Raw genomic sequence first — 125,832 nt, 5'->3', positions numbered from 1 at the left:
GGTATATGGATAATATACAGTGGGTATATGGTTGATATACAGTGGGTATATGGATAATAAACAGTGGGTATATGGATAATAAACAGTGGGTATATGGATAATATACAGTGGGTATATGGATAATAAACAGTGGGTATATGGATAATAAACAGTGGGTATATGGATAATATACAGTGGGTATATGGATAATATACAGTGGGTATATGGATAATATACAGTGGGTATATGGTTGATATACAGTGGGTATATGGATAATATACAGTGGGTATATGGATAATATACAGTGGGTATATTGTTGTTAAACAGTGGGTATATGGATAATATACAGTGGGTATATGGATAATATACAGTGGGTATATGGTTGATAAACAGTGGGTATATGGATAATAAACAGTGGGTATATGGATAATAAACAGTGGGTATATGGATAATATACAGTGGGTATATGGATAGTAAACAGTGGGTATATGGATAAAGTACAGTGGGTATATGGATAATAAACAGTGGGTATATGGATAATATACAGTGGGTATATGGATAATAAACAGTGGGTATATGGATAATAAACATTGGGTATATGGATAATAAACAGTGGGTATATGGATAATAAACAGTGGGTATATGGATAATAAACAGTGGTTATATGGATGATAAACAGTGGGTATATGGATAATATACAGTGGGTATATGGATAATAAACAGTGGGTATATGGATAAAGTACAGTGGGTATATGGATAATAAACAGTGGGTATATGGATAAAGTACAGTGGGTATATGGATAATAAACAGTGGGTATATGAATAATAAACAGTGGGTATATGGATAATATACAGTGGGTATATGGATAATAAACAGTGGGTATATGGATAATATACAGTGGGTATATTGATAATGTACAGTGGGTATATGGATAATGTACAGTGGGTATATGGATAATATACAGTGGGTATATGGATAATAAACAGTGGGTATATGGATAATATACAGTGGGTATATGGTTAATAAACAGTGGGTATATGGATAATAAACAGTGGGTATATGGATAATATACAGTGGGTATATGGATAATAAACAGTGGGTATATGGATAATATACAGTGGGTATATGGATAATAAACAGTGGGTATATGGATAATAAACAGTGGGTATATGGATAATATACAGTGGGTATATGGATAGTAAACAGTGGGTATATGGATAATAAACAGTGGGTATATGGATAATAAACAGTGGGTATATGGATAATAAACAGTGGGTATATGGATAATATACAGTGGGTATATGGATAATGTACAGTGGGTATATGGATAATAAACAGTGGGTATATGGATAATATACAGTGGGTATATGGTTGATATACAGTGGGTATATGGATAATGTACAGTGGGTATATGGATAATATACAGTGGGTATATGGATAATAAACAGTGGGTATATGGATAATAAACAGTGGGTATATGGATAATATACAGTGGGTATATGGATAGTAAACAGTGGGTATATGGATAATAAACAGTGGGTATATGGATAATATACAGTGGGTATATGGATAGTAAACAGTGGGTATATGGATAAAGTACAGTGGGTATATGGATAATAAACAGTGGGTATATGGATAATATACAGTGGGTATATGGATAATAAACAGTGGGTATATGGATAATAAACATTGGGTATATGGATAATAAACAGTGGGTATATGGATAATATACAGTGGGTATATGGTTGATAAACAGTGGGTATATGGATAATAAACAGTGGGTATATGGATAATATACAGTGGGTATATGGATAATATACAGTGGGTATATGGATAATAAACAGTGGGTATATGGATAATATACAGTGGGTATATGGATAATATACAGTGGGTATATGGATAATATACAGTGGGTATATGGTTGATATACAGTGGGTATATGGATAATATACAGTGGGTATATGGATAATATACAGTGGGTATATGGTTGATAAACAGTGGGTATATGGATAATAAACAGTGGGTATATGGATAATAAACAGTGGGTATATGGATAATATACAGTGGGTATATGGATAGTAAACAGTGGGTATATGGATAAAGTACAGTGGGTATATGGATAATAAACAGTGGGTATATGGATAATATACAGTGGGTATATGGATAATAAACATTGGGTATATGGATAATAAACATTGGGTATATGGATAATAAACAGTGGGTAAATGGATAATATACAGTGGGTATATGGATAATATCCAGTGGGTATATGGATAATATCCAGTGGGTATATGGATAATATACAGTGGGTATATGGATAATAAAAAGTGGGTATATGGATAATAAACAGTGGGTATATGGATGATAAACAGTGGGTATATGGATAATATACAGTGGGTATATGGATAATAAACAGTGGGTATATGGATAAAGTACAGTGGGTATATGGATAATAAACAGTGGGTATATGGATAATATACAGTGGGTATATGGATAATAAACAGTGGGTATATGGATAATAAACAGTGGGTATATGGATAATATACAGTGGGTATATGGTTGATATATAGTGGGTATATGGATAATAAACAGTGGGTATATGGATAATAAACAGTGGGTATATGGATAATAAACAGTGGGTATATGGATAATATACAGTGGGTATATGGATAATAAACAGTGGGTATATGGATAATAAACAGTGGGTATATGGATAATATACAGTGGGTATATGGATAATATATAGTGGGTATATGGATAATAAACAGTGGGTATATGGATAATAAACAGTGGGTATATGGATAATATACAGTGGGTATATGGATAATAAACAGTGGGTATATGGATAATAAACAGTGGGTATATGGATAATATACAGTGGGTATATGGTTGATATATAGTGGGTATATGGATAATAAACAGTGGGTATATGGATAATAAACAGTGGGTATATGGATAATATACAGTGGGTATATGGATAATAAACAGTGGGTATATGGATAATAAACAGTGGGTATATGGATAATATACAGTGGGTATATGGATAATAAACAGTGGGTATATGGTTGATATACAGTGGGTATATGGATAATATACAGTGGGTATATGGATAATATACAGTGGGTATATTGTTGATAAACTGTGGGTATATGGATAATATACAGTGGGTATATGGTTGATATACAGTGGGTATATGGATAATAAACAGTGGGTATATGGATAATATACAGTGGGTATATGGATAATAAACAGTGGGTATATGGATAATAAACAGTGGGTATATGGATAATATACAGTGGGTATATGGATAATATACAGTGGGTATATGGATAATATACAGTGGGTATATGGTTGATATACAGTGGGTATATGGATAATATACAGTGGGTATATGGATAATATACAGTGGGTATATTGTTGATAAACAGTGGGTATATGGATAATATACAGTGGGTATATGGATAATATACAGTGGGTATATGGTTGATAAACAGTGGGTATATGGATAATAAACAGTGGGTATATGGATAATAAACAGTGGGTATATGGATAATATACAGTGGGTATATGGATAGTAAACAGTGGGTATATGGATAAAGTACAGTGGGTATATGGATAATAAACAGTGGGTATATGGATAATATACAGTGGGTATATGGATAGTAAACATTGGGTATATGGATAATATACAGTGGGTATATTGATAATATCCAGTGGGTATATGGATAATATACAGTGGGTATATGGATAATAAACAGTGGGTATATGGATAATAAACAGTGGGTATATGGATAATAAACAGTGGGTATATGGATAATAAACAGTGGGTATATGGATAATAAACAGTGGGTATATGGATAATAAACAGTGGGTATATGGATAATAAACAGTGGGTATATGGATAATAAACAGTGGGTATATGGATAATATACAGTGGGTATATGGATAATATCCAGTGGGTATATGGATAATATACAGTGGGTATATGGATAATAAAAAGTGGGTATATGGATAATAAACAGTGGGTATATGGATGATAAACAGTGGGTATATGGATAATATACAGTGGGTATATGGATAATAAACAGTGGGTATATGGATAAAGTACAGTGGGTATATGGATAATAAACAGTGGGTATATGGATAATAAACAGTGGGTATATGGATAATATACAGTGGGTATATGGATAATAAACAGTGGGTATATGGATAATAAACAGTGGGTATATGGATAATATACAGTGGGTATATGGATAATAAACAGTGGGTATATGGATAATAAACAGTGGGTATATGGATAATATACAGTGGGTATATGGTTGATATACAGTGGGTATATGGATAATAAACAGTGGGTATATGGATAATAAACAGTGGGTATATGGATAATATACAGTGGGTATATGGATAATATACAGTGGGTATATGGATAATAAACAGTGGGTATATGGATAATAAACAGTGGGTATATGGATAATATACAGTGGGTATATGGATAATATACAGTGGGTATATGGATAATATACAGTGGGTATATTGTTGATAAACAGTGGGTATATGGATAATATACAGTGGGTATATTGTTGATAAACAGTGGGTATATGGATAATATACAGTGGGTATATGGATAATATACAGTGGGTATATTGTTGATAAACAGTGGGTATATGGATAATATACAGTGGGTATATGGATAATAAACAGTGGGTATATGGATAATATACAGTGGGTATATGGTTGATAAACAGTGGGTATATGGATAATAAACAGTGGGTATATGGATAATATACAGTGGGTATATGGATAATATACAGTGGGTATATGGATAATAAAAAGTGGGTATATGGATAATATACAGTGGGTATATGGATAATATACAGTGGGTATATGGATAATAAACAGTGGGTATATGGATAATATACAGTGGGTATATGGATAATAAAAAGTGGGTATATGGATAATATACAGTGGGTATATGGATAATATACAGTGGGTATATGGATAATAAACAGTGGGTATATGGGTAATATACAGTGGGTATATGGATAATATACAGTGGGTATATGGATAATAAACAGTGGGTATATGGTTAATATACAGTGGGTATATGGATAATATACAGTGGGTATATGGTTAATATACAGTGGGTATATGGATAATAAACAGTGGGTATATGGATAATATACAGTGGGTATATGGACAATATACAGTGGGTATATGGATAATATACAGTGGGTATATGGTTGATATCCCGTGTATTTACAGTATCAGTATGACTATATCTAAATGCAGAGCGATGAACAGTGTAATGCAGTATAGTGCAGTTATTTAGAGTAGAGTTCAGAGATCGTTTGACACCGTGTTCACAGTCCTTTGTTGGCCTTTCATTGTTTAATCCAAAGATGTGGTTAATAAAAAAATAGCGTTCAAATAACAAAATAAGATCATGGAAAATGATTTAAGTTAATGTGAACATTTTATTCAATATAAACAACGTTTTTTGAATATTCTTCCATTCCGTCACTGACACTGACATTATTAAAATAGCTCAGGCAGCTACAGAACAGTTCCCGTCCTTCAGTGATTCCATTCATAGTAGGCTTCCTACCCCGGGGAGTTCAGAAGTGTTTTTCCAGGACACACCTAAAGTATGTGAACGATGTTGTACTGTACAGAGAGCTTCAAGGGACGAGACGGCAAGCTGAGACGGAGTTGAGGGTGGCAAACACAGACAATAGGCGTTTCTGGTTCATGCAAGTGTGAGATCTTTTTTTTTAATTTTATTTTTATAAACAGGTCTGAATTAAGTTTGAGATAGAGAAACTTTCTTGGTGCTAGTGATTTCGTTTCGTCTGTCAGTATGCTTGTTATGTACTCATAGATATTCAGTAACACATGCAGCGTCAGGACTCTGTTGATAATTGAGGGCACTTGGTGGAGAGAGAGAGAGAGAGAGAGAGAGAGACAGAGACTCTGCGTCTTGGCACGGGTGGAGAGAGAGAGAGAGAGAGAGAGAGGGGGCATCCGCGACTCTGCGTCTTGGCACGGGTGTAATCATTAGTACAAAACGTTTTGCAACGGGAACCATTTACTACAAACGAAAACGTTTTGCATTAAAACGGCACTTTTGTATTGGACAAATTCAGCTAGGTCTCTCCCCGTTTGGTTCCGTTTTCTTCCATTTGGTTCCTGGTTAATAATACACAACAGGCAATGCTCTGACGTCACATGTCAGAGTCTCAACTAAAGCAAGCCTAATCGAATTGAGACTTTAGATAATATATATATATATATATATATATTATGGTTGAATCAGTGGATATACTTCCCGGGACAGAGTAACTCTTTGTTTGGAGCCAAAATCATGAAAGCACAGGTGGCAGAGTAACCGCAGGACATCGAGGTAATACATTTTACTGCGGCTCTTTTTGTTGTTGTTAAGATTTACTGCAAGGAATTCAACTCCCCTCCTGTGGGACATAGATAATACTTTAAAAGTTCTCAGCGGCAGTCTCAACAGTTATGTAATGCCTTCTAGACAGCCCAAGTTCAAGATTTGATTTATACACAGCATAAACACTGAACTGTGTGGTTATTAATTTAATATACAATTAAAACACCAATTTAAAAACATAAGTAAACATGATAATATGAAGAATACATGTTGCTGTTTAAATCAGCCATATGATAATATGGAGAATATTTGTTGCTGTTTAAATCAGTTATATGATAATATGGAGAATACATGTTGCTGTTTAAATCAGCCATATGATAATATGGAGAATACATGTTGCTGTTTAAATCAGCCATATGATAATATGGAGAATACATGTTGCTGTTTAAATCAGCCATATGATAATATGGAGAATACATGTTGCTGTTTAAATCAGCCATATGATAATATGGAGAATACATGTTGCTGTTTAAATCAGCCATATGATAATATGGAGAATACATGTTGCTGTTTAAATCAGCCATATGATAATATGGAGAATACATGTTGCTGTTTAAATCAGCCATATGATAATATGGAGAATACATCTTGCTCTTCACACCAGTCATATGTCATTTAGATGTGGGTCAAGTTGCAGGAAGACCATTTCACTCAAATCAATATTTCAAATCAGTAGAAACAGTAAAAATCTGCTGAATTCAAATCAGTAGAATCAGTAAATATCTGCTGAATTTAAATCAGTAGACTGGCATGACTACAGTTCATCAAATTTTTGCAGCCAAGGGGCCAACACATTTATGTTAATATGTCTCTCATTTCAGTTGAAAACGAATAGGTGGTTTCAATATGTCACATATGAATATCAGAGAAAAGCTTCTCGTTAACCCACATTACGTTTAGAGTGGACTTGACAGCATTGGACATAGCAGTTGTTATCGTACATACTGCAGCTGGTCTGACTCATGATCTACATCCCAAATGACACACTATTCCCTACACGGTGCACTACTCTATAGGGCCCTGGTCAAAAGTAGCGCACTATGTAGGGAATAGGGTGCCATTTGGGACGTAGATTATGAGTCCGACTAGCTACACTCTGTAAAAGTGTACCAATGATATGGAACAGCACACTGTGGTCCGGATGAATTGACCCATTTCACCCATTTTCTGTGATTGTCCAACTCTATCTTGTCCAATTCCCCCTCTCTCTGTTTTCCTTTTATAGGCTGTTCTTTGCTGGGGTCCTCCCTTCAGACTATTTCTCTCTTTCATCCTCCCTTTCCCAAACCCGCTTGCCTTCCTTTCACTCTTCCTTTCTTTCTCCAACTGCACATCAGTCCCTCCATCCTTCCTTGTCTCTAACTCCACCCAGTGGCGCTGCCATCATGCGTCGGTACAGCTCCGAGGGGTCTCTACTCGATATGGATTTCCTGCCGTGGAGGAAAGTACCTGTGAAGGGCCACAACTACCACAGCCGGGACGGGGAGTCAGGTACCTACACCCCCCACCTGGAGGACAACGAACTGGATGGTCGAACCACCTCTTTCCCCCCTACCCCTACCATCGTGGAGCCTGGAGCCAGCCCTGGGAGGACGACGGGGAGGGGGGAGCTGCGCAAGGATCACAGCGTCAGTGTGGAGAACTTCACAGAACTAGGGAAGCTAGAGGGTAGAGGTTTTCTTGGAGTGGTGAACCTAAATGAATGTAGGGCATATAGTGATGGGCAGTTGGTGCCGGGGACGACGGGCCGCAGCACAGAGAGCGTGGGCAGCGACGACCAGCCACCACCCTCTCCCTCGTACTCACCCTCTGGCTCCAGCCCCTTGTCCTTCAAATCACAGCAACGGTCACACACCAGAGCCAAGCTGTCAGCAGCCAAGCTACACCTGAAGAGCCTGTTTGGGCAGGTAAAGAGGGATGTGGGATGTCAGGGTCGCTAAAGGAGTGGTCTCTGGCAGTGTTTAGGGTATTGGATGTTTTAGGCGACTGTATGGGAATGGATAGCCTGTGTGTGTTAGATGGGTTTTGACTAGGTGCGTTAGCTCTAATTTTCCGGGTCACCAGGTGGGCAGAGTTTTCACATTTCAGACCATTCCATTGGACCTTGTGAAATCTCTACTCCAATCAGGATGAGCGTATGAGCTAAAAACAAACGCACCCTTTCTGGTTCTTCTCAGTAGTAATTCCAACCTTGAGATTCATCCGACCGAGTGTTATTTATAAAGCAAGCGGTTGTGTTAAAATGTTAAGGTCACACTAAGTTGACAAAGGATTAAATAATCATGCGCAATAGCACACATTTACCTTAAATATTCTCAATTTGATTTAAATATTGTCATGCATATTATTCCTGTCATTGTGTAACTCATTAGACACTCATCCAGCCTTTCATTTTGTTCTTTTAGATAAAAGCATCTGCCAAATGGCAAAAACCAGTGAATACCAAGTCCCCCTCCTCTCCTATTTCTCCCATATGTTGGCATCCACACTGACACCCACTACGTCATGTTTTAATGCTTTTAGGTTTGGAATGTTTAATGTTTTTATAATGGCGACAATGACTCGATACAGGAAAATATTGCTCAAACAGAACTTCTCTAACATTTTATATAACGTTTGGGCTAAAACCAAAGAAGTCATACCGCTGAGATTTATGTGTGTGTGTGTGTGTGTGTGTGTGTGTGTGTGTGTGTGTGTGTGTGTGTGTGTGTGTGTGTGTGTGTGTGTGTGTGTGTGTGTGTGTGTGTGTGTGTGTGTGTGTGTGTGTGTGTGTGTGTGTGGGTTGACTGTATGTGTATGAGTGACACATGCCAATCATTTACATTTGGAAACAAACTAATTGTGTCTGTATTTCCAGAGTCCCCATTCATCACATTCCAACCTGTTTAACCCAGAACAGAAGGAACAGAAAGAACAGAAGGACAGGTGAGGTCATCAACGTGCCTGGGCATCCCTATGGTAATCCAAATACAATTCAGAGGAAAGCAATGTGACCCGTCAACACTGATATTACATAGATATGGCAAAAATATCCTTATCACATGATTGGTTTCCGTAACTGTTTAAAGTCATCTCACTCTCACTCTCTGTCACAGTAATCAAATCTCCTCTGTGGGCAATAGACTGTGGGCAATAGACTGAGGGCAATAGACTGCGGGCAATAGACTGTGAACAATAGAATGAGGACAATAGAATGAGGACAATAGACTGTGGACAATAGACTGTGAGCAATAGAATGAGGGCAATAGACTGTGAACAATAGAATGAGGACAATAGAATGAGGACAATAGACTGTGAACAATAGACTGTCGGCAATAGACTGTGGACAATAGACTGTGGGCAATAGACTGTGAACAATAGAATGAGGACAATAGAATGAGGACAATAGACTGTGGACAATAGACTGTGAGCAATAGAATGAGGGCAATAGACTGTGAACAATAGACTGTGGGCAATAGACTGGACAATAGACTGTGGATAATAGACTGTGGACAATAGACTGTGGGCAATAGACAGTGGACAATAGAATGAGGACAATAGACTGTGGGCAATAGACTGTGGGCAATAGAATGAGGGCAATAGAATGAGGACAATAGACTGTGAACAATAGAATGAGGACAATAGAATGAGGACAATAGACTGTGGACAATAGACTGTGGGCAATAGACTGTGGACAATAGACTGTGAACAATAGACTGTGGGCAATAGACTGTGGACAACAGACTGTGGGCAATAGACTGTGAACAATAGACTGTGGGCAATAGACTGTGGACAATAGACTGTGGACAACAGACTGTGGGCAATAGACTGAGGGCAATAGAATGAGGACAATAGACTGTGGGCAATAAACTGTGGGCAATAGACTGTGGGCAATAAACTGTGGGCAATAGAATGAGGGCAATAGACTGTGAACAATAGACTGTGGGCACTAGACTTGACAATAGACTGTGGATAATAGACTGTGGACAATAAACAGTGGACAATAGAATAAGGACAATAGACTGTGGGCAATAGACTTTGGGCAATAGAATGAGGGCAATAGAATGAGGACAATAGACGGTGGACAATAGACTGTGGGCAATAGACTGTGGACAATCGACTGTGGGCAATAGACTGTGGACAATAGACTGTGGACAATAGATTGTGGGAAATAGACTGTGGGAAATAGACTGTGGACAATAGCCTGTGGACAATAGACTGTGGGAAATAGACTGTGGACAATAGCCTGTGGACAATAGACTGAGGACAATAGACTGAGGACAATAGACTGAGGACAATAGACTGTGCAGTCCCTGGCTGCTATTCCTTATGTAGCCCATAGGGCTCTTGTAAATATTGGTGCACTAAATAGGGAAAATTATGTACTTTCCCTGGTCAAAAGTAGTGCACTACATAGGGAATAGGGTGCCATTTGGGACGTAGCCTAAGAAGTTCCGTTTGAAAGGATTCCCATCCGGACCTCATTCACCCTTAAGGTTGTAATGATACTGAGTCAAACAGTTGTGGAAATGAGGGGTGGTGTCATCATGAAATCTGATGCCTCTCTCCTTTCCTTTCTCTCCCTGTGATCCCCTATTTCCTTACCCTTCCTCTCTCCCTGTCTCTCCCTGTCTCCCTCTCTCCCCCCTTCTCTCCCTTTCCCCCCCTTTCTCTCCCTGTCTCTCCCTCCCTCTCCCTTTCTCTCCCTGTCCTTGTATCTCCCTATTTCCTTACCCTCCCTCTCTCCCTGTCTCTCCCTCTCCCTGTCTCTCCCTCTCCTTCTCTCTCCCTCTCTCCTTACCCCTCCTCTCTCCCTGTCTCTCCCTCTCCCTATGTCTCCCTCTCCTTGTCTCTCTCTCTCTCCTTACCCCTCCTCTCTCCCTGTCTCTCCCTGTCTCTCCCTCTCCCTATTTCTCCATCTCTCTCTCCCTCCCTGTCTCCCTCCCTCTCCCTGTCTCCATATCTCTCTATCTCCCTCCCTCACCTCCTCTCCCTATCTCTTCCTGTCTATCTCCTTACCCTTCCTCTCTCTGTATCTCTCTCACCCTTCCTCTCCCCCCTCTCTCCCTGCCTCTCTCCCTCTCCCTTTCCCCTCCTGTCTCCCTATTTCTCCCTCTCTCTCTCCCTCCCTCTCCCTATCGCTCCCTCTCCCTCTCTCCCTCTCCTCGCTCTTCTCCTGTCTAACTATCTCTCCCTCTCCCTCCCTCACCCCCTCACCCCCTCTCCCCCTCTCCCTATCTCTTCCTGTCTCTCTCCTTACCCCTCCTCTCTCTGTATCTTTCTCACCCTTCCTCTCCTCCCTAACAGTGCTAAAGAGCGGAGATCTCGCCTCCCGTTGATGCACCAGTGGAGTCAGGTGGGCCACAGCAACGCCAAGTTCAGCCGGGTGGAACTTGATAAGTGGGCTGAATCGCTGGACGACCTCCTGGCCAGTCGGAGTAAGTAGACTAGGACACCCTATCCTGACCAGTAGACTAGGACACCCTATCCTGACCAGTAGACTAGGACACCCTATCCTGACCAGTAGACTAGGTCACCCTCCTGACCAGTAGACTAGGTCACCCTATCCTGACCAGTAGACCAGGACACCCTATCCTGACCAGTAGACTAGGTCACCCTATCCTGACCAGTAGACTAGGACACCCTATCTTGACCAGTAGACTAGGACACCCTATCCTGACCAGTAGACTAGGTCACCCTATCCTGACCAGTAGACTAGGACACCCTCCTGACCAGTAGACTAGGACACCCTCCTGACCAGTAGACTAGGACACCCTATCCTGACCAGTAGACTAGGACACCCTATCCTGACCAGTAGACTAGGTCACCCTATCCTGACCAGTAGACTAGGACACCCTATCTTGACCAGTAGACTAGGACACCCTATCCTGACAAGTAGACTAGGTCACCCTATCCTGACCAGTAGACTAGGACACCCTCCTGACCAGTAGACTAGGACACCCTCCTGACCAGTAGACTAGGACACCCTATCCTGACCAGTAGACTAGGACACCCTATCCTGACCAGTAGACTAGGTCACCCTATCCTGACCAGTAGACTAGGACACCCTATCTTGACCAGTAGACTAGGATACCCTATCCTGACCAGTAGACTAGGTCACCCTATCCTGACCAGTAGACTAGGACACCCTCCTGACCAGTAGACTAGGACACCCTCCTGACCAGTAGACTAGGTCACCCTATCCTGACCAGTAGACTAGGAGACCCTATCCTGACCAGTAGACTAGGTCACCCTCCTGACCAGTAGACTAGGTCACCCTCCTGACCAGTAGACTAGGTCACCCTCTTGACCAGTAGACTAGGTCACCCTCCTGACCAGTAGACTAGGATACCCTCCTGACCAGTAGACTAGGTCACCCTCCTGACCAGTAGACTAGGACACCCTCCTGACCAGTAGACTAGGTCACCCTCCTGACCAGTAGACTAGGTCACCCTATCCTGACCAGTAGACAAAGACACCCTATCCTGACCAGTAGACTAGGTCACCCTATCCTGACCAGTAGACTAGGTCACCCTATCCTGACCAGTAGACTAGGTCACCCTCCTGACCAGTAGACTAGGTCACCCTCCTGACCAGTAGACTAGGTCACCCTCCTGACCAGTAGACTAGGATACCCTATCCTGACCAGTAGACTAGGTCACCCTCCTGACCAGTAGACTAGGTCACCCTCCTGACCAGTAGACTAGGTCACCCTCCTGAACAGTAGACTAGGTCACCCTCCTGACCAGTAGACTAGGTCACCCTCCTGACCAGTAGACTAGGATACCCTATCCTGACCAGTAGACTAGGACACCCTATCCTGACCAGTAGACTAGGTCACCCTCCTGACCAGTAGACTAGGTCACCCAATCTTGACCAGTAGACTAGGACACCCTATCCTGACCAGTAGACTAGGTCACCCTATCCTGACCAGTAGACTAGGTCACCCTATCCTGACCAGTAGACTAGGTCACCCTCCTGACCAGTAGACTAGGTCACCCTCCTGACCAGTAGACTAGGTCACCCTCCTGACCAGTAGACTAGGATACCCTATCCTGACCAGTAGACTAGGTCACCCTCCTGACCAGTAGACTAGGTCACCCTCCTGACCAGTAGACTAGGACACCCTATCCTGACCAGTAGACTAGGTCACCCTCCTGACCAGTAGACTAGGTCACCCTCCTGACCAGTAGACTAGGTCACCCTCCTGACCAGTAGACTAGGACACCCTATCCTGACCAGTAGACTAGGTCACCCTCCTGACCAGTAGACTAGGTCACCCTCCTGACCAGTAGACTAGGACACCCTATCCTGACCAGTAGACTAGGACACCCTATCCTGACCAGTAGACTAGGACACCCTCCTGACCAGTAGACTAGGTCACCCTCCTGACCAGTAGACTAGGATACCCTATCCTGACCAGTAGACTAGGACACCCTCCTGACCAGTAGACTAGGACACCCTATCCTGACCAGTAGACTAGGACACCCTCCTGACCAGTAGACTAGGACACCCTATCCTGACCAGTAGACTAGGACACCCTATCCTGACCAGTAGACTAGGTCACCCTATCCTGACCAGTAGACTAGGATACCCTATCCTGACCAGTAGACTAGGACACCCTATCCTGACCAGTAGACTAAGACACCCTATCCTGACCAGTAGACTAGGTCACCCTCCTGACCAGTAGACTAGGACACCCTCCTGACCAGTAGACTAGGTCACCCTCCTGACCAGTAGACTAGGACACCCTATCCTGACCAGTAGACTAGGATACCCTATCCTGACCAGTAGACTAGGACACCCTCCTGACCAGTAGACTAGGACACCCTCCTGACCAGTAGACTAGGTCACCCTCCTGACCAGTAGACTAGGAGACCCTATCCTGACCAGTAGACTAGGTCACCCTCCTGACCAGTAGACTAGGTCACCCTCCTGACCAGTAGACTAGGACACCCTCCTGACCAGTAGACTAGGACACACTCCTGACCAGTAGACTAGGTCACCCTCCTGACCAGTAGACTAGGATACCCTCCTGACCAGTAGACTAGGACACCCTCCTGACCAGTAGACTAGGATACCCTTTCCTGACCAGTAGACTAGGACACCCTATCCTGACCAGTAGACAGGGACACCCTATCCTGACCAGTAGACTAGGACACCCTCCTGACCAGTAGACTAGGACACCCTCCTGACCAGTAGACTAGGTCACCCTCCTGACCAGTAGACTAGGATACCCTCCTGACCAGTAGACTAGGACACCCTCCTGACCAGTAGACTAGGTCACCCTCCTGAACAGTAGACTAGGTCACCCTCCTGACCAGTAGACTAGGACACCCTCCTGACCAGTAGACTAGGACACCCTATCCTGACCAGTAGACTAGGACACCCTCCTGACCAGTAGACTAGGACACCCTCCTGACCAGTAGACTAGGACACCCTATCCTGACCAGTAGACTAGGACACCCTATCCTGACCAGTAGACTAGGTCACCCTCCTGACCAGTAGACTAGGTCACCCTCCTGACCAGTAGACTAGGTCACCCTATCCTGACCAGTAGACTAGGTCACCCTCCTGACCAGTAGACTAGGTCACCCTCCTGACCAGTAGACTAGGATACCCTATCCTGACCAGTAGACTAGGTCACCCTATCCTGACCAGTAGACTAGGACACCCTATCCTGACCAGTAGACTAGGACACCCTATCCTGACCAGTGGACTAGGACACCCTATCCTGACCAGTAGACTAGGACACCCTATCCTGACCAGTAGACTAGGACACCCTATCCTGACCAGTAGACTAGGACACCCTATCCTGACCAGTAGACTAGGTCACCCTATCCTGACCAGTAGACTAGGTCACCCTCCTGACCAGTAGACTAGGTCACCCTCCTGACCAGTAGACTAGGATACCCTATCCTGACCAGTAGACTAGGACACCCTATCCTGACCAGTAGACTAGGATACCCTATCTTGACCAGTAGACTAGGTCACCCTATCCTGACCAGTAGACTAGGACACCCTCCTGACCAGTAGACTAGGTCACCCTATCCTGACCAGTAGACTAGGTCACCCTATCCTGACCAGTAGACTAGGACACCCTCCTGACCAGTAGACTAGGTCACCCTATCCTGACCAGTAGACTAGGACACCCTATCCTGACCAGTAGACTAAGACACCCTATCCTGACCAGTAGACTAGGACACCCTATCCTGACCAGTAGACTAGGTCACCCTCCTGACCAGTAGACTAGGTCACCCTCCTGACCAGTAGACTAGGTCACCCTCCTGACCAGTAGACTAGGTCACCCTATCCTGACCAGTAGACTAGGACACCCTCCTGACCAGTAGACTAGGACACCCTCCTGACCAGTAGACTAGGACACCCTATCCTGACCAGTAGACTAGGTCACCCTATCCTGACCAGTAGACTAGGTCACCCTATCCTGACCAGTAGACTAGGACACCCTCCTGACCAGTAGACTAGGTCACCCTATCCTGACCAGTAGACTAGGACACCCTATCCTGACCAGTAGACTAGGTCACCCTCCTGACCAGTAGACTAGGATACCCTATCCTGACCAGTAGACTAGGACACCCTATCCTGACCAGTAGACTAAGACACCCTATCCTGACCAGTAGACTAGGACACCCTATCCTGACCAGTAGACTAGGTCACCCTCCTGACCAGTAGACTAGGATACCCTCCTGACCAGTAGACTAGGTCACCCTCCTGACCAGTAGACTAGGTCACCCTATCCTGACCAGTAGACTAGGACACCCTATCCTGACCAGTAGACTAAGACACCCTATCCTGACCAGTAGACTAGGTCACCCTCCTGACCAGTAGACTAGGACACCCTATCCTGACCAGTAGACTAGGACACCCTATCCTGACCAGTAGACTAGGACACCCTATCCTGCACTGGAGTGTGTACTGGGCGCCTGTAATTAAACAATAAGGCCAAAGGGGGTGTGGTATATGGCCAATATACCACGGCTAAAGGCTGTTCCTCCGTACGACACAACGCGGAGTGCCTGGACACAGCCCTTAGCCGTGGTATATTGGCCATATATCACAAACCCCAGAGGTGCCTTATTGATATTATAAACTGGTTACCAACGTAATTAGAGCAGTAAAAATAAATGTTTTGTCATACCCGTGGTATACGGTCTGATATAACACGGCTGTCAGCCAATCAGCATTCAGGGCTCGAACCACCCAGTTTATAATTAGAGTTGGATGTTGATCTTGTCATTATTGCAGTGTATTGTTTCTATGCTCTCTCTTGGAGTTGAGTTTACATCCCACAGGCTGTTGACAGATGTTTTGATACCATTTATGTTACGTAGTCTGTCCACAAGAGACTAGGGCTCAGGGGAAGGGGGGAAAAAAGCAAAGTGTACTCTGATCCTGTTTTCAAACTCAGCTCACGAGTGTCTTGCAGCGTGTTGTGATGTCAGCGCGATAGGGCCGTATGGTCTCGGCGTACGTCATTGGTTTCTGTGTGCGGTGCCATAAAGCTGAGTGCGGCACTTGTTCACACTTCAGCTGACCCCACTAGCTACTATGAATAGATGTGATAGAAAACAGTGAGACCGTTTTAGATTACTGTCTCGAATGATCTAGATTGTGTTCCAAATGTAGGGCTGGGAAATATGGGAAAAATATCACAATACATTTGTTCTTTTGACGGTATTTGACAGTGCTTTATGTTTTTAAATAATAAAAGTTATCCATTTTGCTTTATGAGTTGTGCATGACCCTAGGGTGGAAACACATACCTTCTAAAATGATTTAAATGATGCTTTCTCATTCTGATTGGTTGAAGTTTGATTGAACAGTACAAACAAAAGTTGATCTCATTTGAGATCATTTCTACACTGCCACGTAGGGCTGCATGATATGGGCAATAGAATCTAGGTCTTATGTTTAACCAAATATTGCAATTGCAATTTGACTTGCAATTTAGATAAAAAATACTTAGGTGAACTGTTGGAATCATGGAAATTATTATTCCAATTCTATAGTTGGAGTGTAATAGTGGCCCCTTTGAATACGGTGTTGTAAGACAAGACAACGAATGAAAAAGCCAGGGAGGCATTCATAGAATTAGGAATTAAAATACTATTAGAATCTCTATGGAGGCGTTATTGACACAGGGTAGGAACCAAAGTGTTGGTCAGTGTTTCCCAGGGGAGTGGGACCCTATAATTTTAGTTTTCTCTTTATGTAGCTAACATATTCATGCTTTGCTTATTACTCTCTGATTTAGAAAATACTGTTGCACAGACAACAGGCTGATTTAGGCATACACCAGCACTGGTATCAGCCTGTATTAGCTAGCTACGTTTGCTCTGACTCTGTACATTTTATTAGCTAGCCAGCTAACTAGCGATTTAGCAGTAGCGGCTAACACGATTTATTTTAGCCACAACTTGCTAAGAAAAGACAAACTAGCTGTTTGCAGACAGTAAGATACACAAACCAATAGTGTAATTATAGGACGCTTGTGGATGTACATTAAAAAAAGCTAAGTGGAAAGCATCATTGTTGTAAAGTAACATATTGTTGCATCTGCTCAGTGGTGTAAAGTACTTGAGTTGGGGCGGCAGGTAGCCTAGTGGTTAGAGTGTTGGGCCAGTAACTGAAAGGTTGCTAGATCAAATCCCTGAGCTGACAAGGTTAAAAATCTGTCATTCTGCCCCTGAACAAAGCAGTTAACCCACTATTCCTAGGCTGTCATTGTAAATAAGAATTTGTTCTTAACTGACTTGCTTAGTTAAATAAAAAGTAGAAATACTTGAAAGTACTACTTAAGTAGTTGTTTGGGGTGTCTCTGCTTTACTACATTCTTAAAATATGTACTTACAATATCCCTGACACCCAACAGTACTTGTTACATTTTGAATGCTTAGCAGGACAGAAAAATTGCCTAATTCACACACTTATCAAGAGAACATCCCTGGTCATCCCTACTGCCTCTGATCTGGCAGACTCACTAAACAGTGTCAGTGTTGAACTAGAAAATGTTTGGTTTACTTAATATAAGGGATTAGAAATGATTTATAATTTTACTTTTGATACTTAAGTATATTTTAGCAATTACATTTACTTTTGATACTTAAGTATATTTAGAACCAAATACTTTTAGACTTTTACTCAAGTAGTATTTCACTGGGTGACTTTCACTTTTACTTGAGTCATATTCTATTAAGGTATATTTACTTTTACTCAAGTATGACAATTGGGTACTTTTCCCACCACTGCATCTGCTGTATTGACCATGCAGAGTGAAGGGTTGGCAAATGATCTCTGTGTAAGGTGACGCCGACAGATATGGCAGCTCTGCTTCTAGCCCCTAAGCAACTTTGTTTTTTTGTGTTATTTGTTACATTATTAGCCCAGAATTTTTTGTGTTATTATATACACCCGGAAATAACTTTTGAATATCAGTGTTGCGGTAACTCACCATCATTACAACCAGGAATACAACTTTCCCGAATTGGATCCTTTGTTCCGGGCAATTGTACATCCAGCTGCTCCAAAACACTGCCAGCAGAGAAGAGGTATTCGGAGTGGACTTCTAGTCTGACTCAGGAGTCGTGCACACCATCCACTGCTTCCGAGTATATTACTCTCTAAGGTTCAGTCTTTGGATAATAAAGTAGACAAGCTCAGGGCGAGGATCTCCTTCCAGAGAGACATCATGGATCGTAACATACTCTGTTTCATGGAAACATAGCCCTTGGGATATACTGTCCCTGTCTATACAGTCAGCTGGATTCTCAGTACATCGCGCAGACAAGAATAAAGAACTCTCCTGGGAGAAGAAAGGCTGGGTGTATGTTTCATGATTAACTACTCATGGGGTGATTGTGATAACATACAGAAACTCAAGTCATTTTGTTCCCCCAACCTAGAATACCTCACAATCAAATGCCAACGTATTACCTCCCAAGAGAATTCTCTTTGGTTATAGTCACAGCCGTGTATATTCCCCCTCAATCCGATACCACGGCGGCCCTCAAAGAACTACACTGGACTTTATGCAAACTGGAAACCACATATCCTGAGGCCGCATTTATTGTAGCTGGGGATTTTAACAAAGCAAATTTAAGGAAAATGCTACCGAAGTTCTACCACCACATTGACTGTAGTACTCGCGCTGGGAAAACATTGGACCGCTGCTTGAAATGCCTACAAGGCCCTCCCCCGCCCTCCCTTTGGCAAATCTGATCACAACTCCATTTTGCTCCTCTCTTCCTATAGGAAGAACTTCAAACAGGAAGTACCTGTGCTAAGATCTATTCAACGCTGGTCTGACCAATCAGAATCCATGCTTCAAGATTGTTTTCATCATGCAGACTAGGATATGACAAAGTGGAGTCGCAATTCAACGGCTCAGACACGAGACGTATGTGGCAGGGTCTCCAGACAATCACGACCTACAAAGTGAAAATCAGACACGTCACGGACACCGGCGTCTTGCTTTGGACAAGCTAAGCACCACCTTCTCCCACTTTGAGGATAACACAGTGCCACCGACGTGGCCTGCTACCAATGACAGCGGGCTCTCCTTCTCCATGACCGACGTGAGTAAGACATTTAAGCGTGTTAACCCTCGCAAGGCTGCCGGCCCAGACGGCATCCCTAGCCACGTCCTCAGAGCATGCGCAGACCAGCTGGCTGGAGTGTTTATGGACATATTCAATCTCTCCCTATCCCAGTCTGCTTTCCCCACTTGCTTCAAGATGTCCAACATTGTTCCTGTTCCCAAGAAAGCAAAGGTAACTGAACTAAATGACTATCGCCCTGTAACACTCACTTCTGTCATCATGAAGTGCTTTGAGAGGCTAGGTAACGATCAAATATCATATCACCTCTACCTTACCTGACACCCTAGACCCAGTCAATTTGCTTACTGCCCCAATAGATCCACAGAAGATTCAGTCGCCATCACACTGCACACTGCCCTATCCCATCTGGACAAGAGGAATACCTATGTAAGAATGCTGTTCATTGACTATAGCTCAGCATTCAACACCATAGTACCCTCCAAGCCCACCATTAAGTTCGGGGCCCTGAGTCTCAACCCCTCCCTGTCCAACTGTGTCCTGGACTTTCTGACGGGCTTCCCCCAGGTGGTGAAGGTCGGAAACAATATCTCCACTTTGCTGATCCTCAACACAGGGCCCCACAAGGTCGCTTGCTCAGCCCCCTCCTGTACTCCCTGTTCACCCATGACTGCGTGGCCATGCCGCCTCCCAACTCAATCATCAAGTTTGTAGACGACACAACGGTAGTAGGCCTGATTACCAACAATGATGACACAACCCACACGGAGGAGGTGAGGGCCCTGTGAGAGTGGTGCCAGGAAAATAACCTCTCACTCAAAGTCAACAAAACAAAGGATCTGATCGTGGACTTCAGGAAACAGCAGAGGGAGCACACCCCTATCCACATCGACGGGACCACAGTGGAGAAGGTGGAAAGCTTCATGTTCCTCGGCGTACACATCACTGACGATCTGAATTGGTCCACCCACACACAGTGTGGAGAAGAAGGCGCAACAGCTCCACTTCAGCCTCAGGAGGGTAAAGAAATTGGTCTTGGCCCCTAAAACCCTCACAAACTTTTACAGATGCACAATTGAGAGCACACAGGTCCCGTGTGGCTCAGTTGGTAGAGCATGGTGTTTGCAACGCCAGGGTTGTGGGTTCGATTCCCACAGGGGGACCAGTACGGAGAAAAAAATGTATGAAATGTATGCATTCACTACTGTAAGTCGCTCTGGATAAGAGCGTCTGCTAAATGACTAAAATGTAAATGTAATCCTGTCGGGCTGTATGACAGCCTTGTACGGCAACTGCACCATTCGCAACCGCAGGGCTCTCCACAAGGAAGTGTGGTCTGTATAACGCATCACCGGGGGCACACTGCCTGCCCACCAGGACACCTACAGCACCTGATGTCACAGAAAGGCTAAAAAGATCATCAAGGACATCAACTGCCATGGCCTGTTCACCCCGCTACCATCTAGAAGTTGAGGTCAGTACAGGTGCATCAAAGCTGGGACCGAGAGACTGAAAATCAGCTTCTATCTAAAGGTCATCAGATTGTTAAACAGCCATCACTAACTGGCTACCACCTGGTTACTCAACCCTACACCTTAGAGGCTACTGTCCTATGTACATAGACTTGGAATCACTGGCCACTTTAATGATGAAACACTAGAAACTTTAATAATGTTTAAAATACTGATTTAGTCAATGACATTGCTCATCCTAATATTTACATATTTCTTAATTCCATTATTTTACTTTTAGATTTGTGTATTGTTGTGAATTGTTAGATACTACTGCACTGTTGGAGCTAGGAACACAAGCATTTCGCTACACCCGCAATAACATCTGCTAAGTATGTGTACGTGACCAATAAAATGTTATTTGAACGAGCAACAACTGCGCTCCTTTAGTGACAGGTGGGGAGAGAAAGGGAGAGATGGAACTCAAGTAGCAGAGGATTCTATTTTTAAAAAAAGAGTCACATTTAACAAACTAATCATTGAATCCTTCCATTTTTTGCTGTCTTACACTTGATTCATACAGCGTCTCAGAGAATAAGTACCTGATCTAGGATCAGGTCCCTCTTGTCCATGTCATCTTATTCATTGTGATCTAAAAGGCAAAACTGATCCTAGGTCAGCACTCCTACTCTGAGACACTTCATGAACACAGTCCCAGTTCTCAGATTGATTGTTCTACGTGAGAAAGGTCATGGGTGGGAACTTGGAACCATTTATAATAGGTGTGCCTACTGAATCCCAAATAGCACCCTCTTCCCTATATAGTGCACCACTTTAACTATTGACTCTGGTTAAAAGTAGTGCACTATATAGGGAACAGGGTGCCATTTGGGGACACACTCCGTGACCAAGGAAGATACAATAATGTCATATTTACTTCCTCATTCCTTCTAGAATGTAACGTCCGTTGTTGGAATGAGACCAAGGTGCAGCGTGGGTTGGGTTCATCATATTTTAATATAAACGGTCAACCAGCAAAAACCAAAACAAGAAGCAACACAACGAACAGTTTCGCAGGCTTCTCACAGCAATGCAAAAACAACTTCCCACACAGACAGGTGGAAAAAGGGCTACCTAAGTATGGCTCCCAATCAGCGACAACGATGTACAGCTGTCCCTGATTGAGAGCCATACCAGGCCAAAACACAGAAATACAAAACATAGATGGGAACATAGAATGCCCACCCCAACTCACGCCCTGACCAAACCAAAATAGAGACATAAAAAGGAACTCTAAGGTCAGGGCGTGACAGCCCCCCCCAAAGGTGCGGACTCCGGCCGCAAAACCTAAACCTATAGGGGAGGGTCCGGGTGGGCATCTATCCGCGGTGGCGGCTCAGGGGCGGGACGCAGACCCCGCTCCACCTCTGGCTCACCCCACTTTGGTGGTGCCTCTAGAGCGGGGTCCCTCTGCGCCGGACAGGCGGGCGCTCTGGCTGCGCCGGACAGGCGGGCGGCTCTGGCGGCTCCGGACTGGCGGGCAGCTCTGGCGGCCCGGACTGGCGGGCGGCTCTGGCGCCGGACGGCGGGCGCTCTGGCGGCTCCGGACTGGCGGGCCTGGGCGACTCTGGCAGCTCCGGACTGGCGGGACTTGCAGTAGGCCTGGCTCTGGGTGCAGGCACAGGATTCACCAGGCTGGGGAGACATGCAGGAGGCCTGGCTCTGGGAGCAGGCACAGGACTCACCAGGCTGGGGAGCCCTGCAGGAGGCCTGGCTCTGGGAGCAGGCACAGGACTCACCAGACTGGGGAGACATGCAGGAGGCCTGGCTCTGGGAGCAGGCACAGGATAGGCCGGATCTCGAAGACCTACTGGAGGTCTGGAGCGCACAGCCTGCACAACCCATCCTGGCTGGGTTGTAACTGTAGCCCTGCACGGGCGGAGTGCTGGCACAGAGCGAACTGGGCTGTGCTGAGGACTGATGGCTGCCGTGCGTAGAGCAGGCGCAGGGTAGCCTGGGCCTAGGAGACGCACTGGTGGCCAGATGTGCTGCGCAGGCATACTCCTTCCTGGTTGGATCCTCACCCTAGCCCGGCAGATGCGGGGAGCTGGGATGTAACGTCCCGGGCTGTGACCGCGCACTGGAGACACCGTGCACTCCACCGCATAACGCGTGTCTGACCAGTACAACGCCACGATAAGAACGGGGAGCTGGCTCAGGTCTCCAACCTGACTCTGCCACACTCCCCGTGTGCCCCCCCCACAACTTCCTTGCCAGCCGTGTTCCCTCATACCGTTGCCGTTGGTCCTTTTCTCCTGCTGCCTCCGCTCTTCTGAGTGCCTCCACCTGTTCCCATGGGAGGCGGTCCCTTCCGGCCAGGATCTCTTCCCAAGTGTAGGATCCCTTGCCGTCCAGGATGTCTTCCCATGTCCAGTCCTCTTTTCCACGCTGCTTGGTCCGCTTGTGGTGGGAAGTTCTGTAACGTCCATTGTTGGAATGAGACCAAGGCGCAGTGTGGGTTGGGTTCATCATATTTTAATATAAACGGTCAACCAGCAAAAAACAAAACAAGAAGCAACACAACGAACGAACAGTTTCGCAGGCTTCTCACAGCAATGCAAAAACAACTTCCCACACAGACAGGTGGAAAAAGGGCTACCTAAGTATGGCTCCCAATCAGCGACAACGATGTACAGCTGTCCCTGATTGAGAGCCATACCAGGCCAAAACACAGAAATACAAAACATAGATGGGAACATAGAATGCCCACCCCAACTCACGCCCTGACCAAACCAAAATAGAGACATAAAAAGGAACTCTAAGGTCAGGGCGTGACATAGAATTTCTCCTGTCCTGTTACTAACACCCGTATTATTCCATCCCACCACACCGCTGTTGTGACAGTTTACTGTCGTTATCTTGTAAAACAGGTTTAGGCAACCCTGGTCCTGGAGTGCCACAGGCACTTCATGTTTTTGATTTATCTGACCTGGAAGACCAGGTGTGTTGAATTTAGTCAATCACTGAACTGATCAATTAGATCAGTTGTTCAGGTGTGGGAGCTTAGTTAGTACATGCGGTACCTGCGGCACTCCAGGAACAGGGTTACCTACCCCTGTCGTACGGGATCAAAATAACTAAGGGAGGGTGTTTTCAGTAACCTTCCTTTGATAGTTACATTCCAGGAAAGCTTTGAAAAGGAAACTGTCTAGTTTGCTTGCTCTTCTAGGGAAATTGTTGTCAGTTAAAGATAAACCCTAGGTTGTCATGGCTACATGTGCCCCCACCCACACACACACACCATACTTTAGTGTAGTCCTATTGGAATGTGGAACATTAGAGAACCATTAATGCTAACAGTGCATTGGGAAAGCATTCAGACCCCTTGACTTGTTCCACCTTTTGTTACGTTACAGCCTTATTCTAAAATCGATGAAAATGTTTTTAAAATCCTCATTAATCTACACACAATACCCCATAATAAAAAAAAGTGTAAACAGGTTTTTAGAAATTTTACCAAATGAATTAAAAATAAAAACAGATACCTTATTTACATAGGTATTTAGACCCTTTGCTATGAGACTCGAAATTGAGCTCAGGTGCATCCTGTTTCCATTGATCATCTTTGAGATGTTTCTACAACTTGATTGGAGTCCACCTGTGGTAAATTCAATTGATTGAACATGATTTGCAAATGCACACACCTCTCTCAGAGCAAAAGCCAAGTCATGAGGTCGAATAAGTTGTCCATAGAGCTCCGAGACGGGATTGGGTCGAGGCACAGATCTGGAGAAGGGTACCAAAAAATGTCTGCAGCATTGAAGATCCCCAACCACACTGGCCTCCATCAAATTCTTAAATGGAAGAAGTTTGGAACCACCAAGAATTTTCCTAGAGCTGGCCGCCTGGCCAAACTGAGCAATCGGGGGAGAAGGGCCTTGATCAGTGACGTGACCAAAAACCCGATGGTCACTCTGACAGAGCTCCAGAGTTCCTCTGTGGAGATGGGAGAACCTTCCAGAAGGACAACCATCTCTGCAGCACTCCACCAATCAGGCCTTTATGGTAGAGTGGACGCCACTTCTCAGTAAAAGGCACATGACAGCCCACTTGGAGTTTGCCAAAAGGCACCTAAAGGACTCTCAGACCATGAGAAACACGATTCTCTGGTCTGATGAAACCAAGATTGAACTATTTGGCCTGAATGCCAAGCGTCACGTCTGGAGGAAACCTGGCACCAACCCTACGGTGAAGCATGGTGATGGCAGCATCATGCTGTGGGGATGTTTCTCAGCGGCAGGGAGTGGGAGACTAGTCTGGATCGAGGGAAAGATGAACTGAGCAAAGTACAGAGAGATCCTTGATGAAAACCTGCTCCAGAGCGCTCAGGAACTCAGACTGGTGTGAAGGTTGACCTTCCAACAGGACAACAACCCTAAGCACACAGCCAAGACAATGCAGGCGTGGCTTCGGAACAAGTCTCTGAATGTCCTTGTGGACCAGCCTGAGCCTGGACTTCAACCTGATCGAATATCTCTGGAGAGACCTGAAAATAGCTGTGCAGCAACGCTCCCCATCCAACCTGACAGAGCTTGAGAGGATCTGCAGAGAAGAATGGGAGAAACTCCCCAAATACAGGTGTGCCAAGCTTGTAGCTTCATACCCAAGAAGACTTGAGGGTGTAATCGCTGCCAAAGGTGCTTCAACAAAGTACTAAGTAAAAGGTATGAAATACTTATGTAAATGTGATATTTCATTTTTTTATATAATAATACATTTGCCAACATTTCTAAAAACATGTTTTCTCTTTGTCATTGTGGGGTATTGTGTGTATATTGATGAAGATCAATTTCAGAATAAGGCTGTAAAATAACAAAATGTGGAAAAAGTCAAGGGGTCTGAATACTTTCCGAATGCACTTTATATGGAGCCTGTAGACATATAGGCTATATTCCTACATCTCGATGGCTGGGTTTAGACAGGCAGCCCATTTCTGATCTTTTGGCCAATTATTGGCAAAGGAGCTTATCTGTTTGGTCAAAAGACAAGTATAAATGCAGCCAATGTTCCTTTCAGATTATAAACTGTATTGTCCATTCTTGTGGAATGGAAATGTCTTTATAGGCATGTGGCTCACACAATCGCAATCAGGCAGAGTACAAAAACAGTCTAAATGGTAGCCTCATAAATACATACACATAAATACTATCATCAGTCTACTGTTATAGAAATTAAAAGCTTTCTTGGAATGCTTTCATCTACTTCTATCTACTACCAGGGATTAAATGTCATATAAAGTTGAAGTCGGAGGTTTACATACACCTTAGCCAAATACATTTAAACTCAGTTTTTCACAATTCCTGACATTTAATCCCGGTAAAAATTCCCTGTCTTAGGTCAGTTAGGATCACCACTTTTTATTTGAAGAATGTGAAATGTCAGAATAATAGTAGAATGATTGATTTATTTCAGCTTTTATTTCTTTCTTCACATTCCCAGTGGGTCAGAAGTTTACATACACTCAATTAGTATTTGGTATCATTGCCTTTAAATTGTTTAACTTGGGTCAAACGTTTCGTGTAGCCTTCCACAAGCTTCCCACAATAAGTTGGGTGAATTTTGGCCCATTCCTTCTGACAGAGCTGGTGTAACTGAGTCAGGTTTGTAGGCCTCCTTGTTTGCACACGCTTTTTCAGTTCTGCCCACACATTTTCTATGGGATTGAGGTCAGGGCTTTGTGATGGCCACTCCAGTACCTTGACTTTGTTGTACTTAAGCCATTTTGCCACAACTTTGGAAGTATGCTTGGGGTCATTGTCCATTTGGAAGACCCATATGTGACCAAGCTTTAACTTCCTGATTGATGTCTTGAGGTGTTGCTTCAATATATCCACATAATTTTCCTACCTCATGATGCCATCTATTTTGTGAAGTGCACCAATCCCTCCTGCAGCAAAGCACCCCCACAACATGATGCTGCCACCCCGTGCTTCACGGTTGGGATGGTGTTCTTCGGCTTGCAAGCCTCCCCTTTTTCCTCCAAACATAACGATGGTCATTATGGCCAAACAGTTCTATTTTTGTTTCATCAGACCAGAGGACATTTCTCCAAAAAGTAAGATTTTTGTCCCCATGTGCAGTTGCAAACTGTAGTCTGGCTTTCTTATGGCGGTTTTGGAGCAGTGGCTTCTTCCTTGCTGAGCGGCCTTTCAGGTTATGTCGATATAGGACTCGTTTTACTGTGGATATGGATACTTTTGTACCTGTTTCCTCCAGCATCTTCACAAGGTCCTTTGCTGTTGTTCTGGGATTGATTTGCACTTTTCGCACCAAAGTACGTTCATCTCTAGGAGACAGAACGCGTCTCCTTCCTGAGCGGTTGTTAATACAGATGAGCGTGGCACCTTCAGGCGTTTGGAAATTGTTCCCAAGGTTGAACCAGACTTGTGGAGGTCTACAATATCTTTTCTGAGGACTTGGCTGATTTCTTTTGATTTTCCTATGATGTCAAGCAAAGAGGCACTGAGTTTGAAGGTAGGCCTTGAAATACATCCACAGGTACACCGCCAATTGACTCAAATGATGTTAATTAGCCTATCAGAAGCTTCTAAAGCCATGACATCCCTTTCTGGAATTTTCCAAGCCATTTAAAGGCACATTCAACTTAGTGTTTGTAAACTTCTGACCCACTGGAATTGTGATAGTGAATTATAAGTTAAATAATCTGTCTGTAAACAATTGTTGGAAAAATTACTTGTGTCATGCACAAAGTAGATGTCCTAACCGACTTGCCAAAACTATAGTTTGTTAACAAGAAATGTGTGGAGTGGTTGAAAAACTAGTTTTTAATGACTCCAACCTAAGTGTATGTAAACTTCCGACTTCAACTGTACATATGAGATGAGTAATGCAAGATATGTAAACATCATTATTAAAGTGTCATTAATAAAGTGACTAGTGATCCATTTATTAAAGTGGCCAATGATTTCAAGTCTGTATGTAGGCAGCACTCTGATGGCCTTGAGATAGAAGCTATTTGTTAGTCTCTCGGTCCCAGCTTTGTTGCACCTGTACTGACCTCGCCTTCTGGATGATAGTGGGGTGAACAGACAGTGGCTCGGGTGGTTGATGTCCTTGATGGTCTTTAGCTTAGTTATACATTCTGAAGTGATGAAGTTTTGATTATTTTAAGTGAAGTGTTTAAACGTGTTTTAATTGTTGAACTGTTATTCAAAATGAACTAGTGTCAGTGTTGATTAATCACATATCACAATCCTGCAATAAAGAGGGGAAGGGGTTCTGTCTGTAATTTGTCTGTGTTTCTGTGTTGTATTCTCAAATGAACATTTCATTTTTGTCTAGTTGTAAGATCTCTAATATGTTTTATTTGTTTGTCACTCTCTCTCTATTTCACTAAATCAGCTTTGAGAATACATTTTGCAGCTTATCATATGGCATGTGTCGCCAATGCAGCCATAGGACTACATAATGATGGCATTACTGGCCTTGTGGGCATCTGTCATCAGAGAATAGCTAAACTTACACATTGTTTACATGTTGACCTATACGTTCTGAATTTAAAATGATACCAGTAGACAATGTATATAAAGTAAAGAATATACCAGATTTTGTACATGCCTTTTAAGTGCTGACATCAAATTTTGTGCAAATCCAACCCTTGTAAGAAAATAAGGAGATGACAATTAGGCTACAGGAGATTTAGCATCACAGGAAACATTCTATGAGGTACATTTTATTTAATTCATTTTAGCGATGTTGCTAGCAAAGTGATTGCAGCTCCCATAGCAACCAGGAACTGTCTATGTATCACTGACCCTGCATAAGCTAGCGACTGGGCTAACACAGGAAACCTTTCAGGTCAATAATATGCTGTTTTTATAAATTTTTTGCTTTCTAATAGTAGCTAGCTAGTAGCTAGTTAGTTATACCTACTGTAGGTAACTTACAAGGTTAGCTGACTTTTCAACAACGACAAAAATAACTCAATGTGGCTGGCTAGCTACTTGTCCCTCATGCTAGCCTTTACAGCCAAATATCACTTACGTCTAGAATAGAAAATATTGATATGGCCAGCATTGTAGACTGTTGCTCCTACGGCACTAAACTGGTGAGCGCCTTCCAGAGCGCCGCCCAAGCAAAGCATTTGATTGTTTGACGTGTTGCGAGTTGTCACTGATTTACATCTGGTGCTGACCCCTCTTTACCTAATTTCTGCCATGGAACTTCCCCAGGCTTCCCGTTTTTCTGGTTCGCGATGCGGCTAGGTTAAGGGTTACGGTTGGTGTTACGATTTTTGAATGGGAATCAATTATTTGGTCCCCACAAGGATAGGTAAACAAACCCGTATGTGTGTGCGTACGTGTTACTGTGTTGCCCTGTCTATCCCAGTCACGGTGTGTGAACAATGACATGTTGTAACCACTGTGTCAGCAATCTTCTGTACTCCTTCCTTTCCCCACCCCCACTCAGTCTGCACAAAAACATGTTGCAACCCACTGTCGAGAGAGAGAGAGAGAGAGAGAGAGAATGTGTGACTGATTAAAGATAGCAAGAATGAAAATATACTGGGGGGAAAAATTCTATGATTGATTAGTACTTTACAGTCTGTGTATATTTCTGTGTGTGTGTAATAACTTTTTTGAAATGTCATGATTTTTTTCAGGTCCTGAATTTGTTCAAATGCTATTTTAAGCTTAAGGGTTAGGTTTTGGGTTTTGGGGTTAAGGTTTTTGCAGGTTAGAGTTAGGGAAAAATGTGTGTTTGCATGTCAATGTATTGGCCAATGGTGTGTGTGAACATCCCATCTGTCTCCCCTTCCTCGTCTTCCCCTCTAGTGACGTCCTAAATGTACTTCCATAAACCCTAATACTCCTCCCTCTCCCCCCCTCCCCCTTCCCCTCCCTCTCTCCAGCGGGTGTGTCTGTGTTTGGAGCATTCCTTCGCTCAGAGTTTAGTGAGGAGAATCTGCAGTTCTATCTGGCCTGTGAGCAGTACAGAAACTCGTCCAACAACTTCAGCCTGCACAAACGGGCCAAGGCGATCACTGCCACCTATATTGATGCGGGAGCGCCACGAGAGGTATATAGAATGTGTCTATACTTTAACCTGCCTGGCCGGCCTTTCTATCGGTCTATCTGTTCATCTGTGGGCTAGCCGGTCTTTCTATCGGTCTATCTGTCCATCTGTGGGCTAGCCGGTCTTTCTATCGGTCTATCTGTTCATCTGTGGGCTAGCCGGTCTTTCTATCAGTTTATCTGTAAATGGGCTTCTCTTTCTTTTCTCCATCTACCATTCTGTAATCTTCTTCCTTCTGCACGGTGGTGTGTTTGTTAAACCAGTTAATTCACCCATCCCCTGTCCTCTCCCTCGTTCACTCTCTCCCCTCTCTCTCCCCCTCCATGCCCCGTCCTCTCCCTCTTTCACTCTCTCCCCTCTCTCTCTCCCTCCATGCCGCGTCCTCTCCCTCTTTCTCTCTCTCTCCCTCCATGCCCCATCCTCTCCCTCTTTCACTCTCTCCCCTCTCTCTCCCTCCATGCCCTGTCCTCTCCCTCTTTCTCTCTCTCTCCCTCCATGCCCCGTCCTCTCCCTCTTTCTCTCCCCTCCATCCCCATCCTCTCCCTCTTTCACTCTCTCCCCTCTCTCTCTGCCTCCATCTCCCTCTCTTTCCCACTGCCTTTCTCTCTCGCTGCCCCTCTCTCTCTCATCCTCCGTCTCTCCATACCTCTCCCGCTCTTGCTTCTTTCTCCCCTCTCTCTCTCTCTCTCCCTTTCCCACTCTGCCTCTCTCTCTCTCTCTCCCTTTCCCACTATGCCTCTCTCTCCCTCCCTCCCTCCCTTTCCCACTCTGCCTCTCTCTCTCCCTCTCTCCCTTTCCCACTCTGCCTCTCTCTCTCCCTCTCTCCCTTTCCCACTCTGCCTCTCTCTCTCCCTCTCTCCCTTTCCCACTCTGCCTCTCTCTCTCCCCCTCTCCCTTTCCCACTCTACCTCTCTCCCTCCCTCCCTTTCCCACTCTGCCTCTCTCTCTCCCTCTCTCCCTTTCCCACTCTGCCTCTCTCTCTCCCTCTCTCCCTTTCCCACTCTGCCTCTCTCTCTCCCCCTCTCCCTTTCCCACTCTACCTCTCTCCCTCCCTCCCTTTCCCACTCTGCCTCTCTCTCTCTCTCCCTCCCTTTCCCACTCTGCCTCTCTCTCTCCCTCTCTCCCTTTCCCACTCTGCCTCTCTCTCTCCCCCTCTCCCTTTCCCACTCTACCTCTCTCCCTCCCTCCCTTTCCCACTCTGCCTCTCTCTCTCTCTCCCTCCCTTTCCCACTCTGCCTCTCTCTCCCTCTCTCCCTTTCCCACTCTGCCTCTCTCTCTCCCTCCCTCCCTTTCCCACTCTGCCTCTCTCTCTCTCTCTCTCCCTCTCTCTCTCTCTCTCTCTCTCCCTTTCAGGTGAACTTGGACAGTAAGACCAGAGATCTAACCACACAGCTCCTACAGGCCCCATCACACACCTCCCTATCCCACGCCCAGAAACGCATCTACTCCCTCCTGGATACAGACTGCTACCCTCGCTTCCTCCAGTCCACCATCTACCTCACCCTGCTGGGCCAGGCTGACTAGAGACTAACGGCTCCATTCAATCCGTATCGTGGAAGTTCAGCACTATAGCCTCGATTGAAATGTATAGGCAATGTGCCAGCGTTCGGGGAGACTACGTTCACGTTAAACGCTGTATATGATGGCTCAATCTGAAATGACTTTTACATTTCAATCACGCTGTAGCGTTGAATTTTCTGCAATACGAATTGAATGGGGACCTAAGGCTTTGTCCCTATTCTCCACTCTCCACCCTTCTCCTAAAGTGTACACTTGCACACTATCTTACATGGATTTAACAATGGTGGAAAGGAAACTCCAATCCAGTGCTTTTGAATCTATGATGGGTGTGTAAGTGCTTACTGGGAAAGGGTGGAAAACTGAGACCTATCTGTTGTGGATATAGGGTAGGACTGTTGCAGGAGATGCAGTTACATAATGTTGAGTTAAAGAGGGTTTGGGGTTTAGTCATTCACGTTAATGAGCAGGGTTGTGTTCATTTGGGCATGGAACAGAAAAACCTTTTCAATGTTTTTCAAAGCAAAACGAAAATGAGAGTTCCTTATTGGACAAGTCCAGGTAGTCCCTTTCTGTTTCAGTGCCTAATGAACATGACCCAGGGCGTTCTGTTAGGTTCTGTTCTGCTTCGGGTGTGAAGTAGCTTGGGGAAATGACAGCTGGGAATGCCATGGGGTTTGGATTGAAGGAGCTTGCCAATCGATCAACAGAGGTTACGAGACAGGGACCTATTTTTTCCACGACTTAACGAGTGCGAAACTGCCGATATCATTGTCTGTTATCATTAAACATCCTCTTTTTGTTGGCATCATTCGTAGCAGAGCAGCTAAGAAGCCGATAGGTCACCCACGGTCCAATGAGCACGTATGGAATTCCGCCAGCGTGGACAAAGGAAAAACAAGTAGAGCAAGATGCCGCACTAGTTAAAAAGGACAACGCATTTTGTGAAACCCAAAACAGTTCACACGGGTGGAGGAGGGTGGAGGAGGGGGGAGGAGGGTGGAGGAGGGGGGGAGGAGGGTGGAGGAGGGGGGAGGAGGGGGGGGAGGAGGGTGGAGGATGGTGGAGGAGGGTGGAGGAGGGGGGAGGAGGGTGGAGGAGGGTGGAGGAGGGGGAAGGAGGGGGGAGGAGGGTGGAGGAGGGGGGGAGGAGGGTGGAGGAGGGGGGAGGATGGTGGAGGAGGGGGAAGGAGGGGGGAGGATGGTGGAGGAGGGGGGAGGAGGGGGGAGGAGGGTGGAGGAGGGGGAGGAGGGGGGAGGAGGGGGAAGGAGGGTGGAGGAGGGGGGAGGAGGGGGGAGGAGGGCCGTACAAGGAAGTAACCTAGATTGCCTCCAGGAACTCTTTTTGAAAAAGTGATTCCTTTCAAAGATGTCACCTTATAATCCCTCAGATCAGATAGATGGTTTTATTAACATATCAAAACAGATCATTTGTCGCTAGATAATTCAAAAATTTTATTGTTTCCAAGTAAGCCATCTTACATTACAATAACACAAGTAGGGGATGTCCCATCAGGCTTCTGGCAAACAAAATCAGTGTTGGTTTGATGCTGTTCTTACGTGACTGCAGTGTACTAAACAGCGTATGAAAACCAAAAGAGAAACCTATTCACTAAATGCTCCATTGTACATATTTTTAAACAGTAATCTGAAGAGAATCCAACAGATAAACAAAGAATATAATAATTTCTTTCAAGTGTATAATTTCTTTGTACTTAGTTTTGAATGTGGTTTGTCAGAACTATTTTAAAGAGGAATAAATTCACGTAGTCGTTGGTCATTATAGATGGATCTCAGTGCTATCTATCTAAACACTGTGAGGTTGCTGAGTAACGCTAAGGAAATAAACTATATATCTCTGTGTCCAATATGAAGGAAGTTTTGAGGTAGTTTCGCGAGCTAACGCTAACTAGCATCAGCGCAATGAATGGAAGTCTATGGGGAGCTGCTAGCATAACTGAAAGTAATCATTACGTTACTGAGTTTGGGTAATCCAAAAGTTACGTTACTGATTACAATTTTGTACAGGTAACTATAGTAACGGATTACATTTAAAATGTAACCAACGTAAACCCGGGATTAATGTTTGGGGTTTAAAAATCAGATTTTAAGAAGATAAATTGTAGAACTATACCGATCAAAAATAGAAACATAACATGCACCAAAATTCAACATTTTTACTGAGTTAAAAGTTCATATGAGGAAATCAGTCAATTTAAATAAATTCATTAGGCTCAAATCTATGGATTTCACGTGACTGGCAGGGGTGCGGGCCATGGGTGGGCATAGACCCATCGACTTGGGAGCCAGGCCCAACCAATCAGAATAAATTTTCCCCCACAAAAGGGCTTTATTACAGAGAGAAATACTCAGTTTCATCAGCTGTCCGGGTGGCTGGTCTCAGACGATCCCACAAGGGAAGAAGCCGGATGTGGAGATCCTTGGCTGGCGTGGTTACATTTGGTCTGCGGTTGGACGTAGTGCCAAATTCTCTAAAACGATTTTGGAAGCTGCTTATGGTAGAGATATTCCATTCAATTCTCTGGCAACAGCTCTGGTGGACATTCCTGAAGTCAGCATGCCAATTACACGCCCCCTCAAAACTTTAGACATCTGTGGCATTGTGTTGTGTGGCAAAACTGCACATTTTAGAATTGGCTTTTATTGTCCCCAGCGCAAGGTGCACCTGTGTAATGATCATGCCATTTAATCAGCTTGTTGATATGCCACACCTGTCAGGTGGATGGATTATCTTGGCATAGTAGATAGGCTCACTAACAGGGATGTAAACAAATTTGTGTAGAAAATATGACAGAAATAAGCTTGTTGTGAGTATGGTACTTTTCTGTGATCTTTTATTTCAGCTCATGAAACATGGGACCAACACTTTACATGTTGCGTTAATATTTTAGTTCAGTATAGGTGGGGCTTCCGACGTTGTAGCTTGATTGTACTAATGTCGCATTCACGTGCGAGACGAAACTAGGAAACTCTGAAATGTCCGACTTGCTAACTGGTTGAATACGGCACGTGTATAACTACAACCAGTTAGCAAGTCGGAAATGTCAGAGTTTCCTAGTTCCAACTAAAAGTAAACGCGGCATTAGTAGTGAATGTTTAACATGTAATCAGGACACCAATGTTTTGGGGATGATATCTGTGTGTGTGGGGAAGCAGGGTTGTGTTCATTAGGGCACACTATAGCAAAACGTTTTGAAACAAAACAAAAATGTCAATTTCTTATTGGACAAATCCAAGTTGTTCCACCCCATTTAACTAAATTGTCTTCAGTTTTGGTGCCGAATGAACACAACTCTGTCTTGTACTGACTGCCTGTTGACTACTAGTGATACTGCAGTACCGGATTTAGCCAGTAGAGAGCAGTGCAGGAGGTACAAGGGTGTAGAGGGGACATGAGAGAAACACATAGCACTATATCAACATTAAGGTAATCAAATGTAATCTATTATCAATAAATCGGTAAATAACACAGACATAACAAGTAATGCTATTCCAAAAACATTAGGGACAAGTATTTCTGTGATCACTGTAGGCCATTTATTTCTACATAGAAAACATCTTAACATTCATAGTATAAAACTTTCCTTGAGATAAAAAAATAAAAAAAGACAAGAAAATAAATACAATGTGCATAAAATAATGTCAACTCCATTGCCTTTTGCTTCAAGTGAATAGCTGCTGGTACATATGACAGATTTAGTAGGTCTCTAAAACTGTGGTTCTCATTACCATCATCAACCTACTGACTAGTATTCAGTATTCACTGCTACATTCTGTTCATTGTACTGTAACCCACCGTTTTACACCCTCAGACTGTGTTTACGCCCCAAATGGCACCCTATTCCCTACGTAGTGCACTACTTTTGACCAGGTCCCATAGGGAATAGGCTGCCATTTGGAACATATCCTGTGTCATCTGGCTGACCATTGTTGCATTCCAACCAAAGCCCTCACTTTTTCTGTCTAGCAAACATAGCACCACTTATCAGTGATCAGGTGAGAGGGATGAAGGGAAGTGGGTGAGGATTGGCTATGGCTCTTCTATGCCTCTCTCTCTCTCTCTCTCTCTCTCTCTCTCTCTCTCTCTCTCTCTCTCTCTCTCTTTGGCTGTCTTCCCTTCTATCTCTCCTCTAGCTCACAGTCCATTTCTTTAAATCAGTCAGTCAGTCTCTTTCTCCTCTCCCGCCTCTTATCTATCCGTCAGTCAGTAAGTCTGTCTTCCATCTCCCGCCTCTTATCTATCCGTCAGTCAGTAAGTCTGTCTTCCATCTCCCGCCTCTTATCTATCCGTCAGTCAGTAAGTCTGTCTTCCATCTCCCGCCTCTTATCTATCCGTCAGTCAGTAAGTCTGTCTTCCATCTCCCGCCTCTTATCTATCCGTCAGTCAGTAAGTCTGTCTTCCATCTCCCGCCTCTTATCTATCCGTCAGTCAGTAAGTCTGTCTTCCATCTCCTGCCTCTTATCTATCCGTCAGTCAGTAAGTCTGTCTTCCATCTCCTGCCTCTTATCTATCCGTCAGTCAGTAAGTCTGTCTTCCATCTCCTGCCTCTTATCTATCCGTCAGTCAGTCTTCTGTCTCCTGCTTCTTGTCAGTCCGTCTGTCTTCCATGTGGGTCACCAGGGTCTGGTGTTCCTATATTCCTGCTTCTGCCTGACCCACTGAGCTGTGTTACAGCAGCTCTCTCCCACCGTCCACGACCACCCTCCTCTCCCCTTGTCCTTCTCAGTTTCCGATGGCCCCTTCTCAACCACCTTCAGGGGCCCACCTCCTTTCTCTCCCCCTCCCCTCATCCGGAGCCCCTTCTCCAGCACCCTGGTCTCCATCTCAGCCTGTCTGTCTGGTTCTCTGGTGGCCATCATGGTGGTCTGGGAGCAGAGCGACTCCTTCCTGGATAGGGACAGAGGTGGGAGGGACCTGGACTGGGACCTGGACTGGGACCTGGACAAGGAGGGATGGAGAGAGGTGGCATATGATGAGAGGTAAGATAAGGGGATGAGTGAGAGAGAAATGGAGAATGTGAAGAAAGAAGAGAACTCGTTTGTGTGCTGCAGAGAAGGAAATGTAGTTCAGTCGAAACACAAATCCACTGTAATTCAAGCTTATTTTTCTTGCTTTCAATTGTAGCCACCTACTATTCAATGCCTTTCCAATCCCCTACATGAATTTTAGATATACAGTCTGTCAGATATATCCAGAGTATGTCTACGTACAGTCTGTCAGATATATCCAGAGTATGTCTATGTACAGTCTGTCAGATATATCCAGAGTATGTCTATATACAGTCTGTCAGATATATCCAGAGTATGTCTATATACAGTCTGTCAGATATATCCAGAGTATGTCTATGTACAGTCTGTCAGATATATCCAGAGTATGTCTATGTACAGTCTGTCAGATATATCCAGAGTATGTCTATGTACAGTCTGTCAGATATATCCAGAGTATGTCTATGTGAGGGGAAATGACATCTTGGCAAACCTGTCTGTGTGTCCCAGTCCCAATATGGAGAATACATGTTGCTGTTTAAATCAGCCATATGATAATATGGAGAATACATGTTGCTGTTTAAATCAGCCATATGATAATATGGAGAATACATGTTGCTGTTTAAATCAGCCATATGATAATATGGAGAATACATGTTGCTGTTTAAATCAGCCATATGATAATATGGAGAATACATGTTGCTGTTTAAATCAGCCATATGATAGTATGGAGAATACATCTTGCTCTTCACACCAGTCATATGTCATTTAGATGTGGGTCAAGTTGCAGGAAGACCATTTCACTCAAATCAATATTTCAAATCAGTAGAAACAGTAAAAATCTGCTGAATTCAAATCAGTAGAATCAGTAAATATCTGCTGAATTTAAATCAGTAGACTGGCATGACTACAGTTCATCAAATTTTTGCAGCCAAGGGGCCAACACATTTATGTTAATATGTCTCTCATTTCAGTTGAAAACGAATAGGTGGTTTCAATATGTCACATATGAATATCAGAGAAAAGCTTTCTCGTTAACCCACATTACGTTTAGAGTGGACTTGACAGCATTGGACATAGCAGTTGTTATCGTACATACTGCAGCTGGTCTGACTCATGATCTACATCCCAAATGACACACTATTCCCTACACGGTGCACTACTCTATAGGGCCCTGGTCAAAAGTAGCGCACTATGTAGGGAATAGGGTGCCATTTGGGACGTAGATTATGAGTCCGACTAGCTACACTCTGTAAAAGTGTACCAATGATATGGAACAGCACACTGTGGTCCGGATGAATTGACCCATTTCACCCATTTTCTGTGATTGTCCAACTCTATCTTGTCCAATTCCCCCTCTCTCTGTTTTCCTTTTATAGGCTGTTCTTTGCTGGGGTCCTCCCTTCAGACTATTTCTCTCTTTCATCCTCCCTTTCCCAAACCCGCTTGCCTTCCTTTCACTCTTCCTTTCTTTCTCCACCTGCACATCAGTCCCTCCATCCTTCCTTGTCTCTAACTCCACCCAGTGGCGCTGCCATCATGCGTCGGTACAGCTCCGAGGGGTCTCTACTCGATATGGATTTCCTGCCGTGGAGGAAAGTACCTGTGAAGGGCCACAACTACCACAGCCGGGACGGGGAGTCAGGTACCTACACCCCCCACCTGGAGGACAACGAACTGGATGGTCGAACCACCTCTTTCCCCCCTACCCCTACCATCGTGGAGCCTGGAGCCAGCCCTGGGAGGACGACGAGGAGGGGGGAGCTGCGCAAGGATCACAGCGTCAGTGTGGAGAACTTCACAGAACTAGGGAAGCTAGAGGGTAGAGGTTTTCTTGGAGTGGTGAACCTAAATGAATGTAGGGCATATAGTGATGGGCAGTTGGTGCCGGGGACGACGGGCCGCCGCACAGAGAGCGTGGGCAGCGACGACCAGCCACCACCCTCTCCCTCGTACTCACCCTCTGGCTCCAGCCCCTTGTCCTTCAAATCACAGCAACGGTCACACACCAGAGCCAAGCTGTCAGCAGCCAAGCTACACCTGAAGAGCCTGTTTGGGCAGGTAAAGAGGGATGTGGGATGTCAGGGTCGCTAAAGGAGTGGTCTCTGGCAGTGTTTAGGGTATTGGATGTTTTAGGCGACTGTATGGGAATGGATAGCCTGTGTGTGTTAGATGGGTTTTGACTAGGTGCGTTAGCTCTAATTTTCCGGGTCACCAGGTGGGCAGAGTTTTCACATTTCAGACCATTCCATTGGACCTTGTGAAATCTCTACTCCAATCAGGATGAGCGTATGAGCTAAAAACAAACGCACCCTTTCTGGTTCTTCTCAGTAGTAATTCCAACCTTGAGATTCATCCGACCGAGTGTTATTTATAAAGCAAGCGGTTGTGTTAAAATGTTAAGGTCACACTAAGTTGACAAAGGATTAAATAATCATGCGCAATAGCACACATTTACCTTAAATATTCTCAATTTGATTTAAATATTGTCATGCATATTATTCCTGTCATTGTGTAACTCATTAGACACTCATCCAGCCTTTCATTTTGTTCTTTTAGATAAAAGCATCTGTCAAATGGCAAAAACCAATGAATACCAAGTCCCCCTCCTCTCCTATTTCTCCCATATGTTGGCATCCACACTGACACCCACTACGTCATGTTTTAATGCTTTTAGGTTTGGAATGTTTAATGTTTTTATAATGGCGACAATGACTCGATACAGGAAAATATTGCTCAAACAGAACTCTAACATTTTATATAACGTTTGGGCTAAAACCAAAGAAGTCATGCCGCTGAGATTTATGTGTGTGTGTGTGTGTGTGTGTGTGTGTGTGTGTGTGTGTGTGTGTGTGTGTGTGTGTGTGTGTGTGTGTGTGTGTGTGTGTGTGTGTGTGTGTGTGTGTGTGTGTGTGTGTGTGTGTGTGTGTGTGTGTGTGTTGACTGTATGTGTATGAGTGACACATGCCAATCATTTACATTTGGAAACAAACTAATTGTGTCTGTATTTCCAGAGTCCCCATTCATCACATTCCAACCTGTTTAACCCAGAACAGAAGGAACAGAAAGAACAGAAGGACAGGTGAGGTCATCAACGTGCCTGGGCATCCCTATGGTAATCCAAATACAATTCAGAGGAAAGCAATGTGACCCGTCAACACTGATATTACATAGATATGGCAAAAATATCCTTATCACATGATTGGTTTCCGTAACTGTTTAAGTCATCTCACTCTCACTCTCTGTCACAGTAATCAAATCTCCTCTGTGGGCAATAGACTGTGGGCAATAGACTGTGGGCAATAGACTGAGGGCAATAGACTGTGGGCAATAGACTGCGGGCAATAGACTGTGAACAATAGAATGAGGACAATAGACTGTGGACAATAGACTGTGGGCAATAGACTGTGAACAATAGAATGAGGACAATAGAATGAGGACAATAGACTGTGGACAATAGACTGTGAGCAATAGAATGAGGGCAATAGACTGTGAACAATAGACTGTGGGCAATAGACTGGACAATAGACTGTGGATAATAGACTGTGGACAATAGACTGTGGGCAATAGACAGTGGACAATAGAATGAGGACAATAGACTGTGGGCAATAGACTGTGGGCAATAGAATGAGGGCAATAGAATGAGGGCAATAGACGGTGGACAATAGAATGAGGACATTAGACTGTGGGCAATAGAATGAGGACAATAGACTGTGAACAATAGAATGAGGACAATAGAATGAGGACAATAGACTGTGGACAATAGACTGTGGGCAATAGACTGTGGACAATAGACTGTGAACAATAGACTGTGGGCAATAGACTGTGGACAACAGACTGTGGGCAATAGACTGTGAACAATAGACTGTGGGCAATAGACTGTGGACAATAGACTGTGGACAACAGACTGTGGGCAATAGACTGAGGGCAATAGAATGGGGACAATAGACTGTGGGCAATAAACTGTGGGCAATAGACTGTGGGCAATAAACTGTGGGCAATAGAATGAGGGCAATAGACTGTGAACAATAGACTGTGGGCAATAGACTTGACAATAGACTGTGGATAATAGACTGTGGACAATAGACTGTGGGCAATAGACAGTGGACAATAGAATGAGGACAATAGACGGTGGACAATAGACTGTGGACAACAGACTGTGGGCAATAGACTGAGGGCAATAGAATGAGGACAATAGACTGTGGGCAATAAACTGTGGGCAATAGACTGTGGGCAATAAACTGTGGGCAATAGAATGAGGGCAATAGACTGTGAACAATAGACTGTGGGCAATAGACTTGACAATAGACTGTGGATAATAGACTGTGGACAATAGACTGTGAACAATAGAATGAGGACAATAGAATGAGGACAATAGACTGTGGACAATAGACTGTGAGCAATAGAATGAGGGCAATAGACTGTGAACAATAGAATGAGGACAATAGAATGAGGACAATAGACTGTGAACAATAGACTGTCGGCAATAGACTGTGGACAATAGACTGTGGGCAATAGACTGTGAACAATAGAATGAGGACAATAGAATGAGGACAATAGACTGTGGACAATAGACTGTGAGCAATAGAATGAGGGCAATAGACTGTGAACAATAGACTGTGGGCAATAGACTGGACAATAGACTGTGGATAATAGACTGTGGACAATAGACTGTGAGCAATAGACAGTGGACAATAGAATGAGGACAATAGACTGTGGGCAATAGACTGTGGGCAATAGAATGAGGGCAATAGAATGAGGGCAATAGACGGTGGACAATAGAATGAGGACATTAGACTGTGGGCAATAGAATGAGGACAATAGAATGAGGACAATAGAATGAGGACAATAGACTGTGGACAATAGACTGTGGGCAATAGACTGTGGACAATAGACTGTGAACAATAGACTGTGGGCAATAGACTGTGGACAACAGACTGTGGGCAATAGACTGTGAACAATAGACTGTGGGCAATAGACTGTGGACAATAGACTGTGGACAACAGACTGTGGGCAATAGACTGAGGGCAATAGAATGGGGACAATAGACTGTGGGCAATAAACTGTGGGCAATAGACTGTGGGCAATAAACTGTGGGCAATAGAATGAGGGCAACAGACTGTGAACAATAGACTGTGGGCAATAGACTTGACAATAGACTGTGGATAATAGACTGTGGACAATAGACTGTGGGCAATAGACAGTGGACAATAGAATGAGGACAATAGACGGTGGACAATAGACTGTGGACAATAGACTGTGGACAATAGACTGTGGGCAATAAACAGTGGACAATAGAATAAGGACAATAGACTGTGGGCAATAGACTTTGGGCAATAGAATGAGGGCAATAGAATGAGGGCAATAGACGGTGGACAATAGAATGAGGACAATAGACTGTGGGCAATAGACTGTGGACAATAGAATGAGGACAATAGACGGTGGACAATAGACGGTGGACAATAGACTGTGGACAATAGACTGTGGACAATAGACAGTGGACAATAGACTGTGGACAATAGACTGTGGGCAATAGAATGAGGGCAATAGAATGAGGACAATAGACGGTGGACAATAGACTGTGGGCAATAGACGGTGGACAATAGAATGACAATAGACTGTGGGCAATAGAATGAGGACAATAGACGGTGGACAATAGACTGTGGACAATAGAGTGTGGGCAATAGACTGTGAGCAATAGACGGTGGACAATAGAATGAGGGCAATAGAATGAGGACAATAGACTGTGGACAATAGAATGAGGGCAATAGAATGAGGACAATAGACTGTGGGCAATAGAATGTGGGCAATAGAATGAGGGCAATAGACGGTGGACAATAGAATGAGGACAATAGACTGTGGGCAATAGACTGTGGACAATAGACTGTGGGCAATAGACGGTGGACAATATACTGTGGGCAATAGACGGTGGACAATATACTGTGGGCAATAGACAGTAGACAATAGACTGTGGGCAATAGATGGTGGACAATAGACTGTGGATAATAGAATGAGGACAATAGACTGTGGGCAATAGACTGTGGGCAATAGATGGTCTATAATAGAATGAGGACAATAGACTGTGGACAATAGACTGTGGGCAATAGACGGTGGACAATATACTGTGGGCAATAGACTGTGAGCAATAGAATGAGGGCAATAGACTGTGAACAATAGAATGAGGACAATAGAATGAGGACAATAGACTGTGAACAATAGACTGTCGGCAATAGACTGTGGACAATAGACTGTGGGCAATAGACTGTGAACAATAGAATGAGGACAATAGAATGAGGACAATAGACTGTGGACAATAGACTGTGAGCAATAGAATGAGGGCAATAGACTGTGAACAATAGACTGTGGGCAATAGACTGGACAATAGACTGTGGATAATAGACTGTGGACAATAGACTGTGGGCAATAGACAGTGGACAATAGAATGAGGACAATAGACTGTGGGCAATAGACTGTGGGCAATAGAATGAGGGCAATAGAATGAGGGCAATAGACGGTGGACAATAGAATGAGGACATTAGACTGTGGGCAATAGAATGAGGACAATAGACTGTGAACAATAGAATGAGGACAATAGAATGAGGACAATAGACTGTGGACAATAGACTGTGGGCAATAGACTGTGGACAATAGACTGTGAACAATAGACTGTGGGCAATAGACTGTGGACAACAGACTGTGGGCAATAGACTGTGAACAATAGACTGTGGGCAATAGACTGTGGACAATAGACTGTGGACAACAGACTGTGGGCAATAGACTGAGGGCAATAGAATGAGGACAATAGACTGTGGGCAATAAACTGTGGGCAATAGACTGTGGGCAATAAACTGTGGGCAATAGAATGAGGGCAATAGACTGTGAACAATAGACTGTGGGCAATAGACTTGACAATAGACTGTGGATAATAGACTGTGGACAATAGACTGTGGGCAATAGACAGTGGACAATAGAATGAGGACAATAGACGGTGGACAATAGACTGTGGACAATAGACTGTGGACAATAGACTGTGGGCAATAAACAGTGGACAATAGAATAAGGACAATAGACTGTGGGCAATAGACTTTGGGCAATAGAATGAGGGCAATAGAATGAGGGCAATAGACTGTGGGCAATAGACTGTGGGCAATAGACGGTGGACAATAGAATGAGGACAATAGACTGTGGGCAATAGACTGTGGACAATAGAATGAGGACAATAGACGGTGGACAATAGACTGTGGACAATAGACTGTGGACAATAGACTGTGGACAATAGACTGTGGGCAATAGACAGTGGACAATAGACTGTGGACAATAGAATGAGGGCAATAGAATGAGGACAATAGACGGTGGACAATAGACTGTGGGCAATAGACGGTGGACAATAGAATGACAATAGACTGTGGGCAATAGAATGAGGACAATAGACGGTGGACAATAGACTGTGGACAATAGAGTGTGGGCAATAGACTGTGAGCAATAGACGGTGGACAATAGAATGAGGGCAATAGAATGAGGACAATAGACTGTGGACAATAGAATGAGGGCAATAGAATGAGGACAATAGACTGTGGGCAATAGAATGTGGGCAATAGAATGAGGGCAATAGACGGTGGACAATAGAATGAGGACAATAGACTGTGGGCAATAGACTGTGGACAATAGACTGTGGGCAATAGACGGTGGACAATATACTGTGGGCAATAGACGGTGGACAATATACTGTGGGCAATAGACGGTGGACAATAGACTGTGGGCAATAGATGGTGGACAATAGACTGTGGATAATAGAATGAGGACAATAGACTGTGGGCATAAGACTGTGGGCAATAGATGGTCTATAATAGAATGAGGACAATAGACTGTGGGCAATAGACTGAGGGCAATAGAATGAGGACAATAGACTGTGGGCAATAAACTGTGGGCAATAGACTGTGGGCAATAAACTGTGGGCAATAGAATGAGGGCAATAGACTGTGAACAATAGACTGTGGGCAATAGACTTGACAATAGACTGTGGATAATAGACTGTGGACAATAGACTGTGGGCAATAGACAGTGGACAATAGAATGAGGACAATAGACGGTGGACAATAGACTGTGGACAATAGACTGTGGACAATAGACTGTGGGCAATAAACAGTGGACAATAGAATAAGGACAATAGACTGTGGGCAATAGACTTTGGGCAATAGAATGAGGGCAATAGAATGAGGGCAATAGACTGTGGGCAATAGACTGTGGGCAATAGACGGTGGACAATAGAATGAGGACAATAGACTGTGGGCAATAGACTGTGGACAATAGAATGAGGACAATAGACGGTGGACAATAGACTGTGGACAATAGACTGTGGACAATAGACTGTGGGCAATAGACAGTGGACAATAGACTGTGGACAATAGACTGTGGGCAATAGAATGAGGGCAATAGAATGAGGACAATAGACGGTGGACAATAGACTGTGGGCAATAGACGGTGGACAATAGAATGACAATAGACTGTGGGCAATAGAATGAGGACAATAGACGGTGGACAATAGACTGTGGACAATAGAGTGTGGGCAATAGACTGTGAGCAATAGACGGTGGACAATAGAATGAGGGCAATAGAATGAGGACAATAGACTGTGGACAATAGAATGAGGGCAATAGAATGAGGACAATAGACTGTGGGCAATAGAATGTGGGCAATAGAATGAGGGCAATAGACGGTGGACAATAGAATGAGGACAATAGACTGTGGGCAATAGACTGTGGACAATAGACTGTGGGCAATAGACGGTGGACAATATACTGTGGGCAATAGACGGTGGACAATATACTGTGGGCAATAGACGGTGGACAATAGACTGTGGGCAATAGATGGTGGACAATAGACTGTGGATAATAGAATGAGGACAATAGACTGTGGGCATAAGACTGTGGGCAATAGATGGTCTATAATAGAATGAGGACAATAGACTGTGGACAATAGACTGTGGGCAATAGACGGTGGACAATATACTGTGGACAACAGACTGTGGGCAATAGACTGAGGGCAATAGAATGAGGACAATAGACTGTGGGCAATAAACTGTGGGCAATAGACTGTGGGCAATAAACTGTGGGCAATAGAATGAGGGCAATAGACTGTGAACAATAGACTGTGGGCAATAGACTTGACAATAGACTGTGGACAATAGACTGTGGACAATAGACTGTGGGCAATAGACAGTGGACAATAGAATGAGGACAATAGACGGTGGACAATAGACTGTGGACAATAGACTGTGGACAATAGACTGTGGGCAATAAACAGTGGACAATAGAATAAGGACAATAGACTGTGGGCAATAGACTTTGGGCAATAGAATGAGGGCAATAGAATGAGGGCAATAGACGGTGGACAATAGAATGAGGACAATAGACTGTGGGCAATAGACTGTGGACAATAGAATGAGGACAATAGACGGTGGACAATAGACTGTGGACAATAGACTGTGGACAATAGACTGTGGGCAATAGACAGTGGACAATAGACTGTGGACAATAGACTGTGGGCAATAGAATGAGGGCAATAGAATGAGGACAATAGACGGTGGACAATAGACTGTGGGCAATAGACGGTGGACAATAGAATGACAATAGACTGTGGGCAATAGAATGAGGACAATAGACGGTGGACAATAGACTGTGGACAATAGAGTGTGGGCAATAGACTGTGAGCAATAGACGGTGGACAATAGAATGAGGGCAATAGAATGAGGACAATAGACTGTGGACAATAGAATGAGGGCAATAGAATGAGGACAATAGACTGTGGGCAATAGAATGTGGGCAATAGAATGAGGGCAATAGACGGTGGACAATAGAATGAGGACAATAGACTGTGGGCAATAGACTGTGGACAATAGACTGTGGGCAATAGACGGTGGACAATATACTGTGGGCAATAGACGGTGGACAATATACTGTGGGCAATAGACGGTGGACAATAGACTGTGGGCAATAGATGGTGGACAATAGACTGTGGATAATAGAATGAGGACAATAGACTGTGGGCAATAGACTGTGGGCAATAGATGGTCTATAATAGAATGAGGACAATAGACTGTGGACAATAGACTGTGGGCAATAGACGGTGGACAATATACTGTGGGCAATAGACGGTGGGCAATAGAATGAGGACAATAGACTGTGGGCAATAGACTGTGGACAATAGACTGTGGGCAATAGAATTAGGACAATAGACTGTGGGCAATAGACTGTGGGCAATAGAATGAGGACAATAGACTGTGGACAATAGACGGTGGGCAATAGAATGAGGACAATAGACTGTGGGCAATAGACTGTGCACAATAGACTGTGGACAATAGAATGAGGACAATAGACTGTGGACAATAGAATGAGGATAATAGACTGTGGGAAATAGACTGTGGGCAATAGAATGAGGACAATAGACTGTGGACAATAGAATGAGGACAATAGACTGTGGGCAATAGAATGAGGACAATAGACTGTGGGCAATAGACTGTGGGAAATAGACTGTAGGCAATAGACTGTGGACAATAGACTGTGGACAATAGACTGAGGACAATAGACTGTGGACAATAGAATGAGGACAATAGACTGTGGACAATAGACTGAGGACAATAGACTGTGGACAATAGAATGAGGATAATAGACTGTGGGAAATAGAATGAGGACAATAGACTGTGGACAATAGCCTGTGGACAATAGACTGTGGACAATAGAATGAGGACAATAGACTGTGGACAATAGACTGTGGACAATAGACTGTGGGAAATAGAATGAGGACAATAGACTGTGGGAAATAGAATGAGGACAATAGACTGTGGACAATAGCCTGTGGACAATAGCCTGTGGGAAATAGACTGTGGACAATAGAATGAGGACAATAGACTGTGGGAAATAGAATGAGGACAATAGACTGTGGACAATAGCCTGTGGACAATAGACTGTGGGAAATAGACTGTGGACAATAGAATGAGGACAATAGACTGTGGGCAATAGACTGTGGGCAATAGACTGTGGACAATAGAATGAGGACAATAGAATGAGGACAATAGACTGTGGGCAATAGATTGTGGACAATCGACTGTGGGCAATAGACTGTGGACAATAGACTGTGGACAATAGATTGTGGGAAATAGACTGTGGGAAATAGACTGTGGACAATAGCCTGTGGACAATAGACTGTGGGAAATAGACTGTGGACAATAGCCTGTGGACAATAGACTGTGGGAAATAGACTGTGGACAATAGCCTGTGGACAATAGACTGTGGGAAATAGACTGTGGACAATAGACTGTGGACAATAGACTGTGGGAAATAGACTGAGGACAATAGACTGAGGACAATAGACTGTGGACAATAGACTGTGCAGTCCCTGGCTGCTATTCCTTATGTAGCCCATAGGGCTCTGGTAAATATTGGTGCACTAAATAGGGAAAATTATGTACTTTCCCTGGTCAAAAGTAGTGCACTACATAGGGAATAGGGTGCCATTTGGGACGTAGCCTAAGAAGTTCCGTTTGAAAGGATTCCCATCCGGACCTCATTCACCCTTAAGGTTGTAATGATACTGAGTCAAACAGTTGTGGAAATGAGGGGTGGTGTCATCATGAAATCTGATGCCTCTCTCCTCTCTCCCTGTCTCTCCCTGTCTCCCTCTCTCCCCCCTTCTCTCCCTTTCCCCCCCTTCTCTCCCTGTCTCTCCCTCCCTCTCCCTTTCTCTCCCTGTCCTTGTATCTCCCTATTTCCTTACCCTCCCTCTCTCCCTGTCTCTCCCTCTCCCTGTCTCTCCCTCTCCTTCTCTCTCCCTCTCTCCTTACCCCTCCTCTCTCCCTGTCTCTCCCTCTCCCTATGTCTCCCTCTCCTTGTCTCTCTCTCTCTCCTTACCCCTCCTCTCTCCCTGTCTCTCCCTCTCTCTCCCTCTCCCTATTTCTCCATCTCTCTCTCCCTCCCTGTCTCCCTCCCTCTCCCTGTCTCCATATCTCTCTATCTCCCTCCCTCACCTCCTCTCCCTATCTCTTCCTGTCTATCTCCTTACCCTTCCTCTCTCTGTATCTCTCTCACCCTTCCTCTCCCCCCTCTCTCCCTGCCTCTCTCCCTCTCCCTTTCCCCTCCTGTCTCCCTATTTCTCCCTCTCTCTCTCCCTCCCTCTCCCTATCGCTCCCTCTCCCTGTCTCTCCCTCTCCTCGCTCTTCTCCTGTCTAACTATCTCTCCCTCTCCCTCCCTCACCCCCTCACCCCCTCTCCCCCTCTCCCTATCTCTTCCTGTCTCTCTCCTTACCCCTCCTCTCTCTGTATCTTTCTCACCCTTCCTCTCCTCCTTAACAGTGCTAAAGAGCGGAGATCTCGCCTCCCGTTGATGCACCAGTGGAGTCAGGTGGGCAACAGCAACGCCAAGTTCAGCCGGGTGGAACTTGATAAGTGGGCTGAATCGCTGGACGACCTCCTGGCCAGTCGGAGTAAGTAGACTAGGACACCCTATCCTGACCAGTAGACTAGGACACCCTATCATGACCAGTAGACTAGGTCACCCTCCTGACCAGTAGACTAGGTCACCCTATCCTGACCAGTAGACTAGGACACCCTATCCTGACCAGTAGACTAGGTCACCCTATCCTGACCAGTAGACTAGGACACCCTATCTTGACCAGTAGACTAGGACACCCTATCCTGACCAGTAGACTAGGTCACCCTATCCTGACCAGTAGACTAGGACACCCTCCTGACCAGTAGACTAGGACACCCTCCTGACCAGTAGACTAGGACACCCTCCTGACCAGTAGACTAGGACACCCTATCCTGACCAGTAGACTAGGACACCCTCCTGACCAGTAGACTAGGACACCCTATCCTGACCAGTAGACTAGGACACCCTATCTTGACCAGTAGACTAGGACACCCTATCCTGACCAGTAGACTAGGTCACCCTATCCTGACCAGTAGACTAGGACACCCTCCTGACCAGTAGACTAGGACACCCTCCTGACCAGTAGACTAGGTCACCCTATCCTGACCAGTAGACTAGGAGACCCTATCCTGACCAGTAGACTAGGTCACCCTCCTGACCAGTAGACTAGGTCACCCTCCTGACCAGTAGACTAGGTCACCCTCTTGACCAGTAGACTAGGTCACCCTCCTGACCAGTAGACTAGGATACCCTCCTGACCAGTAGACTAGGTCACCCTCCTGACCAGTAGACTAGGACACCCTCCTGACCAGTAGACTAGGTCACCCTCCTGACCAGTAGACTAGGATACCCTATCCTGACCAGTAGACTAGGACACCCTATCCTGACCAGTAGACTAGGTCACCCTATCTTGACCAGTAGACTAGGTCATCCTATCCTGACCAGTAGACTAGGTCACCCTCCTGACCAGTAGACTAGGACACCCTATCCTGACCAGTAGACTAGGTCACCCTCCTGACCAGTAGACTAGGTCACCCTCCTGACCAGTAGACTAGGACACCCTCCTGACCAGTAGACTAGGTCACCCTCCTGACCAGTAGACTAGGACACCCTATCCTGACCAGTAGACTAGGTCACCCTCCTGACCAGTAGACTAGGTCACCCTATCTTGACCAGTAGACTAGGACACCCTATCCTGACCAGTAGACTAGGTCACCCTATCCTGACCAGTAGACTAGGTCACCCTATCATGACCAGTAGACTAGGTCACCCTCCTGACCAGTAGACTAGGTCACCCTCCTGACCAGTAGACTAGGTCACCCTCCTGACCAGTAGACTAGGTCACCCTCCTGACCAGTAGACTAGGATACCCTATCCTGACCAGTAGACTAGGTCACCCTCCTGACCAGTAGACTAGGTCACCCTCCTGACCAGTAGACTAGGACACCCTATCCTGACCAGTAGACTAGGTCACCCTCCTGACCAGTAGACTAGGTCACCCTCCTGACCAGTAGACTAGGTCACCCTATCCTGACCAGTAGACTAGGACACCCTATCCTGACCAGTAGACTAGGTCACCCTCCTGACCAGTAGACTAGGTCACCCTCCTGACCAGTAGACTAGGACACCCTATCCTGACCAGTAGACTAGGTCACCCTCCTGACCAGTAGACTAGGTCACCCTCCTGACCAGTAGACTAGGACACCCTATCCTGACCAGTAGACTAGGACACCCTATCCTGACCAGTAGACTAGGACACCCTCCTGACCAGTAGACTAGGTCACCCTCCTGACCAGTAGACTAGGATACCCTATCCTGACCAGTAGACTAGGACACCCTCCTGACCAGTAGACTAGGACACCCTATCCTGACCAGTAGACTAGGACACCCTCCTGACCAGTAGACTAGGACACCCTATCCTGACCAGTAGACTAGGACACCCTATCCTGACCAGTAGACTAGGACACCCTATCCTGACCAGTAGACTAGGTCACCCTCCTGACCAGTAGACTAGGATACCCTATCCTGACCAGTAGACTAGGACACCCTATCCTGACCAGTAGACTAAGACACCCTATCCTGACCAGTAGACTAGGTCACCCTCCTGACCAGTAGACTAGGACACCCTCCTGACCAGTAGACTAGGTCACCCTCCTGACCAGTAGACTAGGACACCCTCCTGACCAGTAGACTAGGTCACCCTATCCTGACCAGTAGACTAGGAAACCCTCCTGACCAGTAGACTAGGACACCCTCCTGACCAGTAGACTAGGTCACCCTCCTGACCAGTAGACTAGGAGACCCTATCCTGACCAGTAGACTAGGACACCCTATCCTGACCAGTAGACTAGGTCACCCTCCTGACCAGTAGACTAGGACACCCTCCTGACCAGTAGACTAGGACACCCTCCTGACCAGTAGACTAGGTCACCCTCCTGACCAGTAGACTAGGATACCCTCCTGACCAGTAGACTAGGACACCCTCCTGACCAGTAGACTAGGATACCCTATCCTGACCAGTAGACTAGGACACCCTATCCTGACCAGTAGACTAGGACACCCTCCTGACCAGTAGACTAGGACACCCTCCTGACCAGTAGACTAGGTCACCCTCCTGACCAGTAGACTAGGATACCCTCCTGACCAGTAGACTAGGACATCCTCCTGACCAGTAGACTAGGTCACCCTCCTGAACAGTAGACTAGGTCACCCTCCTGACCAGTAGACTAGGACACCCTCCTGACCAGTAGACTAGGACACCCTATCCTGACCAGTAGACTAGGACACCCTCCTGACCAGTAGACTAGGACACCCTCCTGACCAGTAGACGAAGACACCCTATCCTGACCAGTAGACTAGGACACCCTATCCTGACCAGTAGACTAGGACACCCTATCCTGACCAGTAGACTAGGTCACCCTCCTGACCAGTAGACTAGGTCACCCTCCTGACCAGTAGACTAGGATACCCTATCCTGACCAGTAGACTAGGTCACCCTATCCTGACCAGTAGACTAGGTCACCCTATCCTGACCAGTAGACTAGGACACCCTATCCTGACCAGTAGACTAGGACACCCTATCCTGACCAGTAGACTAGGACACCCTATCCTGACCAGTAGACTAGGACACCCTATCCTGACCAGTAGACTAGGACACCCTATCCTGCACTGGAGTGTGTACTGGGCGCCTGTAATTAAACAATAAGGCCAAAGGGGGTGTGGTATATGGCCAATATACCACGGCTAAAGGCTGTTCCTCAGTACGACACAACGCGGAGTGCCTGGACACAGCCCTTAGCCGTGGTATATTGGCCATATATCACAAACCCCAGAGGTGCCTTATTGATATTATAAACTGGTTACCAACGTAATTAGAGCAGTAAAAATAAATGTTTTGTCATACCCGTGGTATACGGTCTGATATAACACGGCTGTCAGCCAATCAGCATTCAGGGCTCGAACCACCCAGTTTATAATTAGAGTTGGATGTTGATCTTGTCATTATTGCAGTGTATTGTTTCTATGCTCTCTCTTGGAGTTGAGTTTACATCCCACAGGCTGTTGACAGATGTTTTGATACCATTTATGTTACGTAGTCTGTCCACAAGAGACTAGGGCTCAGGGGAAGGGGGGAAAAAAGCAAAGTGTACTCTGATCCTGTTTTCAAACTCAGCTCACGAGTGTCTTGCAGCGTGTTGTGATGTCAGCGCGATAGGGCCGTATGGTCTCGGCGTACGTCATTGGTTTCTGTGTGCGGTGCCATAAAGCTGAGTGCGGCACTTGTTCACACTTCAGCTGACCCCACTAGCTACTATGAATAGATGTGATAGAAAACAGTAAGACCGTTTTAGATTACTGTCTCGAATGATCTAGATTGTGTTCCAAATGTAGGGCTGGGAAATATGGGAAAAATATCACAATACATTTGTTCTTTTGACGGTATTTGACAGTGCTTTATGTTTTTAAATAATAAAAGTTATCCATTTTGCTTTATGAGTTGTGCATGACCCTAGGGTGGAAACACATACCTTCTAAAATGATTTAAATGATGCTTTCTCATTCTGATTGTTTGAAGTTTGATTGAACAGTACAAACAAAAGTTGATCTCATTTGAGATCATTTCTACACTGCCACGTAGGGCTGCATGATATGGGCAATAGAATCTAGGCCTTATGTTTAACCAAATATTGCAATTGCAATTTGACTTGCAATTTAGATAAAAAATACTTAGGTGAACTGTTGGAATCATGGAAATTATTATTCCAATTCTATAGTTGGAGTGTAATAGTGGCCCCTTTGAATACGGTGTTGTAAGACAAGACTACGAATGAAGAAGCCAGGGAGGCATTCATAGAATTAGGAATTAAAATACTATTAGAATCTCTATGGAGGCGTTATTGACACAGGGTAGGAACCAAAGTGTTGGTCAGTGTTTCCCAGGGGAGTGGGACCCTATAATTTTAGTTTTCTCTTTATGTAGCTAACATATTCATGCTTTGCTTATTCCTCTCTGATTTAGAAAATACTGTTGCACAGACAACAGGCTGATTTAGGCATACACCAGCACTGGTATCAGCCTGTATTAGCTAGCTACGTTTGCTCTGACTCTGTACATTTTATTAGCTAGCCAGCTAACTAGCGATTTAGCAGTAGCGGCTAACACGATTTATTTTAGCCACAACTTGCTAAGAAAAGACAAACTAGCTGTTTGCAGACAGTAAGATACACAAACCAATAGTGTAATTATAGGACGCTTGTGGATGTACATTAAAAAAAGCTAAGTGGAAAGCATCATTGTTGTAAAGTAACATATTGTTGCATCTGCTCAGTGGTGTAAAGTACTTGAGTTGGGGCGGCAGGTAGCCTAGTGGTTAGAGTGTTGGGCCAGTAACTGAAAGGTTGCTAGATCAAATCCCTGAGCTGACAAGGTTAAGAATCTGTCATTCTGCCCCTGAACAAAGCAGTTAACCCACTATTCCTAGGCTGTCATTGTAAATAAGAATTTGTTCTTAACTGACTTGCTTAGTTAAATAAAAAGTAGAAATACTTGAAAGTACTACTTAAGTAGTTGTTTGGGGTGTCTCTGCTTTACTACATTCTTAAAATATGTACTTACAATATCCCTGACACCCAACAGTACTTGTTACATTTTGAATGCTTAGCAGGACAGAAAAAATTGCCTAATTCACACACTTATCAAGAGAACATCCCTGGTCATCCCTACTGCCTCTGATCTGGCAGACTCACTAAACAGTGTCAGTGTTGAACTAGAAAATGTTTGGTTTACTTAATATAAGGGATTAGAAATGATTTATAATTTTACTTTTGATACTTAAGTATATTTTAGCAATTACATTTACTTTTGATACTTAAGTATATTTAGAACCAAATACTTTTAGACTTTTACTCAAGTAGTATTTCACTGGGTGACTTTCACTTTTACTTGAGTCATATTCTATTAAGGTATATTTACTTTTACTCAAGTATGACAATTGGGTACTTTTCCCACCACTGCATCTGCTGTATTGACCATGCAGAGTGAAGGGTTGGCAAATGATCTCTGTGTAAGGTGACGCCGACAGATATGGCAGCTCTGCTTCTAGCCCCTAAGCAACTTTGTTTTTTTGTGTTATTTCTTACATTATTAGCCCAGAATTTTTTGTGTTATTACATACACCCGGAAATAACTTTTGAATATCAGTGTTGCGGTAACTCACCATCATTACAACCAGGAATACAACTTTCCCGAATTGGATCCTTTGTTCATACCCCCCCAAAACACTGCCAGCAGAGAAGAGGTATTCGGAGTGGACTTCTAGTCTGACTCAGGAGTCGTGCACACCATCCACTGCTTCCGAGTATATTACTCTCTAAGGTTCAGTCTTTGGATAATAAAGTAGACAAGCTCAGGGCGAGGATCTCCTTCCAGAGAGACATCATGGATCGTAACATACTCTGTTTCATGGAAACATAGCCCTTGGGATATACTGTCCCTGTCTATACAGTCAGCTGGATTCTCAGTACATCGCGCAGACAAGAATAAAGAACTCTCCTGGGAGAAGAAAGGCTGGGTGTATGTTTCATGATTAACTACTCATGGGGTGATTGTGATAACATACAGAAACTCAAGTCATTTTGTTCCCCCAACCTAGAATACCTCACAATCAAATGCCAACGTATTACCTCCCAAGAGAATTCTCTTTGGTTATAGTCACAGCCGTGTATATTCCCCCTCAATCCGATACCACGGCGGCCCTCAAAGAACTACACTGGACTTTATGCAAACTGGAAACCACATATCCTGAGGTCGCATTTATTGTAGCTGGGGATTTTAACAAAGCAAATTTAAGGAAAATGCTACCGAAGTTCTACCACCACATTGACTGTAGTACTCGCGCTGGGAAAACATTGGACCGCTGCTTGAAATGCCTACAAGGCCCTCCCCCGCCCTCCCTTTGGCAAATCTGATCACAACTCCATTTTGCTCCTCTCTTCCTATAGGAAGAACTTCAAACAGGAAGTACCTGTGGTAAGATCTATTCAACGCTGTTCTGACCAATCAGAATCCATGCTTCAAGATTGTTTTCATCATGCAGACTAGGATATGACAAAGTGGAGTCGCAATTCAACGGCTCAGACACGAGACGTATGTGGCAGGGTCTCCAGACAATCACGACCTACAAAGTGAAAATCAGACACGTCACGGACACCGACGTCTTGCTTTGGACAAGCTAAGCACCACCTTCTCCCACTTTGAGGATAACACAGTGCCACCGACGCGGCCTGCTACCAACGACAGCGGGCTCTCCTTCTCCATGACCGACGTGAGTAAGACATTTAAGCGTGTTAACCCTCGCAAGGCTGCCGGCCCAGACGGCATCCCTAGCCACGTCCTCAGAGCATGCGCAGACCAGCTGGCTGGAGTGTTTATGGACATATTCAATCTCTCCCTATCCCAGTCTGCTTTCCCCACTTGCTTCAAGATGTCCACCATTGTTCCTGTTCCCAAGAAAGCAAAGGTAACTGAACTAAATGACTATCGCCCTGTAACACTCACTTCTGTCATCATGAAGTGCTTTGAGAGGCTAGGTAACGATCAAATATCATATCACCTCTACCTTACCTGACACCCTAGACCCAGTCAATTTGCTTACTGCCCCAATAGATCCACAGAAGATTCAGTCGCCATCACACTGCACACTGCCCTATCCCATCTGGACAAGAGGAATACCTATGTAAGAATGCTGTTCATTGACTATAGCTCAGCATTCAACACCATAGTACCCTCCAAGCCCACCATTAAGTTCGGGGCCCTGAGTCTCAACCCCTCCCTGTCCAACTGTGTCCTGGACTTTCTGACGGGCTTCCCCAGGTGGTGAAGGTCGGAAACAATATCTCCACTTTGCTGATCCTCAACACAGGGCCCCACAAGGTCGCTTGCTCAGCCCCCTCCTGTACTCCCTGTTCACCCATGACTGCGTGGCCATGCCGCCTCCCAACTCAATCATCAAGTTTGTAGACGACACAACGGTAGTAGGCCTGATTACCAACAATGATGACACAACCCACACGGAGGAGGTGAGGGCCCTGTGAGAGTGGTGCCAGGAAAATAACCTCTCACTCAAAGTCAACAAAACAAAGGATCTGATCGTGGACTTCAGGAAACAGCAGAGGGAGCACACCCCTATCCACATCGACGGGACCACAGTGGAGAAGGTGGAAAGCTTCATGTTCCTCGGCGTACACATCACTGACGATCTGAATTGGTCCACCCACACACAGTGTGGAGAAGAAGGCGCAACAGCTCCACTTCAGCCTCAGGAGGGTAAAGAAATTGGTCTTGGCCCCTAAAACCCTCACAAACTTTTACAGATGCACAATTGAGAGCACACAGGTCCCGTGTGGCTCAGTTGGTAGAGCATGGTGTTTGCAACGCCAGGGTTGTGGGTTCGATTCCCACAGGGGGACCAGTACGGAGAAAAAAATGTATGAAATGTATGCATTCACTACTGTAAGTCGCTCTGGATAAGAGCGTCTGCTAAATGACTAAAATGTAAATGTAATCCTGTCGGGCTGTATGACAGCCTTGTACGGCAACTGCACCATTCGCAACCGCAGGGCTCTCCACAAGGAAGTGTGGTCTGTACAACGCATCACCGGGGCCACACTGCCTGCCCACCAGGACACCTACAGCACCTGATGTCACAGAAAGGCTAAAAAGATCATCAAGGACATCAACTGCCATGGCCTGTTCACCCCGCTACCATCTAGAAGTTGAGGTCAGTACAGGTGCATCAAAGCTGGGACCGAGAGACTGAAAATCAGCTTCTATCTAAAGGTCATCAGATTGTTAAACAGCCATCACTAACTGGCTACCACCTGGTTACTCAACCCTACACCTTAGAGGCTACTGTCCTATGTACATAGACTTGGAATCACTGGCCACTTTAATGATGAAACACTAGAAACTTTAATAATGTTTAAAATACTGATTTAGTCAATGACATTGCTCATCCTAATATTTACATATTTCTTAATTCCATTATTTTACTTTTAGATTTGTGTATTGTTGTGAATTGTTAGATACTACTGCACTGTTGGAGCTAGGAACACAAGCATTTCGCTACACCCGCAATAACATCTGCTAAGTATGTGTACGTGACCAATAAAATGTTATTTGAACGAGCAACAACTGCGCTCCTTTAGTGACAGGTGGGGAGAGAAAGGGAGAGATGGAACTCAAGTAGCAGAGGATTCTATTTTTAAAAAAAGAGTCACATTTAACAAACTAATCATTGAATCCTTCCATTTTTTGCTGTCTTACACTTGATTCATACAGTGTCTCAGAGAATAAGTACCTGATCTAGGATCAGGTCCCTCTTGTCCATGTCATCTTATTCATTGTGATCTAAAAGGCAAAACTGATCCTAGGTCAGCACTCCTACTCTGAGACACTTCATGAACACAGTCCCAGTTCTCAGATTGATTGTTCTACGTGAGAAAGGTCATGGGTGGGAACTTGGAACCATTTATAATAGGTGTGCCTACTGAATCCCAAATGGCACCCTCTTCCCTATATAGTGCACCACTTTAACTATTGACTCTGGTTAAAAGTAGTGCACTATATAGGGAACAGGGTGCCTTTTGGGGACACACTCCGTGACCAAGGAAGATACAATAATGTCATATTTACTTCCTCATTCCTTCTAGAATGTAACGTCCGTTGTTGGAATGAGACCAAGGTGCAGCGTGGGTTGGGTTCATCATATTTTAATATAAACGGTCAACCAGCAAAAACCAAAACAAGAAGCAACACAACGAACAGTTTCGCAGGCTTCTCACAGCAATGCAAAAACAACTTCCCACACAGACAGGTGGAAAAAGGGCTACCTAAGTATGGCTCCCAATCAGCGACAACGATGTACAGCTGTCCCTGATTGAGAGCCATACCAGGCCAAAACACAGAAATACAAAACATAGATGGGAACATAGAATGCCCACCCCAACTCACGCCCTGACCAAACCAAAATAGAGACATAAAAAGGAACTCTAAGGTCAGGGCGTGACAGTACCCCCCCCCCCAAAGGTGCGGACTCCGGCCGCAAAACCTAAACCTATAGGGGAGGGTCCGGGTGGGCATCTATCCGCGGTGGCGGCTCAGGGGCGGGACGCAGACCCCGCTCCACCTCTGGCTCACCCCACTTTGGTGGTGCCTCTAGAGCGGGGTCCCTCGCCGCCGACCCCGGACTGGGGACCCTCGCAGCGGGCCCCGGACTGGAGGGCGACTCTGGCTGCGCCGGACAGGCGGGCGCTCTGGCTGCGCCGGACAGGCGGGCGGCTCTGGCGGCTCCGGACAGGCGGGCGGCTCTGGCGGCTCCGGACTGGCGGGCGGCTCTGGCGGCTCCGGACTGGCGGGCGGCTCTGGCGGCTCCGGACTGGCGGGCGGCTCTGGCAGCTCCGGACTGGCGGGACTTGCAGTAGGCCTGGCTCTGGGTGCAGGCACAGGATTCACCAGGCTGGGGAGACATGCAGGAGGCCTGGCTCTGGGAGCAGGCACAGGACTCACCAGGCTGGGGAGCCCTGCAGGAGGCCTGGCTCTGGGAGCAGGCACAGGACTCACCAGACTGGGGAGACATGCAGGAGGCCTGGCTCTGGGAGCAGGCACAGGATAGACCGGATCTCGAAGACCTACTGGAGGTCTGGAGCGCACAGCCTGCACAACCCATCCTGGCTGGGTTGTAACTGTAGCCCTGCACGGGCGGAGTGCTGGCACAGAGCGAACTGGGCTGTGCTGAGGACTGATGGCTGCCGTGCGTAGAGCAGGCGCAGGGTAGCCTGGGCCTAGGAGACGCACTGGTGGCCGGATGTGCTGCGCAGGCATACTCCTTCCTGGTTGGATCCTCTCCCTAGCCCGGCAGATGCGGGGAGCTGGGATGTAACGTCCCGGGCTGTGACCGCGCACTGGAGACACCGTGCACTCCACCGCATAACGCGTGTCTGACCAGTACAACGCCACGATAAGAACGGGGAGCTGGCTCAGGTCTCCAACCTGACTCTGCCACACTCCCCGTGTGCCCCCCCCACAACTTCCTTGCCAGCCGTGTTCCCTCATACCGTTGCCGTTGGTCCTTTTCTCCTGCTGCCTCCGCTCTTCTGAGTGCCTCCACCTGTTCCCATGGGAGGCGATCCCTTCCGGCCAGGATCTCTTCCCAAGTGTAGGATCCCTTGCCGTCCAGGATGTCTTCCCATGTCCAGTCCTCTTTTCCACGCTGCTTGGTCCGCTTGTGGTGGGAAGTTCTGTAACGTCCATTGTTGGAATGAGACCAAGGCGCAGTGTGGGTTGGGTTCATCATATTTTAATATAAACGGTCAACCAGCAAAAAACAAAACAAGAAGCAACACAACGAACGAACAGTTTCGCAGGCTTCTCACAGCAATGCAAAAACAACTTCCCACACAGACAGGTGGAAAAAGGGCTATGGCTCCCAATCAGCGACAACGATGTACAGCTGTCCCTGATTGAGAGCCATACCAGGCCAAAACACAGAAATACAAAACATAGATGGGAACATAGAATGCCCACCCCAACTCACGCCCTGACCAAACCAAAATAGAGACATAAAAAGGAACTCTAAGGTCAGGGCGTGACATAGAATTTCTCCTGTCCTGTTACTAACACCCGTATTATTCCATCCCACCACACCGCTGTTGTGACAGTTTACTGTCGTTATCTTGTAAAACAGGTTTAGGCAACCCTGGTCCTGGAGTGCCACAGGCACTTCATGTTTTTGATTTATCTGACCTGGAAGACCAGGTGTGTTGAATTTAGTCAATCACTGAACTGATCAATTAGATCAGTTGTTCAGGTGTGGGAGCTTAGTTAGTACATGCGGTACCTGCGGCACTCCAGGAACAGGGTTACCTACCCCTGTCGTACGGGATCAAAATAACTAAGGGAGGGTGTTTTCAGTAACCTTCCTTTGATAGTTACATTCCAGGAAAGCTTTGAAAAGGAAACTGTCTAGTTTGCTTGCTCTTCTAGGGAAATTGTTGTCAGTTAAAGATAAACCCTAGGTTGTCATGGCTACATGTGCCCCCACCCACACACACACACCATACTTTAGTGTAGTCCTATTGGAATGTGGAACATTAGAGAACCATTAATGCTAACAGTGCATTGGGAAAGCATTCAGACCCCTTGACTTGTTCCACCTTTTGTTACGTTACAGCCTTATTCTAAAATCGATGAAAATGTTTTTAAAATCCTCATTAATCTACACACAATACCCCATAATAAAAAAAAGTGTAAACAGGTTTTTAGAAATTTTACCAAATGAATTAAAAATAAAAACAGATACCTTATTTACATAGGTATTTAGACCCTTTGCTATGAGACTCGAAATTGAGCTCAGGTGCATCCTGTTTCCATTGATCATCTTTGAGATGTTTCTACAACTTGATTGGAGTCCACCTGTGGTAAATTCAATTGATTGAACATGATTTGCAAATGCACACACCTCTCTCAGAGCAAAAGCCAAGTCATGAGGTCGAATAAGTTGTCCATAGAGCTCCGAGACGGGATTGGGTCGAGGCACAGATCTGGAGAAGGGTACCAAAAAATGTCTGCAGCATTGAAGATCCCCAACCACACTGGCCTCCATCAAATTCTTAAATGGAAGAAGTTTGGAACCACCAAGAATTTTCCTAGAGCTGGCCGCCTGGCCAAACTGAGCAATCGGGGGAGAAGGGCCTTGATCAGTGACGTGACCAAAAACCCGATGGTCACTCTGACAGAGCTCCAGAGTTCCTCTGTGGAGATGGGAGAACCTTCCAGAAGGACAACCATCTCTGCAGCACTCCACCAATCAGGCCTTTATGGTAGAGTGGACGCCACTTCTCAGTAAAAGGCACATGACAGCCCACTTGGAGTTTGCCAAAAGGCACCTAAAGGACTCTCAGACCATGAGAAACACGATTCTCTGGTCTGATGAAACCAAGATTGAACTATTTGGCCTGAATGCCAAGCGTCACGTCTGGAGGAAACCTGGCACCAACCCTACGGTGAAGCATGGTGATGGCAGCATCATGCTGTGGGGATGTTTCTCAGCGGCAGGGAGTGGGAGACTAGTCTGGATCGAGGGAAAGATGAACTGAGCAAAGTACAGAGAGATCCTTGATGAAAACCTGCTCCAGAGCGCTCAGGAACTCAGACTGGTGTGAAGGTTGACCTTCCAACAGGACAACAACCCTAAGCACACAGCCAAGACAATGCAGGCGTGGCTTCGGAACAAGTCTCTGAATGTCCTTGTGGACCAGCCTGAGCCTGGACTTCAACCTGATCGAATATCTCTGGAGAGACCTGAAAATAGCTGTGCAGCAACGCTCCCCATCCAACCTGACAGAGCTTGAGAGGATCTGCAGAGAAGAATGGGAGAAACTCCCCAAATACAGGTGTGCCAAGCTTGTAGCTTCATACCCAAGAAGACTTGAGGGTGTAATCGCTGCCAAAGGTGCTTCAACAAAGTACTAAGTAAAAGGTATAAAATACTTATGTAAATGTGATATTTCATTTTTTATATAATAATACATTTGCCAACATTTCTAAAAACATGTTTTCTCTTTGTCATTGTGGGGTATTGTGTGTATATTGATGAAGATCAATTTCAGAATAAGGCTGTAAAATAACAAAATGTGGAAAAAGTCAAGGGGTCTGAATACTTTCCGAATGCACTTTATATGGAGCCTGTAGACATATAGGCTATATTCCTACATCTCGATGGCTGGGTTTAGACAGGCAGCCCATTTCTGATCTTTTGGCCAATTATTGGCAAAGGAGCTTATCTGTTTGGTCAAAAGACAAGTATAAATGCAGCCAATGTTCCTTTCAGATTATAAACTGTATTGTCCATTCTTGTGGAATGGAAATGTCTTTATAGGCATGTGGCTCACACAATCGCAATCAGGCAGAGTACAAAAACAGTCTAAATGGTAGCCTCATAAATACATACACATAAATACTATCATCAGTCTACTGTTATAGAAATTAAAAGCTTTCTTGGAATGCTTTCATCTACTTCTATCTACTACCAGGGATTAAATGTCATATAAAGTTGAAGTCGGAGGTTTACATACACCTTAGCCAAATACATTTAAACTCAGTTTTTCACAATTCCTGACATTTAATCCCAGTAAAAATTCCCTGTCTTAGGTCAGTTAGGATCACCACTTTTTATTTGAAGAATGTGAAATGTCAGAATAATAGTAGAATGATTGATTTATTTCAGCTTTTATTTCTTTCTTCACATTCCCAGTGGGTCAGAAGTTTACATACACTCAATTAGTATTTGGTATCATTGCCTTTAAATTGTTTAACTTGGGTCAAACGTTTCATGTAGCCTTCCACAAGCTTCCCACAATAAGTTGGGTGAATTTTGGCCCATTCCTTCTGACAGAGCTGGTGTAACTGAGTCAGGTTTGTAGGCCTCCTTGTTTGCACACGCTTTTTCAGTTCTGCCCACACATTTTCTATGGGATTGAGGTCAGGGCTTTGTGATGGCCACTCCAGTACCTTGACTTTGTTGTACTTAATCCATTTTGCCACAACTTTGGAAGTATGCTTGGGGTCATTGTCCATTTGGAAGACCCATATGTGACCAAGCTTTAACTTCCTGATTGATGTCTTGAGGTGTTGCTTCAATATATCCACATAATTTTCCTACCTCATGATGCCATCTATTTTGTGAAGTGCACCAATCCCTCCTGCAGCAAAGCACCCCCACAACATGATGCTGCCACCCCGTGCTTCACGGTTGGGATGGTGTTCTTCGGCTTGCAAGCCTCCCCTTTTTCCTCCAAACATAACGATGGTCATTATGGCCAAACAGTTCTATTTTTGTTTCATCAGACCAGAGGACATTTCTCCAGAAAGTAAGATTTTTGTCCCCATGTGCAGTTGCAAACTGTAGTCTGGCTTTCTTATGGCGGTTTTGGAGCAGTGGCTTCTTCCTTGCTGAGCGGCCTTTCAGGTTATGTCGATATAGGACTCGTTTTACTGTGGATATGGATACTTTTGTACCTGTTTCCTCCAGCATCTTCACAAGGTCCTTTGCTGTTGTTCTGGGATTGATTTGCACTTTTCGCACCAAAGTACGTTCATCTCTAGGAGACAGAACGCGTCTCCTTCCTGAGCGGTTGTTAATACAGATGAGCGTGGCACCTTCAGGCGTTTGGAAATTGTTCCCAAGGTTGAACCAGACTTGTGGAGGTCTACAATATCTTTTCTGAGGACTTGGCTGATTTCTTTTGATTTTCCTATGATGTCAAGCAAAGAGGCACTGAGTTTGAAGGTAGGCCTTGAAATACATCCACAGGTACACCGCCAATTGACTCAAATGATGTTAATTAGCCTATCAGAAGCTTCTAAAGCCATGACATCCCTTTCTGGAATTTTCCAAGCCATTTAAAGGCACATTCAACTTAGTGTTTGTAAACTTCTGACCCACTGGAATTGTGATAGTGAATTATAAGTTAAATAATCTGTCTGTAAACAATTGTTGGAAAAATTACTTGTGTCATGCACAAAGTAGATGTCCTAACCGACTTGCCAAAACTATAGTTTGTTAACAAGAAATGTGTGGAGTGGTTGAAAAACTAGTTTTTAATGACTCCAACCTAAGTGTATGTAAACTTCCGACTTCAACTGTACATATGAGATGAGTAATGCAAGATATGTAAACATCATTATTAAAGTGTCATTAATAAAGTGACTAGTGATCCATTTATTAAAGTGGCCAATGATTTCAAGTCTGTATGTAGGCAGCACTCTGATGGCCTTGAGATAGAAGCTATTTGTTAGTCTCTCGGTCCCAGCTTTGTTGCACCTGTACTGACCTCGCCTTCTGGATGATAGCGGGGTGAACAGACAGTGGCTCGGGTGGTTGATGTCCTTGATGGTCTTTAGCTTAGTTATACATTCTGAAGTGATGAAGTTTTGATTATTTTAAGTGAAGTGTTTAAACGTGTTTTAATTGTTGAACTGTTATTCAAAATGAACTAGTGTCAGTGTTGATTAATCACATATCACAATCCTGCAATAAAGAGGGGAAGGGGTTCTGTCTGTAATTTGTCTGTGTTTCTGTGTTGTATTCTCAAATGAACATTTCATTTTTGTCTAGTTGTAAGATCTCTAATATGTTTTATTTGTTTGTCACTCTCTCTCTATTTCACTAAATCAGCTTTGAGAATACATTTTGCAGCTTATCATATGGCATGTGTCGCCAATGCAGCCATAGGACTACATAATGATGGCATTACTGGCCTTGTGGGCATCTGTCATCAGAGAATAGCTAAACTTACACATTGTTTACATGTTGACCTATACGTTCTGAATTTAAAATGATACCAGTAGACAATGTATATAAAGTAAAGAATATACCAGATTTTGTACATGCCTTTTAAGTGCTGACATCAAATTTTGTGCAAATCCAACCCTTGTAAGAAAATAAGGAGATGACAATTAGGCTACAGGAGATTTAGCATCACAGGAAACATTCTATGAGGTACATTTTATTTAATTCATTTTAGCGATGTTGCTAGCAAAGTGATTGCAGCTCCCATAGCAACCAGGAACTGTCTATGTATCACTGACCCTGCATAAGCTAGCGACTGGGCTAACACAGGAAACCTTTCAGGTCAATAATATGCTGTTTTTATAAATTTTTTGCTTTCTAATAGTAGCTAGCTAGTAGCTAGTTAGTTATACCTACTGTAGGTAACTTACAAGGTTAGCTGACTTTTCAACAACGACAAAAATAACTCAATGTGGCTGGCTAGCTACTTGTCCCTCATGCTAGCCTTTACAGCCAAATATCACTTACGTCTAGAATAGAAAATATTGATATGGCCAGCATTGTAGACTGTTGCTCCTACGGCACTAAACTGGTGAGCGCCTTCCAGAGCGCCGCCCAAGCAAAGCATTTGATTGTTTGACGTGTTGCGAGTTGTCACTGATTTACATCTGGTGCTGACCCCTCTTTACCTAATTTCTGCCATGGAACTTCCCCAGGCTTCCCGTTTTTCTGGTTCGCGATGCGGCTAGGTTAAGGGTTACGGTTGGTGTTACGATTTTTGAATGGGAATCAATTATTTGGTCCCCACAAGGATAGGTAAACAAACCCGTATGTGTGTGCGTACGTGTTACTGTGTTGCCCTGTCTATCCCAGTCACGGTGTGTGAACAATGACATGTTGTAACCACTGTGTCAGCAATCTTCTGTACTCCTTCCTTTCCCCACCCCCACTCAGTCTGCACAAAAACATGTTGCAACCCACTGTCGAGAGAGAGAGAGAGAGAGAGAGAGAGAGAGAGAGAGAGAATGTGTGACTGATTAAAGATAGCAAGAATGAAAATATACTGGGGGAAAAAATTCTATGATTGATTAGTACTTTACAGTCTGTGTATATTTCTGTGTGTGTGTAATAACTTTTTTGAAATGTCATGATTTTTTTCAGGTCCTGAATTTGTTCAAATGCTATTTTAAGCTTAAGGGTTAGGTTTTGGGTTTTGGGGTTAAGGTTTTTGCAGGTTAGAGTTAGGGAAAAATGTGTGTTTGCATGTCAATGTATTGGCCAATGGTGTGTGTGAACATCCCATCTGTCTCCCCTTCCTCGTCTTCCCCTCTAGTGACGTCCTAAATGTACTTCCATAAACCCTAATACTCCTCCCTCTCCCCCCTCCCCCTTCCCCTCCCTCTCTCCAGCGGGTGTGTCTGTGTTTGGAGCATTCCTTCGCTCAGAGTTTAGTGAGGAGAATCTGCAGTTCTATCTGGCCTGTGAGCAGTACAGAAACTCGTCCAACAACTTCAGCCTGCACAAACGGGCCAAGGCGATCACTGCCACCTATATTGATGCGGGAGCGCCACGAGAGGTATATAGAATGTGTCTATACTTTAACCTGCCTGGCCGGCCTTTCTATCGGTCTATCTGTTCATCTGTGGGCTAGCCGGTCTTTCTATCGGTCTATCTGTCCATCTGTGGGCTAGCCGGTCTTTCTATCGGTCTATCTGTTCATCTGTGGGCTAGCCGGTCTTTCTATCAGTTTATCTGTAAATGGGCTTCTCTTTCTTTTCTCCATCTACCATTCTGTAATCTTCTTCCTTCTGCACGGTGGTGTGTTTGTTAAACCAGTTAATTCACCCATCCCCTGTCCTCTCCCTCGTTCACTCTCTCCCCTCTCTCTCCCCCTCCATGCCCCGTCCTCTCCCTCTTTCACTCTCTCCCCTCTCTCTCTCCCTCCATGCCGCGTCCTCTCCCTCTTTCTCTCTCTCTCTCCCTCCATGCCCCATCCTCTCCCTCTTTCACTCTCTCCCCTCTCTCTCCCTCCATGCCCTGTCCTCTCCCTCTTTCTCTCTCTCTCCCTCCATGCCCCGTCCTCTCCCTCTTTCTCTCCCCTCCATCCCCATCCTCTCCCTCTTTCACTCTCTCCCCTCTCTCTCTCTGCCTCCATCTCCCTCTCTTTCCCACTGCCTTTCTCTCTCGCTGCCCCTCTCTCTCTCATCCTCCGTCTCTCCATACCTCTCCCGCTCTTGCTTCTTTCTCCCCTCTCTCTCTCTCTCTCTCTCCCTTTCCCACTCTGCCTCTCTCTCTCTCTCTCCCTTTCCCACTATGCCTCTCTCTCCCTCCCTCCCTCCCTTTCCCACTCTGCCTCTCTCTCTCCCTCTCTCCCTTTCCCACTCTGCCTCTCTCTCTCCCTCTCTCCCTTTCCCACTCTGCCTCTCTCTCTCCCTCTCTCCCTTTCCCACTCTGCCTCTCTCTCTCCCCCTCTCCCTTTCCCACTCTACCTCTCTCCCTCCCTCCCTTTCCCACTCTGCCTCTCTCTCTCTCTCTCTCCCTTTCCCACTCTGCCTCTCTCTCTCCCTCTCTCCCTTTCCCACTCTGCCTCTCTCTCTCCCCTCTCCCTTTCCCACTCTACCTCTCTCCCTCCCTCCCTTTCCCACTCTGCCTCTCTCTCTCTCTCCCTCCCTTTCCCACTCTGCCTCTCTCTCTCCCTCTCTCCCTTTCCCACTCTGCCTCTCTCTCTCCCCCTCTCGCTTTCCCACTCTACCTCTCTCCCTCCCTCCCTTTCCCACTCTGCCTCTCTCTCTCTCTCCCTCCCTTTCCCACTCTGCCTCTCTCTCCCTCTCTCCCTTTCCCACTCTGCCTCTCTCTCTCCCTCCCTCCCTTTCCCACTCTGCCTCTCTCTCTCTCTCTCTCTCTCTCTCTCTCTCTCTCTCTCTCCCTTTCAGGTGAACTTGGACAGTAAGACCAGAGATCTAACCACACAGCTCCTACAGGCCCCATCACACACCTCCCTATCCCACGCCCAGAAACGCATCTACTCCCTCCTGGATACAGACTGCTACCCTCGCTTCCTCCAGTCCACCATCTACCTCACCCTGCTGGGCCAGGCTGACTAGAGACTAACGGCTCCATTCAATCCGTATCGTGGAAGTTCAGCACTATAGCCTCGATTGAAATGTATAGGCAATGTGCCAGCGTTCGGGGAGACTACGTTCACGTTAAACGCTGTATATGATGGCTCAATCTGAAATGACTTTTACATTTCAATCACGCTGTAGCGTTGAATTTTCTGCAATACGAATTGAATGGGGACCTAAGGCTTTGTCCCTATTCTCCACTCTCCACCCTTCTCCTAAAGTGTACACTTGCACACTATCTTACATGGATTTAACAATGGTGGAAAGGAAACTCCAATCCAGTGCTTTTGAATCTATGATGGGTGTGTAAGTGCTTACTGGGAAAGGGTGGAAAACTGAGACCTATCTGTTGTGGATATAGGGTAGGACTGTTGCAGGAGATGCAGTTACATAATGTTGAGTTAAAGAGGGTTTGGGGTTTAGTCATTCACGTTAATGAGCAGGGTTGTGTTCATTTGGGCATGGAACAGAAAAACTTTTTCAATGTTTTTCAAAGCAAAACGAAAATGAGAGTTCCTTATTGGACAAGTCCAGGTAGTCCCTTTCTGTTTCAGTGCCTAATGAACATGACCCAGGGCGTTCTGTTAGGTTCTGTTCTGCTTCGGGTGTGAAGTAGCTTGGGGAAATGACAGCTGGGAATGCCATGGGGTTTGGATTGAAGGAGCTTGCCAATCGATCAACAGAGGTTACGAGACAGGGACCTATTTTTTCCACGACTTAACGAGTGCGAAACTGCCGATATCATTGTCTGTTATCATTAAACATCCTCTTTTTGTTGGCATCATTCGTAGCAGAGCAGCTAAGAAGCCGATAGGTCACCCACGGTCCAATGAGCACGTATGGAATTCCGCCAGCGTGGACAAAGGAAAAACAAGTAGAGCAAGATGCCGCACTAGTTAAAAAGGACAACGCATTTTGTGAAACCCAAAACAGTTCACACGGGTGGAGGAGGGTGGAGGAGGGGGGAAGGAGGGGGGAGGAGGGTGGAGGAGGGGGGGGGAGGGTGGAGGAGGGGGGAGGAGGGGGAGGAGGGCCGTACAAGGAAGTAACCTAGATTGCCTCCAGGAACTCTTTTTGAAAAAGTGATTCCTTTCAAAGATGTCACCTTATAATCCCTCAGATCAGATAGATGGTTTTATTAACATATCAAAACAGATCATTTGTCGCTAGATAATTCAAAAATGGTATTGTTTCCAAGTAAGCCATCTTACATTACAATAACACAAGTAGGGGATGTCCCATCAGGCTTCTGGCAAACAAAATCAGTGTTGGTTTGATGCTGTTCTTACGTGACTGCAGTGTACTAAACAGCGTATGAAAACCAAAAGAGAAACCTATTCACTAAATGCTCCATTGTACATATTTTTAAACAGTAATCTGAAGAGAATCCAACAGATAAACAAAGAATATAATAATTTCTTTCAAGTGTATAATTTCTTTGTACTTAGTTTTGAATGTGGTTTGTCAGAACTATTTTAAAGAGGAATAAATTCACGTAGTCGTTGGTCATTATAGATGGATCTCAGTGCTATCTATCTAAACACTGTGAGGTTGCTGAGTAACGCTAAGGAAATAAACTATATATCTCTGTGTCCAATATGAAGGAAGTTTTGAGGTAGTTTCGCGAGCTAACGCTAACTAGCATCAGCGCAATGAATGGAAGTCTATGGGGAGCTGCTAGCATAACTGAAAGTAATCATTACGGTTACTGAGTTTGGGTAATCCAAAAGTTACGTTACTGATTACAATTTTGTACAGGTAACTATAGTAACGGATTACATTTAAAATGTAACCAACGTAAACCCGGGATTAATGTTTGGGGTTTAAAAATCTGATTTTAAGAAGATAAATTGTAGAACTATACTGATCAAAAATATAAACACAACATGCACCAAAATTCAACATTTTTACTGAGTTAAAAGTTCATATGAGGAAATCAGTCAATTGAAATAAATTAATTAGGCTCAAATCTATGGATTTCACGTGACTGGCAGGGGTGCGGGCCATGGGTGGGCATAGACCCATCGACTTGGGAGCCAGGCCCAACCAATCAGAATACATTTTCCCCCACAAAAGGGCTTTATTACAGAGAGAAATACTCAGTTTCATCAGCTGTCCGGGTGGCTGGCCTCAGACGATCCCGCAAGGGAAGAAGCCGGATGTGGAGATCCTGGGCTGGCGTGGTTACATTTGGTCTGCGGTTGGACGTACTGCCAAATTCTCTAAAACGATATTGGAAGCTGCTTATGGTAGAGATATTCCATTCAATTCTCTGGCAACAGCTCTGGTGGACATTCCTGAAGTCAGCATGCCAATTGCACGCCCCCTCAAAACTTTAGACATCTGTGGCATTGTGTTGTGTGGCAAAACTGCACATTTTAGAATTGGCTTTTATTGTCCCCAGCGCAAGGTGCACCTGTGTAATGATCATGCCATTTAATCAGCTTGTTGATATGCCACACCTGTCAGGTGGATGGATTATCTTGGCATAGTAGATAGGCTCACTAACAGGGATGTAAACAAATTTGTGTAGAAAATATGAGAGAAATCAGCTTGTTGTGTGTATGGTACTTTTCTGTGATCTTTTATTTCAGCTCATGAAACATGGGACCAACACTTTACATGTTGTGTTAATATTTTAGTTCAGTATAGGTGGGGCTTCCGATGTAGCTTGATGGTACTAATGTCGCATTCACGTGCGAGACGAAACTAGGAAACTCTGAAATGTCCGACTTGCTAACTGGTTGAATACGGCACGTGTATAACTACAACCAGTTAGCAAGTCGGAAATGTCAGATTTTCCTAGTTCCAACTAAAAGTAAACGCGGCATTAGTAGTGAATGTTTAACATGTAATCAGGACACCAATGTTTTGGGGATGATATCTGTGTGTGTGGGGAAGCAGGGTTGTGTTCATTAGGGCACACTATAGCAAAACGTTTTGAAACAAAACAAAAATGTCAATTTCTTATTGGACAAATCCAAGTTGTTCCACCCCATTTAACTAAATTGTCTTCAGTTTTGGTGCCGAATGAACACAACTCTGTCTTGTACTGACTGCCTGTTGACTACTAGTGATACTGCAGTACCGGATTTAGCCAGTAGAGAGCAGTGCAGGAGGTACAAGGGTGTAGAGGGGACATGAGAGAAACACATAGCACTATATCAACATTAAGGTAATCAAATGTAATCTATTATCAATAAATCGGTAAATAACACAGACATAACAAGTAATGCTATTCCAAAAACATTAGGGACAAGTATTTCTGTGATCACTGTAGGCCATTTATTTCTACATAGAAAACATCTTAACATTCATAGTATAAAACTTTCCTTGAGATAAAAAAAAAAAAAAAAGACAAGAAAATAAATACAATGTGCATAAAATAATGTCAACTCCATTGCCTTTTGCTTCAAGTGAATAGCTGCTGGTACATATGACAGATTTAGTAGGTCTCTAAAACTGTGGTTCTCATTACCATCATCAACCTACTGACTAGTATTCAGTATTCACTGCTACATTCTGTTCATTGTACTGTAACCCACCGTTTTACACCCTCAGACTGTGTTTACGCCCCAAATGGCACCCTATTCCCTACGTAGTGCACTACTTTTGACCAGGTCCCATAGGGAATAGGCTGCCATTTGGAACATATCCTGTGTCATCTGGCTGACCATTGTTGCATTCCAACCAAAGCCCTCACTTTTTCTGTCTAGCAAACATAGCACCACTTATCAGTGATCAGGTGAGAGGGATGAAGGGAAGTGGGTGAGGATTGGCTCCTCTCTCTCCCCCTCTCTCTCTCTCTCTCTCTCTCTCTCTCTCCCTCTCTCACATATATATATATATTTTTATATATATATATATATACTCATTGTCCGTATCCATCTTTGGCTGTCTTCCCTTCTATCTCTCCTCTAGCTCACAGTCCATTTCTTTAAATCTCTATTAAATCAGTCAGTCAGTCTCTTTCTCCTCTCCTGCCTCTTATCTATCCGTCAGTCAGTAAGTCTGTCTTCCATCTCCTGCCTCTTATCTATCCGTCAGTCAGTAAGTCTGTCTTCCATCTCCTGCCTCTTATCTATCCGTCAGTCAGTAAGTCAGTCTTCCATCTCCTGCCTCTTATCTATCCGTCAGTCAGTAAGTCAGTCTTCCATCTCCTGCCTCTTATCTATCCGTCAGTCAGTAAGTCAGTCTTCCATCTCCTGCCTCTTATCTATCCGTCAGTCAGTAAGTCTGTCTTCCATCTCCTGCCTCTTATCTATCCGTCAGTCAGTAAGTCAGTCTTCCATCTCCTGCCTCTTATCTATCCGTCAGTCAGTAAGTCTGTCTTCCATCTCCTGCCTCTTATCTATCCGTCAGTCTTCTGTCTCCTGCTTCTTGTCAGTCCGTCTGTCTTCCATGTGGGTCACCAGGGTCTGGTGTTCCTATATTCCTGCTTCTGCCTGACCCACTGAGCTGTGTTACAGCAGCTCTCTCCCACCGTCCACGACCACCCTCCTCTCCCCTTGTCCTTCTCAGTTTCCGATGGCCCCTTCTCAACCACCTTCAGGGGCCCACCTCCTTTCTCTCCCCCTCCCCTCATCCGGAGCCCCTTCTCCAGCACCCTGGTCTCCATCTCAGCCTGTCTGTCTGGTTCTCTGGTGGCCATCATGGTGGTCTGGGAGCAGAGCGACTCCTTCCTGGATAGGGACAGAGGTGGGAGGGACCTGGACTGGGACCTGGACAAGGAGGGATGGAGAGAGGTGGCATATGATGAGAGGTAAGATAAGGGGATGAGTGAGAGAGAAATGGAGAATGTGAAGAAAGAAGAGAACTCGTTTGTGTGCTGCAGAGAAGGAAATGTAGTTCAGTCGAAACACAAATCCACTGTAATTCAAGCTTATTTTTCTTGCTTTCAATTGTAGCCACCTACTATTCAATGCCTTTCCAATCCCCTACATGAATTTTAGATATACAGTCTGTCAGGTATATCCAGAGTATGTCTACGTACAGTCTGTTAGATATATCCAGAGTATGTCTATGTACAGTCTGTCAGATATATCCAGAGTATGTCTACGTACAGTCTGTCAGATATATCCAGAGTATGTCTATTTACAGTCTGTCAGATATATCCAGAGTATGTCTATGTACAGTCTGTCAGATATATCCAGAGTATGTCTATATACAGTCTGTCAGATATATCCAGAGTATGTCTACGTACAGTCTGTCAGATATATCCAGAGTATGTCTATGTACAGTCTGTCAGATATATACAGAGTATGTCTATATACAGTCTGTCAGGTATATCCAGAGTATGTCTATGTACAGTCTGTCAGATATATCCAGAGTATGTCTATGTACAGTCTGTCAGATATATCCAGAGTATGTCTATGTACAGTCTGTCAGGTATATCCAGAGTATGTCTATATACAGTCTGTCAGGTATATCCAGAGTATGTCTATGTACAGTCTGTCAGATATATCCAGAGTATGTCTATGTACAGTCTGTCAGATATATCCAGAGTATGTCTATGTACAGTCTGTCAGGTATATCCAGAGTATGTCTATGTACAGTCTGTCAGATATATCCAGAGTATGTCTATGTACAGTCTGTCAGATATATCCAGAGTATGTCTATGTACAGTCTGTCAGGTATATCCAGAGTATGTCTATATACAGTCTGTCAGATATATCCAGAGTATGTCTATGTACAGTCTGTCAGATATATCCAGAGTATGTCTATGTACAGTCTGTCAGATATATCCAGAGTATGTCTATGTACAGTCTGTCAGATATATCCAGAGTATGTCTATGTACAGTCTGTCAGATATATCCAGAGTATGACTATGTACAGTCTGTCAGATATATCCAGAGTATGTCTATGTGAGGGGAAATGACATCTTGGCAAACCTGTCTGTGTGTCCCAGTGGGTCTGTCTGCCCCCCTGTGTCAGTCTCTCTCTCTCAATACTGGTGTCAAACCTGAGGAGGTACACAGCACTAACAGGTCAGAGGTCAGTCACAAGACAACACAGTACATTCCTGGGCACACTGGTCTACGTACTAAATGGGTACCCTATTCCCTATGTAGTGCACTACTTTTAACCATGGCCTGGTCTAAAGTAGTGCACTAAATAGGGAATATGCTCAAAAAGGCCCATAGGGCTCTGGTCTCAGAGCCTGGTTCCTCTCTAGGTTTCTTCCTAGGTTCCGGCCTTTCTAGGGAGTTTTTCCTAGCCACCCCTCATAGCCTGGTTCCTCTCTAGGTTTCTTCCTAGGTTCTGGCCTTTCTAGGGAGTTTTTCCTAGCCACCCCTCATAGCCTGGTTCCTCTCTAGGTTTCTTCCTAGGTTTTGGCCTTTCTAGGGAGTTTTTCCTAGCCACCGTGCTTCTACATCTGCATTGCTTACTGTTTGGGGTTTTAGGCTGGGTTTCCGTACAGCCCTTTGAGACATCAGCTGATGTAAAAAAGGGCTTTATAAATAAATTTGATTGATTGGTCTAAAGTAGTGCCCTATAGCGAACAGGGTGCCATTTGGGAGACATCCATTTACATTTACATTTAATTCATTTAGCAGACGCTCTTATCCAGAGCGACTTACAAATTGGTGCATTCACCATAGTCCTTAGTGGTGTGTTGTTACGGTGTACTACACATGTCCCGTAGCCAATCAGATCTGGTTACCTGGCAGTTTGAAGGTGTTCTGCTGGGTCTCCAACAACAGCCCAAAGCCCCGGGTGTTGATGTAGCGACTGTAGAGGTTTCCCCTGGCAACTAGGCCTTGTTGGCTACCACGGCGATGGAGCAGGGAAGGTAGAGAGGATAGGAAGAGCAAGGGAATGGGAGATGGAGGACAAACAAGAGCAGGACAGAGAAAACAAGAGATAGTGGAAGAAAGAGGGAGGGAAACATGAATAGGGAGCGATGGAGACAGAACGTAGGAAAGTACAGAAAGGGGAAAAAGACAAGTGTGTGCAAAAGGAAAAAAAAGTGAAGTAAACCGCAAGAGAATTCAACAGAAAAGAAACACTAAATTAAAACAGAATTAGCAAACAATGGCAAAACTGAATGCTTGACAAATCATACAAACAATAACTGAAAACAAAAAGACATTGTGATATGAAGTGAAGGCAACGCCAATAGAAAGACCTGAAGACTAATGTGAGAATTGTACAAGTAGGGCAGGGGTTTTTACAAGTAGGGCCAAAGTTTTTCCTAAGATTACAGATTTTCTCAGGGGACACCATTTCAAATTTCAGGGGAACCCACATGGGGTCCCAACCCCAAGTTTAAGAACCACTGAAGTAGGGGATTATGAAAAAGCCTTCTCTGGCTCAGTATAAAAAGCCTTCTCTGGCTCATTATAAAATTCTAAGCATTGTTTCTTGTTGACGCGTCATGTTGTTGTGACAAAGTGAAAAGTGTTTTAAAAAAACAACATTATTGCGAACTTCATGTAAATAAACATGAATGAATATGCTTCCAAAAGTCATCCAAATATTATTTCAGTGACCTCATACACTTAATGAGAGTACCTATGAAAGAACATTGTAGTTAAAAAGGTAAAACTATTGGTCAAAATAAGCTCTAAACGGGGTTACCAACGGAACAGAAAGCAATCTCACTTGTCCAGTTTTGATGGAGATTGTTTTAATGCTTTCTTCTAGGAAACGTCAGGTAAAAGTTACAGGCAGCTTAATAAAATTTCCTCAATGGGACGACCAGCACACTAGGAAAGGTTGAACAAGCTCTAACCGACATAGAGAGCCATGTTTGTTCTGTTTTGTTCTTCTCCGTTTCATAGTAAATGAATCATTGATATAATACTAAACTCCCTGGCCTTGACAGACGGAGAGGACAGCTAGGTTGCCTCCTGATTGTCCACACCCTGCTCCCTAAGTGTACACTTAAACACTTCCCGTCACGGATCCAAAAGCCTTGGATTGGTTTAAACATTGGGCGTGGGGAAGTTCCCACCATTCAGGGAGTTTGATTAAGTGCACCAGTCTATGGCCTCCACCATTCAGGGAGTTTGATTAAGTGCACCAGTCTATGGCCTCCACCATTCAGGGAGTTTGATTAAGTGCACCAGTCTATGGCCTCCACCATTCAGGGAGTTTGATTAAGTGCACCAGTCTATGGCCTCCACCATTCAGGGAGTTTGATTAAGTGCACCAGTCTATGGCCTCCACCATTCAGGGAGTTTGATTAAGTGCACCAGTCTATGGCCTCCACCATTCAGGGAGTTTGATTAAGTGCACCAGTCTATGGCCTCCACCATTCAGGGAGTTTGATTAAGTGCACCAGTCTATGGCCTCCACCATTCAGGGAGTTTGATTAAGTGCACCAGTCTATGGCCTCCACCATTCAGGGAGTTTGATTAAGTGCACCAGTCTATGGCCTCCACCATTCAGGGAGTTTGATTAAGTGCACCAGTCTATGGCCTCCACCATTCAGGGAGTTTGATTAAGTGCACCAGTCTATGGCCTCCACCATTCAGGGAGTTTGATTAAGTGCACCAGTCTATGGCCTCCACCATTCAGGGAGTTTGATTAAGTGCACCAGTCTATGGCCTCCACCATTCAGGGAGTTTGATTAAGTGCACCAGTCTATGGCCTCCACCATTGAGGGAGTTTGATTAAGTGCACCAGTCTATGGCCTCCACCATTGAGGGAGTTTGATTAAGTGCACCAGTCTATGGCCTCCACCATTGAGGGAGTTTGATTAAGTGCACCAGTCTATGGCCTCCACCATTGAGGGAGTTTGATTAAGTGCACCAGTCTATGGCCTGTGACTTGAACGGGCAAAAAGCAGTGAGGGAGGAGCGCCTTTCTCCAGTCGAACAGTAGTCTGCGCTGCTCGGTCATGTTGTCAACAAGGTAGCATGGTACATCATCCAGAAACATACAAAAGCTATTTTCCATAAAATATACGTTTTAATTTTTTTTTTAATCATAAGCGATCATTTTGTTTTTGCATGTGAAAACACAGAATCTAACTCATTACTGCACGAGCCTCACCTACATCACTTCGTTTTGAGACGGCTTCGCCATCTGCCAAAACGAGGCACACTCACTGGACCGTACCCACACTCACAAATACTACACTGACACTCACTGGACCGTACCCACACTCACTGGACCGTACCCACACTCACTGGACCGTACCCACACTCACTGGACCACACCCACACTCACAAATACTACACTGACACTCACTGGACCGTACCCGCACTCACTGGACCGTACCCGCACTCACTGGACCGTACCCACACTCACTGGACCGTACCCACACTCACTGGACCGTACCCACACTCACTGGACCGCACCCACACTCACAAATACTACACTGACACTCACTGGACCGTACCCACACTCACTGGACCGTACCCACACTCACTGGACCGTACCCACACTCACTGGACCGTACCCACACTCACTGGACCGTACCCACACTCACTGGACCGTACCCACACTCACAAATACTACACTCACACTCACTGGACCGTACCCACACTCACTGGACCGTACCCACACTCACAGGACCGTACCCACACTCACAGGACCGTACCCACACTCACTGGACCGTACCCACACTCACTGGACCGTACCCACACTCACTGGACCGTACCCACACTCACTGGACCGTACCCACACTCACTGGACCGTACCCACACTCACTGGACCGTACCCACACTCACAAATACTACACTGACACTCACAGGACCATACCCACACTCACTGGACCGTACCCACACTCACTGGACCGTACCCACACTCACTGGACCGTACCCACACTCACTGGACCGTACCCACACTCACAAATACTACACTGACACTCACAGGACCGTACCCACACTCACTGGACCGTACCCACACTCACTGGACCGTACCCACACTCACTGGACCGTACCCACACTCACTGGACCGTACCCACACTCACTGGACCGTACCCACACTCACAAATACTACACTGACACTCCAACACACAACACTCATTACATATGCTGCTGCTACTCTATTTATCCTGTTTGCCTAGTCACTTTTACCCCAACCTACATGTTACCTCAACTACCTCGTACCCCTGCACATTGACTCGCTGCCATTACTCCTTGTTATATAGCCTCATTATTATGTTACTATTTACAAAATGTTTGGTACTTTTTAAGTCTGCATTGTTGGGAAAGGGTAAATAAGTTGGCATTTCACGATAAAGTCTACACTTTCAGCAGATGTGACCAATACATTTGATTTGACTGGCTCACCACCGAGAGGCAGGCCCCAGTTCCAAAACCAATACAATGAACACTAACCTGGTTCACCTAGGCCAGGCCCAGTTCCAAAACCAATACAATGAACACTAACCTGGTTCACCTAGGCCAGGCCCAGTTCCAAAACCAATACAATGAACACTAACCTGGTTCACCTAGGGCAGGCCCAGTTCCAAAACCAATACAATGAACACTAACCTGGTTCACCTAGGGCAGGCCCAGTTCCAAAACCAATACAATGAACACTAACCTGGTTCACCTAGGCCAGGCCCAGTTCCAAAACCAATACAATGAACACTAACCTGGTTCACCTAGGGCAGGCCCAGTTCCAAAACCAATACAATGAACACTAACCTGGTTCACCTAGGGCAGGCCCAGTTCCAAAACCAATACAATGAACACTAACCTGGTTCACCTAGGGCAGGCCCAGTTCCAAAACCAATACAATGAACACTAACCTGGTTCACCTAGGGCAGGCCCAGTTCCAAAACCAATACAATGAACACTAACCTGGTTCACCTAGGCCAGGCCCAGTTCCAAAACCAATACAATGAACACTAACCTGGTTCACCTAGGGCAGGCCCAGTTCCAAAACCAATACAATGAACACTAACCTGGTTCACCTAGGGCAGGCCCAGTTCCAAAACCAATACAATGAACACTAACCTGGTTCACCTAGGCCAGGCCCAGTTCCAAAACCAATACAATGAACACTAACCTGGTTCACCTAGGCCAGGCCCAGTTCCAAAACCAATACAATGAACACTAACCTGGTTCACCTAGGCCAGGCCCAGTTCCAAAACCAATACAATGAACACTAACCTGGTTCACCTAGGCCAGGCCCAGTTCCAAAACCAATACAATGAACACTAACCTGGTTCACCTAGGGCAGGCCCAGTTCCAAAACCAATACAATGAACACTAACCTGGTTCACCTAGGCCAGGCCCAGTTCCAAAACCAATACAATGAACACTAACCTGGTTCACCTAGGCCAGGCCCAGTTCCAAAACCAATACAATGAACACTAACCTGGTTCACCTAGGGCAGGCCCAGTTCCAAAACCAATACAATGAACACTAACCTGGTTCACCTAGGGCAGGCCCAGTTCCAAAACCAATACAATGAACACTAACCTGGTTCACCTAGGGCAGACCCCGTGGCGTTCATTCCCTCACCGTTAAATCCATGACGGGAAGTGTGCCAGTGCACACTTAGAGAGCAGGGTGGAGAACTGGGATGTAACCATGAGCTATCTAACAGGCTAAAAACCACTGCCTTTCCTTTAAAGAAGAAAACAGTGGTGGGAACTGTCCTCATTTCAGGATGTAGGGGAGGCAGAGAGAGGATGAAATGGATGTGAGCAAGGAGGAGGATTGGATGATTGCATTTGAGTGGTCAAATTGGATAAAAAGGGGGTGGGTGGGGGTTTCCAATACACACAGACAGTAGAGAAGGAAGAGAGAGAACAGTATTTAGAAAGAGAGGTCACAAAGAGAGCAGTGCTGGTCACACAGGACATTTAGCGGGGAGGGGGGAGAAAAGAAAGACAGAAAGAAAGAAAGAAAGAAAGAAAGAAAGACAGACAGACAGAAAGACAGACAGACAAAACGACGAGACAGAAAGAAAGAAAGAAAGAAAGAAAGACAGACAGAAGAAAGAAAGACAGAAAGAAAGAGAAGGACGCTTGGAATCAGAGATAAAGCACTTTACCCAGGAGCTGTGTACACTCCCAAATGGCACCCTATTCCCTATAGTGCACTACTTTTGACCAGAGCCCGATGGACCCTGGTCAAAGTAGTGCACTTCAAAGTGAATAGTGTGGCATTTGGTGCCCTGAGGGTACCTCTTTGTATGAACAATACTCTTAAATGAGAAGAATGCTGTGTCCCCTCAGGCCAAGCCTTCCAAACCTGGCAGAGATACAGACAGGCCCTGAGAATGCTGTGTCCCTCAGGCCAAGCCTTCCAAACCTGGCAGAGATACAGACAGGCCCTCAGAATGCTGTGTCCCTCAGGCCAAGCCTTCCAAACCTGGCAGAGATACAGACAGGCCCTCAGAATGCTGTGCCCCTTGGGCCAAGCCTTCCAAACCTGGCAGAGATACAGACAGGCCCTCAGAATGCTGTGTCCCCTCAGGCCAAGCCTTCCAAACCTGGCAGAGATACAGACAGGCCCTCAGAATGCTGTGTCCCTCAGGCCAAGCCTTCCAAACCTGGCAGAGATACAGACAGGCCCTCAGAATGCTGTGTCCCTCAGGCCAAGCCTTCCAAACCTGGCAGAGATACAGACAGGCCCTCAGAATGCTGTGTTCCCTCAGGCCAAGCCTTCCAAACCTGGCAGAGATACAGACAGGCCCTCAGAATGCTGTGCCCCTTGGGCCAAGCCTTCCAAACCTGGCAGAGATACAGACAGGCCCTCAGAATGCTGTTCCCCTCGGGCCAAGCCTTCCAAACCTGGCAGAGATACAGACAGGCCCTCAGAATGCTGTGTCCCTCAGGCCAAGCCTTCCAAACCTGGCAGAGATACAGACAGGCCCTCAGAATGCTGTGCCCCTTGGGCCAAGCCTTCCAAACCTGGCAGAGATACAGACAGGCCCTCAGAATGCTGTTCCCCTCAGGCCAAGCCTTCCAAACCTGGCAGAGATACAGACAGGCCCTCAGAATGCTGTGCCCCTTGGGCCAAGCCTTCCAAACCTGGCAGAGATACAGACAGGCCCTGAGAATGCTGTGTCCCTCAGGCCAAGCCTTCCAAACCTAGCAGAGATACAGACAGGCCCTCAGATTTAAGGCTGTGCTGTACACACTCTCCCACAAAACCTCCAAAATGACTTAGTCCCTCCTGATTCTGGGAGTCAGGGACCACTCCAACCGAGATCCCTCCTATAAAACCTGGGCATTTAGTTTTGACAGTTTTTCAGGAATAACATACCTGGTGCGTTTTACCCTGTAGTCGAGGCTGTCGATGAGTGGGGGGTTGGGGGCCGGGCCCCTGTAGCCCCCAGGGGCAGCTGCTGGGGCCAGGGCCGGGTTGGGGCACTGGCGGGCCCTGCTTGGGGAGCACGGGGAGGATACCGACAACGGAGGAGAGAAGGGAGGAGCCGCGGGGCAACACAAAGGCCAGAGAAGAGCCCTCTGCTCCTCTCGCACAGCTGGAGGGGGGGAGATAATACCACGAGGGAGAGGAGAGGGGAGGAGACAATACCACGAGGGAGAGGAGAGGGGAGGAGACAATACCACGAGGGAGAGGAGAGGGAGGAGACAATACCACGAGGGAGAGGAGAGGGGAGGAGACAATACCACAAGGGAGAGGAGAGGGGAGGAGACAATACCACGAGGGAGAGGAGAGGGGAGAGACAATACCACGAGGGAGAGGAGAGGGGGGAGACAATACCACGAGGGAGAGGAGAGACAATACCACAAGGGAGAGGAGAGGGGGGAGACAATACCACGAGGGAGAGGAGAGGGGAGGAGACAATACCACCAGGGAGAGGAGAGGGAGGAGACAATACCACGAGGGAGAGGAGAGGAGGGTAGAGGGGGAGACATAGAGATGACTGTCAAATAGAGTATCACTGTATTACTCTGAATCTAATACAGGCTGGACACAGAAGTTCTATGTTACATTTGAATAGACTGGACACAGAGGTTCTATGTTAAGTTTGACTAGACTGGACACAGAGGTTCTATGTTACATTTGACTAGACTGGACACGGGTTCTATGTTACATTTGACTAGACTGGACACAGAGGTTCTATGTTACATTTGACTAGACTGGACACAGAGGTTCTATGTTACATTTGACTAGACTGGACACAGAGGTTCTATGTTACATTTGACTAGACTGGACACAGAGGTTCTATGTTACATTTGACTAGACTGGACACAGAGGTTCTATGTTACATTTTAGACTGGACACAGAGGTTCTATGTTACATTTGACTAGACTGGACACAGAGGTTCTATGTTACATTTGACTAGACTGGACACAGAGGTTCTATGTTACATTTTTCAACGTCCTAATGTTCACCAAGCTGCTCCTGAATGCTTATCCTAGTGAATGGCTCAGTGTCTTTCAGACTAAACTGACCTACAGTAACGAGGGCAGAATAGATAGGCCTGTCATAGAGGCCACACAAACACAGCCGAATGACAACTGTCCTACTGCACTCTGTTTACAATGAAGTGGGGAAATATTCCTAAACAATGTTTAGTCCCAGGGACAATATGATGTATCGTCATCGAGCTGTCATACAATGTCTTGACTGGGCTTTCTAGTACAACTAAATGATGTAAATCTGACGTATTCCAGCTGTACTGGGCTGGTTTCCCGGACAGATTAATCCTAGTCCTGGGCTAAGAATCTCAATTAAACGTGTTTAATCCAGGACTAGCCTTAATCTGGGTCCGGGAAACTGGCCCATTAGGAGTTATCCTCCACGTGTTCTGTCCAAGTTTAAACGGTGGCTCACCCCGTCTCTGTGTTAGTGAGTTGGGCTTGATCTCTCCGTCCAGCTTTTTGGGGGGAACCTTTCTCAAGTGGGCCGCTGTGGAAGAGGACACAGTCAGCACGGGGGGAAAACATTATCCCTATGGCAGGCCTACGGCAACCCTATGGCAACCCAATGGCAGGCCTATGTTAACCCTATGGCAACCCAATGGCAGGCCTATGGCAGCCCTACGACAGGCCTATGGCAACCCAATGGCAGGCCTATGGCAGGCCTGGGTACAACGTGAGAGGACCTAAACATGCCGTCTAACCTTCATACTAGAGGTCGGCCGATTAATCGGCATGGCCGATTAATTAGGGCCGATTTCAAGTTTTCATAACAATCTGAAATCGGTAGTTTTAGACGCCGATTTGGCCAATTAAAAGAAAATACAAAAAATAAATAAGTTCCAATTTTTTTTAGACCTTTATTTAACTAGGCAAGTCAGTTAAGAACACATTCTTATTTTCAATGACGGCCTAGGAACGGTGGGTTAACTGCCTTGTTCAAGGCCTACCTTCAAACTCAGTGCCTCTTTGCTTGACATCATAGGAAAATCAAAAGAAATCAGCCAAGACCTCAGAAAATATATTGTAGACCTCCACAAGTCTGGTTCAACCTTGGGAACAATTTCCAAACACCTGAAGGTACCACGTTCATCTGTACAAACAATAGTAAGCCAGTTTAAACACCATGGGACCACGCAGCCGTCATACCGCTCAGGAAGGAGACGCGTTCTGTCTCCTAGAGGTGAACGTACTTTGGTACGAAAAGTGCAAATCAATCCCAGAACAACAGCAAAGGAGCTTGTGAAGATGCTGGAGGAAACAGGTACAAAAGTATCTATATCCACAGTAAAAACGAGTCCTACATCGACATAACCTGAAAGGCCGCTCAGCAAGGAAGAAGCCACTGCTCCAAAATCGCCATAAAAAAGCCAGACTACGGTTTGCAACTGCACATGGGGACAAAGATCGTACTTTTTGGAGAAATGTCCTCTGGTCTGATGAAACAAAAATAGAACTGTTTGGCCATAATGACCATCGTCATGTTTGGAGGAAAAAGGGGGATGCTTGCTAGCTGAAGAACACCATCCCAACCGTGAAGCTTGGGGGTGGCAGCATGTTGTGGCGGTGCTTTGCTGCAGGAGGGACTGGTGCACTTCACAAAATAGATGGCATCACGAAGAAGGAAAATTATGTGGATATATTGAAGCAACATCTCAAGACATCAGTCAGGAAGTTAAAGCTTGGTCGCAAATGGGTCTTCCAAATGGACCGTGAGGCATGGGGCTCACTGTCTCTACAATTATTCAGACATTTCACATTCTTAAAATAAAAGTGGTGATCCTAACTGACCAAAGACAGGTATTTTTTACTAGGATTAAATGTCAGGAATTGTGAAAAGCCGAGTTTAAACGTATTTGGCTAAGGTGTATGTAAACTTCTGACTTCAACTGTATATATATATATATATCATGTGACAGATCATGTGACACTTAAATAAAGTCCACCTGCGTGCAATCTAACTCATTATGTGACTTCTGAAGGTAATTGGTTGAACCAGATCTTATTTAGGGGCTTCATAGGAAAGGGGGTGAATACATATGCACACACCACTTTTACGTTTTTAATCTTTTTGAATTTTTTGAAACAAGTTATTTTTTTTATTTCACTTCACCAATTTTGACTATTTTGTGAATGTCCATTACATGAAATCCAAATAAAAAATCAATTTAAATTACAGGTTGTAATGCAACAAAATATGAAAAATGCCAAGGGGGTGAATACTTCTGCAAGGCACTGTATGTGTGTATATGACTCTGGTAAGTGGGTAGGACTACAAACAGGTCTATTATTATCAGCGGTGTGGGGAAGGCAGCCAGGGACATTGTTAGGGGTAAGGTATCTAGCAGCCTGGTACCTGGGAGACTAGCTCCAGTATATGATCTATATATCTATGGACCCAGCTGGGAGAGAAGCAGGGTAGTGATAGAGAAAAGCAAGCAAACACACAGACAGAGACAGAAGAGAGAGAGCGGGAGAGAGAGAGAGAGACAGGAGAGACAGAGAGACAGGAGAGAGAGAGAGACAGAGAGACAGGAGAGAGAGAGAGAAAGAGAGACAGGAGAGAGAGAGAGAGAGAGAGAGAGAGACGAGAGAGAGAGAGAGACGAGAGAGAGAGAGAGAGAGAGAGAGAGAGAGACAGGAGAGAGTGAGAGACAGGAGAGAGAGACGAGAGAGTGAGAGACAGGAGAGAGAGACGAGAGAGAGAGAGAGAGAGAGAGAGAGAGAGAGAGAGAGAGAGGAGAGCGAGAGAGAGAGGGCCCTGACTTCAATGAAGGGATAGAGCAGCTAAACGAGAAAGAAAGCGGAGAGTGGATGCGAGGAAAGAGGAAGAGTAATAGAGATAGAGAGTTTCTTACAAAAAGCCGTATGTTCTCTGATCCGGCAGAGGAGAGGGAGGCGAGCCTGGGAAAGTTTGGTGAAACAAAACCGGCGTATGGAAAAATGTAATAAGAACAAGTAAACTCTGAAGTTGGGCACTTCACAGAACAGCATTTTACAGGGTTAGTGACTCTCCAATAATGTCCAATATACTGGAGGGAGCATATGGGGATTTTTTGTTGTTGTAGCCTACTTTTGTTCATTTAACAAAAATGTAAAAAAATAAATCAAATAAAAATTACAATATATCACTTGAGAAAAGTAGCACTGTAGCTTATCTCATACTACGGCGTGCAGACAGACACGCTTCTGGAGACTGAACACAGTGTACGATATGTCTGCTACATGCAAGTCTTGGCAATGTGCCTCCACAGACAGTTTTAACACAACTAAGATGGCCGCTACAGATTTGGGTTTTTATTGCGACACCTTTGAGTGGTTTAAGGCCAAATACATGCATTGACAGGATGATGTAACATCTAGCTTATTTTTTTTTTTAAACAGCTGCAAACATTAGAGTGTGTCTGTTTTAGCAAGGATACAGAGAGACAGCCCAGTCTGTATTAGGCGTGACACAAGCAGACACCTGTGAGGGTGTGGACGCCCACACTAGCACAAACCCTGCTCCTATTACCAGCCACCACACCACCACAGGCAGGAAGCCAACACTGACTACACCACAGTAGTGATGTTATTTTGGATGAGTAGTGTTGTGCAACTGGATACGTCCCAACTGACACTCTAGTCCCTACTTAGTGTACTACTGTTAACCAGGACTCATACGGCTCTGATCAACAGTAGTGAACTACATTAGGGGAAAGGGAGCCATCTGGGAAGCAGCCAGTTGCACAACACTACTCATCCAAAGTAACACAGAATGAATGAAGACATAGCCTGGCACAGAGATGGAATATTACCTGATCTGTTAGTGAAGAAACCATCAAACACCACAAAGTTATTGACCTAAAGAAGGGGAGGAGAGACGAGTGGACAGGGAAAGGGAGAGAGAAGGGGAGGAGAGACGAGTGGACAGGGAAAGGGAGAGAGAAGGGGAGGAGAGACGAGTGGACAGGGAAAGGGAGAGAGAAGGGGAGACGAGTGGACAGGGAAAGGGAGAGAGAAGGGGAGGAGAGACGAGTGGACAGGGAAAGGGAGAGAGAAGGGGAGAGGGGAGAGAGAAGGGGAGACGAGTGGACAGGGAAAGGGAGAGAGAAGGGGAGGAGAGACGAGTGGACAGGGAAAGGGAGAGAGAAGGGGAGGAGAGACGAGTGGACAGGGAAAGGGAGAGAGAAGGGGAGGAGAGACGAGTGGACAGGGAAAGGGAGAGAGAGGGGAGAGAGAAAGGGAGAGAGAAGGGGAGAGGGGAGAGAGAAAGGGAGATAAGTGGACAGGGAAAGGGAGAGAGAAGGGGAGAGAGGAAACTGAGAAACATTAATAATTAATAATCCGCCCCAGATAGATGATAGATGACCGCGCCCATGATAATGACATCCAGGTCATGTAGCTAGTCTGTTTACCAGAATCATTAACCGTAAGGCCCAGGCTGATGAGAGAGCTAGTCCGTAGGGCCCAGGCTGATGAGAGAGCTAGTCTGTTTACCAGAATCATTAACCGTAAGGCCCAGGCTGATGAGAGAGCTAGTCTGTTTACCAGAATCATTAACCGTAGGACCCAGGCTGATGAGAGAGCTAGTCTGTAGGGCCCAGGCTGATGAGAGAGCTAGTCCGTAGGACCCAGGCTGATGAGAGAGCTAGTCTGTTTACCAGAATCATTAACCGTAGGACCCAGGCTGATGAGAGAGCTAGTCTGTAGGGCCCAGGCTGATGAGAGAGCTAGTCCGTAGGACCCAGGCTGATGAGAGAGCTAGTCTGTAGGGCCCAGGCTGATGAGAGAGCTAGTCCGTAGGGCCCAGGCTGATGAGAGAGCTAGTCTGTTTACCAGAATCATTAACCGTAGGACCCAGGCTGATGAGAGAGCTAGTCTGTTTACCAGAATCATTAACCGTAGGACCCAGGCTGATGAGAGAGCTAGTCCGTAAGGCCCAGGCTGATGAGAGAGCTAGTCTGTTTACCAGAATCATTAACCGTAGGACCCAGGCTGATGAGAGAGCTAGTCCGTAGGGCCCAGCCTCTCTTAAGTATTTTCTATATTAAGCCAATACCCCCTTCACCTCCTGTCTTATCTCAGTCTGAAACAGTTAGTTTCTGAAATGTTCATATCTATTTGCATTATCTTAGGCTGTACTGTCAGGCCTGTAAAATAATTTACCAGAGTGAAGATACAGCGTTGAAGAACACAAAGCACTGGTGGCACAATCACAGGAGAGACCGCCATCAAATCATACCTGAGGTACACTGTTTTTCAGACAGTAATGCTTCTCCAGAAAAGAGAGGAACTTAGGGGAGGGCCTGTCGTAAGCCATCAGCACTGGCTCCACCTTTTTGTGCTGAACATGGAGGGGAAGAGATGGAGGTCAAACATAGCAATTTAAACACGTCTCAACAAGCAAACAGACATTTGAAGAACACCCTCTTGGCAACACCCTGTAATTTCTAACAATGTCATTTCTAGTCCAACGACTCTGCCTCATCCACCATCACATTCCTGGTCAAAAATCAGGAATAATGTACTCAACAATGGTGAGAACTGAGGTGTATTCATTAGTGCAAACCGTAACAAAACGTTTCGCTAAAAATGTTTGTTTTGCAATGAAAAGGAGAGTTTCTTATAGGACAAATTCAGGTAGGTCCATTCACGTTTGCTTCCCTTTGCTTCCTGTAACCAGGCTATAGTGGTCATTCCTTCTGTCCAGGGTTGCTGTCAATTCTAATTGAAGTCACTCAATTCAGGAAGTGATTTGATTTTTTTTTTTTTAATCAAAATACACTTAACAAAAATATAAACGCAACATATAAAGTGTTGGTCCCATGTTTCATGAGTTGGAATAAAACATTCCAGAAATGTTCCATACTCACAAAAAAAGCTTATTTCTCTCAAACTTTGTGCACAAATTTGTTAATATCCCTGTTAGTGAGCCTTTGTCCTCTGCCAATATAATCCATCCACCTGACAGGTGTTGCATATCCAGAAGCTGATTAAACAGCATGATCATTACACAGGTGTACCTTGTGCTGAGGACAAAAGACACTTTAAAATGTGCATTTTTGTTACACAACACAATGCCATGTCTCAAGTTTTGAGGGGGCGTGCAATTGGCATGCGGACTGAGAAAGATCTGTACACGATTCCTGGAAGCTGAAAACATGTACGACAGCATGTTCCAGTTCCCGCCAATATCCAGGAACTTCACACACCCATTGAAGTGGGACAACATTCCAGACCACAATCAACAGCCTGATCAACTCTATGCGAAGGAGATGTGTCATGCTGCATGAGACAAATAGTGATCACACTACATACTGACTGGTTTTCTGATCAACGCCTCTACCTTCTGTGACCAACAGATACATATCTGTATTCCCAGTCATGTGAAATCCCTAGATTTGGGTAAACCCCAGCCCTGCACCCGTCCCAGGTAAACCCCAGCCCTGCACCTGTCCCAGGTAAACCCCAGCCCTGCACCCGTCCCAGGTAAACCCCAGCCCTGCACCCGTCCCAGGTAAACCCCAGCCCTGCACCTGTCCCAGGTAAACCAGCACGGCCCAGGTAAACCCCAGCCCTGCACCCGTCCCAGGTAAACCCCAGCCCTGCACCCGTCCCAGGTAAACCCCAACCCTGCACTGGACCCAGGTAAACCCCAACCCTGCACCGGACCCAGGTAAACCCCAACCCTGCACCGGACCCAGGTAAACCCCAACCCTGCACTGGACCCAGGTAAACCCCAGCCCTGCACCTGTCCCAGGTAAACCCCACACCTGCACTGGACCCAGGTAAACCCCAGCCCTGCACCCGTCCCAGGTAAACCCCAGCCCTGCACCTGTCCCAGGTAAACCCCAACCCTGCACTGGTCCCAGGTAAACCCCAGCCCTGCACCCGTCCCAGGTAAACCCCAGCCCTGCACCCGTCCCAGGTAAACCCCAACCCTGCACCGGTCCCAGGTAAACCCCAGCCCTGCACCCGTCCCAGGTAAACCCCAGCCCTGCACCCGTCCCAGGTAAACCCCAGCCCTGCACCTGTCCCAGGTAAACCCCAACCCTGCACCGGTCCCAGGTAAACCCCAACCCTGCACCCGTCCCAGGTAAACCCCAGCCCTGCACCCGTCCCAGTTAAACCCCAGCCCTGCACCGGTCCCAGGTAAACCCCAGCCCTGCACCCGTCCCAGGTAAACCCCAACCCTGCACCCGTCCCAGGTAAACCCCAACCCTGCACCCGTCCCAGGTAAACCCCAGCCCTGCACCCGTCCCAGGTAAACCCCAGCCCTGCACCCGTCCCAGGTAAACCCCAGCCCTGCACCCGTCCCAGGTAAACCCCAGCCCTGCACCCGTCCCAGGTAAACCCCAACCCTGCACCTGTCCCAGGTAAACCCCAACCCTGCACCCGTCCCAGGTAAACCCCAGCCCTGCACCGGTCCCAGTTAAACCCCAACCCTGCACCCGTCCCAGGTAAACCCCAGCCCTGCACCCGTCCCAGGTAAACCCCAGCCCTGCATTGGACCCAGGTAAAGGCTTGGTCTCTGTCTCACCTGCAGCATGAAGTTAAACAGCTCCAGTCCGTAGCCGTGCCTCTGAAGGTGCTCTGTCACAAAGAAATCCAAGACACACAGAGGCTCTGTCTCAACATGCGCCCCTCGCTGGTCCTAGGGAGACATTACAATACATTCAATTCTCAATTCAATTTAATTCAACTTGATTAATCCCCTCAAGAGCAATTACGAGTAATCATAGTGAGGGAAACTAGTACATTTGAATAGGGCTGGCACAGTTCCCGTATAACCATGTAAACTGACGGTTATGGATGAAGACCATCGTGAAAATAATATAACCGCCATAACCTTTTAAAAATAAATAAAATATATATGTTTGTTGTTGTTTTATTGTCAAACAAACAGCTGACTGAATGGTAACAATGCAGCAGCAACACACATAGAAATATAATGAATAGAACATGCTTGGAACCTCTAACCCTGGTAATGTGACTGGTAAACTCAAATTGGTAAAGAGGTCAATGTAACGCTGACCACTGAGGATAAAAGAAAGATGGCGGATTGGCATTCAACAAATCTGATCTAACAAAGTGGATATTTGTCAAATCCGTCATGATTGATGTTGTGTAACAGGCACATAATGTGGTTACTAAAATCTGGATTTGTGTAAATATCTGGCTGTTTTCATTGCATAACATTTAGAAGTTGCCCCTTTTTCATGTTTAGAATCAGTTACTGCTAAATGCTAACTCCTGTTCGTATAAACTGATAGCATAGCTAGCGTACAGAACTCAGTGGTGATAGTCATAGTCGTTTTTAACTGTTATGCAGTTAATTGGTGACGATGACATGGACACGTATTGGGGTTGACATCCATACAAGCATTATACTCCGATTTTAACCTCAACATAGTGTGAAATACACATACTGTATAAACAATAGCCTAATTTTGCTGGGGGGGGGCAATGAACAGATTGAGGATCGTTTCCATTGTTTTGGTCGATTTCCATTGACATCTTTATCACACCTATGGCTAGGTTAAAGATGGGAAGTAAATAAATAATTCCCCATGTGGAAGCGTTTAAAAATAAACCAATTCATGGGACCAGTGCCATTGCTGGATTCTACAGGATTAGCATTGAAAACGTGACTGGCGGTCGGGAAAATCAGTTTCTATAACATCTAAATGAAAAGGACGACAGTTAAGCGTGGTCCCGTGTGGCTCAGTTGGTAGAGCATGGTGTTTGCAACGCTAGGGTTGTGGGTTCGATTCCCACGGGGGACCAGTACGAGGGAAAAAAATGTATGAAATGTATGCATTCACTACTGTAAGTCACTCTTGATAAGAGCGTCTGCTAAATGACTAAAATGTAAATGTTAAGCAGTTATGCTATATCTTAGTAGTTAGCTGAAATTCTCTCAACAATCGTGTTTATTCTCTGGTTTACTCCGATGGGTACACTGCCAATTGCCTCCAGTCCACCCACTATACCAGCAATGACTTGAATGGAGACGCCAGTTCTATTCATTCTATTTATACCAAACAAATATATAAAAATGCAACATGCAACAATTTCAAAGATTTTACTGAGTTACACTACATTTAAGGAAATCAGTCAATTGAAATAAATTCATGAGGCCCTAATCTATGGATTTTACATGACTGGGCAGAGGTGCAGCCATGGGTGGGCCTGGGAGGGCATAGGCCCACCCACTGGGGAGCCAGGCCCAGCCAATCAGAATGAGTTCTTCCCAACAAAACGGCTTTATTACAGACAGAAATAATCCTCAGCACTTCCTCAGAAATGCTCACTAACAGGGATATAAACAAATCTGTGCACAACATTTGAGAGAAATAAGCTTTCTGTGCGTAAAAAAAAACATTTCTGGTATTTTTTTTGTTCAGCTCATGAAAGATGGGACAAACACTTTACACGTTGTGTTTATATTTTTGTTCAGTGTATATGGCAGCACATGCAGTCAGGAGCGGAGACGAAAAAATGTGCTATACTGGTCATCACGGTGAACAAGGCCATTTGGCTGGCCAATTCCCGTCATCCACAATTCCATGACCGTCACAGCCCTACATTTGAATGAGCTGAAACCTCCTTTTACTACTGAAATGTTGCAAACAGGGAACACACTTTTGCATTAATAGGAACAAACTTTCGCATATGTTGCATCAAATACATTGTGGGGAAAACACAAGTAAAGAAAGTGGGACTCACAAGCAGAAATAACTTCTTATAGCCAACCTTCAGAAACCCCACTGCAAGTCCCATTCCTCTGTGTGTGTGGGAGAAAGCGAGAGAAGGGCGTGAGACAGTCAAGCTGCTACATTGGAAGCAAGAGGAGGGTTGAAATCACAAAATGATTAACCTAGTTTTCCATTTGAGTGAATTCCACTGAGAGAAACCAGAACTGGTATAGTGTTGCTTTCAGCACCACACCGTTTCTTAACTTGTCAATCCACTAACACTCTGCCTCCTTTGTGACCTCACAACTCATTACAGCAACAAGAAAGGAAAGAAGGAAAGAAGGAAATAAGGAAAGAAGGAAAGGAGATGTGACAGTAGTGGACATGTCAAGGTGGCCTTGAAAAGTTTTTGCTACTCTATGATGAACAAACATTCATTCTTAAAGGACTTCCAAAGAGAGGGTTGATGTGCATGCATGTTCTTGTGTCTCATTCTGTCCTCAATAGTAGAGGATTACATGTTCTAATCTAATCTGTGATGGGGAGTGAGGAGTTAAGAGGCTTTTCCCGTTCTAGTAATACTATTTCTGTGTTCTAGAAAAAAGGATAGAAACCAGGAGCTGTGCGTGCATGTTCTATGATGATTGATTGATTGATAGGTAGGTAGGTAGTTAGGTGTACCCATTGCTTTCTCTGTCTTTCAGCAGGTAGAGATGGTGCTTGTTGGTCTGCAGCTTTGATGCACTTGTGATTGGGGCTGTCAAGTATTGGGCCTGGGGAAAGACAATACAGTGAATGAAACTAGGGCCTACGGCAACACAAATATAGGCTATAGCGCACACGCACACACCTTGGCTGAGGCTCTTCCAAGTTCATCAATTAATGCTGCAATTAGAGATTGAGGATCTGACCTACATTAAAGAATAAAATAACAAAATAAAATAAAAAAAGAGGAGAAAGGTGAAGAGGAGATGGGAGGTTTGATTCATGTCACACTAACAGCAAAATATCTATTGATCTTGTGTGTATTTTAGGCCTATTCATGTATTGGTCAAATGAGGTAGGCTAGTGTTTCAAACTGCTCAGTGATCTTCTATCCAAAATAGTCAACACTTAAGAATATAATGTTACATATAGACTTTTTTTTCTGTCAGTTTTAAATAACAAGTGTCACTTTGCATTTGCAAACCGAGGAAGGGATTGAATGACTGTCAATACACAGAAACTCTCCGCAATCATGTTGTAAATGGACATCACGTAACCAGAGACCGTAAACTTAACTTCGATTATCGGTGAATGTTCCTAATGAAAAGCTGTTCTGGCTGCAGAAAACGAATAGAATAACGTTACCTTCCCAGCGATTTTGTAACTGCAATTAGGTTTTGATCCAAAACTGTAATCCTTTCAGGGAAAATGTGGTTTACATCAACAGTGGTTTCCATATTCCTTATGGAAAGTCGGCTCCCGTAGTATAAAAATCAGTGGTCCAGCATGTGTGATGTATTGCTCGCTAACGTGCAGCTAGGCTAGCCAGCTAGAGATTTCTGCTAAACAATAGCACTGTTAGCAAAGCTAGCTAGCAACCTCGTCCCTGTACTGATTTTACAGTCACTTAACTATGTTATCAATGAGCAACAGTAACTAGCTACAGTATGAAAAGGTACTATCTTTGTGGAGTTGTCACTCCCCGGTAAACCTAACAGAACAACAAAAACACGGCCGTTTATGAAAGCGTAGCCTACTAAACTTTCAAAATTACAAAAACTCAAGTACATAAACAATGACATAAAATAAAAACTTTATAAATGCCAATATTGTACATCTTATCAGCTCGTGTAAAACAGCCACAATGAGCCTGAAGTATAATCTGTGCATATATACATTGCCCTACGGTGAACCGGGTCCGGTCTCTCGCTGTACAGTTCGATTTGGTTGCTAGGAGAGCTAAGGAGGCTCATGAACGCGCCAAGGAGGCTCATGAACGCGCAAAGGAGGCTCATGAACGCGCCCAGTGCCCTTTAATGCGCGCAACCTGTCCTCCATCTCTGTCGTCAGTGATCTCTGCAAGAAAGAAGACTGCTATTGTTCTAATCAAATCAAATCAAAGTTGATTTGTCTCGTGCACCGAATACAACAGGTGTAGAAGACCTTACAGTGAAATGCTGAATACAACAGGTGTAGTAGACCTTACAGTGAAATGCTGAATACAACAGGTGTAGTAGACCTCACAGTGAAATGCTGAATACAACAGGTGTAATAGACCTTACAGTGAAATGCTGAATACAACAGGTGTAGAAGACCTTACAGTGAAATGCTGAATACAACAGGTGTAGTAGACCTCACATTGAAATGCTGAATACAACAGGTGTAGTAGACCTCACAGTGAAATGCTGAATACAACAGGTGTAGTAGACCTTACAGTGAAATGCTGAATACAACAGGTGTAGTAGACCTTACAGTGAAATGCTGAATACAACAGGTGTAGTAGACCTTACAGTGAAATGCTGAATACAACAGGTGTAGTAGACCTTACAGTGAAATGCTGAATACAACAGGTGTAGTAGACCTCACAGTGAAATGCTGAATACAACAGGTGTAGTAGACCTTACAGTGAAATGCTGAATACAACAGGTGTAGTAGACCTTACAGTGAAATGCTGAATACAACCGGTGTAATAGACCTCACAGTGAAATGCTGAATACAACAGGTGTAGTAGACCTTACAGTGAAATGCTGAATACAGCAGGTGTAGTAGACCTCACAGTGAAATACTGAATACAACAGGTGTAGTAGACCTTACAGTGAAATGCTGAATACAACAGGTGTAGTAGACCTTACAGTGAAATGCTGAATACAACAGGTGTAGTAGACCTTACAGTGAAATGCTGAATACAACAGGTGTAGTAGACCTTACAGTGAAATGCTGAATACAACAGGTGTAGTAGACCTTACAGTGAAATGCTGAATACAACAGGTGTAGTAGACCTTACAGTGAAATGCTGAATACAACAGGTGTAGTAGACCTTACAGTGAAATGCTGAATACAACAGGTGTAGTAGACCTTACAGTGAAATGCTGAATACAACAGGTGTAGTAGACCTTACAGTGAAATGCTGAATACAACAGGTGTAGTAGACCTTACAGTGAAATGCTGAATACAACAGGTGTAGACCTCACAGTGAAATACTGAATACAACAGGTGTAGTAGACCTCACAGTGAAATGTTGAATACAACAGGTGTAGTAGACCTTACAGTGAAATGCTGAATACAACAGGTGTAGTAGACCTCACAGTGAAATGCTGAATACAACAGGTGTAGACCTCACAGTGAAATACTGAATACAACAGGTGTAGTAGACCTTACAGTGAAATGCTGAATACAACAGGTGTAGACCTTACAGTGAAATGCTGAATACAACAGGTGTAGACCTCACAGTGAAATACTGAATACAACAGGTGTAGTAGACCTCACAGTGAAATGTTGAATACAACAGGTGTAGTAGACCTTACAGTGAAATGCTGAATACAACAGGTGTAATAGACCTTACAGTGAAATGCTGAATACAACAGGTGTAGTAGACCTTACAGTGAAATGTTGAATACAACAGGTGTAGTAGACCTTACAGTGAAATGCTGAATACAACAGGTGTAGTAGACCTTACAGTGAAATGCTGAATACAACAGGTGTAGTAGACCTTACAGTGAAATGCTGAATACAACAGGTGTAGTAGACCTTACAGTGAAATGCTGAATACAACAGGTGTAGTAGACCTTACAGTGAAATGCTGAATACAACAGGTGTAGTAGACCTTACAGTGAAATGCTGAATACAACAGGTGTAGTAGACCTCACAGTGAAATGCTGAATACAACAGGTGTAGAACTTACAGTGAAATGCTGAATACAACAGGTGTAGACCTTACAGTGAAATGCTTACTTACTGGCTCTAACCAACAGTGCAAAAAAGGTATTAGGTGAACAATAGGTAGGTATAGAAATACAAACAACAGTAAAAAGACAGTGAAAAATAACAGTAGCGAGACTATATACAGTAGAGAGGCTATATACAGTAGAGAGGCTATATACAGTAGAGAGGCTATAACAGTAGAGAGGCTATATACAGTAGAGAGGTTATATACAGTAGAGAGGTTATAACAGTAGAGAGGCTATATACAGCAGAGAGGCTATATACAGCAGAGAGGCTATAAACAGTAGAGAGGCTATAAACAGTAGCGAGGCTATATACAGTAGAGAGGTTATAACAGTAGAGAGGCTATATACAGTAGAGAGGCTATATACAGTAGAGAGGCTATAACAGCAGAGAGGCTATATACAGTAGAGAGGCTATAACAGTAGAGAGGTTATATACAGTAGAGAGGTTATATACAGTAGAGAGGCTATATACAGTAGAGAGGCTATAACAGCAGAGAGGCTATAACAGTAGAGAGGCTATATACAGTAGCGAGGTTATATACAGTAGAGAGGTTATATACAGTAGAGAGGCTATAACAGCAGAGAGGCTATATACAGTTGAGGGGCTATATACAGTAGAGAGGCTATATACAGTAGAGAGGTTATATACAGTAGAGAGGCTATATACAGTAGAGAGGCTATAACAGTAGCGAGGCTATATACAGTAGAGAGGTTATAACAGTAGCGAGGCTATATACAGGCACCGGTTAGTCGGGCTGATTGAGGTAGTATGTACATGTAGATAAGGTTAAAGTGACTGTGCATATAGGATGAACAGAGAGTAGCAGTAGCGTAAAAGAGGGGTTGGCGGGTGGGACACAATGCAGATAGCCCAGTTAGCCACTGTGTGGGAGCACTGGTTGGTCGGGCCAATTGAGGTAGTATGTACATGAATGTATAGTTAAAGTGACTATGCATATATGATAAACAGAGAGTAGCAGCAGCGTAATAGAGGGGTTGGGGGGGGAACACAATGCAAATAGTCCGGGTAGCCATTTGATTACCTGTTCAGGAGTCTTATGGCTTGGGGGTAAAAACTGTTGAGAAGCCTTTTGGTCCTAGACTTGGCACTCCGGTACCGCTTGCCATGCGGTAGTAGAGAGAACAGTCTATGACTGGGGTGGCTGGGGTCTTTGACAATTTTTAGGACCTTCCTCTGACACCGCCTAGCGTGAGGTCCTGGATGGCAGGCAGCTTGGCCCCAGTGATGTACTGGGCCGTACACACTATCCTCTGTAGTGCCTTGCGGTCTGAGGCCAAGCAATTTCCGTACCAGGCAGTGATGCAAACAGTCAGGATGCTCTCGATGTTGCAGCTGTAGAACCTTTTGAGGATCTGAGGACCCATGCCAAATCTTTTTAGTTTCCTGAGGGGGAATAAGCTTTGTCGTGCCCTCTTCACGACTCTCTTGGTGTGTTTGGACCATTCTAGTTTGTTGGTGATGTGGACACCAAGGAACGTGAAGCTCTCAACCTGCTCCACTACAGCCCCATCGATGAGAATGGGGGTATGCTCGGTCCTCCTTTTCCTGTAGTCCACAATCATCTCCTTAGTCTTGGTTACGTTGAGGGATAGGTTGTTATTCTGGCACCACCCGGCCAGGTCTCTGACCTCCTCCCTATAGGCTGTAGGCTAAGGGGTTATTGTCTGCCCACTAAAATATACATAATACACAATTGTGTTTAAGTTTCCACAAATTATGAAATCAAGTGCATCCATTTAGCATAAGCTAAAGGATTGTCAATTTGAGACCAAAATCATTTTCATTATGTGGTGAGATAAGGTGACATAATTGATAAGCCTTATCGTATCAAGCCAACAACTGCCTGACTTTGGAAGATGAAATCATAATATTACTTATTGCAGATGAGCAGCCACCCACGACGTTGTAGTTCCTTTAGGCTTTGACCACCCACGACGTTGTAGTTCCTTTAGGCTTTTACCACCCATGACATTGTAGTTCCTTTAGGCTTTGACCACCCATGACATTGTAGTTCCTTTAGGCTTTGACCACCCACGACGTTGTAGTTCCTTTAGGCTTTTACCACCCACGACATTGTAGTTCATGTAGGCTTTGACCACCCACGACGTTGTAGTTCATGTAGGCTTTGACCACCCACGACGTTGTAGTTCATGTAGGCTTTGACCACCCATGACATTGTAGTTCCTTTAGGCTTTGACCACCCATATATAGGGCATAGGGTGCCATTTGGGACAGTAAAGCCTACACTCACCCAGAGTTGGAACATCCTAATTTAAAAATGTAAAAGATCAGCCTCTTCACTTCCTCCACATAGATAAAATATAAAATGTGTTAATTTATGCATGGTGGCAGGGGCCGGAAATCCCGGGGGGGACGGGGGGGACACGACCCCCCCATCCTGGGAAAAATATGATTTGTCCCCCCCAATATATCACTGAAACATAACTATGTAATTTAAATAATATTAATAATACGCAATGAAAGCAATTGTACTGATTATAGACACTTAATAGCGCGTTTTTAAGTTTCAAAAGATTGCGACCCCCCCGCCCTTTGCCTCACAATGGTTTGATCCACTGCCAGTTCCTTAGCTTGCTACGTAACTGCCGTGAGGTTCATCCAGTCAATCGCGCACACACACACTAGCTGAATATGCAGAGCTAGCGCGCAAATATTAACTATTAAGCTAGCTAGTACCTATTCCATTTATGTGGCGTCGTCAAAGATGGAATCAGCATGCAGATGATGTAAGTTAGTGCTTCAAAGTCCCTGCGATAAGGTTAGCGATAAACTGAAGTCCAAACTGAACAGAACCACACTCTCATCTGCCATTGTCTTAAATATATTTAATGGTCTCGGTGCAAAAGCTAAATTGTCGCAAGGGAACTTTTATTTATTTATTTTATTTCACCTTTATTTAACCCGGGTAGCAAAGATTATAGCAAACACCACTGAAACTGAATTGGTGCTCGCTAGCTTTGCAAATTCAGCTATTGTTGGAAGCCAGCCAATATGAAACAAACTATTAAAATTACAAAAGGTTGCAGCATATGTTGTGTAAATGGTGAACTCATACAGCTGTCAACTCTTGTCATTTTAATCCGTTTCACATTTGCTAGCTACCTTTTAGATCGAAGCCCATATAGAATGACTGAAGATGATAGAAGCCCATCTCCTACTGTAAATAACCTACACACTGTGTGTGTAGCCAGCCAGGTAGAAAAATGGCAGAAAAATAAAAGACGGACATCAGAGTATTTTTCAATACACCAAAACGCATAGTAAGAACCCTAGTAGCCTAATATCTCAAAGACTAGTTGATAAAATGTTCATAAGAAAGAAATGAAATTCTAATGGAAATGTTTCACAATGATGTCATTAGGCAGAGCAGGCAACAGATGGCACACAGCCAGCAGAGTTGGGGACAGATATGCAGAGACAGGGAGTCTCAGGTAAGTTTGTTGAGTCTTTGTTTGGCAACATTATGAAAGGTTCTCCATTTTTTTGACTTGTAAAATAGGAACATAATTGGAAAATGCCATGGATACCCCCACTCTCAACTTAAACTGGTGACTGAACTAAGATTTGTTAAAGGCAATGGTATTGCTGTTGTGATTAGTTGTGTAGTTTTGGGTACCGGTAGTTAGGAGTACAGCAAACACCTTATTTCTTTGGTTCCTCAATATACATTTACCATATTACAATGTAGGCTATGTGTTACAGCACTACTTTTGGTGTCCCCCTCAGGAATTGCTCTTGAGAAAATTTCATGTAATTGTCCCCTCCAAAGTGGATATCAGATTTTCGCCCCTGCATGGTGGGTAACGTTTTAGCATGCAACGCTAACATTTCACTTCCTCCTTAGTGAATATGCAAACTTGTGTGTTAGTAGCGAGGTTTCCATCCAATTTGCAACAGATTTTCATGCGAATATTATAAAATCGTCAATAATTAAAAAGAACTATATGTGCATTTTCCCACCAGCGATGCGTTTCCATCAAACTGACTTTTTACCAGCGGTGGAAAAAGTATCCAATTGTCACACTTGAGTAAAAGTAAAGATACCTTAGAAAATTACTCAAGTAAAAGTGAAAGTCACCCAGTAAAATTCTACTTGAGTCAAAGTCTAAAAGTATTTGGTTTTAAATATACATAGGTATCAAAAGTTCAAGTAAAAGTATAAATCATTACAAATTCCTTATATTAAGCAAACCAGACGGCACCATTTTATTATATATTTTTTTCATTTACGGATAGCAAGGGGCACGCTCCAACACTCAGACATAATTTGCAAAAATAGAGAACAAAAAACCCTCTCCATGGCCAGGGCGTTACACTCCGCCATATCAGAGGCAGTAGGGATGACCAGCGCTGTACGGTATTGAGTGGGAAAATGTACGGATTAAAAAGTACATCATTTTCTTTAGGAATGTGGTGAATTAAAAGTAAAAGTTGTCAAAAAAAATAAATAGTAAAGTACAGATACCCCAAAAAACTACTTAAGTAGTACTTTAAAGTATTTTTACTTAAGTACTTAAGTAATTGTGCGTGATGAGACAGTAGTGCTCATAAAAAATAACTTTTGCCTTTAAATTCCCATGTACCGAATGAAAAATACAAGTTAAATAGGTTTCCATAGCATTTGCAAAACTGCTGCGTTGCATTATATAACAAATGTGCGCACTCTGGTCTTGGCACATGCGCTCTAGCCAACAACTCGCAGATATATTGCGGGTTGGCTAGAAATATATATGAGATTATTATGGATAAGACCATCGATCATCATGTCACCAGAATAAGACCCTCGATATGTATTGAAAAGGAGCATCAAGCTCAACACTTTGCACATTCACCACCCTGTGAAGTTCATCACAACTTATTTCATCTGTAGCCCAGTAAACTGCATTCTTTTTCGAGTCGTAGTTGGAGGACCACACAACCATATCGCGTGGCTCCAAATTTACTTCGATATGATAGTTATTTCCACAGGCATTTCTTGCATAATTAATTTTAACGACACAAAAAAAGATCCCACCATGAAAACGAACGAACAAATTGTCTGTCGGCATTTATAAAATTGTACCGGCATTTCATGTTTCCGTCAACCACGTCTTGACTTTTTAATTCGTCAGGTAATTCATCCGCATAAAATGGTTGTATGGAAACATGGTTAGTGTCATCAACGCACAATTGGGCATAGTTCAGATGACCACTACAGAGAAAATGAATTCTAACTGTCTATCTAGAAAATTATTATAATTGCACATACAAAACAAAAACATTAAGTCAGTTGTTTCCAATTTTGGAATTCACAGAATTGCAATAGTTAGGTGAAACTGAAAAGCACCAGGCTATATTAAGATGTGAGATGTTGTTCAAATTTCTATTTCAAAAGCAAACATCAACATATCCACAAATGTAAGAATCAAAGTTAAGATCAAATAACTTAAATAGAGCATATACACCTATAGCATAACTCTCCTTGAGTTGAAATTGTTTGGACATGTTACACACGTTTACAATGACAGTAGACCGTCATTGTAAATAAGAATTTGTTCATATAACTGACTTGCCTAGTTAAATAAAGGTTAAATAAATACAAAATAACAGACATGACCACAAGGTGGGGCTAAAAGTAGATCAATTGTGGGTCATTGGCAACAAGGTGGGACTACAAGTAGATCAATTGTGGGTCATTGGCAACAAGGTGGGACTACAAGTAGATCAATTGTGGGTCATTGACAACAAGGTGGGGCTATTCTATTCTATCTCACTTCCATCAATGGCATTTTCAACATTTAGGCCTTTCAACTGTTTGACTATGTCTATTACCATTCTATTTTTTGTCATTTAAACTACATTTAATTTGATGAATTTACAGGTGCAACTGGTGCCAAGCGATACAGTATCTCAGAGGGAGATTGAATGAGAGATTGACTAAAATACAATCCTGACCTAACCTAACTTTAAACCACAAGTGGACCAATATTTGCCACTCACACCTTCCTCCAACACCAACACCAGTAGCGTAATGGTTACGAAAGCCAGTTAGGAGAGAAAGCCACAGAGTTTCACTTAGTCAGAGCTCTGAATGTCCCTTTATCCTCCTCTCTCTTTAGCTGCCAGTTTTACCTTTAATTGTCATACCTTTACACCTGTGACCACCTTCCTCTCACTCCTTCTAATCTCTCTCACTTCCTCTTTTCTCTCCCACTTATTTTCTTTCTACTCTTTCTCAATAATACACAGTCATATATATTTTTCCTATGATACTGAGCTCCGGGGCAGGAAGGGCCCATTGCATCATCCTCGAACCAATACTAACGCCTTGATCACACCGACAGCGTCATTGAACAAAATAGTACGCAGCATTATCTGGATATGTACGCAACAAAAGTTAAACGTTCACCTTCTGCTACCATTTCTGTCAAGCCGTCGACGCATTGAAGAGTACGTTGGATAAATCCAATTTATGCACCGCGCAGAACGCACTGCAACCGTCTCTGCAACGCAACGCTGCAAGGCAAACCCAGCGTTTCATTGGAAATGAATGTAATTCTTGTGTACCCAAAATGTATTGACGCTATCGCTGTGATCGAAGCATTAGACCAATAGAAATGGGGGGGGGGAAAGAAAAGGAAATGCCACAATAGTGACTGTTTCTTCTTCTTGAGATTTCACAGCAGCAGTGTTGTTTGATGTCTAAATATCTCATTGTCTAGAATGGCCTTCCATCTTTCAATTCCCCTTTTGGTTTAATGGGGTTTTAGGTTTTACTTCTCTGTCTTAAGGTCAACTCTCCTTCATGGTATTTCTCAGCTAAAGTGACTTTCACGTGATATTGCCGAAAACTTTCTTCGGTCATTGGCAGTTGCCCCTGTGACAACAATTTTGAAAGAATTTTGACATAACACATTTTTGCTATCGTTCTTTTTTTTTTACATCCGTTATTAGACAGTGGCAACGCGGAACACTAATGATTATGAACATGGTCTTTTGCCTGCTAATGCCTGCAATGCAGTGAAGAAAACAATATGACAACAATAATGTCTAATGTAACTGGCCCCTCTAACAGTACAACTGGCCCCAGCTTGGCCCCCCCAGTTGAAATGGTCTAGAACCGCCACTGGTCATTGGAAGTACCCTTAATATCATATTTGACTGTTTCATATGATATGGGAATGTTTCTGGATTAAAAATTTTTTGCTATCAATGTTATTAGTGTTGAGGCTATAAGCAGCTGACAGTTATGTACAGTACATGATTTTAAGACCAACTTTTAAGTAGAGATTGAATAATGCCACACCAAAAAAAAGCTCTGATCGTTCAAGTTGAAATTGAATCAAAGCTAATAGGTAAAAAGATGGGACTTCCCCTGGTCCTTATGTGAAGCTGACTGTCTCTCTCTCTCTCTCTCTCTCTCTCTCTCTCTCTCTCTCTCTCTCTCTCTCTCTCTCTCTCTCTCTCTCTCTCTCTCTCTCTCTCTCTCTCTCTCTCTCTCTCTCTCTCTCTCTCTCTCTCTCTCTCTCTCTCTCTCTCTCTCTCTCTCTCTCTCTCTCTCTCTCTCCTTTTCCTGTCATCAAATCAGTCACTTAGAAATGCCCTACTTTCAGCCCCCTGTTTTTTACCTTTCTGGTGAAGCTCACCTCCTCAGTGTATAAACACCTACGCAGTGTTCCAGTGGTGGCCTTGATGTGGTCTGTATGTAGTAATACCACACAGTGTAATGATGCATTACTGCATTCCACTGAACTGGAAATGAATCTACACCGTGCGTCTGCACTAGATATGGACCCTCACAGGCCCTTTACTACAACTAATGTAGGCCTACAACCCTTTACAACCAGTGTGTTATGTGGTGTCTCCACAACCCTTTACAACCAGTGTGTTGTGTGGTGTCTCCACAACCCTTTACAACCAGTGTGTTGTGTGGTGTCTCCACAACCCTTTACAACCAGTGTGTTATGTGGTGTCTCCACAACCCTTTACAACCAGTGTGTTGTGTGGTGTCTCCACAATGCTTATATCATCTTTTTTTTTTTGCAGAAAAACTTTCTGTTGTGCCAAATGCATTGTACATTAATTGTAGAAGTGGAACGTGTAAAATGGGCGAATGTCTATTAACTACTAAGTGCTGTGTTGTGTGAATGACAGCGCCCATTCACCCACGGATAAACAAGCTACGGTGGGAGAGGTTAGAGAGAACGATGTGAAATAGAGCGAGACGTGGGAAGGTGTTTGTTAGTCCTTTACTCATCAACTGATCGTTCTGTTGACACAAGAGTAGGAAAATATGTTACGACAGCTCAGGTTGCCCCGGAGATACAATCTTCGGCAAAATCATTCGCAAGGAGATTCCTGCAAAAATATTATACTATTCATAATGAAAGTGTAAAAATAATTAGAATAATTCTCCAATATGTCAAATACCTCTTTCAAAAGGTAGATGAAGAGACTGATACTCCCAAAAAATAAAATATTCACTGTCTCGGAATGAGATGCCAGGTGAAACACAATGGTTCCATAGCAAAAACTGCACCCTATGTACTTTACAGATGTAGGATCTTGTGGCTGATAATTGTCCTGAGACGCAGTAAATGCAGATGAGCTTCGTGATTTACATAAATTAACTGAAAACCCACACTAACACATTATATTATGTAGTATGGCACTTTTCATGTAGCCTACTTTTGGCCAGCTAATAGCCTAACCACAGATCAAGCAACATTATGGACTAAATGTTCAAATCCTTTTGCTGCAGTGTTATCACGTTAAGATCCTATTTACAGTACCAGTCAAAAGTTAGGACACACCTACTCATTCAAGGATTTTTCTTTATTTTTACTATTTTGTACATTGTAGAATAATAGTGAAGACATCAAAACTATGAAATAACACATATGAAATCATGTAATAACCCAAAAAGTGTTAAACAAATCTAAATATATTTTATATTTGAGATTCTTCAAAGTAGCCACCCTTTGCCTTGATGACAGCTTTGCACACTCTTGGCATTCTCTCAACCAGCTTCACCTGGAATGCTTTTCCAACATTTTTGAAGGAGTTCCCACATATGCTGAGCACTTGTTGTCTGCTCTTCCTTCACTCTACAGTCCAACTCATCCCAAACCATCTCAATTGGGTTGATGCCGGGTGATTGTGGAGGCCAGGTCATCTGATGCAGCACTCCATCACTCTCCTTCTTGGTAAAATAGCCCTTAAACAGCCTGGAGTTGTGTTGGGTCGTTGTACTGTTGAAAAACAAATGATAGTCCCGCTAAGCGCAAACCAGATGGGATGGAGTATCACTGCAGAATGCTGTGGTAGTCATGCTGGTTAAGTGTGCCTTAAATTCTAAATAAATCACAGAAAGTGTCACTAGCAAAGGCCCCCCACACCATCACACCTCCTCCTCCATGCTTCACAGTGGGAACCACACATGCGGATCATCTGTTCACCTACTCTGCATCTCTCACAAAGACACAACGGTTCCAACCAAAAATCTAATGTCCATTGCTCGTGTTTCTTGGCCCAAACAAGTCTCTTATTTTTTGTGTCCTTCAGTAGTAGTTTCTTTGCAGTAATTAGACCATGAAGGCCTGATTTATGCAGTCTCCTCTGAACAGTTGATGTTGAGATGTGTCTGTTACTTGAACTCTGTGAAGCATTTATTTATTTGTGAAGGATTTATTTATTTATTAGCAATTTTTTAGATTGGTAACTCTAATGAACGTATCCTCTGCAGCAGAGGTAACTCTGGGTCTTCCTTTCCTGTAGCGGTCCTCATAAGAGCCAGTTTCATCATAGCGCTTGATGGTTTTTGCGGCTGCACTTGAAGAAATGTCCAATGTTATTGACATTTTTCGAATTGACTGACCTTCATGTCTTAAAGTAACAATGGACTGTCATTTATCTTTGCTTATTTGAGCTGTTCTTGCCATAATATGGACTTGGTCTTTTACCAAATAGGGCTATCTTCTGTATACCACCCCTACCTTGTCACAACACAACTGATTGGCTCAAACGCATAAAGAAGGAAAGGAATTCCAGAAATGAACTTTTAACAAGGCACACCTTGTTAAAGAGGTATTGGCATGTTGAATGCACCGAGCTGTCTGTCGAAACTACTGGCACACAGCTCGGACACCCATGCATACCCCACAAGACATACCACAAGAGGTCTCTTCACAGTTCCCAAGACCAGAACAGTACTACATAGAGCCATGACTACATGGAACTCTATTTCACATCAAGTAACTGACGCAAGCAGTAAAATTTGATTTAAAAAACAGATAAAAAAAACACCTTATGGAACAGCGGGGACTGTGAAGCACCACAAACATTGGCACAGACACACGCACACACACACACACACACACACACACACACACACACACACACACACACACACACACACACACACACACACACACACACACACACACACACACACACATGGATTTAGTACTGTAGATATGTGATAGTGGTGGAGTAGGGGCCTGAGGGCACACAGTGTGTTGTGAAATCTGTGAATGTATTGTAATGTTTTAAAATGGTATAAACTGCTTTAATTTAGCTGGACCCCAGGAGGAATAGCTAATGGGGATCCATAATAAATACAAATACACCTGTTAATTGATTTGGGGCGGCAGGTAGCCTAGTGGTTAGAGTGTTGGGCCAGTAAGCATAAAGGTTGCTGGATCGAATCCCCGAGCTGACAAGGTAAAAATCTGTCGTTCTGCCCCTGAACAAGGCAGTTAACCCACTGTTCCCCAGTAGACCTTCATTGTAAATAAGAATTTGTTCTTAACTGACTTGCCTAGTTAAATAAATAAAAATTGAAATGCAATCCAGGTGACTTCATCATGAAGCTGGTTGAGAGAATGCCAAGAGCTGTCATTAAGGCAAACGGTGGCTACTTTGAAGTATCTCAAATATAAAATATATATTTTGATTTGTTTCACTTTTTTTTTTGTATAACACATATGATTCCATACGTGTTATTTCATAGTTTTGATGTCTTCACTATTATTCTACAATGTAGAAAATAGTACAAAATAAAAATAAAGATAAAACCCTTGAATGAGTAGGTGTGTCCAATCTTTTGACTGATACTGTGTGTATAGGGCATTGGGTGCCATTTGTAGATGTCCAAATAGAGATGGTGGAAATCATGATGACACACAGCAATACCACGATACCATGACACTGTGTGTGTGTGTGTGTGTGTGTGTGTGTGTGTGTGTGTGTGTGTGTGTGTCTGTGTGTGTGTGTGTGTGCCTGTTTGTGTGTATCATCTTATTACTCATGCTGGAGCAGTCATCATCAGGTGTATTGCACAGGAAGTGCTGTAATTACAAAGCTTTTAATGTGTTTTCTAGGGCTCTTAACTCTGTTGATCCACACAGCCCATACTTTAATAAATACTTATCTGTTGAGTATCTGTTTACTAAATTGTTCACTTTGTGTGATCTATTAGCTTCTTCTTTTTGTTGTTGTTGTGATCAAACAGTATAATCTTATTTAGCCAGTTGAATGAATGACTAATGTAAATAAATATTAGTTTCTGTTAGATTGTAGTTCTGGGATTTATATGGGATGTTTGTTGTTATTTGTTTCCATAATGTTTTGTGACATAATGTTGCCCTTCATTATTAGTATTAATCTATTCAAATATCCCGACGCTCAAAATAAGGAAGCGCTAAATATAGCCGTTCAGTCATAGGCAAATCCCTAGGATGTCAACATGTCATATAGTACACTGGATACAAATACACTCCCACGTGGCTCTGTAGTTGTTAAGTAATGTTGATGACATCACCTACTTCCAAACCCCGTCCAGTGTGAGAAATCTGGGCTTCAGAGGCTACTCAGACATTAACTCACTTAGGGATATTATTGTGAATCGGTAACATCCACACAGACTGAGTAAATGTGTTACAAATATGTTTGTCCATTGATATATGTGAATGTACAGGGAACCCAGCTACATTTTTGGAAAGCTGTTAAATCACTGAAGGGTTGTGTCTCCTCTTCTCTCCCCAAGACATTCATTTAAATTCTGGTCCTATTACTGACAAAATTGATATCATTAATGCATTTAATCACTAGTTTATCTCTGCGGGTTTGATATTTGAATGTATTTCAAAGCCAGCTCTTGAAAAAATGTAGTTTGGATGTAGACGGTGAAACTCTATTGAATGAAACTGAACATGCTGGTCAGGAGATTTGTTTTCGGAAATTCACAGATAAAGAAGTCCTGGATGCTTTGTTAAAAAAAAAAAAAATCCACAGAGGCTGATAATTTGGAGCCTGGTCTGTTTAAGTGTGCAGCACCCCTTATTGCTGGCTCGGTAGTCCAAATATGTGTTATTAATTTAACATTGTTATCAGGAAGTATTCCAAAAGCATGGAAATCTGCATATGTGCTGCCACTCCATCAGGGTGGGGATTGACACCTATCGCCCCATTTCAAGACTACCTTCTTTAGCTAAGATTCTTGAATCCTTGGTTAATGTTCTGCCTTGTTCATTGACCTGTCAAAGGCATTTGACACTGTTGATCATTCTGTTTTGCTGAAGAAATTATCAAGAGTAGGTCTGGGATGTACAGCCTGTTTATGGGTTTTAGAATTATCTTAGCGACAGAACTCAGGCCATCTTGATAGATGGGGTTAAATCTGAATTTCTTGAGATTCAAAAAGGTGTTCCTCAGGGTTTGATTTTGGGTACATTATTGTTCACCTTGTATATTAATGACATAGGAAACCCTGTTAATACTTGTAACATTCATCTCTATGCAGATGACACAGTTTTGTATTCCTGTGCCAAGCTCAGTGCAGCAGGCCATTCGTGAACTTCAGCATGACTTTGATTCAATTCAGAAATCACTTACATATCTTAAATGAGTGTTATGTACAAGTAAAACCAAGCTCATGCTGTTCTCTAGGTCACGACATGTTGAACCTGAGGATCTGCATATTTGCACTACAAATGGAACCCAAGTTAAGCTTGTTTCTCAATATAAGTACCTAGATGTCTGGATTGATCAAAGTTGTCCGTCGTAACTGAAAGTTGTCCTTCGTAACGCATATAAAAAAAATCTGACTAAGAAGCTAAGATCCAAGATTGTATTTTCATATCGAAAAATAAATCACGCGTTAGTATTAAAAATAGGAGAAAGATTGTTCAAACAACATATTGGATTTTGGTGATATTGTTTACATGCATGCGGCAACCTCTGTTTTAAAACCTTTGGACGCAGTCTACCATTCAGCTATACGTTTTAACACAGGGGACAATTTTAAGACTCGTCATTGTAGTCTGTACAAGAATGTAGGATGGATCTCTCTGTCTGTAAGAAGAGAGCTGTATTCTCTTTGATTTATTTACAAAGCAATCTGACAGAAACTCCCTCTATATGTAACATCATTAACTAAGATAAAAACCATAAGTTATCAAACCCGTTCACCGGAATGGATAACACTAGAGATCCCTTCAGTCTCCACAGATTTGAGAAAATCTGCGTTCTGGTTTTTTTGCCACTAATTTGTGGAACAATCTACAGAATTCACTGCAGTTAGATGTGCTGATGCCACTCAGGCATTTTACATTATGGATTGATTATGTAGTTGGATGTGATTGCTTTTATTAAATGTTTATTTTTATTGTGCTGAACTATATTGTTTTAAATACACATGTGTATGTTGTTTTAATATACTGTTTTTATTGTAACGTGTACAGGGATCTCTTGTAAAATAGATTTTTAATCTCAATGTGACTCCATGCTTAAATAAAGGTTAAATAAATACGTAAAAATAATACACAGTCAGTATTTATCATCTTTACCAGTGATGTTACAGTATTACCTCTGAATACTACACTGAGTGACTGCAGTTGTTAAAAATCAGCCGGATGAGACTGGTTGAGGCAAAACAGAACAGGATGAGACCGAGGCCATTGTAATATGATTGGGTGCCTGAGTTTGTCTGAAAGTGGGGGTGCAAAAGCTTGTGGGGGGGCTTCAGTTTTCCTGCAATTCTGCACCGTTTCTTAACAGGGGGAATCAATATTTATGAACAGAACACAACAATCTTTCTTACCTTTTGCCACAATAAATGATATAGAAAACATGTTTTGATGACTAGATTACTAATCTACTCCCTTCCCTGAAAATCCCACCCCCAATAAGAAATAGACAGGTCTGAAACCCTACCAAACCTGTGACTCATAAACATCGTGCCCCCTTCCCTAAAAAACCCACCTACAGTGATCGATTGACAGACCAAACTGTTAAGAATGTGGCCTGGACAACGCATGACAACAATGAAGAAACATAATTGAAAATGGGAGGAATAATATTGTTTTACCCTATAAGAATTTAAATTGTGTACTTGTAGGTTAAGGAAAAAGCATTATTAAATTGCAAACGAAATTTTATTTTTTATTTTTGTCACAAATAATGCAATCACAGTAATGTAGTACAATTACAAATGTGAATTTTTATTTATCTTTTAACAATTCTCTTTCTCAGTATGGCAGTGTTATCTGGTAGGACATTGAACAAGAACTGTCAACTTGAAAATGCAAACTGGAGTTTTGCATTTCAATTAGGTCATAGATTATGTTCATATAAAAACAACATTGCATACGTATTCATTTATAATTATCATTATGAAATTAGCATTTTTTGGGGGGGCCAGCTATATATATATATATATATCCATACATTTCAGCCCGAACTCTGCAATTAAAATAATAAAATGTATCTCCGGTAGTATGGGTTATATTTTACGTTTGGGCTAGAGCAGAGGTCTTTAACCTTTTCTTTCATAACAGCTACTTTATACTAAAACCTTTTTTTGCAAGCAACTCATATAGGCTACAGCCTGCATATTTTGTTATTGTGTAGGCCTAAGTTGGTTAATAGAAACAAAGAACAGCGCTGTATGCATACATAATGTAATTGCGTTTCTTAAAATCACACATTTTTAACAAAAATCATTTGACTGTTGCCTACCTTGAGAATCTTGTATTTTTAAGATATGAGAAGAAGAAAAACTATAAATACTTTCTGCATATTTGACAACAAATCATGAAGAAACAGACTAGTCATGAAAAGTATGAGGAATAACGAAAGTGTAGTCTCAGCAAGCACACTACTTGACCGTGCCCTTTCATCGCAAATATTTTTGTCAATGTTTAAATAAAAAAAAGATTAACTTGACTCAGCAGCATTCATATTTGATAAAATGAGAGTAGAAATGCCTTATTTGATCGATAGTACATACCGAGCCAAGCAGAGCTGTTTTATCGAGGTACAAATATCCTGTCGTTTTTATTTTTGCACATAGACACATACAGACACAGCTTTGCTGCGTTGCGAAGCGAAGCAGCTACGTTACGCTCTCATATAGGGAACAGCCACGTTGCGCTCTCATATAGGGAACAGCCACGTTACGCTCTCATATAGGGAACAGCCACGTTACGCTCTCATATAGGGAACAGCCACGTTACGCTCTCATATAGGGAACAGCTACGTTGCGCTCTCATATAGGGAACAGCTACGTTGCGCTCTCATATAGGGAACAGCTACGTTGCGCTCTCATATAGGGAACAGCTACGTTGCGCTCTCATATAGGGAACAGCCACGTTACGCTCTCATATAGGGAACAGCCACGTTACGCTCTCATATAGGGAACAGCCACGTTACGCTCTCATATAGGGAACAGCCAAGACTGTTACTCTTGTAACTGAATTAAAATATTTTAACAATATGATTTAATCGATTAATGTTGAGGAAAATATATGGCAAAAATGCAGAATGGTGTTGAATGCTTGTTAACAGTTTGTGGAGAAAAAAAATATTTCATAGATTTAATGATGTAATATTAGGCATATGGAATATTTCTCAGTATCTACATGCAAGCTACTAATTGACAGCCCAAGAGCTACCGGACATGCAGGTTTCTGTAAAGGTACAACCTTACGTGGGCTGATGGAAGGCTACGAGTCAGAGGCTGCTACGAGTCAGAGGCTGCTACGAGTCAGAGGCTGCTACGAGTCAGAGGCTGCTACGAGTCAGAGGCTGCTACGAGTCAGAGGCTGCTACGAGTCAGAGGCTGCGATACAACGAAGCCTTATCAGACTGTGCCCGCCGTGCACATGGTTCTTACAGGCAAAGTGAAATTACAATGAATTTGCTTGTGGTGCGTGCCGCTCAAATGACATGCAGTGGTATAAAGTAACTAAGTAAAAAAATACTTTGAAGTACTTTTTTGAGGGGGGGCTTCTCTGCTTTACTATTTATATTTTTTGACAACTTGGTACGTTTACTCCACTACATTCCTAAAGAAAATCTGTACTTTTTTACTCCATGCATTTTCCGTGACTCTCTGTAGTACTCGTTACATTTAGAATGCTCAGGCAGGACAGCAATATGGTGCAATTCACGCAGCTATCAATATCATGCGGTAACATACCTACTGCCTCTAATATGTTGGACTCACTAAACACCACAAACACTGCATTTGTAAATGGTCAACGATTGTATAGATTGTGTTTTATCATAGTAAAGCTATATTTCTTATTACCTTTTTATTACTTATGTTTCCACTGTACAAAGATATACATAACACATTGTTTTATTATTACATTAATAATAAGTATCTCTCAACGCATTACATACATTTGCATTAATGCAATGGGGAAATTAACTTTGGGACAATAAGAGGCTGAAATATTTAGAGAGAGGGGGGAGATGGGGGACTCCCCCCGTCCCCCCGTCCCCCCTCCCTGTTCGCTTGGCCTATTTCAAAGAGATGGAAGGAAGTGTCAGTTATACCATTACAGATAGCAGCCATGACACATCTCTTTGAGCCCATATTTGGCAAATGAGGATGTTTGTGTGTGAGAATGTATAGTGCCAATGTAACTTTAACGTACAAGTGTGCTTTAGCATAGGATGTCGCTTTACCATGAACTTGGACAGAAACATACAGTAACACAACATTTACTTTTATCCTTCATATTTAAAAAAAAAAAAATCCATCATACTAACTACTATCCCCTTTACGGAAGTAAAATTATACCACAGCGGCGTATGTTGCTTAATAGACTGCTCTGTCCTTGAAACCAGCCACCAGTGCTGATACTAATGGACAAGTAGAAAACACGTCGATATATAGCAAATAAGTTCAGTGAAAAGCAGAACATTAAAAGGACAAGAAAGAAAGACAAAAAAAAATCCCGTAGAGACGAAAGGAAAATAAAGTTGAATAAGGAACAGAGTAAAGATGAAGTTAGAGAGAGGGATGTTGGTGTTTACTTGGGATGTGAGAGAGAGGGAGAGAGAGAGAGAGAGAGAGTGAGACAGGGGTGTGTGTGTGTGTGTGTGTGTGTGTGTGTGTGTGGTCAGGTGTTTAGGTGTGTGTGTGTGTGTGTGTGTGTGTGTGTGTGTGTGTGTGTGTGTGTGTGTGTGTGTGTGTGTGTGGTCAGGTGTTTAGGTGTGTGTGTGTGTGTGTGTGTGTGTGTGTGTGGGTGTGTGTGTGTGTGTGGTCAGGTGTTTAGGTGTGTGTGTGTGTGTGTGTGTGGTCAGGTGTTTAGGTGTGTGTGTGTGTGTGTGTGTGTGTGTGTGTGTGTGTGTGTGTGTGTGTGTGTGTGTGTGTGTGTGTGTGTGTGTGTGTGTGTGTGTGTGTGTGTGTGTGGTCAGGTGTTTAGTTTTGTTTATTAGGGTATCCATCAGCTGTTGAATGCAGTAGCTCATCTTCCTGTGTGTGGGTTTCAATACCTTTCTCAATTGTGAAAAAACCACAGGTCTCTCCAGCCATTACCCATACCTCCTCCTCCTCCAAAATTATGTTCCCTTGCTAGCCTCCACTCTGAGTGACATCACTGGAGTTTCCCTTGGCTGCTACATGTATATAGCAAGCAGCACTGAGAGTATCAGTCAATCAATCAGCAGGCCTGTCACTACCTACTACCTTCAAAACACAGTCAACCTCCGATAGCACTGAGGGGAGCTTAGCTACTGAAGTTATTCTAAGTTTACAAACTTGTATACCTATCGCAAAGAGCTTGATTGACATTGGAGCTCCAGGCTTCTCTTGGATACTAAGGACTTTGACGGAAGGTTCTACTATACGATGGAAGGTGATTGCAGCAGAGTGATGGTAGACATGGAGAGTGGCCCTGTATACCCAGCAACGACCGTGACCCTGGTACGGGAAAAGTCCTCACACCAGTGGAGGCTGTGTGGTGCCCTGCTGGCCATTGCACTGTTTGTCTCAGCTGCGCTTTTCATTACCTGGCACGCCAAGGTAAGAACATACAGGCACTTTTATCTTATCATTAATTATTAGTGGGATAATGGCTAGTTAAATCGATAAGGGAACTGGATTATTTTTGATGAGCTGATATCAAGTATATTCCATCAGCAATTTGATAAATAAAATTTGAACTTTGTACTTAGATCCTGATTGAAACTACTGTGTATCTCTGTAGCTATATTTACATGTACTTTTACTTACATGTCTATACCTTCTGTATATCACTATAGATCTATTTATCTAAATGTCCACATATCTATATATCTATAGCATCTACATATCTACATATCTATATACCTACATATCTATATGTCTACCTATCTATATGTCTACATATCTATGTGTATATATATATATAAATATTTAAATATCTATACATATGTGTATACATATATATACACACACATATATATATATATATATATATATATATATATATATATATATATATATATATATATATATATATATATATATATATCACCACCATGTATCTTTGTAAATCTGTATATATCTCCTGTGTAGCGTCAATGTGAAACCGATCACAGGACTAACTTTTCTCTGTATATCTCCTGTGTAGCGTCAATGTGAAACCGATCACAGGACTAACTTTTCTCTGTATATCTCCTGTGTAGCGTCAATGTGAAACCGATCACAGGACTAACTTTTCTCCATTTGTCTTTTCCTCTAACTCAGAAACAAGATCAGGTCGAGGAAGTTGATGGTGAGTTGGTTTATTTTTTCTTCTTCTGTCAGGTTCTATATGTTCTACTGCTGGTAATAACGGTGTTATAATATTGAATATATACTACTACTCACTTGACAAAGGACGTATTCTAAATAGCATCCTATTCCTTTTATAGTGCACTACTTATGACGGGAGCCCTATCGGCCCTGGTCAAAAGTAGTCCACTACATAGGGAATATAGAATGCCATTTGAGACAAAAACCTAAATGTGTAAGATAAACTCTCGCAAAGCTCTCAGAAGCTCTCGCAGCAGTACGGCATTATATGGAGTTTAACGTGAGAGAATTCATCCTCTGAAGTGTATGTCAGTTTCCTAAATCTCTGTCTTCTTCCCTCTTCAGAACTTCAGCATACATTGAGACAACTCTCTGGAAACATAAAGGCTGCCATTCATTTAGAAGGTAAAATAACACTTTACAGTAATGTATACATACAATGTCTGCTTCCAAAGTGGCACCCTATTCCTTATGTAGTGCACTAGTTTTGACCAGGGCCCATATGTAAGGGATAGGGTGTTATTTGGACAAGGGAAGGTTACCTGACAGGATGCCATATTAGAGTCATTTCAACAGCACTGTAGAACTGGAATGAACTTGTCTGCATGGTGAATAATCTGGATATATGCAATGTAAATTTGGTCTATGCAAATCAAATGCACACTTGACCCTTGACTTTGAAATGGGATTAGAAGCTGTGAATGAATCAAGCCTGTTTGACATACGGTATAAGTCAAGACATAAACTTCATCTCTTTTTGAAACTGCTCATTTACAACTTGCCTCAATAGAGATGGTGTGTCGTAGTGCTCCATCAGTCAATATCTACAGTCAATTATATTCATGTCCAACCACTGCATCTCAACCACTCTGATTTTATTTATTTTTGGGGTTAAAATGATTTGTACAGTTAAAAACTAATTAAAAGTACAAAGAACCCCAAAGGAAATCACATACAAGCGTTAAATGCATGTATTTATTTCCAATGTGGTCCTTGGAAGAGATTCATTATTTCCCATGTTAACCTCGCTCTTTTTCTTCTCCCAGGTGAATACAACAGCAGTGGAAAATACAAGACCACAGTGGAGTGGACAGACAGTGTGGGCCAGGTATTCTCACAGGGGGGTCTTAAACTCAACAACAACGAGATTGTGATCCCCCAGACGGGCCTATACTTCGTCTATAGCCAGGTCTCTTTCCACGTCAGCTGCAAGGCCAACCCAAAGCACCCTAACAACCAGGAGATGGTTCACCTGAGTAACACAGTCAAGCGCTGGTCCCCAAGCTACGGCAGCGCTGACAGCAAGGAGTACCTGCCGCTGCTCAACTCCGTACGCACCGTGTGTAAGAAGTCGTCCAACAGCGAGGCGAGCGAAGGAAAGTGGTATAATGCAGTGTACATGGGAGCAGTGTTCAACCTGGAGAAAGGAGACCTGCTCCGGACAGTCACAGAGAACAGGCTTCTGCCACATCTGGAGAGTGGCGCTGGGAAGAACTTTTTTGGCGTGTTCGCCTTGTGAGACAGACAAAATGGCTGACGATAGAGAGGAAGGCTACGTCCCAAATGCCACCCTTTGCCCTATACTTTAACTATGGGTGCACTATATAGGGAATAGGGTGCCATTTGGGACGGAGCCTCAGTGTGAGGGAAAGGTTCATACAGTTGTAGGGATTAGACAGCTGAAGAAGAAGAAGAGGATAATGGAAGGTTACCTGATAGGAGTCAGGGCCGTTTCATCTACTGAAGTTGACTGATGTTAAGGCATTGTGTTGTTTCGTGTTAAAGCCAATGCATTTTCTTTACTCTTCTGTCAAAGATTAGGAATTATAGCCTGGGAACCCGTCTGTTTGTGCCATCATGCTACTTCTTGCCACTCCTTGCCATGCCAAACATTGGCTTGCATGACAGCATGATGTAGGCAAGAGCACAAGCTGATCTGGAACCAGGCTAGAGAGATTATACCAATCTATCTAAACTGTAGCAGTTTATTTATATATACTTGGGGTTTATTGTATAACAAATGTGTTGCCATGGTGTTACCATGACAGTACATTTCTATGATGCTAATGCTGAACTACCATCCACAGCACATACACCAACCCACACTCTATATATATATATATATTCTACTATCTGAAGGAATTCTGACATACAGTGTGAGTCAATGTATTTAAGCATTGTGAATGTGCCACTACATCGGTCAAATGTCTCATATTGAGAAGTCAATGCAATTTCTAATTGATTCTGAAGTCATTATTTATTTCTATTTTATTAATATATTTATCATTATGTTTTAGTTAATTATACTTGTATTGTTGTCTGTATTTATTATTTATTATTTAACCTTTATTTAACTAGGCAAGTCAGTTAAGAACAAATTCTTATTTACAATGACGGCCTACCCCCTCGGCCAAACCTCCCCCTAACCCAGACGACAATGAGCTAATTGTGCTCCGCTATATGGGACTCCCAATCACAGCCGGGTTGTGATACAGCCTGGAATCGAACCAGGGTGCCTGTAGTGACGCCTCTAGCACTGATATGCAGTGCCTTAGACCGCTGCCCACTCGGAAGCCACTAAGGCTATATATTGTATAAATTCCTATTTAAATTACATTTGAAATAATTTATTTAATTTAATTGATTTGAAGTATCTAATACCTAATTGTTGTTATTTAATTGCCTTTTTATATTTCTACATTTTAAAGAGTAATTTAATTGTATACATGTATTTATTTAACTACAGTATTGTTGTTGAATTGAATATCTCAATAAAATGCCCAAAAAAAAGAGAAAAAAAAACATTTATTGTATGTGAATCAGTTCTGATCGTCAATGACAGGTTCTTCTAACATGGTCACTATTTTGAGATTCTACAGCCACGTAGAAGAAGAAAAGTGGTCTCTGGTGACTGTAGTCGAAGGGTCTTTAATGTATGCTGAAAGGGTTCTGAAAACACCACTGGAAAAACCTTCATAACAACAAGTGGCTCATATCATTTTGCATCAGTTCATAGTAGCTAATTCTATCAACAGGACTTTCTACAAATAGTTATCTCTTCGCCGTCGTGGAATGATTTGCATTTCTGTTGACCATTATCTCAATTGAATTAGCATACATTTGCAAAGACACCTCTACTAAAATAAACTCAGTGGGTGTTTCCACTGTGGTCAGTAGCATTTCCTCAAGTACTGTGTTAGTAGTGTGTGTCTGTGGGTTTCCTATACAGTCAGTTGCATTTCCTCAACAGACAATGTGGATAATCCCCTTCGTAATCAGGACCATGACTGCTGAGTGAGCAAACAGTGTGATCTACAGGGCTTCTTCTATTGGCCCCCCACGCATCTGCCCTCCTCGAACCCTAAACACGTGGGGGTGGTGGGAGGGATTTGTGCGGTGGCTTTCCAAACAGCATTAGTTTCCCTTTATAGCCACTGTTAAATGGTTCAATACTACTGCTACCTCTCACAGCTACGCTGCTATAATGATTATTGATTTGATTCATTACTACCACTACGCTGCTGTTCATTGATTATTGATTACCATTAGCCATTAGTATCTATCTATTTATCCTGCTACTGGTCACTATTACTGCTGTTTACATGTATATATTACCATTACTATCTATTTATCCTGCTACTGGTCACTATTACTGCTGTTTACATGTATATATTACCATTACTATCTATTTATCCTGCTACTGGTCACTATTACTGCTGTTTACATGTATATATTACCATTACTATCTATTTATCCTGCTACTGGTCACTATTACTGCTGTTTACATGTATATATTACCATTACTATCTATTTATCCTGCTACTGGTCACTATTACTGCTGTTTACATGTATATATTACCATTACTATCTATTTATCCTGCTACTGGTCACTATTACTGCTGTTTACATGTATATATTACCATTACTATCTATTTATCCTGCTACTGGTCACTATTACTGCTGTTTACATGTATATATTACCATTACTATCTATTTATCCTGCTACTGGTCACTATTACTGCTGTTTACATGTATATATTACCATTACTATCTATTTATCCTGCTACTGGTCACTATTACTGCTGTTTACATGTATATATTACCATTACTATCTATTTATCCTGCTACTGGTCACTATTACTGCTGTTTACATGTATATATTACCATTACTATCTATTTATCCTGCTACTGGTCACTATTACTGCTGTTTACATGTATATATTACATTTCCGGTCACAACTTGTTTACGCTGCTGTGCGTTTTTGTTGCCGATCTTACTTTGATACCTGACGGTTTTTTACTTTTTCATTACCGTATATTTTTACTTTTTCCCTCACTCAACTTTTTTCATTCAACTTTTTCACCCCGGAGGTTTTATCTGGACATGGTTCGTCAGGACTTCAAACAGCCGAAGCTAAGTAACATTAACATGATGCCTTCTAATTGCAGTCGTTGTACTTATAATATACAGGAGAACGATCGCCTTACGGCAAGGATAGCTGTGCTGCAAGCCCAGCTTCAGACGCGATCGTTAGGCAAGGGTAATTTCAGTGTAGGAAAGGATGAAACAGCGTCTGTGCCACCAGTAAGTACAGATAGTAACGTTAGTATAAACCCCTCGCACGGTTCCCGCAGCCGGACAACTTTCTCATGGCTTCTGGAGGGAAACGCTGTAGGAATGCTCAACCGGTGTCGCTTATTCAGCCGACAGAAACTTTCAACCGGTTCTCCCCATTAAGCGAGTCGGAGTCGGAGGCCGAGACTTCTCTGGTCTCTACTCCTCCCGTTGTGGGGTCTGAGACGCCGACGGCTCCCACCATTAGCTCTGACAAATTGAAAACCCTAGTCATTGGCGACTCCATTACCCGCAGTATTAGACTTAAAACTAATCATCCAGCGATCATACACTGTTTACCAGGGGGCAGGGCTACCGACGTTAAGGCTAATCTAAAGACGGTGCTGGCTAAAGCTAAAACTGGCGAGTGTAGAGTATAGAGATATTGTTATCCACGTCGGCACCAACGATGTTAGGATGAAACAGTCAGAGGTCACCAAGCGCAACATAGCTTCAGCGTGTAAATCAGCTAGAAAGATGTGTCGGCATCGATTAATTGTCTCTGGCCCCCTCCCAGTTAGGGGGAGTGATGAGCTCTACAGCAGAGTCTCACAACTCAATCGCTGGTTGAAAACTGTTTTCTGCCCCTCCCAAAAGATAGAATTTGTAGATAATTGGCCCTCTTTCTGGGACTCACCCACAAACAGGACCAAGCCTGGCCTGTTGAGGAGTGACGGACTCCATCCTAGCTGGAGGGGTGCTCTCATCTTATCTATGAACATAGACAGGGCTCTAACTCCTCTAGCTCCACAATGAAATAGGGTGCAGGCCAGGCCTGTTAGCCAGCCTGCCAGCTTAGTGGAGTCTGCCACTAGCACAGTCAGCGTAGTCAGCTCAGCTTTCCCCATTGAGACCGTGTCTGTGCCTCGATCTAGGTTGGGCAAAATTAAAAATGGCGGTGTTCGCTTTAGCAATCTCACTAGTATAAAGACCTCCTCCATTCCTGCCATTATTGAAAGAGATTGTGATACCTCACATCTCAAAATTGGGTTACTTAATGTTAGATCCCTCACTTCCAAGGCAGTTATAGTCAATGAACTAATCACTGATCATATTCTTGATGTGATTGGCCTGACTGAAACATGGCTTAAGCCTGATGAATTTACTGTGTTAAATGAGGCCTCACCCCCTGGTTACATTAGTGACCATACCCCCCGTGCATCCGGCAAAGGCGGAGGTGTTGCTAACATTTACGATAGCAAATTTCAATTTACAAAAAAAAACAACAATGACGTTTTCGTCTTTTGAGCTTCTAGTCATGAAATCTATGCAGCCTACTCACTCACTTTTTATAGCTACTGTTTATAGGCCTCCTGGGCCATATGCAGTGTTCCTCACTGAGTTCCCTGAATTCCTATCGGATCTTGTAGTCATAGCAGATAATATTCAAATTTTTGGTGACTTTAACATTCACATGGAAAAGTCCACAGACCCACTCCAAAAGGCTTTCTGAGCCATCATCGACTCAGTGGGTTTTGTCCAACATGTCTCTGGACCTACTCACTGCCACAGTCATACTCTGGACCTAGTTTTGTCCCATGGAATAAATGTTGTGGATCTAAATGTTTTTCCTCATAATCCTGGACTATCGGACCACCATTTTATTACGTTTGCAATTGCAACAAATAATCTGCTCAGACCCCAACCAAGGAGCATTAAAAGTCGTGCTATAAATTCTCAGACAACCCAAAGATTCCTTGATGCCCTTCCAGACTGCCTCTGCCTACCCAAGGACGTCAGAGGACAAAAATCAGTTAACCACCTAACCGAGGAACTCAATTTAACCTTGCGCAATACCCTAGATGCAGTTGCACCCCTAAAAACTAAAAACATCTGTCATAAGAAACTAGCTCCCTGGTATACAGAAAATACACGAGCTCTGAAGCAAGCTTCCAGAAAATTGGAACGGAAATGGCGCCACACCAAACTGGAAGTCTTCCGACTAGCTTGGAAAGACAGTACCGTGCAGTATCGAAGAGCCCTCACTGCTGCTCGATCATCCTATTTTTCCAACTTAATTGAGGAAAATAAGAACAATCCGAAATTTCTTTTTGATACTGTCGCAAAGCTAACTAAAAAGCAGCCTTCGCAAATGGAGGATGGCTTTCACTTCAGCAGTAATAAATTTATGAACTTCTTTGAGGAAAAGATCATGATCATTAGAAAGCAAATTACAGACTCCTCTTTAAATCTGGGTATTCCTCCAAAGCTCCATTGTCCTGAGTCTGCACAACTCTGCCAGGACCTAGGATCAAGGGAGATACTAAAGTGTTTTAGTACTATATCTCTTGACGCAATGATGAAAATAATCATGGCCTCCAAACCCTCAAGCTGCATACTGGACCCTATTCCAACTAAACTACTGAAAGAGCTGCTTCCTGTGCTTGGCCCTCCTATGTTGAACATAATAAACGGCTCTCTATCCACCGGATGTGTACCATGCTCACTAAAAGTGGCAGTAATAAAGCCTCTCTTGAAAAAGCCGAATCTTGATCCAGAAATTATAAAAAACTATCGGCCTATATCGAATCTTCCATTCCTCTCAAAAATTTTAGAAAAAGCTGTTGCACAGCAACTCACTGCCTTCCTGAAGACAAACAATGTATACGAAACACTTCAGTCTGGTTTTAGACCCCATCATAGCACTGAGACTGCACTTGTGAAGGTGGTAAATGACCTTTTAATGACGTCAGACCGAGGCTCTGCATCTGTCCTCGTGCTCCTAGATCTTAGTGCCGCTTTTGATACCATCGATCACCACATTCTTTTGGAGAGATTGGAAACCCAAATTGGTCTACATGGACAAGTTCTGGCCTGGTTTAGATCTTATCTGTCGGAAAGATATCAGTTTGTCTCTGTGAATGGTTTGTCCTCTGACAAATCAATTGTAAATTTCGGTGTTCCTCAAGGTTCCGTTTTAGGACCACTATTGTTTTCACTATATATTTTACCTCTTGGGGATGTCATTCGAAAACATGTTAAATTTCACTGCTATGCGGATGACACACAGCTGTACATTTCAATGAAACATGGTGAAGCCCCAAAATTGCCCTCGCTAGAAGCCTGTGTTTCAGACATAAAGAAGTGGATGGCTGCAAACTTTCTACTTTTAAACTCGGACAAAACAGAGATGCTTGTTCTAGGTCCCAAGAAACAAAGAGATCTTCTGTTGAATCTGACAATTAATCTGGATGGTTGTACAGTCGTCTCAAATAAAACTGTGAAGGACCTCGGCGTTACTCTGGACCCTGATCTCTCTTTTGAAGAACATATCAAGACTGTTTCAAGGACAGCTTTTTTCCATCTACGTAACATTGCAAAAATCAGAAATTTTCTGTCCAAAAATGACGCAGAAAAATTAATCCATGCTTTTGTTACTTCTAGGCTGGACTACTGCAATGCTCTACTTTCCGGCTACCCGGATAAAGCACTAAATAAACTTCAGTTAGTGCTAAATACGGCTGCTAGAATCCTGACTAGAACGAAAAAATTTGATCATATTACTCCAGTGCTAGCCTCCCTACACTGGCTTCCTGTTAAGGCAAGGGCTGATTTCAAGGTTTTACTGCTAACCTACAAAGCATTACATGGGCTTGCTCCTACCTATCTTTCCGATTTGGTCCTGCCGTACATACCTACACGTACGCTACGGTCACAAGACGCAGGCCTCCTAATTGTCCCTAGAATTTCTAAGCAAACGGCTGGAGGTAGGGCTTTCTCCTATAGAGCTCCATTTTTATGGAATGGTCTGCCTACCAATGTGAGAGACGCAGACTCAGTCTCAACCTTTAAGTCTTTACTGAAGACTTATCTCTTCAGTAGGTCCTATGATTAAGTATAGTCTGGCCCAGGAGTGTGAAGGTGAACGGAAAGGCTGGAGCAACGAACCGCCCTTGCTGTCTCTGCCTTGCCGGTTCCCCTCTTTCCACTGGGATTCTCTGCCTCTAACCCTTTTACAGGGGCTGAGTCACTGGCCTACTGGTGTTCTTCCATGCCGTCCATGGGAGGGGTGCGTCACTTGAGTGGGTTGAGTCACTGACGTGGTCTTCCTGTCTGGGTTGGCGCCCCCCTTGGGTTGTGCCATGGCGGAGATCGTTGTGGGCTATACTCGGCCTTGTCTTAGGACGGTAAGTTGGTGGTTGGAGACATCCCTCTAGTGGTGTGGGGGCTGTGCTTTGGCAAAGTGGGTGGGGTTATATCCTGCCTGTTTGGCCCTGTCCGGGGGTATCATCGGATGGGGCCACAGTGTCTTCTGATCCCTCCTGTCTCAGCCTCCAGTATTTATGCTGCAGTAGTTTATGTGTCGGGGGCTAGGGTCAGTCTGTTACATCTGGAGTATTTCTCTTGTCTTATCCGGTGTCCTGTGTGTATTTAAATATGCTCTCTCTAATTCTCTCTTTCTCTCTTTCTGTCTTTCTCTCGGAGGACCTGAGCCCTAGGACCATGCCTCAGGACTACCTGGTATGATGACTCCTTGCTGTCCCCAGTCCACCTGGCCGTGCTGCTGCTCCAGTTTCAACTGTTCTGCCTGCGGCTATGGAACCCTGACCTGTTCACCGGACGTGCTTGTTGCACCCTCGACAACTACTATGATTATTATTATTTGACCATGCTGGTCATTTATGAACATTTTAACATTTTGACCATGTTCTGTTATAATATCCACCCTGCACAGCCAGAAGAGGACTGGCCACCCCTCATAGCCTGGTTCCTCTCTAGGTTTCTTCCTAGGTTTTTGGCCTTTCTAGGGAGTTTTTCCTAGGGAGTTTTTCCTAGCCACCGTGCTTCTTTCACATGCTTTGCTTGCTGTTTGGGGTTTTAGGCTGGGTTTCTGTACAGCACTTTGAGAATATCAGCTGATGTACGAAGGGCTATATAAAAATAAATTTGATTTGAAATTTGATATATTACCATTAGTATCTATCTATTTATCCTGCTACTGGTCACTATTACTGCTGTTTACATGTATATATTACCATTACTATCTATTTATCCTGCTACTGGTCACTATTACTGCTGTTTACATGTATATATTACCATTACTATCTATTTATCCTGCTACTGGTCACTATTACTGCTGTTTACATGTATATATTACCATTACTATCTATTTATCCTGCTACTGGTCACTATTACTGCTGTTTACATGTATATATTACCATTACTATCTATTTATCCTTCTACTGGTCACTATTACTGCTGTTTACATGTATATATTACCATTACTATCTATTTATCCTGCTACTGGTCACTATTACTGCTGTTTACATGTATATATTACCATTACTATCTATTTATCCTGCTACTGGTCACTATTACTGCTGTTTACATGTATATATTACCATTACTATCTATTTATCCTGCTACTGGTCACTATTACTGCTGTTTACATGTATATATTACCATTACTATCTATTTATCCTGCTACTGGTCACTATTACTGCTGTTTACATGTATATATTACCATTACTATCTATTTATCCTGCTACTGGTCACTATTACTGCAGAGCCCCTGGTGGATCCAGGCAGAGCCCCTGGTGTGTGTGTGTGTGTGTGTGTGTGTGTGTGTGTGTGTGTGTGTGTGTGTGTGTGTGTGTGTGTGTGTGTGCGGGGATTTACTGAGGCCCTGCTGGTCCAAAGGATTGTGATTCATGGTCTTTCCTTTGACAGATCTGTACTCTGAAAATATCCATTGATCCTCTGTATATTCTTCAAAGGGATAATATGGATTATTCGTAGAATGCAGACAATGT

The 125,832-nt window shown here is 43.9% G+C and overlaps 4 protein-coding genes across 9 annotated transcripts; 3 read left to right on the top strand and 1 right to left on the bottom strand.

The window, feature by feature from the left end:
• Positions 1-5,745: 5,745 nt before the first annotated feature.
• Positions 5,746-32,891, top strand: LOC106593811 (regulator of G-protein signaling 1). Its single transcript, XM_045709617.1, has 6 exons — positions 5,746-6,383; positions 7,660-8,341; positions 9,292-9,359; positions 11,721-11,851; positions 30,374-30,540; positions 31,891-32,891. The coding sequence occupies exons 2-6, from the start codon at positions 7,820-7,822 to the stop codon at positions 32,059-32,061; spliced, it is 1,059 nt and encodes a 352-aa protein (XP_045565573.1). The 5' UTR covers positions 5,746-6,383; positions 7,660-7,819; the 3' UTR covers positions 32,062-32,891.
• Positions 32,892-36,840: 3,949 nt separating this feature from the next.
• LOC106593810 (regulator of G-protein signaling 3) lies at positions 36,841-69,269 on the top strand. The gene is made up of 6 exons (XM_045709729.1): positions 36,841-37,055; positions 38,441-39,122; positions 40,076-40,143; positions 49,409-49,539; positions 66,745-66,911; positions 68,269-69,269. Exons 1-6 carry the CDS (start codon positions 36,934-36,936, stop codon positions 68,437-68,439), a joined length of 1,341 nt encoding a protein of 446 aa, XP_045565685.1. The 5' UTR covers positions 36,841-36,933; the 3' UTR covers positions 68,440-69,269.
• A 3,047-nt stretch (positions 69,270-72,316) lies between these two features.
• On the bottom strand, positions 72,317-94,403 carry atat1 (alpha tubulin acetyltransferase 1). 6 transcript variants are annotated; one of them, XR_006762452.1, is made up of 13 exons: positions 93,793-94,402; positions 93,293-93,353; positions 93,124-93,215; positions 92,474-92,531; positions 90,285-90,398; positions 87,987-88,088; positions 86,560-86,605; positions 85,621-85,666; positions 83,178-83,252; positions 81,639-81,858; positions 75,125-75,228; positions 72,812-73,181; positions 72,317-72,766 (listed from the first exon to the last, which is right to left on the bottom strand). XR_006762452.1 is itself a non-coding variant. In XM_045709731.1 (13 exons), exons 1-13 carry the CDS (start codon positions 93,882-93,884, stop codon positions 73,111-73,113), a joined length of 1,152 nt encoding a protein of 383 aa, XP_045565687.1. In that variant the 5' UTR covers positions 93,885-94,403; the 3' UTR covers positions 72,317-73,110. The 6 variants fall into 6 exon arrangements, 5 of the variants coding, with proteins under 5 accessions (XP_045565687.1, XP_045565686.1, XP_045565689.1 ...); XM_045709731.1 differs by adding an exon at positions 74,352-74,422 and having other exon boundaries at positions 72,317-73,181; positions 93,793-94,403; XM_045709730.1 differs by having other exon boundaries at positions 72,317-73,181.
• Positions 94,404-114,088: 19,685 nt separating this feature from the next.
• On the top strand, positions 114,089-118,199 carry tnfa (tumor necrosis factor a (TNF superfamily, member 2)). The gene is made up of 4 exons (XM_014178730.2): positions 114,089-114,711; positions 115,417-115,444; positions 115,810-115,869; positions 116,511-118,199. Exons 1-4 carry the CDS (start codon positions 114,538-114,540, stop codon positions 116,981-116,983), a joined length of 735 nt encoding a protein of 244 aa, XP_014034205.1. The 5' UTR covers positions 114,089-114,537; the 3' UTR covers positions 116,984-118,199.
• The last annotated feature ends 7,633 nt before the right edge of the window (positions 118,200-125,832 follow it).

This window comes from Salmo salar, chromosome ssa27 (assembly GCF_905237065.1).
Source record: "Salmo salar chromosome ssa27, Ssal_v3.1, whole genome shotgun sequence".
NCBI classification, from domain to species: domain Eukaryota; kingdom Metazoa; phylum Chordata; class Actinopteri; order Salmoniformes; family Salmonidae; genus Salmo; species Salmo salar.
This window is presented reverse-complemented; position numbering and strand designations above follow the sequence as displayed.

Excerpts from the sequence above, each read along its gene's own strand:
- LOC106593811 (XM_045709617.1), top strand. The coding sequence starts at position 7,820 with ATGCGTCGGTACAGCTCCGAGGGGTCTCTACTCGATATGGATTTCCTG. Across the intron at positions 11,852-30,373 it reads CGACCTCCTGGCCAGTCGGA|CGGGTGTGTCTGTGTTTGGA; the intron begins GTAAGTAGACTA and ends CCCTCTCTCCAG. Across the intron at positions 30,541-31,890 it reads ATGCGGGAGCGCCACGAGAG|GTGAACTTGGACAGTAAGAC; the intron begins GTATATAGAATG and ends TCTCCCTTTCAG.
- LOC106593810 (XM_045709729.1), top strand. The coding sequence starts at position 36,934 with ATGGTGGTCTGGGAGCAGAGCGACTCCTTCCTGGATAGGGACAGAGGT. Across the intron at positions 39,123-40,075 it reads TGAAGAGCCTGTTTGGGCAG|AGTCCCCATTCATCACATTC; the intron begins GTAAAGAGGGAT and ends CTGTATTTCCAG. Across the intron at positions 66,912-68,268 it reads ATGCGGGAGCGCCACGAGAG|GTGAACTTGGACAGTAAGAC; the intron begins GTATATAGAATG and ends TCTCCCTTTCAG.
- atat1 (XM_045709730.1), bottom strand. The coding sequence starts at position 93,884 with ATGGAAACCACTGTTGATGTAAACCACATTTTCCCTGAAAGGATTACA. Across the intron at positions 85,667-86,559 it reads TTTCTTCACTAACAGATCAG|GCTCGCCTCCCTCTCCTCTG; the intron begins GTAATATTCCAT and ends AAACTTTCCCAG. Across the intron at positions 83,253-85,620 it reads CAGAGAACATACGGCTTTTT|CGGCCCACTTGAGAAAGGTT; the intron begins GTAAGAAACTCT and ends CCTCTTCCACAG.
- tnfa (XM_014178730.2), top strand. The coding sequence starts at position 114,538 with ATGGAAGGTGATTGCAGCAGAGTGATGGTAGACATGGAGAGTGGCCCT. Across the intron at positions 114,712-115,416 it reads TCATTACCTGGCACGCCAAG|AAACAAGATCAGGTCGAGGA; the intron begins GTAAGAACATAC and ends CCTCTAACTCAG. Across the intron at positions 115,445-115,809 it reads TCAGGTCGAGGAAGTTGATG|AACTTCAGCATACATTGAGA; the intron begins GTGAGTTGGTTT and ends TTCCCTCTTCAG.